A 110,249-nucleotide genomic window follows, 5' to 3' on the forward strand; every position below is an offset into this window, starting at 1 on the left:
GATTTGAACATAAGTTTCGTATCAAGTGTTACTCCCAGATCTCTATGCGTCTCAACAACTGGGATTGGTTTGCCCTTAAGTTTCGGGTGTACGAGCGTAGGCGATTTTTTGAGCGCGTACACCATGACTACAGTCTTTTGCGGATTTAGGGCCAAGCCAAATTTGTCGAAATACACGAATAAGTGCAGAAGCTTATAATCAATGCCCTATTGTTCATCAACGGTTGGATGGGTGTTAGGATCTCAATATCGTCTGCATAAGTGCATACATCATCCCTGCCCTTGCAGAACGGGATCATCATGGCGATAAAGAGGAGTCCAGATAAAACTCCACCCTGTGGAACTCCTGCATGGAGTTGGCGTCAGAGGATCTGACTATCTGTGCGGTAATAAATGTACTGACAAGTAAGTAGGGCCTGTAGGAACTTCAGCAAATTTCCTTTTATTTGGGGCATGTTGGAGCAGATGAAGTAAGGCATGTACATCCAGACTATCGAAGGCTGCTCTTATATCGGCATAAATTATTGCAATTTCCTTTCTGGCTTGGAAAACATTTAGTATCGCGACTTGAACTGTGAGGAGGTAAGTAATTGTTGATCTTGCAGTTATTGATTAATGAATTTGTTGAGGCTGCCCAGCCAGTATCTGATTCGACAACTTTGGCAAAAGAGTTTTCTCCAGTACTTTTAACAGGGTAGATGCAGTAGATATTGGCCTATAGTACTCCACAAGATTAGGCTTTGTAATTTTCGGCATTGGAATTACAACGTACTTATTCCAGTTCTCAGGGAAAACTCGGCAAGCAAGGATAGAGCTATAAATTGCTTGGAGTAGTTCAATTAGGTAAGAGCTGAGACACTTTACCATGAAGTGGGGGACTTCATCAACTCCAGCTGTCTTAGTTAATAATAAGATTCTTTATTAACATAAATTTTATACAATAGTGATCTGGCCTTACACAGAAAGCCAGAGAAATCTTACAATTTGTTGTTTATACAAGTGATTTTGTTTTATAAAAAAAAATAATAAAAAAATAATAATAGTAATAATAATTAATAGATCAAAGCAAAGATGATAATCAAAATGTAAAAATGAAGTAGTAATTACAGCGAAAAAGGACTACAAGTTTTTGAGCAGAACATGAAATTACATCGGCTAACTAAGATCGGCACTTACATAAATGTCCTTTACAAACAGCAAGATAGGACAAGATGCTATCGCGATATGCCTTGTCTATAGTCCACAGGTCGATGTCGATGTTGAACGAGTTTAGAGTGTCCAGAGTCACATTAGGGAAGTGACTCTTGAAATTCTGTAACCGCTGGAGCCTTGAGCACAAGGAGGGGGTATAACGGAGATGTCTGCCTGGCAAACGCCAACCAACCGTGTTCCAGAAGTCGATGTGATCCTGCATAGCTGAGCACAGATGAAGGAATGATTTTATTTTTAGCACATGGGCTCTGTGGACTATGGGCGTATATTGCAGGTTGCAGCAGAGAGTAGATTTAGATGTTGTGTAGATCTGGTGCGACCACAAGTTGGCCCACTTCAGCACCCAGAATTCGAGGCCCCATAGTTTCCTGAGGCTGGTGGGTGGTTCCGCCGACCAAACTTCCACGGCATAGGAGAGCACACTACTGATCTGAAGTAAATTGCGAGGTATTTCTTGATTATTTGCTTATTGTGCGTTTTGCACTGATCAATTTTCATTCCCCAGAACGCTCTCAGGGCTTTGAAATACTGAGCTTGGATTTGTTTTTTATAGGTGAGGTTGGCATCAAGGATTACTCCTAGGAATTTGACACTGTCTGTGGGAGTCAGAACATTTCCTGCCGATTCCGGAAGTAGAGAAGATGCAGTATCAGCAGAAGTCATCCGACTTGGCGTAAAGATGAGATAGTTTGACTTCTCTGGATTGACTGACAGGCCAAAAAATTTAGCATACTTACAGAATGTATTTAGGTGGCTGTTTACAGATTCAGAGGCGGTTTGTCTTTCTTGTGAGTGATTCACATGGCGTTTGCATGGCAAGTAGCAAACAATATCATCAGCATACGATAGGAAAGCTGGAATTTGATCCATTAGTGGAACGAATATTACAAATAACAAGGCTGAGAGAGAACCACCTTGTGGGATCTCTACTTCGACGCCTTTAGTGACTGTAATGCCATCGCCTTTGAAGCATTCTCCTAGATAGCAAATTATTGAGGATCTCGAGCATATTTCCGGATATCCCGTAGAATCTCTCAAGTAAGGCAAGAAGGAGTGTTATTTGGACTGAGTCGAAAGCAGATTTCATGTCCAGAAAAATGGTATGAAGATCTTCGTTGTCATTCCAAGCGTGAAGTATTTTCTGTGATAATGACTAGGCAGGTTACAGTAGATCTATTAGGCATGGCATAATGGCATAATGCCATAGTTGTACATGTATAGTCGGGCCCGCCTCCTCATGGCGTGGAGGGCTACTGGGAAGCAGCCTTTCTGGTGATCGCTGCTTCCTGGCAGCAAAGCGGCCAGAAACAGCTAAACAACACGACAACACACAAACACTACGCAAACATAACACTACACTCATTTCTGGCCATTGAATAGAGTCTTGTATTATCATCACAGACGGAGATGAACTAATATTTAGGGGCGCCTTGCGTAAGACACAACACATGTCACACATGCAGGTTGAATTTCGATTCGTCAGAAAAAATCCCATTGCTCTTTTGTCCATGAAACATGCGTTTTGGCCCAAGCAAGTCGCTTCTTCCTCATTTCTTGGGTCAACAGGCATGCAGACCACATTCGAAAGCCGTCTTTACATAGTTCGTGCACTTGTTTCAACACCAGAGGCCATCTCAAAGTCCAGTTTTAGATCAAGAGCACTAGCATGGCAATTACGAAGGCATAGTCGTTTCATATCGATCTTGGGAAGGCGTAGTCACTTTCTTACGGCTGATCCAGGTCTTCTCTTCGCATCACGCTTTAATTTCAGCACCTGGGATACTGTTGACTACTGTCTGACTAGTAGCACGTGTAGAAAGTCCTTCCTGGGACAGAGCAGCAGCTACACTTTTTTTTTCTTGGTGTCAACATATGCAGCCATGCTTACACGTCCGCTAAACATCGCCAATATGGCCATCTTACCGTGCGAACGTGTTTTAGTCAACTCCGTAATTTTTGATTTTAAATATGTGTTTTAAGTGTTATTTAACCCAAGAAAACTATGCCCAGAGGATAATAAAGAACAGAGGATCAAGCTGGTGAGAAATTTTTGTCATTTACTTGGGGATATCGACTGGTTGAAGGGTTATTTATCTGTATCCTTTGTTGCCAGACCGCATGGCGATTATGTGGCTGGCGGCAGGGCTATAGAGGCTGTCGATATAACGCGACGGCCACGTCTAAACCTGACACCTTTACTAGGGAGATGCTATAGCGACTGTAACTTTGGGCAATGACAGGGTTCCGACCTTTCAACAAACTGAGTGATTTTATGAAGAAAGCTAATATGGGATATCGTGTATCCCCCCCGCCATAACTATCTTCTCGACCACACTACTGTATTTTGAATGCCACCATTGTGCTCTCCGGCCCCTAGAAATCCCCTAGAGTAGTTCCACTCTTCTAGGGGTAATTTTGCATTCCCCTGTTGCCCCCCCTCCAAAGTGAAGTGGGGGATAGCCCATATCTTTGAAAACTGTTTGTGCAGTAACAGATAAGCCTACGAACTTGTGGTGGGTGACAGCTGCCATCTTTTTAAAAGAGCTACCAGAATATACTGAAGCATTCCCGATTATTCGGAATACGTACAATGGAAGGGAGACACGAAAAAATTAAGAACTCCCGGATGCAGAAACAAATCGATGAACTGACCATAATAGATAAACCAGACGAGATGGAGGAGGCCCGTTCAGGGGCCATCTTAAGCATGAGGAAAAACCGAAAGGAAGTGGACCCTAAATCGAAAGGGAGATCCGCTCGCAGGCCGAAACAAGGCAACAGCCTGAACCAACAGCATCACAAAGAGATGCAAACGATGAAAGACAGCAGGAGCCACAACTGCAACATGCACTGCTGGAGGGCTCAGTCTATGCACAATCCCTCAGACTGAAAACGGCCCTAGAGAATATTTTTAAAGAAAACCGAAATAGGATATCTACGGGTCTGAGGTCCCAAATAGTGACCAAATTTTACAAAATGGAGACAATCGTACATGACACATACCTAGAAAGCCATAAAGCTACTACACGGCTACAAGCCTATATAGAAAGCAGGGCCAAACAAATGCCACAGCGCACTCCGACATAGTCGGAAGCGCTGAGGACTCCAGTAACGAATGAAGCTCAACCGACCGCAAAGGGGCACCAGAGAAAGAGAGCCATATTACCCACACCAAACCTTGTGATCCTTAAACCTAAGGAGGCAGGTAAAATCTCCACAAGCGAGGAGCTTAAAACAAAGATAATCAACAATATGCGAGAGGACCTCAGGCACACGAGAATTAAAGGAATGCGAAAAATGAGAGACGTAGGGCTGGTGATAGAAGCAGAAACCAGACAAGAAGCACAGAGCATAATAGAAAACCCTAAAATAGACGCCCTTGGTCTTACCGCCCAGCCACCCAAAAGGAAAGGACCATCAATATTAATCTTTGATGTAAACCCGGAAGTTACGGCCCCACAGCTCGTGGAAGAACTATGCTACAAAAACATACAAAAGGAAATATCAGATAAGGAACCGCATGATGTAATAACTCCAAAATTCCACATAAAGGCAAGAGGAGGAATCAATAATAGTTGGGGCGTTGAACTCATCCCAGAGGCATGAGTATACATAGAATGGGGCAGCTGTCGCTTTCGGGAACGAGTGGCAGTTCCCAAATGCTTTAGATGCTGCTTGTTCGGCCACTCCTCCCACTAATGCTCCCAAACGTTCTTAACGTGCGAACATTGCACCGAGAAGGGACACGGATTTAAGGATTGTCCGCACAAAGACAAAGAAGTTGCCTGCGCAAACTGCAAGTCCATGAAGCTGGATCATACCCACTCAGTCAGGGACGCCAATTGCCCGACCTATCTCAAAGCCAAGAGAAACTATTAAAATAGAATCAACTATGGGGACAAGAACTAAAGAATATAATAAAACAATGATCAAAATAATACAAATACTGTAAATGCACAGCGAGCCAAAGCAGTGGCAGACCAAATCAGGGTCAAGGCAGATGAGGAAAATATAGACATAATTATTCTGCAAGAGCCATACGTCCACGTAAGGCGGGTAGAGAGGTACCCACTCCGATATAAGATAATCCATACTGAAGAGGACACCCAATGGGCAGCGGTTCTAATGAGAAATGCAAACATAACCGCAACCAAAATAACCCAACTCTGTACGGCCTGGGCTGCTTGTGCTGAGATTATCACAGCACTGGGCTCCCTTTATGTTGTGGCCCTCTACAGCAGGCCGAGACAGGAAATGGAAACCACAATTAGCTACTTACGTCACCTCCAGAACACCCTATCAAACGAAAAAATAATTATAGGAGCGGACGTCAACTATCGCTCCCCGCTATGGCATAGCGCCACTGCTGACCGAAGGGGAACTGCAAACGGGCAACAGCTCGAGGATTTTATACTGGGTTCGCAGTTCACAGTATTGAACCACCCGCACCAGCTACCAACTTACTGCAACACCCTCTGGGAGGCCTCTATAGATATCACCCTGGAAACTAGAAACCTGGAAACAACGTGGCCGACTGGAGGGTGGAGGAAGCGTGGACCACCTCGGATCACCGAGTCATCACCTGCAAAATAACTAGAACACTGACAAGGGAAAAAAATATTAAAGCAAATACGCCACAGATACGCAGTCGCCAAGGCAGACTTGCCGAAATACAAGGAGCTTTTAACTAACCACGGAACTGATAATTGACATAAGCAATCAAACCATCAGAAAAAAACACCCCCAAATGGGAGCGGTCCCTTGGTGGACTCGGGAGATTGCAGCGCACCGGCGGAGAATGATGAAAGAAAGAAAAGACATTCAAAGAGCCCGAAGAACGTGGCCAGCAAATGAAGTCGAAGCATTGAGACAGAGATATAAACAAGCCAGAAACCAATATACCGAAGCCATCAAGAAAAGCAAAAGACAAGCTTGGGAGCTCCTAGTCTCCACAACCGGAAACACTGACCCTTGGGGAGTAGTCTATAAGGTAACTACCAATAAGCTTCCGGGGGGGGGGCGACTGCTATCACCAGGACCCAGCATGGAAATCTTACCACCACTTGGGAGCAGTCGATAAATAACATCCTAGATGCAATATTCCTAAAACTAGAAATGCCAATCTTACCAGCACAGCAACACATATGTGAAAACAACAACAACTACAACAATCAAGAGATAGAACCCCCCCCCCTTTACCGTGGATGAACTCGGGGAGGCTGCACATCGAATCAGAAACAAGAAATGCCCAGGCCTTGGTCTCATCGAGCCCGAAAGATTGAAGAAAACAGTGGAATTTCAGCCACAATTACTCCTCACATTATACAATAGATGCTTAGAAACTGGCCTCTTCTCAACTACATGGAAAATAGCTAACCTAAAATTAATACTAAAAAATCCTACAAAGAATCAGAAAACCCCGAGGCCTGTCGACCGATCGCACTGCTCCCAGTGGCCAGCAAGCTGTTTGAAAAATTGCTCCATAAAAGAATAACAAATTACTATGAAACAGCAGGCCTCCAAGCCGCAAACCAGTATGGCTTCAGACCGGGGACCTCAACTGTGGATGCACTGGGGAACCTGCTCAAGGTAGAGCAGGACTGCAGACAAAAGTACTTGCTGCTCTTCTCCGTTGATTTTGCTGGGCCATTTGACTCACCTTGGTGGTCAAGCGTTCTGGCGAGGCTGAGGGAGGTCCGAGTGCCGATAAACTTGTATAAAATCATCGAAAGTTATCTAACCTAAAGAAGAGTGAAGATAAACGTGCAGTACCAGAAACCTATGAGAGAGATGCACAGAGGATGTCCACAGGGGGGTCGGTTCTATGGCCACTCCTGTGGAACATGGTCCTCGATGAGTTCCTAGAATTGGACCTGGGACCCGTGAGAGCACATGCGTTTGCAGATGACCTTAACTTGACAGTGGAGGCGCACTCCAGGGACCAACTGGAGGCGTTGGCAAAATGGGCTTCCAAAAACCAATTAAGAATTTCACCAGAAAAGACCTCATCAATCCTCCTCAAAGGGAAACTACAATTGCGGCGGCCCCCGCAAATCAAAATTGAAAATGTCACCATAAAATTCGCGAGCGAGCTAAAGTACTTAGGCGTAATCCTGGTTAATAACTTGTCTTTCCAGCAGCACCTAAAATACATCCGGAGAAAATTCAGGGGCTACTCTGGGATGGTAGCCAGGATCAAAAAGAAGGACTGGGGGTCTCAAAAAGAGAACCCTGTCAATATACTACAAAACAACTTTCCTACCAGCAATCACCTATGCCCCAATGGTGTGGTTTCCCAAAGCGGCACTGGTTGTGAACAGAAGAACACTTGAAACGATCCAAATGACCATATTACTCACAACAACGTGATCTTGCAGCACAGTAAGCACCCCAGCACTGCAGGTGTTTGCCGGAGTGCTCCCCATGGATCTGGAGGTTATCCAGGCAGGGTTGCTGTTCCTGCTGTCCAGGGGGATGGCTGCCACCCACCAGGGCTACATGACTGATCCGGCGAACAGCCTAAAGAATGAAAAAGTCAGGTTACAGACCCACCTCCTAAACCTTTGGCAGAGAAGGGTGGACTGAGACCACCAAGGGAGAAGTTACAAAAAACTTTCTACCGGACATCCGCAAGATATATCCAAAACAACCGGTGTTGTACTTCTCAGGGTACCACATGACAACGCTGTTAACAGGACATGGCCCCTACAATGAAAAGTTTTTCGGGCTGGGCCTCACCGACGATCCCAGCTGTGCATGCGGGGAGAGCGAAAGCTGGAGCCACATTACTTATGAATGTTCACAATATAAGGACCTCAGAGGGATTCTCATAACAAGAATCAGATACCTTCCGAAGGGAATGGAGTCCACTTCCTGGACTCAGAGGAAGAATACAGGGCGCTCTCAATCTTCGTGCAGGATCTATTCGCCAGGAGGAAAATGCTAATTGCAATCTACAGCAATCAACACAGAGATTGACAAGAAACGCTACCAGATGAAACAGAAAATCGAAATTCGCGGGACACCAGACTCGAACGAATGGAACGTTGACAACTGGAAGAGACGTTAGGACGAGGATAACCCCATGAGTGACATTGAAAACAGAGAATAGACTAAAAGCAGCATAACTGCCAACAGACTGACGGCGACCTGGAGAGGGCACCCTAGCCCCCTTCACCTTTTATTCCCACATCCTTGGGGGGGGGACGACTTCGTTCTCTCCCTTCCTCGCCACCCTACATCTTCTACTCTGGTGGGGCATGCCTCACTGAAAACTGGGACTACCTACCCTATTGGTAGGTAGTCCCATATTTCTGTCTCTCACCCCCCAGTCTTCTGTCTCCCCCACCTCTATCTTTACGCTAACGAAAGCTCCACACAACTATCCTTTGAGCCCATAATTCGGCATAACAACCTTAGCGATCATACCCCACGCCAACGCATATGTGTATGTATATGTGTATGTAATTGTACATGTGTATATATGTGTGTGTGCATCGTCACTAACCTAACCTAACGGATTTTTTTATTTTTATTTTATATATATATATTTTTTTTTTAGGTCCTAGCCGCCGAAATCTCAGGAAAGCAAGCGGCAGGACCTGCCAGAGTAAAACTGAGTCTACTGGGCTCCTGGTCTGCCTCCACGGGGCGTAAGTGGGGAAACGTTGGGCCTCAGCAACGGTCTAGCTGCTAAATGACCGAACAACGGTACACGACATTACACATGAACAAGTCCCTCACACTTTTAAATCTCTGGCATTTCCCAGCGAACTGGTTCACCCACAATGAAAGCAACGCGGAGATGGGGGGAAACCCCTGGTGCCGCATGACAATAACATACTTTACTTCCGCTAAACAGGATACTAATGAGCGTGTATACCCTCCCAACGCCGTATTTATAGAAACGGCTGATTGCTGACCTTACAATTGCTGTCTGATGCAGTAGAAGCGTTATCTGACGCAATACCTTTGCTTTGCGACAAATAAAATGACTGTAATCAAACAATATCTTATATGTTCCACTACAAATGTTACTTTTTTGTTTAAGGTGATGCAGTTTTTTTGTCCGCTACTGTAGTTGCTGGAGCAGCACCCAGAGGATGATGACACAGTAGTGAGAACTCTGACTTAAATGAAAAAAATAAAAGTGGGTCCTCTTTTCAAAGAAAAATTAATTTGAAACGGAACATTTTAACTTTAAAAATGACGCTTCATTTTTAGAGTTAAAAAAAAAAAATTCTCTCGTCTTTTCTTCAAGAGCTGTCATCCGACTCATACGCATTATATATTAAGATACTGTTTTCTCAACTCTATAGATAATTTTATTTATTTTATAGGAAAGGCAGCATTACTTTCTCCAGAACGAAGGTCGAGAAAAATGCATCTCGTCTTGCACTGGATAAGAAGGAGGATGCTATGTATCCCTTCCGAGTCCGAGGATTAGTCATCCGAACGAGATGCAGTGTTCCTTGAAGAACATGAAAAGGAAAAGCTGTCTTCAGCCCAGCACTTTCAAAGCTGTGTATATTTCCTTTCAGTTCATTAATAGAAATAACAAACAACAAATAAATAAATAAAACGCTTAGGCGAATTCAAAAGAATCGGATAGATTGCTGCGCAAATAGCTGCAATGCAACTGTTGATGTCCGATTTTCTCATTCTAATTTTGCAGTTTTGTGTATTTTCAAAATTTCTTACGTTATAATTAAAACCTTAATTGTGTTGATTCTTTGCTTTTTTTAACCTCTATTTGATCATCGCTTTTTTAAACTTAATCGATAATAATGTTAACAGGTCAAGGCATCGCAACTGTGACTGATATTTTCGATTGGGCTCCTGTCGTAAGTTTAATCAAAATCCAGTAATTTGGTAGTATTCTTTTAAAAAAAAATTTCAGGTCACAATTATGCGTCTCAACTGCTGATATTAAGTTGTAAGGAGTTAACAACTATTCAGTCACACTGAATATACTCACCGGCCTACTCCGGATTAGGCCTCCGTTCGAGTCCCACCAATGACAAGAGAAATTTTGATGGGTTCTTTCCACAATGTGGCTGAGTTAGTTGAACTCAGGCTAGGATTGCATAGTTTTTTTTTTTTCTTGGAAATGTGGGTTTTTCGTCCCACAAACAGAAAATTAGGCATTTTACAGATACACTATACTGACGTCTCATAGCCTTAATTGTATTCACCGTACAAACATCTCTTTCCATCCTTCCCTCACTCTTAAAATGCATCTCAAAATATTGTTTTATTACCGATTTAAGTTCCTGACGTGGGATATGAAGATCGAAACGAAGATCATGTTTTTCAAACTAAACTATAATTTTGAATTGAACTTCAGACAGCCGTGATATTAATCCAATACGGAATTAATCAACTATTCGCAAATATTAATCACAAGTTATGTGGAATTTTTGTGAACATAATAGCTTAATCCAACACAAACCGCTAACTGCAGTAATTATTGCTATTCTCTTCTATTTCTTCATAGACTTTCATAGTTTTGTTTCTTCACACACACACACACACACACACACATGAGAGAGAGAGAGAAACTTCTTTCTTCTGGCCATTTTCAGTAAATCTTTGCGAATTATGCCATACCAGTGCTGGCAGAGTTCTGCCATGGGGTGAGCACGGAATGTTAATGGAAGATCCTTCACACATTGATGAAAATAGAGATTAAAGACATGGCAGACACGGTGGTCTACAGGCGAGACTGGGAGAGTAACGAGTTTCTTCCAGATGTAGCCTTATAGACGAGTGTGGTTAAACCTTGGTTGAATATAATAGCCTACAATGAAGAAATATGATTAATTAGGAATGGATTGAAAGCTCGCTTATATGGAGACTCGGATTGACTAAATTCCCTTTCCCCTCTCCCCTTTTTTTTTTCAATGGCAGAACAGAAACATCAGAACATGTATTGATAGAACGTGCTTTATGCGCTGACCTCAGAAGGGAATTAGAGATTCTTCTGCAGGGACTTTATTTATTTATTCAGTTTTAACCCCTGTACGGCGTTTGTATTAGTGCAGGAGTGGTTACAGATTTGATACTTATTTTGATTAGCTAGTCAGGGTTACATTAACAAATACAGGTAACCCTCGTATAACACTGTAGTTTTGTTCCTATAAAATGTCGTGTTCTGCGAAACTGTGTTATACGGGACTAAGAAAAAGTAACGGGAGTGCAGTAGCATACTCGAGAGTAGACCGAGGTTCAAGCCCCTGACTGCTAAATACGGTCGATCTGCCAACGCGCACTGGACCAGCGTGGCAGATTATGGTCCATTTCCCTCAACATAAATTGTTGAGGAGGCTTCTATCCTGCAGTGGGTTGATAATGGCTGCAGCTTACATTTAAGAAAAAGTACAAAAGGGGGGGGGGGTTACGTTCCAAAAACTAACAAAAATACACTATTTCGTTAACAGAATGGTCACAAAAATACGCCATAATAGATTTCGTTTATCTCCTGCTCTCTTTAAAAAAATCTTTAATCTGGGTTTGTTTGCTTTTGCCTGATAAATCTTTGTGAATTTCATCGTATGAAACTAAGCATTTTTGAAGCTCCCTTTTGAACTTTGGGCTTCTTTCATTCAAGAATCTGCCTTCAAAAAATAAGATTCTAATTGCTCGGCTAACTTTATGCCTTCCCGTATTCTTTTTACTGTAAAATTTGGAAGTTTAGAATTTCATCTGTGCTATCATCCTCTGAATTGATTTGTTTTTACCTCCGACGCCATCCACCAAATCTGCTTCGCCAGTCTCTTTTTCTACTAGTAATTCTTGAACGTATTCAGTAATCATATATATATATATATATATATATATATATATATATTTTTTTTTTAGGAGCATCGGGGACTAAGGCCATATTGTCTATAAATTGCGTGTATCCTGAGGTCGATTTTCTGTTTTGCTGGACGAAGAACCCGAGTTCCCGGGAGGAAAAAAAACCATGCTCTACCCAGGGCCAAAAACTCATAAAAATTCCTCCCGTCATTGATGGGATTCGAACTCGGGTCTTTTCTACCCGGTGTGGGGAGGAAGACGATTCTATCAACTGTGCTACCCACGAGGGCTTCAGTAGTCATATCATCAAAACCTTCCCCTCCTACTGACGTGGCAAGTTTTACTATCGCACCGATTCCCTTTTCTGCCGGTTCGACCATATTTCCTGAATGAACTGATTCTGGCCGTACATTTTTCCACACGCATTTAACGTTGACGGTTTTACTTCTTTCAGCGATAAAGCTATGATTCTGATAGCTTATGACTCTCTAGCCACAATTGAGAAATGTTTCCATTATCCATTACTTCAATAGATTCGGAATCAATGTTTACAAAATACTGTACATTGTAACGATTTTCTGATTGATTTAAAGGTGGATATAATGTCTTGATCTAATGGCTGAATGAAAGAAGTTGTATTAACCTAGTACAACTGTGGTGGTAGGAACATAACTTCAACGTTTGGATGATTTAAATCTGTTGGATGGCCTGCTCTGCTATCGAATAAAACTTTCAAATCTAGATTTTTTCACAAGTTCAACAAGCACAGAACGTAATACGGGGATTTCCCAACAAAATAAAATACAGGGATTTCTCAATAATTATTATTTATTTATTTAATTATTATTATTTTTTAATAGCGAGTGAACAGCGGGATTCAAAAGAGTGGAAATGTTGAACAATTACATCCAACATAATAGCAAGGTTTTTCCTGCACAAAAACTCAAAAATACCATGTTATGCGAGGTTTACCGAAATTCTCTATCCGTGTTAGAGCGAAACCGTGTTATATAAGTACCGTGTTTTGCGAGGATTGCCGCAGTTTATCAATTGTGTTAGAACGAAACCGTGTTGTAGAAGTACCGTGTTATGCGGGGGTTGCCTGTACATAGTATAACATATGACATTACATACGAAATAATATAAAATTATACTTAGTTTTCGTATATTTCTTTTAGAGTTAAAAAAATCAGTAAAAGTTTTTTCATTTAGGAAATCTGGTGAAATAATCAGAATAGGAGACACCTAAATGGCAGGCCTTCGTTGGAATTGGATAAGTTGAAATTTTAACAAGGCTCGGTTCTGTGTTTCCTGTTAAATATCTTATTGGAATCTAAGCAGAGCATGTTGCTCAGAGAAATTGTATTAGCTGGGAAGAAGTGTTCGAGGTTGTCAGCGTTGTTAAGCTTAGTTGAAACATTGAGTGCTTCGAGTGCAATGTTTCCTTCCTTCTCCTTGAGGATCTGTTAGAACCCTGCAGATATCAAGGGCCTCGATCTCCCACATCATAAATTGGAACAAAATAATAAGATTCTAGCAGCAACAAGTTGTTTCCAAGATGGCTTGCAGTTCAGCGAGCATCTGCGACATCGGGATGGTTTGTGGGTTCCAAGCATCTTTATTTAGCTATCGGAGGATCTAGTATTCAGTGTTCAGGAATTTTGATAAATGACTATGTGGGACAGAAGACCAAATTACATGAAAACTTGGTAATGCATTTTTGATTATATTTATTTAACAAAGAAAACTACACGGTGTTTTAAAATATATGCTAATGCATTAGAGCATTAACAAATATTTTAAAATGAGAAGGAAGAATTTATTACTTTATTTCTTGTGTTTTGTGAGGTTATAAGGCATAATCCAGTGCAGTCGGATAGAACAGTTCGCCTTCCCTTGGCGGGGACAGAAATCTGGGTGGGGGTTTAGTCTGGTCGAGTTGATTTTTTTTTTTTTTTTTTTTTTTTTTGATTTGGTAGTTGTTGGCGCATCGGCTTCTGTGGCCATATTGCACCTCCCAAGGTTTTTGCAGTACTTTGATCCAAGCCCGAGGCGGGAATCGAACCCGCGACCTTTGGGTTGCCGGGCAGGTACTTTACCCACTCGGCTAGCCCGGTCGGCCGGTCGAGTTGAGTTGTCCTCCCCACACCGGGTGGAAAAGGCTTCGGGTTCGAATCCTGTCAATGACGCGAGGAACTTCAATGGGCTCTTTTCACTCCGTGGCTGAGTTAGTCGGTCTCATGGGTAATAGCAAGGTTTTTTTTCCCCAGAAACGGGTTTTACGTCCAGAAAAACAGGCAAATCGACCATAGAATACACGCAATTAACAGATATAAGACACAGCACAGCACATGAATTTAAATATTTGGGTGGTCTAATATAATAGTTTGGGGTTTTTTTTTTGTTTTTTTTTTTGTGAAATAAGATCATGGAGCTACAGGAAATGTGACTAATAACAGCAAAACAATTCATCCTTGTCAAATGAAGAGAATTATATTATAACGTGTATGAACAGCTGTTCAGGTAGCAGTTAAGCAATATGTTTCCTAGCCTTTCCCACATCCGGATCAAAATTCTTTTGCTAATGGTAATTGTTTTATATATACTGTAAGTAGAGAGTGCGACGATCTTAAATTACATCTCGGTGTAATGTTAGGCAATATTGAGTCTCGAAAATACGAGTTGTCCTAGAGAAATCGAACTGGGAGATCGAAGGATCTCCTAGTTCCAGTTGTAAAAAGCCAAAAGATAAAATTTAAATTGTATATATAGTAACAGGTGGTATTATTAATAAATTAATGAATTTGATTAGGTCAGCCATTATCCTCGACTTCATTCTTGCCAAAGAACCGAACTGCATCCAAAATATGACAATGCAAGAAAGAATAGCAGGTAGTGACGACAATGTTATAAAATGGGCAATGTCCAAAGAGATTTATTTTTGGGGTCAAAAAAAAGGGGTCGGCTTCAGTTTATATGCGACAGATATTTTTGGGCTATATTAACTGGAGAGATAACTGTACACTGTATACGACTTCATTATGATTAGTATTCAAAGTATTTATCTTAGAAGCTACAAATACATGACTTACAGACTATCGTGAGATACTGATTTATAATAGAGTTATAAGCATATATAAATAAATTTTATGTTTATACGTCGGACGACCACATAAAGTCAGAAGGGTTCACTAAATAAGAATACATACGAGGGGGGGTATCAAAAAGTTCGCCCCCTGACCGACCTAGATAAAACAGTAGGAAGATGCCGTTTTTAATATGTGTTGTCTACAATAACTAACATGCGAAATTTCATTCCCGTAGGTGATCTTACACCAGAGGTTGAGCCCGGAATCTGAGGAAGGACGCTATGGTTGACAAAGTGGAGTATCGAGCAGTGATCAAGTTCCTGCATTTGCAGGGCAAGAAAGCTCAGGAAATTGACGAAGAAATGAAAGCTGTGTATGGGCAGAATGGTCCATCCTATGACACTGTAAAAAAGTGGAAATGGGAGTACAGTGAGGTCGTACAAGTGTCTTTGACGAGCCAAGAGAAGGAAGGTCATCAACATCCACAGACAGTGAGACGGTTGCAAAGGCTGAACAGCTGGTGCTGAGCGACAGACGTGTGACAATTTCATCGCAAATGCAGTGGGCCTGCCCACAGCATTTTACACGACCATCTGCACATGTCTAAGGTCTCCGCACGATGGGTTCCAAGATTGCTGACGCCTTTGCAAAAGCCGTTGCCACTACCAACTTTGTTGCCCAGTGCGGCTTCGAACTACTCCAGCACCCACCCTATTCTTCTGACCTAGCACCGCCAGACTTCTTGTTTCGAGAAATGAAGAAACCATTGCGTGGATGCCGCTTTGATTCGTCTCAGGAAGTCATCATTGAAGTGGAATCGTGGTTTCAGGTAAAAAAAAGTGCGCATTTCTATGATCAAGGCATTAAACAACTAATCCAAAAATGAGATAAATGTGTTACTATGGAGAGTATATAGAAAAGGATTTAAAGTTCATGTGAAGTTTCACCTTTCTAGGGCTATTATTTCTAGGTAAGGGTATTTGATACCCCCTCGTATATAACAAAACTGGCGAAATAAGGTAGACGAAAGCTAACTACGAGGGAATTGATATTATTTATTTGAAATCCTCTGTTCAAATTAATACCATCTAAAACAAAAATGTCTTGTATTAACCAGGACCAGGCCACTGTCAGAAATCCAAAACAGTCACTAAAATGTAGAGTTAATTCGCAGGCTTTCATCATATGTTTCCTCCTGACATGAAATACAGGCAACAATACCATTCTATCTCCTTTCTTTCAATTTTTTTTCCGTGACCTTATATTTCTTGAACAAGTCATTAATTCGTTTATGTTTTAAGTCATTAGTATCCGCATGGATTTCCGTACAATCTTTAATACCCGTAAAAACTGATAACTGATTAGTCACAATCAGTTTTCTCACCTGGCAGACATATTCTAGTTCTATTCCATCTGTGTTTATTACAGAATATATTTTGTCTGGCCCTAGTCTGAATTTTCTCTATTGCCTCACCTTCATCTAGCACACAGAAAAGAATTGCAAAATTGCAATCAGCTAGAGAAAGTTCTGCGTGCATCCATGCGACAGTGGATAAAAGGAAAAAGTCCGTAACTCACAGATGAATTGTCAGTGACAATCCCCGCTTTCGTACTCTGATAAATCATGATCTTTCCTAAACTTGTTCACAAATTCTGCGCGCATTGAAAATTTCCACCTCCGGTAGTTTCAACTGCGATAACGAATAATCTGGTGGTAGCCCGTCTTTTATTACACATCATTTGTTCATTCTCTGCCATTTTGGGTGAGCCGTATTTCTGCGGTGACGGTCTACGTAACCAGCTTCGATTGCAGTAAACGAAGAGCCAAAATTCTGTACTGTGCACTCATGCAGAATGTCATAGAGAGGAGACCATTCTAAGCGAGGAAATTTCAGTGACCACTACTGTACCGTATACATATGTGATTTATTATCAGTTCACTAGACGTCTAGTGCTTCATCTGTGTCCTTCTTCTTTGAACTTCTTTTTTTCAAATAAAGAATATTATTATTTTTTGTTTTAATTTTAGTTTACGGGAGGATTTCATATTGAGAAACAAATGTATTTTGCAAATTGAAACTTATTGACAAAGGTTTGAACTCCTTAAAAAGTTAGTACATTTTATTGGTGTTTGGGCCGAATAAAATTTATTTGTATTAAATACCAAGAATCCGTAACGAAAAAGGATTATCCTATCGTAACGAGTTACTAAATCCGAATAAAAGAACTGAATTACTGAATTAATTATTAATCGGAACAAAGGTGCTGATCTATGCAGGACCTGTTGAATGTCCTACACAAACATTCTTCCAAGATATCTTCCAATCTTTGGACTGGCTGTCTCATTTCAGCGTTGTCCTCACAGAGCCAAGAAAAAATTCAATTCCTCCTTCATAATTTCGTTCCGGTTAATATTCTTGTTAACGAATGTCACCTTTAAATTACTGTACTTTCATTAAGTGGTTTTACTGAATATATTAGATACTTAGAAATTGTTATTATTAAACGTTTGTTTATAGCTTAGCTGTAAAAAACAAAACATCTATTTAAAAGTGTTGACAACATTTTCGTTTTTCTTGGTTACCGTGATTACGCTTATAAACTGAGGGATGAAAGCCAGGAGATCAATGCCGAACTGTCTGTCACTAGAGGGTAGGGTTATTTTTATCCGTATGTTACACACAAAACAACAACAACAACAACAACAAGCCTTGTTTCCCAACTAAAAGCTGAATATGCACAACGTTCTAGAAAACCCCCTTCGAACAGAACACCTAAATTTAACTTTTGCTAATTATGTAAGGCTTACTCAGTAGTTGAGGTGCCGAGGAACGTCAGTTCCGCATTTTAAGTTTAAAAAATCTTACTGAATAAATAAATTATTATTTGAGAAAAAAAATATTCGAATTATACCAGCAAAAAAGAATAAAAGCACAAGGCATTTATTCTTTCCGGATTAGTAATTCGCTATAAGAATATCAGTGATATATCACCATATTTTTCCGTAGTAGTAAAAAAACTACAAAAGTAGTGTAAATGACATCGATTTAATTTTATCTCATATTGTGACAACTTTTACAACGAGTTTACACGGTATTGCATTTCCTCAAATAAGTAACGCTTCACCAAAGGAGAAGACTATTATTACATATTCTCTGGACATACCACCACCCAATGGCACCGTTTTAAAGCTTGTTGGCCTATTGTCGGTGGGCGGGTAGGGACCCCGGTGTTGCAATCATGCCAACCCGGTTGCAAGTAGAACTCCACAATAACTTTACCAGCAAACAGATTATTTAAATACAATCTGATATTTTATTAATATATAGATAATAAATGTTCAATCAATCAATAAAAACCCGGTCGATCCACATTCGAATCACGTTATGAGTATCGTAATTTGAAACTTTTCATAACTTGGAAATGCGCAAATAAGTTGACAAATCCAAATGGGACTTGACGTTTTTACATTATTTGACGCCGGCCATTAGTATTATTATTATTTATTGATAACAAGACGCAACAGGTAGAATGAACATAGTTGATAACTATTATAAGAGGAACATATGTGGACGGAGTTCATCAGAGATTGAGAATTGTCAAAAAAGTCAATTAGAGATTCATTTGCTGATCTGGTAATTCTGTTTAGTTGCCTGAACTTCACAAGGTCTGCGTTGGTAAAGTTAAGGCGAAACAGCGTGAGATTTGTATCGTAGGTTCCACTGATTATTTCGACAAGGAGGGTGATGTCGGCAATAATTTTTCTGGTGCATAGTAGGTGTCAGATGAAAAGTAATCGCACAGTCATTCATAGTATACGGAGTGATGAAACAGAGGAATGTGGAACATGAGACAGCTGACGAAAAATTTTTTGACTGCTATTTTGTAAAGTAAACTCTTGGTATGAGGATGAGGATTCAACTCTCCCATCTCCAGGTGGGAGAGTTGAATTCAAGGATTTAAATTCAAGGAAGATAGCGTACCTATAGTTTTTGAATTTCGGTGTTCCTTTTGACAAATCCCAGTGTTTTGAATGCTTTGCTGGTGATTTTAAGGACAGGGATGGAATCGATTTTGGCACTACTAGAGAAGAGTACCCCAAGTCGTTGACTTGGTCACACCTTTCTATGACCACAGAGTCAATAGAGTATTCCATATTTATTAGTTGCCAGGATCTGCAGGATAAGAAAGATTATTTTACACTTCGAGGGGTTTGCAAACAAGTTATTCAGTGATAGCCAGAGAGAGAGAGAGAGAGAGAGAGAGAGAATTTACAATTTGGTCGTGCGATTTTTTAACCTTTTTAGGGAGCTGTTAGATCAGGTAGGGGATTTTGGTCCCCTCCTCACTTTGCTAGGTACAAAATTTTGTATATTGGATGTATATTTCAACTTATTTGAGGCCCGAGGCGGCGTGCGGGTCCAATGCTTGGAGGTACTACAATGTTTATAATAACCTCTCTATCCCGTGCAATATTTCATAACAGCAGCTTTGACCACTCCTAATATTACATGAACTGCTCCAACTCTTACAATTACTTTCAATTATTTTTTAATAAAACTTTATAACATCGTGCTACCACGAATCTACTAATATTTGCAGTGCTGCTTTGTCACTTTTCTAGCTGCGTCTGTCACTTTTCTAGCTGCGTCTGTTTTGCATACCGAATGCCGGACCTTTTTACAAACTATTGGAAACAGAAGGCACAGAAGGAGGAGGACGATGTCGCCAAACGATAGATCGCAGAAGACACACTTCGAACTGCGCGACTACTCTCGCATGGTTGTCTCCAAGAATGCCATCAGATCCATGTAGGAAGGCCACCTCCATGATTTTTTCCTTCCTCTGACCGACATTCACAGCGACAGCTAGTCGTATATTTGACGACGGCCACGACAATACCACCTGTAAGCAGATGATGTTATTAGCATAACAAGAGCCGGAAAGGATGCACCAATACAAGTAGTGATCCTGTAGAATGACTATACAGGGTGTTTCAAAAATGATGGTCAATAATTTAAAGGTGAAAAGTACAAACTAAAATAAGCAAAAAAGTCCCAGTGAACATCGGGCCGCAAATGAACCGTTTTCGAGATAATGCACATTTTCTGTTAAGATCCTCCACTGACTATGAGAGCACTCTGGGAGGGTAGTCTGTATTGCTGAGACCTTGTACACGCTGGATATGGTAGGGGTACAGTAATTGGTGATGTAAAATTTGCCACACACTGCTGCTGTGACTCAATACAGCTGAGCAACGCTCCTTTTCGAAATTCCTGGGCCTACCTGCTTCAGGGCTACCTGCTCGTACTCCATGTGCGAAACACCCATGTTCTCTAAGGCGTTGATGTAGCCTGATGAATTTGCACCTGTTGGGCTGCCTTCGGCGGGGAAATGCTTCTTGGTACAAACGTGCAGTCTCGAGTGCACTGCCGTTGTCTTTACCATACACGAAGTGCATGTCAGCATACTTAGCCTCTTTCCATGTTGACTACCCTTTGACAAGTACTAGTACGCCTGCTACGTCTCAGAGCATTGAGAGAGGGGGAACGGAGAGAATGAGCATAACCTGACTTAAACAAACAAGTCAGTGGCGGATCCCAACTCTGTACAGTTCACCTTGTCAGTGGAGGATCCCAACAGAAATGTGCAATATCTCGAAAACGATTCAGTCTGTACAGTTCACCTTTAAATTATTGACCATCACTTTTGAAACACCCTGTATAGTAGGTATTTTGGCTGCATCCTGATGCTGCGTTTTCATTTCGTCCCAAAGATGCCATTGGATTCAGTTTACACCTCTCCCTCGGCTAGGTCAATTCTGTTGATTGACAACCACTCTTTAGGGATGATTAAAGCGTTTAGGCGCAACGGATCGTGACATCTTCGCAGTTCCATTTCTTCTATTTTTTTTTTTTCCCTAAGAAAACCCCAGGCATGAGCAGTATTAGAACCTATAGTACTTAGTACCGTGTACGGGTTGAAGGTTCAGAAGACGAAAGAAGATATTTGTTAAGATTAGACTTGAACTTCTAGTTTGCAATTTTCAGGAAATACGTATGAAGGCCGTTCCAGAGAATGGAAATTGAACGGACAAATAAGGAACAAGAAAAGTTGATTCTGTGAGTTTGAAATTGGAGAGCAAAAGGTTGCGGCACGTGTTCGGACTGCTTTGGAAGAGAGAGAGAGAGAGAGAGAGAGAGAGAGAGAGAGAGAGAGAGAGAGAGAGAGAGAGAGAGAGAGAGCAGGGATTATAGAAGCCAATTCAGAAGAACAGTGCCCATGGAAGTATCTATAGAAAAGTCATGCAGCAGAAATAAAACGTCTATGAGACTGCTAGAGATGAGTCATTGACTAATCTAACTGTCCTCTTTTGAATGTAACCTAGAAGTCTGAGAGAGGTTTTGGGGACACGGCCAGCGATGTGGGAACAATATTCCATGGTAGGGCGGATTTGTGATTTGTACAGAGTGAACAGCTGTTTGGAAGAAAAGTAACGCCGAAAGCGAAAGAGAAAACCAAGTTTTTAGATACAGAGGAAGAAATATTTGTAATGTGCTTGTGCCAAGAGAGATTGGAAGTAAGACTAATCCCCAATAGAGATATATCAACTTGCCTAAAAATCAGAGTGTTATCGAAGGTATGCATAGGAGCAGAGAAATTGTTTTTGCAAGATATAAGACAAGGCTGAATTTTAGAAGGATTGAAATAACTAAGTTATCTTTGTCTCACTGGAGAATTATGTGGAAATCAGCATTTAAGGAATTAGTAGTGGATATTCGAGAAGTTGAAGCTGTTTTTTGCAGCGCAAGGTTTCTCGAATTGGAGTTGGAATGCAATGTGCTAACATTAGCAAAACTATGGATAGGATTTCCGGTCAATGCAATGAGACCATACAAGAGGAAAAGAGTGGGAAAAAGAACTGAACATTGGGGAACACCAGCATTTGTGGAGAAGTTAGAAAAGCAGAGAGCCATCTACCTTCACTCGCAGTGAGCGGTCAGAGAGAAAGCTGGATACCAATTACAAAAAACAGTTGGCAAATCATAAGATGGGAGCTTATTTAGAAGACATTTATGCCAAACACGATCAAAAGCCTTTGAAAGTCAAGAGCGACTGTTTCAGTTTCACCAAACTTTTCCATTGAATTTGTTCATAACTGTGTAACATTAGCCAGAACATCACCAGTGTATCGACACTGACGGAATCCATGCTAGCGATCATTGATCAGATGAAAATTTTCTAGATAGTTTTAAGAATTGGCGCTTAATTAATTTCGCCATTACTTTAGAAAGAGTAGAATAATTGCAGTGGAACGATAATTGGATGGGAGCGATTGGTCATCCATTTTAGGAACTGGCTGGATATGAGCAAATTTCCGAGAAGAAGAAAAAACTCCTTTGAAAAAGAAAGTGAAAAAAAGCACAGAGCAGGAGTAAGTTCACGTTTTGATAACAAGTGGAGAAATACCATCAGGACCTGGAACTTTCTTACCATCAAGATCCGTCAAAATCCTTCTGACATCCTTTTGACGGAAGACCACAAGAAGCGTTGAATGGGGTGCAATAGGAATGGAGGGAGGTGGGTTACCAAAGTTATCAACACACGAGAGTCGGAAAAAAATTGGATTTTAGCAGGTCATCTTTATCTTTGACTGAGTTTCCGGCATTCCCCCCCCCCCCATACTTCACCTTCATGTGGTCTTCACCTTCAACCCATGCATGGTACTAAGTACTATAGGTTTTGATACCTTTCGTGTTTGGGGTCTTCATAAAAAAAAAAAAAAAAGTGGAAATAGAACCATCTAGTTTTGACAGAGCTGTGCACAGAAATGGGCAAAAGTTGCGATCAATAGCTTTGGCAAGAGACCAGAATGCTCGGCTGCCATTGAACAAGAAGCAAGTTTTCTATTCTTAGCCTGTTCGAAATCTAGTTTGGACTGATTAATAACTGATCTACAATTATTGCGACTTTTTATGTAGGCAGAAAATAAACTTTGAGATTTGGACAAAAACTCGAACTCATTTCTTTTCCACCCGGTGTGGGGGAGGACGGCAATCGTACCAATTTAGCTACCCACAAGGACAAGAATTCAAGGAATTAAATATAGTTTGTTTGTTTGTTATTTGGTTTTTAGGAGCATTAGCAACTAAGGCCATATTGCTCCGGGATATGCAGTGGTCATTCCTTGACCTTTCCGCATCCTCCGTATTTGGTGGTGACGGGCTCGAACCCCGGTCTAATCAAGAAGCGTGTGCTACGCACTGCTGCTCCTTCCCACCTGGCTACGGAGGCGCCTTAAATATAGAATCTACTAGGATTTTCATGCCAACTAAAAAACACTCTTCTGTGTATAGGCCTAACTGGATGTCAGATGAACTTATGAGACTCGTGGCAGAGAAGAAAATTGCGTGGATTTATATAAATTATTAGACACAGAAGCGTATGCCCTCGTGGGTAGTACAGTTATCAGAATCGTCGTCATCCACACACCGGGTGGAAATGATCTGGGTTCGAGTCCCGTCGATGGTGAGAAGAATTTTTATGGGCCTTTTCCCCAATGTGGTTGAGTTAGTCGGTCTCAGGCGAGGGTAGCATGGATTTTTACCTCCAGAACTCGGGTTTTCCGGGAACAAAATCATGCAAAACAGAAAATCGACCACAGAACACATGCAATTGACATGCTCCAAAATCCCTACAACAACAACAGAAGATTATGGTAGATGTTGTTGTTGTTGTTTTATCTTTATAGATAGTGCAATTTACAGACAGTATATACTGAGCAATACTGCCTTATTCGCTGATTTTCCTAAAAACCCACTATCGACAAGGCCCGGTCGATAAAGAGAGGAATTTTTATGGATCTTTTTTACAATGTGGCCATGTCTTTCGGTCTCAGATGAGGATTAGCTGGTTTTTTTCTCCTGGAAAATCGTGTTTTTTCGTCCAGGAAACTGAAAATCGACCACAGAACACACGCAGTTTACAGACAATATACACGGATCAATATAGCCTTAGTCGCCGATGCTCCAAAATCCCTACCACAACAACAACAGAAGCCTATAGTAGATGCTGTTGTTGTTGTTGTCTTATCTTTAAAGATAGTACAAATAGCAGAGACCCACCTGCTCTGCAGGTGGGTCTCTGCTGTTCTTTCTTACCACTGATGACCTTTCTTATCACAGGTAAGATCTTTCCTGGTGATCATTTGTCCTGCTAGAAAAGTGGCCAGAAAAAAACGTTGAACAAAGCAATTTACACTCCAGAAACATTACTCTTGGCCTTATGACCCAGAACCACAGCGGGTTTGAACTTGCTTATGAACATGTGGTATCGATGCAGTCTGTTAAACTGGGCTCGTGCCAATGAGCTACGAGGCTCTATTTTTAGTAGGCTGTGATCGTTTATTTTTTATGTTTCTGTGCTAAGCTCGAGTTCAGGTCATGGGTCCCTAATGCATTGGACCTTAGTTCAATTGTTATTTGTCTTTCAGCAGCAAATGAATAGCTATGCAGTTTATTTGCCATCTGGTTAATATGTCAACTGCTAGATCAACCTGGCATGGATCAAATATATTCCATGGAATGTATTCTTGTGGTTGAACATTTGTTGGTGTCTTCGAATTTTTGCGAGATTTCTGTTGTAATTTTCATGACATTTGGCGCTGAACTAGGGATCGCGATCAGCTCATGATCATATGCGAATGCTATTTACAGTTGGTTGTGGAATATGCAGTGGGTGGATGCAAGGATCAAGTCCACCGGGTTTCGTCCTCTGATTAGCTGTTTTTGAGTTTAAGCCAGGTAGTTCGACCTTTTTTTTTGAATAGTCATCCTTGCAGTTTGTGAAAGGTTGAAATCTCCATAGAGGGTGTGAGTGGCAGATGTGTGGATGCTGTTTCTTGAAGCTTTTTGAGCGCCACAGTACTATCTCCAATGACTGCTATACTCTGACAGCTACACTTTTACAGGTAATTCAACTTCAGTTGGTTGTGCATACCAAATGTCGGACTTATCAGGCTAGTGTGACATGGTACTGATGCTTTAGGAAGTAAAAAACGAACTTTACTTATACTGGTAATCAGAAATTTTGGTATACAGCACATTCCCGGCCATGGCCAGGAGGTTACTTCTCTCTTCAAAAAGTCTTCTCAGTTGAAAGGTGTTGTTTATTCATGATGGATTCAGAAGATTTTGAGGCATTCCTGTATCGCCAATCCCAGCTGTTTTGTGACTCTTTAAATTTTATTAATACACGTTTTAATAAAATTATGTCTCCAGAACAGTGCCTTGTAATGGCTGTATCGACAGATTCACAATGCACACTTACACGTCAGTGTGTGTGTGTGTGTGTGTGTGTACGTCTTCGCTTGCGATGAAATGTTTGTGCATTGTCAGTTATTCATAAAAATACGCGATTGTCTCGTCTCTCTCTCTTGAATAATTATTTCGCCACACGGTGAAATTGCCCTGCCGTAATGCCTGCCAAAACGGAGCACCAATGAGAACATAAAACGCACTTTTCTGGCAAAGCGCGCGCGAGTGGCGAAGGCTATGGCACGTGCTCAGTAGCTCATCAGCCGTAGAACGTGCCCTTTTATGTTGGGTAACCTAAATCGCGAATGCAGCACCGACTCCTCCTTCAGTTGGTCTCTTACTTGGAACAATGCCAGAAACAAAGATGCTTTCGCCGACCGAAGTGAATTTCGAAGGCGCGTGCGTGCATTTCTGCGTGCAAACGGACGACAAACCACGCTGGAGTCGCAGAAAGAACAAACGTGTTGACAAGATCACTTGTAGGGTGGATCCGTCACTCTATTGATCGACGGACCGTGACTGACCTTTAGATCTTTGGGAACGCTATTGCGCGGAATACGCGGAGCGAGTGATGCAGTAGGGATTGTTAACAGAAGCGGCGCATTCTTAGGTAAGTCGGGCGCGAATTTCTTTACTTTCAGATGTTCACTGGAATCCTCGATGACGTCAGTTTGTTATTCTTCGGTGATGTCATTCAACGTTGTTTACCCTCTGATTGGCGATAGCCTCTCACTACGAAGGCACCACACGAAAGGTACACGACTGTAACGGATCAGTGAAGGTGTGGTGCAGGTGACACCATGTGTTGCATCAGTGGATCAGCTGCAAATATTCAACATATGAAAATCCTCTCAGTTTCCGCTTATATTGACACTGATGATTAGCTAACATTCAGTTCGAAATGTATTCGCTCTACTGGATGCTGGTTGTTCCAAGTTCGCACTAATAAAAATGCATGGTTGGGGGTGGGGAATCGCAACTTGCATGTGCCTTGTCAGCTGATGAACAGGTAGGCGAACCCGGCATTGATTCCTCCGCGCTGTGGACTGTAAAAACAGTGGAATAATCCGCGTGACTTCTCGCGAGTTCGGCTTCAGATGGGCCAGCCAAACTCCCCACTGAGAAAGACCTCCCAGAACTGTGTACATGGATTTTTATAGTCCATGATAGTGGACTATAAATTTTTCATTTTATAGTGGATTATGAATTAAAAATGACAGATGTATGTGCCTCAGCATTCTGTTTAATTGATTTTTGTGCCAATATGCGACTTCTGTTTGTTTTATTTACCCAATTTCCTCATCATTTCTTTTCCAGGACCGGACTCTTTCCTTGAAAATCTAAGCAGAATTAGGGAGGTTATGCTGTCTGTTCCTGAGCGATCTTTCTCGGCCGTCGGGTAGAGCGTGCACGGAAAACCTTGAACTTCTAACGCCTGTAGTCATGGTAAGCCAATTTGTAAGCGTATTTGGGTAGCGTGTGAACAGTGTAGTCAAAATTGGAAACTTATAAATACATTATTGGCCAAAAGTATACGAATTCTTGATGAACCATAAATCGTTAAATTATCATTTCTCTTATTAAAATAATTTTATCCATATGTCTGAATGAACCCCCACAAGCTTCTGGCCTCAAGCCAGAAGTTTGTGGAGAGTTGCATTGATTATCTTCTACATTAATTTAAGTTAATTGTTATGGACAAATTTATTGTACTCAGTTTGAAGTACAGTATACAGCTTCACCTGTTAAGAAGCAGTATGTGCTAACAAGTAATAAAATGTACGATCAATGACCAAAAAGATAGAAACCATTATTCAATATCTTGCAGGGTCACAATTTTTCCAAATTTAGCTTCTCTTGGCACGGATTCCACTAGTTCTCTGAAGGAGTATAGGTTCAGATTTGACCATTCTTCCATCAGGGTATTTGTTAGCTGCTGTATTGTGGTCGGCAGCGAATGTGAATCGCAGCTATCCTTTCCAACGTATCTCAACCATTCTCAATTGGATTTAGATCTGGAAAATTAGGTGGCTAAGGTAGATATTTGCACGTTTTGGGAATGGGCTAATCTTTAGAATATGGGTCAGAATCCCATGGATCTTTGCGACGAGAACTGATTGGTAGAGATAACTATTGTCTACCGATCGCTCTTATATGCTGCTATTCACCGCGGTTTTCTGTTAATGTCATTTTTCTAACAACTACATCCGGCAGAAGTACTATGCACTACTCAGTGAACCATGGTTTCTTTTTAGCTGGGTTGCTAACCGTGCAGCATGCCCTTGTAATAGTAAGAAGGATGGTGCGCTGGATGTTCCCAGTTTACGTTTGTTGTTGTCAAGAACTATTCCAAGTAGTTTTAACGGGGAAAGTAGCTTGATGGTTTGGCCTTGAATTTTGATAGTGGGGTTTCTAGTAGGCTGCAGTGATCCCTTCAGGAGAATGTATTATGTCTTTTGAGGTGAAAGTCTTAGCTTGTGTAGTGCTGCCCAATCCTGAAGAATTTGAAGTGCTTGTTGTCCTCTGGCGTTCAGAGAAGCTCTGTTGTCAGCCTCAATGGAGATGGTGACATCATCGGCAAAGGCTTGTATAGCTACAGGTCCAGTCCAAGGAGGATGATCCAGGACAGCTCATCTAGGACAATGTTCCACAGAAAAGGACCAAGGACTGAATCTTGGGAGCAACCTTGGTAGATAGACCTGGTGATTCTTCGGCACGTTGTGGAGATGGTAATTTTCCTATTTGATAAGTAGTTTTGGATGCATATGTATAAATTTAATGGAACATTTGCTTGCCTAAGTCTGCGAAGAATACTTGCCCACCAGAGCCTGTCGAAAGCTCCAGCGAAATCTATTGCTATTAGTAGGTAGTATTTGAAGGTAGAAGCTGAGACTGCAGAGATGATCCTTTGCAGTACGTCTTCTGTGCAACGCCCCGGTCGAAAGTCAAACTGGAAGTTGGACTGGAGATCGGCTTTGGTGTAATGGTCTTGGAGCCGTACTAGGAGTAGACGTTCAAACAGTTTACTGACCATGCATAAAAGAGCAATGGGTCGATATGACTCTGGTTGTTGGAGCGGTTTAGACGTATTTTTTATGATCAGCTTTACATTAGCGTTCTTCTTTTCTTCCGGGAAAGATTCATGGGACAAGCTCTTATTGAAGAGGTCGAGTAGAAACTGGTTGTTGATTTGGGCGGTCTTTTTAAGGACTTCAGGTTCAATGAGGTCTGGTCCAGGGAATTTCCTCTCTTGCAATTTGGTGAGAGCCTGGTGCAGTTCATCGGTGCTAAATTAGTCTTCTACAATATTGTTGAAGTTGGTGTTGTTTTCCTGGCACATTTCTTGCTGTTGTGCTGTCAGAGGGTCAGTATCTGTGCCAAAAGTGTATCCAGAATATTGGCCATAGATTGCTCCCACGATGTAGTCATAGTATCCTGGGATGGAGAGGAGATTGGATAACTTTGCTCCCGGGAAGCTTGTTGGTGGTGACGTGGTACCCCCCACCCCCAGGGTTCAGTATTGCCAGTCGTTTTCGCGAGTCGTTCCCAAGATGATCTTTTTACGCTGCCTTATAAGGGAGGTGTAGTCATTTCTGACTCGTCGATCTTCACAGTGGAGGGTGTTGACCTCATTTGGGGGGTCAAGAAGTATGAGCTCTCTGAAAGGCTTTTCTTTTGGTGTGTACAATTCGGCAAAGCGCTCTAGCGTTGGGGACCACCATGGGATGGCATTAGGCAGTGGTCTTTTCTTTCTAATTGAGTGATTGCATGCCTGTATGATGATTTCTGTTGTGAGTTTCTAATGTTGGTCGGGGTCCAGTGCTGGAAGGTTAGAAGACTTGTGGTCCTGGATCGTTGTCTGCAGCGTGGAGTAAAATATTTCCCAATTGGCCATATTAATGGCATAGCGATTAACACTGTAGTGAGGTGGTGGAGTTGGAACGATGGATCTTGTGAGTTGAAATGTAATAGCTCTGTGATCTGAGGTGGTCCAGGCCTCATTGACCTGCCACCCAGAAATTTTGCTGAAAATGGATCGTGTGGCTATGGAGATATCTATTGTGGATTCTCACAGAGTGCTGGAATAGGTAGGTAGGCTATTGGTCTTGTTCAGGACCAGGAAGGGAGAAATGGCCACGAAATCTTCAAGAAGCTGCCCATTGTGGCACCCAGAGCGATCAGTGGTCAGGCTGTACCAGGTAGCAGGTTGGAAAGCGACAATTTACATCAGCCCCAAGGATAATCTTGCTGTTGGGAAGCGTAGCAAGGACTGTACGTAAGTAATTTATTGTGAGTGATATCTTGACCAGGTCTGCAGTAGAGAGAGAGATGAGGTAGAAGGCTCCCAACGGGCCAATTACATGGGCACACGCTGCCCACGCAGTGCATAGGGAGGAAATACTTGTAACCATGATGTTATGGTTACGGACAACTATGGCAGCCCAGGGTGTCTCTTCATCTGTATGTATGATTTTGAAAGTCAGGGGATATCCTCTGACTAGCTTTGAATGGGTATATGGCTCCTGTAGAATTAATCCAACTAAAATCTGGGCGTTTAGTTGGATAAACTTTATGATGTTGCTGTTGAATGATTTAGGGCGTGCTGCCATAATCGGTCTTTATTTGTTGGTTCCTCTTAGCTTTTAGATAAATGGGGCACTTACTGTCCCGGAGACAATGTGCTGCATCAAGCTTTGCAGTTTCCGCAAACCGCATCTGTGGATCACTTTGGGCAAGAATTATAATCATGGCCTTTTTTGGGCACAGTGCCCACAGTTAGACACGGTTTGCGTGCACGTGTGGGTGGTGTGCCCAAAACGGCAGCATCGGAAGCACTTGGGAACAGGCATAAAGGCTCTGTCCTGTAGTTTGAGGATGTTCCAATTGTATATGTCACTGAAATCCTTGGAAATCAGGTGGCAGGGCCTGCCAGAGTACTTAAGTAATCTACTGGTTGCCTGATGTGCCTCCTCGTGGCAACGTGTGGACAACGTTGTCCAAACGGCTAAATGGTCAGAGAAACAAGAAAACAATAGAAACAACACTACACGACATTCCACTTTAAAATCTCTGGCCTCCACAGAGTTCTGTGTCACAAAAACAGAGTACACAACGCAGAGATGGGGGAAACCCCTGGTGCCGTCAAACAATTAACACACTTTACCCAATTGTATAGCTGGGGCGACTTGGAGCTAGTCTGACTTTTAGTTTGATGTGTTCCTTGGCATTATTTATATCAGTTAATTCTTGGGTGTTTCTGTTGAAGAGCTCATCTGTGGTGTTCTCTGGAATGATATCCTTGTCCACATCAAATATACCAGTAAGTATGGATGGGCCTTTCTTTTTAGGGATTTCTGCTGTGAGACCTAGAGTGCTGATTGTTGGATTGGTTATAATAGAGTTGCTTGCTTGGTTGCTGTTTCAGTGATTACTCCAACATTTCTTGTTTTTCGGATGGACTTTATTCTCGTGGTTTTAAAGTCCTTGGCCAATTTCTGGACAACGGTAGTTTTTACTGCCTTGCTACTGTCTATAGTTGAGTTTTCCATTGGCTTTATTATGACCAGCTGTGGCGTGCTGAGTAGTGATTTTTTCTTTGTTGCTGGTTATTTGATGCTTGCTTGCGGTTGTATCTGGAGGAGTTGTCCTCAGCGCTTGGGCGTAGGATTGGGGACGCTGTAGCATTTCTTTCCCCTTCCTTTAAAGTAAGCTTTTGGTTCTCTCATGTTCTACATGAAGATTTACCAGACCATACTTGTATGATTTCTCCTCTGAAAACGGTAGTGATTTAATTGCTCTGCTCTGCTCTTCCGTTATCGTCTCCAGGGTTAGGCGCAGTGAATTTATTATAACAGAATTTATTCTGTTATAGATACATTTAGTGACTGTGTGGTGTTAGCATCTGTATTCAGTGGAGTAGAGTCTTCGGGGTCGTCATTCTGCTCTGGCAGCACGTTCGCTTCAGTATGGGCCCTTGGGATAGGTTTGCACTGGCATTGGTCATGTGTGTGTGTGTGTGTTGGCTCCTAGAACGTTCGTTCAAATCCACCTAGTTTCTTCGTAAGTTGAACAGACTCTGAAAAACAGGCCAGCGTGTAATAGTGTAATGTTCGTGTAGTTAATGCATGTTGTGTTGTGTTGTGTTATACTGGCTACTTGGCTACCTAGAATCAGCTGTCACCAGGAAGGCTGCTTCTAGATACTCGTCCACACCACGGGAAGGTGGGCCAGTTCCAGTAGATGGGACGCATAAGGTCTCAAGTTATGAGACAACAAAAAAAAACCTCTGGGAACCCAATCCAGAGTTAAAAAAAAAATTATAATTTTTTTATATACACACATACATACAATAAAAGAAAAAAAATATATATATATATATATCAATAAAAAATAAAAATATATAATAAAAAAATAAATAAATAAAATTAAATAATATATATAAAAAAAAAAATATATATATATATCATCATCATCATCATCATCATCGGCCATTTTCAATCCACTGCAGGATGAAGGCCTCTCCAGCAACTTTCCAGTTCCTTCTGTTTTGTGCAATGGCCATCATTTACTACCCACAAACTCATGAATTTCATCTGTCCATCTCCGTCCTTGTCTTCCAGGTTTTCTTCTAGCTCCACTTGGGTACCATTCTGTTATTCTTTTAATTCATCTGTCATCATGTCTTCGAGCTATGTGTCCTGCCCAAGACCATTTTAGTTCTTTATATATATATAAATATACACTTATATTTGAATAATGTTTGAAATAATTGAAAACTGAATCTTACATAAAAAAGGGTAAAACATACATCAGAGGCAGCAAAAAGCATTTTCTTCTACATGAAGAAAATGCTTCATGTAGAAGAAAGTGAGAATAATAATTTTAAAAAAATAATAATAAATTGTGAAATTATAGGTAACGATCAAACGAACAGGGAGGGAAGAGAATAAAATTATTGCAGCCGAAACTCTCGAAGATAATTTACAAAGCCTAAATACAAAGATTATAAAATATAATCAATTAAATTTTGAATAGCCAATTAAATAAAATTTAACGGCACCCCCTCTGACGGGGGCACAAGGTCCAAATTTATGTGAAATATCACGGGCAGAGATGTGAACAACTACAATAAAATAAAATAAAATAAAACAAAAATAGACTGACCATTATGCCCCATCGCAACAGAGGACCGCAAAGGCAAATCGATCGAAAGATCAGTCCGCCCTCCGATCTCCAGATCGAACCGCCAATGCAGAGGACTTGAATAGCGGTGGTCCTTTAGCGGAGAGATAAGTGTAAAGTGTAAAGTGTATTCGTGTCAAACAGCACCAGGGGTTTTCCCCCATCTCCACGTAGTATACATTGTCATGTGAAACAGAACACTGTTGAGGCCAGAGATTTAAAAGTGTATGGATTTTGTACATGCGTACTGTCGTGTACCGTTGTTCATCTGGTCATTTAGCCGCTGGACCCCTACTGAGGCCCAACGTTGCCCACACTTGGCCCCGTGGAGGCAGACCAGGTACACCAGTATTACATTATTTACTCTGGCAGGCCCTGCCACCTAATTTCCTGAGATTTCAGTGGCTAGGGCCTATGTAAAAAAAAAAAAAAAAAATGGGGTAGACACTAGAGGTTTAGATAAAGCCGAGATATGTTTTAAATGAAGGTTAGGTTTAATTTTCCACATTGAAGTTTAGCAGCTTGCAGTGGGACATTCACGGTCGGTAAAGGTAGAGTGGGGGAAGACTGAAGATTGGGGGGAACAGGTAGAAGTATGGGAACGAAAGAGAAGGCGATCCCAGGAGTGTCAGTGGAGCAAGCCCCACCAGGGAGAAAAGGGGGGCAGGGTAGAAGTATGGGAACGAAAGAGAAGGCGATCCCAGGAGTGTCAGTGGAGCAAGCCCCACCAGGGAGAAAAGGGGGGCAGGGGAGGGGATGAGACAGAGGCCCATCTCTTCCCCTTCCCTGCCTAGGGATGGGGTTTTAAAAGTGAACTGGGAAAAGGTGCCCAGTTCAGAACGCCAGCAGCAGAGGTGCCCAGTTCAGAACGCCAACATGACCACAGCAACTCTGCTGCAGCAGAGTTGCTGTGGTCATGTGGTCCAGTCGTTGCGTCGCACATGGGAGAAAGAGTCCCGTCCAGAGAGAGAGCATTGTCTAGTAGGAGTCCGCATATATGGTGTCGGATCGTCTATCATTTGCGATGGATGTTCAATCCTAGGAGAGAGAGTGAGGTCCCACCAAAACGGCCATAGTCTGGTTCAGTTTGGATGCTCATGTGCAGGGAGCTTTGGGCTAACGGCGTGCATTATTGATTGCAATTTGTGTTCTCCTTCTTGCAAATAAGTCTTGTGCAAATTTGGCGAGCGCACTATATTCATCGAAGCTGTCCAGGAGATGGTGTTCCCGGTCCTGAGGTAAGTAAGTTAGTCTGGTGATTAGGATTCCACGTAGGTCGTCGTACAGTGGACATTGGTGCATCAAATGTTGCCAGCTCTCGCGTTCCCCACATGGACAATGTGGGTCCTCCACAAGCCGAAAGGCTGCAAGTTTTTCATTGAAAGGTCCGTGACCCGTCAGGATGTAAGTAGAGTGCAGTCCTGGGTGGAGCCAAGGCGGTGATTTAGGGTACACTTTGTGTATGTCCAGAAGAAATTTCCTTGTCACTTCTCCTTTGGTGCTGTTTGTCCAGCGGGTTTGCCATTCTTGTTTTAGATGCCCCAATAATCGGGTCTTTTCTGTCTTTCTGTCATTTCTAGGTTCGATGGTGTACCCCATGAATGTGACGGGCATCCCTTTAGATAGGTAGTATGACAGGCCACACCTGACAATCTCCAGGTCCAGTGGGAGAACCCCAGCCAGCACCTGGAGCGCATGCTTACTGACAGTCCTGCATGCACGGGTTATTGTTAGAAGGATTGATCTCTGGATTGAATCAAGAATTCTTTTATTTACGGCCATGGCTGTCTTGTGGAACCAGATTGGAGCAGCATATGAGATTGCTGGTATAAATGTAGCCTTATAGTAGAGAGAGAGAGAGAGAGAGTGTTCGCTTTTTCAGGCCCCAGTCACGCCTTGTAACACGGGCAACCAGTGCAGAGTAGTTTCTAATTTTTATTCTTAGTTGCTTGAGATGAGGTTGGAAGGAGAGATTGTTGTCAAGGATGACACCTAGATATTTCATTTGGGTGGTAAACGTTATCGTTTTTCCTTTTATTTTAATTTGCGGAGGTCTTCTGATATTTAATGATCCTTTGAGAAGGATCGACGTTGTTTTTGTCGGTTCAATTTGTAGGAAGTTTTCTTCTGCCCATTGTTGTAGGATCTCTAGGGCATGGTTTGCCTGTATCTCCAGTTGGGCCCTGGAGTCTGCCGCCACCATCAGTGCAAGGTCATCTGCGAAGGCTTGACACTTTACTTCCCCCAAGTTGGTGTCAAGGAAGTCGTCGAAGACTATATTCCAAAGCAGGGGGCCAAGAACGGACCCCTGCGGGCATCCTCTATGGATACTTCTTGTTATTCTTTGGAAGGGTGCTACGACTTCAATTCTTCTTTGGGACAGGTATGCTTTGATAGTATTGTAAAGGTTTATGGGCGCATGCGCTTTGCGGAGTCTGCCAAGGACGCTTGGCCACCAGAGAGAGTCGAACGCCCTAGCAAAATCCACAGCGATCACTAGAAAGTATTTACTTTGGCATGCATTGACAGTATTTATAAGGTTCCTGATGGCTTCGATTGTTGACAGTCCCGGCCTGAAGCCATATTGGTTTGCTGCCTCGAGTTTTGCTGTGGAGTAGTACTGTTGAATCCGCTTGTATAAAAGTCTTTCATAGATCTTGCTCAAGACCGACAGCAAAGCAATGGGCCGATAGGAGGTCGGAAGAGTTGGGTTTCTGTTAGGATTTTTTAGGATTAATTTAGTATTGGCAATTTTCCAGTCCTTGGGGAAGTACCCCTGTTTCAGACAACAGTTACAGAGTCGAAGTAGGAGTCCTGGTGTTAAATCCACAACACGCTTAATGATTTCCGGTTCAAGCATATCCTTGCCCGGGCATTTCCTAGGTTTTATCTGAGCAGCAGCGCTCTGAAGCTCTTCCTGAGTGAACGGCTGTTCCTGGTTGTCAGTGGCATAGTCATCGTTTTCTTTACAAAGCCTGCATTGTGCTTGTGACTGCGGGTAAACCTGCTCCTTGAAGATGGAGTTGAGGATGTTTTCAATCGACTGCTCCCACGATGTTGTAAGCAGTCCCTGCGGTGTTCTGGTAGTCGTAATGATTTCCCCCCTGGGGAGTTTGTTGGTGGTAACTTTATATACCACCCCCCAGGGGTCTGTGTTTCCCATGTTGGAGACGAGTTGCTCCCAGGAGTTTCGTTTGCTTCTTCTGATCGCGTCCGTATACAGGTTTCTGGCAGCCTTGTAGCACTGTCTCATGACTTCTACTTCAGCTTCTGGCCAAGAGCGCCGGGCTCTTTGAAATTCTTTTCTGCGCATGATGACCTCCTTCCGCAGTGACTGCAGATCCCGATTCCACCAAGGCACTGCTCCTGGGGATGGAATTTTCTTCCTAATTGCTATCTTGCTGACTTTGGTGATGAGTTCCTTAATCTTTCGTTGAAGGAGATCCGGATCCTCTTCCAGCACCAGGTCCTGCTGTCCAGCATTTACTGCTGTGAGGAGCTTCTCAGCAAACAGATTCCAGTCTGCCTTGTTTATTGCATACCGGTTGTCCAGTTGTCTTGGGATCGGAGTTCTGGTTAGTGTCTTAGAGATTTTCAGCGTGATAATACGGTGATCGGAGGTTGTCCAGGAGTTTTCTACCCTCCAGTCGAAGACGCGGGCGGCCGTGTTGGTGGATGCAAGTGAGATATCAATCGTTGCCTCCCACAGTGTATTGCAAAAGGTGAGGAGTTGGTGCGGCTGGTTGAGTATGGCTAGGGGTGACCCCGCAAGGAAGTTTTCCAAGAGCTGGCCATTATTTGTTCCTCTTCTATCTTCGGTTGCACTATGCCAGGCAGGCGAGCGGCAATTGACATCTGCTCCGACGATGATTTTCTGGTTTGGAAGGACATCCAAGAGGTGTTGAAGGTAGTTTATGGCAAAAGTGATTTCTACCCCCGGTCTACAATATAAGGAGACCACATAGAAGGAACCTATGGGTGTGATTACGTGGGCGCAAGCTGCCCAGGTCGTACATAACTGTGTCACTTTGGTGGCTGTTATATTAGGATTCCTGATGAGCACCGCCGCCCAGGAAGTGTCTTCATCACACTGAATGGTCTTATAAGTCAAAGGGTACCCCTTTACCTTTTTTGCGTTGGAATATGGCTCTTGGACAATAATTATATCGACATTTTCCTCGTCGGCCTTCACTCTGAGCTGGTCAGCCACTGCTCTGGCCCGCTGTGCGTTGTGCTGAAAGATTTTGATTTCCGTGGTATTGAATTGTTTTGGCCTAGTTCCCATAATCGGTCCTACTCTGGTACATACTCTTGTCTTTTGTATACGAGGGGCACTTAGGATCTCTTATGGAATGATTGCTATTCATTTTCGCTGCCTTGCAGTTCTCACAGACGGGTTCTTTGGACTTGTTTGGGCAGCTATTAAAGTTGTGCCCTTTGTCGGAGCAGTGGCCGCATGTTGTTGTTGTTTGAACACAGGTGTGGGAAGTGTGGCCGAACCTGCAACATTTAAAGCATTTGGGAACGATCACATGTTCCCTGAAACGGTGACAGCTCCACTCGATGTATATTCTCGTTTGGGTTTTTATTGCTTGCCAGGCCTCAGGGGAGAACTCCACAATCCAGTTATTGGCGTTTCTGTCTTTAGGCTTGGTCATATATTTTGGAATTACTGACCTTTGCGGGTTTTGGTCGGGGAGCCGATCCCGAAGGTTCATTGTATAGATTTCCTCTGTTAGTTGTTGTGGGGTAATATTTTTTCCAACGTCAAAAATAATGGCAGTTGGTCCCCTTCTCTTTGGCAGCTCTGCAGTTAAGCCTAAAGTCGCGATTTTAGGATTCCCTATTATTCCTTGTATTTCTTCTCTCGTCTCAGTTTCTATCGCTATTCCGGTACTTCTAATCTTCCTTATTGACTTGATTCGTGTTGTCTTGAAGTCGTCTTTCATTGATTCCATTACTTTAGTTTTAATTTCCTCACTGGTGGTTGCTGATTCACTCTCCTTCGGTCTTAGGATGAGCAATTTGGCCGCTGGACAGGTGGTTTCTTTTTTGTTTGTGCTACATCTGCCGAGGGAGAGGGAGCGGCGGGTGTCCTCAGCGCAGCAGAGTAAGAGAGAGGGCGCTGTGGCATTTGCTTTTCTCTCCCTTCCATGAAAGCTTCAAGCCTAGCTTTCGCCTTTTCTTGTTGGAGATGTTCGTTCATTGCGATGGTTTCCAGTTTGTTCCAAAGGATTACTATGTCTCCTCTGACGGCGGTAGTGATCCTATTGTTGTTGTCTTTCATTATATTTTCCAGCTTGGTTCGTAGTACTGAGACCTGATCAAACACAGTATTTTTTTCAGTATAAGGTATAAGGTATAAGGTATGTTAGTGTCTAACGGCTCCTGGGATTTCTCCCACCTCCGCGGGTGTACATTGTATCGGGGCCAGAGATTTGAAGTGTGTGGGGGTCATGTGCTGTGTATTGTGTTGTGCCCTTTGTTCCTCCGGTCTATTAGCCGCCGAGCCCCTAGTGGGACCCGACGTTACCACACCATGCCACGGGGAGGCTGACCGGGTGTACCACTGTAGCTAGAGTACTCTGGCGGGTCCTGCCACCTACTTTCCTGGGATTTCAGTGGCTAGGACCAGATTTAAGAATGAGATGATCGCTGTTTCTTGAGCAACGGTTGTAATTTTAACAGAGCGTAGGGTTGTTCGCTGATAACTTGTTCTAGGGCCAAATAGGTCGGGCAGTAATTTTGATGTTTTTAGATTTATACCTGTGGGGGCATGAGTGTGTGTGTATATAAAAATATATATACACACACACCCACACACAAATATATATATATATATATAAACTAAAAAAAAAAAAAAAAAACGTGCATGGAAGGGACACGCAGGACTGGAGTGGCAGTGTTTAATCTAGAGGAGATAGCTGCAGTAGTCGAGTGAGCTGGTGTTGCGGGTGGGAGCTGAAAAGCTGGAGTTGATGCAGGTGGAGCATTAGCAGGGGACTCCAGGATGGAAGCAGCCACTGGTGTGGACATGATAAAGTCCAGTTCACCCGTGAAGGACTGGTCCGGTTGAGTAGCACAAGGGCTTCTGTTTCTCTGTCTTGTCAAGGGATTTTTAGTAAGTTCTCCTAGGTGAGTATCAGCTTCAGCATGGCTTCGTTTATCGAGCTCGGTGGAATTCACCTGGCTGTTACTGACATGCCGCCTTCTGCTACTCTGCAGCGGGCAAGGCGGCGTCAAGTGGGAGTCAAGCAGCAGTTTGGGAGGAGAATCCACGGCTGAGTGGGAAGGGCTCCCTTGCCCATTCGCCGGCTTTTTTCGGCAGCAGCATGCAATGAATATCGCGGGAGCTGCGCCTGATAATTTTTTCAGGCTTATATAAGAAAGACCTGAGCAGCTCTGACAAATTTGTAATTTGCATTTGGAGCATTTAATATATGCACCTTTATTTTCTTCGTTGGTTTCTTTTTTGCAAAATCTGCAGATATTTGCATTTTTAAAACTATTCTCCCTTTCCATAATAAACAAAACAACTGGACGTGAGGACTACGTGTTTGGTAGTTACACAAAACTTAAGCCTGTTAGTCGCTGCAGCGAAACAAAGCTTTCTCCAATTGTGAACGGGACTTCCTGCTGTAGAGTATCGCCGCAGGCAGGGAGGTGACACGAAACGGAGAGAGAGCGAAGGGAAAATGTTATTGGTCAGCGAAGCTAGTGTCCACTAACTGCAAATTATGCTATACTAGAGTAACTACAAGCTAGCGTCCATCTTGAAGAAGTGCATTGTCCCAAGCCAAAAGGAGAAATATACAAAAAACTTTTGCTGGAGCAACGCTGCTGAAACTTCATACACGAGTAGACGGGCGTTCACCGATGGTTACTGGATCACTTGAATGGTCGAGCATTTAATATAATTCACTTAAGTTACTTTTGATTAAGAGCGCTAAACACACACGGTATACTAATAGGCGCCACCTGGCGGAGAGATGTGAACAACTAATCCTCTGTTTCACATAAATTTGGACCTGGTGCCCGTCAGCGGGGGCGCCGTTAAATTTCATTTAATTGGCTATTCAAAATTTAATTGATTATATTTTATAATCTTTGTATTTAGGCTTTGTAAATTATCTTCGAGAGTTTCGGCTGCAGTAATTTTATTCTCTTCCCTCCCTGTTCGTTTGATCGTTACCTATAATTTCACAATTTTCGCTCTTCTGTCTTGCCATGCTGCTGGCAATTTATTATTATTATTTTTTTAATTATTATTCTCACTTAAGTTTATATATATATATATATATATATATAATAAAATAAAAAAAAAATAATAAAAAGTCCTCCTCATCTCCACCATTAGTCTTGAGCATTTTGGACAGACTTAAATAATCTTATTAACACACTATTCTGGTTCAGCTATTTCACATGCGTTTCCTCAGTTCAAAAGGCTCCCTTTGCAAAATCCTAGAATAATTGAAATAAACTCCTATTAGATAAGAATATCTCTTCCTGACCTAACTCATTGTCAGCAATGATTTCTCTGAATATTTTCCTGACACTATCAACCAACTTTCAACCTCGCCACAAAAACAGAGGACTTTCTGTATCCGAAAGTCCCAACTGATATAACTTCGCTTTCATCTAGCAGTGACCTGTTATTAAAAACGGTGTCTGTAAACTTGGTGTAAACCAGCTTCGAAGTGTTCTGTCACTTAAAAAGGTAACATCCGGAATAAATTTCTTTGTCACTCGACCAGAAGATACAGTGTCCCATCTTGTTTGCCACAAGTTAACAATCTCATTTAAACATCTTCTTTTCTCCCTCTTAATATCAACTTCTATGCCAACAATTCTAGTGGGTATTTCTTCTTAATGCCATAGCACAGCCCTCGATAAGCCACGAACAAATCCAGGTGGGGTGCCCCACGGATCAATTGAAGTGCAGTAGCTACAGTTCTACATACCCTTAATATACAGAGAAGCATAGTTATTTGCAGTGAGTTTAATTTAGCCTGAAATCTTACAAGAGTCTGTGGGACCAAACTCCCATACGTAACAATAGGCAGAAACACCATCTTATAATATAAAAACAAAGTTTTATTAGACACACCCCAATCTGCTCTTGATACTCTTATAATATAACCTTGCCGTAGCCAGGTGGGCAGGAGCAGCAGTGCGTAGCATATGCTTCTTTATTAGACCGGGGTTCGAGACGTGGAGCCACCAAATACGGAGGATGCGGAAAGGTCAGGGAATGACCACCGCATATCCCCGGAGCAATATGGCCTTAGTTGCTAATGCTCCTAAAAACCAAATAACAACAACAACAATAACCTTGCCCTTGGGGCAGGTTGGCATTGGCACAAACGTAACGCTCTCTAGCTACCTTTGACATTTTAGAAATTAGTGACCGCCCTGAGAAATTTCTGCACAGGAATCGCCTGAGTCGCCATTGCAGATTATTATGTGTTTTACCTTCTTCAGACAGGTGTGTACAAAATCTTCTGATGGCATGTAACACAATCTTCTGATGTTATGAGCAGACCGTCCATACCAACAAAACGTACCCCCATATCATGATACTCTCCAGCTGCTTGAGTGGTGGATACGAGAGTCTTGATGCATAGCTTCATGAGATTTCATTGGTGCAAAAAAAGTGTAAATCGAAGTTTACATGATCTTCTCTCGCTGCTCCATAACCCAGTCTTGAACATGGCATCACTCCAGTCGAATCTTTTGATTTTTTGCAGAAAGTATCAAATCCTAGATTCTTCAACTAGATTGAATTGCCTAAATTGAATTTTTTGGTCATTTTTAGTCCTAAAACCTTCATTCTTACGCACAATTCGGGACTGCAGAAATTTAAATTGCTGCGGTCTTCCATTCATTCCATTCATTCGTCTTCCATTCATTGTATACTTTTTTGAGATGTTTCACTTGCGACACACCCGTGATTTCTTTTGTCTTATCAATTGTGGCTTCTTTTAATCTAGCCCTCTGTCTTTTCCATGACCGGATCGACTACGAAGCCTCAGCAGCGTACGGTATTTTATTAATGCTTCCAAGGAACTTGTGATCATTCCATGTGACAACTTATATTTGCATGCCGTATGTTCAATTATTTCTTAACGCCAATTTCAAAAGATTTCTAATTTTTTGGCTAGTGAGTGTATCTTACCCATTACAATTATAGCTTAAAATCCCTCATTACTTGTGAGCACGCCACAAATATCATCTTATCATCCATTATAATACTTATTTCCATTCGTACTATACTTAACATAGTTTCAACAAAAATTTATTCTTATTCCATATTCTTCAACCTTTCCTCGAATTTTCTCTGTCTTGTCTTCGTTGTTCAGTTTTGCAACTTAGATCATATCGCTCCAGTATGTGTTATGTCTGTAGGAGTACGTGTGTTCACTGACGATTACCAGGGATGAAAATCCGGAATAACTCACTGGGGAAGCCCTATTTCCTCTTCCTGAGATCTGCTGACTACAGTCCTATTTGAAAAGACCTTTAGAAATTCTTCCAGTTTATGACGGGACTCGAACCCAGACCTCTCCAAACGATTAGAAAGTGGTTAAACCACCATATTGTCCCGGAGGACTACCAGTCGATGTCAGCACCATGTCACCTTCCAATCTTACTGTTTTCATTACCGGATTTAGGTAGTCTGGGGACATTGATGCACATATTCAGAGGCCCTAAAATAAGATGATGGGCGTACTCTTGAACCAGCAGTGAACCTGTTCGTTCTGGGGCTTCGACCACCTAAGGTCTTTGAGCAATTGCGCCACTGCACGTCGAAAAATCTGACGTTGACTATCTCTATAGTTTTACTTCCTGTCTTTATACCCCCTGCACCATGCCTCTCCATTCGTCCTTATCTGTCAGTCTGCTCTCTCTCTCCAATCAATTTCCATAACCTTCGTTATCTCCATCAATTGGTACGAAGTGTCTCTTAATTTAAGTTAATTTTAGTCATACGTATATTCAACTTCGTATTCCTTCTCAGAACTTAATCAATAAATTGCTTGGATCGTTTGGTGTAAACTACGCCTATCTAAATAAATAGATGGTTGATAGTGATGGGAATTTATTTTAAAATGGACACAGGTTCAGTGGGCATCCAATCGCTACACGAGGTAACTGTACTGATTTAGTCGATTCAAAGTAAATATCTACTTAAATAACCGACGTTGTAGCAGAAATATTATTACATGTTGAGGATGTATAGCCGAGTCCACAGGACAAGTAATAGTTTTAGCACACTTCTGCATGGCCTAATATCACATTTGATCATTTTATTTTAATATACTTATACCTTCCCTGTTAACGAATTGGATATTTATTACTACCTTTTTGCGATTAATTGTTTGAATTAATACTTTGGTAGAGAGTTATTAAAAAGTCCATTCCCACTTTTAGAAATTATATAATTCGAAAATTATAGAATTTCGAATTTTAGGACTGCCTTTAATACCATAAGGCACTTCGAAGAAGGCTACCTAACTGCTAAGCCTTCTGTCAGTATCACAAGATGCGATTCAAATAAATGCTGAGGTGCAACAACGACTCTGGTGACCAAATGTCGATCTCCTTATTGTTTTAAAAAATCCCACAAATATAATTACAATGAAAAAACCGTTTTTAGATATGATTTATAGTTTTCGAGTTATTAACTATTAAAAGTGAGAAAGTTCATCATAACCATTCTGTACTGCCAGTTATCCAATGTCTTATTTCTGAAAGTACATTATTATGGTTTACTTTATGAAAACTTTTGTGGCAAACCGATTTAGAGATTTGGTGTAATTAACTTTTCCATCTAATACAAAGAAAGTTAACTTTATCAGATGGAAATATGTTATTCGTAATTTTAATAACGATCAACGTTAAGAATATCAATTGTAGGTTGTGCTTTACGTGTAGGAAAATACGCCTCATGTTTTAAATGAAACGCCAACATTGAATTTAAAAGATCTTAGGTTTGTCTCGCCAGTGTCGTAAATTTTAATTTTTCGTACACGTGAATTAAAATCACCCAAAACAATAGTTGAACAGACCTTCTTATAGATTACCTACTGAGAGATGCGAAAGCTAAATCTCTTGAGAGAATAATTGAATCGGTCAATTCCTGAGAGTGTTTTTACCAGCAAACTCAAGAAAGGGAATCGTCAATCGAAAGATTAGGACCTTCAATAATTGTCCCCTTTATCCACGCACGAGCACGCTGGATCCATTTGAGACAACCGACACATATTTCCTTGAACCATCTTAAGACTATCGATGGCCCCACTGGGTGGAGTCATAATAATTGATTAATGATATGAAGATTTCACCAAATTACTGTAGTTAATGAACACGAATGGATTCATTCTCAGTGCACACATACTTTGTATGATATGATTGCATAATGAACCCAGAAAGGTTGAAATAATTATATGCAAATGTTCAGTGATCTCAATGCTAGGTGAAAGGGCTTTGTAACCTTGAAAGGTATAGCAGTTAAACTTAATCTTCATCATCAAAAGTGGTATCTCCTTTATTTTAATTTTAGTAATTTTCTTTTGCTTGGGCCATCTTTTTAACGTATTCGTCAACTACCTCATCCTTCTTTCTTTCTTCCATACCTTAAAGGTATGGAAGAAATTATGGTTGTGATGTATGCTGCTGGCAGGGGCGTATTCAGGGGTGGTCAGAGGGGACATATGCCATTCTTTAACCAAAAATTTTAAATTAAAGAAAAAGAACGCAGGAGGCGTTCTAAAAAAAAAAAAAAAAACTCAAAAGCCTTGTTGCCATGCCCCCCCCCCCCCCCCTTACGATGATACCTGGATACGCCACTGGCTGCTGATGATATATTTCTTGTTTCTAGCACAGGAAGCATAACTATATAGCCTTGCAGGCAATGCTAGACAAGTTTTATATGCGTCTTTATCCTTCGATATTTCCATAATGAACACTAATGTTGTGGCAAAGTTTTTATTTTAAAAATTCTCTCGAAAACCGTTTGTCTTAAATATACTCTCAACCGTAAACGGAACCACAAAAATACGAGATTTGCTAGAAATTTTTTTTATTGATTTTATTGCAGAACAAACAGGTTAAAAGAGACCTAGTTAAGTGTTTTAAGTATTATTTTATATTCCATCTCTCCAAAACACTTCACAATTCATGTCCATTATGAACCACATTTTCGTTCTTGTATCATATCATATCATATGACCACGGGTTGTCCGAGTAGCTGGTGTTTTAACTACCAAAGAAGCGCGACTTAGACAGGAGTCACTTAAAAAACTTCTCTCTTTTGTTTCGAGTAAATGTAAAGTCAAGGTACTTTTGCTTTTATTGGCCGATATGGAGAAGGAAAATGGAGGAGGCTCTGTGTCTCGTGTTTTTAAAAATTTCTTTCTCATTTTCTAGGAAAATTTATCTCGACTGTAAACCTATTTACTGAATTATGAAATTAGAATTCCCTCTCCTTCCATCGCTTAACTTGACAAAGCCGGAAATAGCTACGAACCGGGGTCTGCAAAGAACGTTCTTTATTTTTGGGGAGAAGAAAGTTATTTTAAACCTACAAACTCGACTCTATTTCTGGCGGACTGTTTTTGCACGTTATCACGTGCATAAAGCTGACAGGTTCCGTACGGGTGGAGGATAGAAATACTATGAATATTTGAAGCAAAGCGTGATGGGAAAAATAATAAATGTTAGAACGGAAATAGGAAGGAATTCCATCAGGGATGAAAGAAGTAAACAGTGGAGGCTCTTATCTTTTAAATCACTATTATAAAAGCGTTTCAAAGTTCCTTCCTTCACAGCGAAGTGCTTATTATCCAACTCCTTTTTGTTGATAACTGAATGGTATGTTTCGAGAAAACTCCTACGGATTCTGTAGAATGATATCATCCCAGTGATCTACACAGTTCCTCAAGATGGCAAGGAATGCCAAGCTGGTGGATGCCACCTGTTCCGGTACTGTTAATTTCCGGACGTGGTTTGTCGCTCGTTTTTTCCTCGAAATTGGAGAAATGTTCTTCAGACAACCCTGAAAATTACACGTAAGGGGCTCTGATGGCCGTGTGACAACCGGAAACAGGAAATCAAAGCGCTAATCCCCTCAAAGAGTGGCGTCAATTATCACATGCTTATCTTCGCTAACGGCACTCGGCCATCTGCCACAGAGATCGAGTCAGCTGTCACATGGAAGCAAACAACGGCTTCCTTTACTGCAAGGACTGCAATTAAGAGTAGCAGCTAGGAACAGTGTTGCCAACTCTTAATAATATTTCCCGCTAGCCGCATACTCAAAATCCGCTATTTTTAGCACTTGACCCGCCAAATTTTTTAAATTTTCATTTGTTTGTACTTTGTAGTGAATAAAAACAAACAAACAAATAGTACATATAAATAGTTATTTATTTTTCTGTTTTTAATATAAAATCAATATCTAAAAATCTAAATTAATTTCGAAATTCAATACCGCCTCATCATATGCTTCTTGTGTACCTATTTTGCGAAGCAATTCTTCAGGTAAAACATAATTTTTACAACACTTTTCAACTCTTTTGAGCCCGTATCGTACTGATAAGATTGCATTAACCATGCCAACACTCATTCTGTTGCGTGTTTTGTTTTTTACTAGATTTAAGTTGCTGAATATTCTTTCCACATCTGCATTGGATAATGGCAAAATTAAAATACCCAATGCAAATTCGCTAATTTCTTTAAATGGATTTTCACCGCTTGCATATCGATATTTCAAAACTTCATTGTATTGTTGAAGTTTTCCCATTTAACGAGAGTAATGTTTATATACTGTTGCTCCATTTTTTCAATTTCTACTTCAGACAATTTTAAGTTTTTGTAATAAATTTAACAGAAACTTTTTCTTTAATATATTGTTAACTGAGATTAATGATATTTTTTCTAATTCTTTTATGTTGTCTAGAAGGCGTTGTTTTAATTGTTGATACAAACCAATCAAGAAATTACGGCATCTCTCTCTTATTGCCATTTCATCTGTTGTTGTGATAAGTTTATTCATTATTAATTCATTTATTTTTCTTTCAAATTGGTATGGCTTAGGGTCTAAATAATTATTAATGTCCTCTTCTATCCTTTCAATATGTGTATTTGGTAAAAATGGCAATCATCGACAATAGCGTGTTTAAATCATGTAGTAATAATGTAGGATCGGCAGTATTTGATTCAAAAGATTTGTTTACTCTTTGTACTTCAGATAAGATAGGTTTTAAAAATAAAAGATACGCTAAATTACTTTCATCTTTAAACATTGAATAAAGAAGTTCTGCAGTATAACATTTGTCAGTCAAACGAGTTATTTCAAAATGGGCTTTTAATTCAATATACTGTTCTAAAATTCTTGTTATAGCAACTTCAATGGATAACCACCTTGTTTGACACGAATGAACTATCTTTTTCGGATCTGCACCATCGTTTATGGCACTGTATAAATATTTGAATTGATTTTGTCGGCTGGTGGATTTACTAAACCAATTATAAGTTTCAGCTATCATGAATTCTAGACTTCTAGGGAATGTTTCGCGGGTTGCATGAGATACTGCTAATTGCAAAGAATGACATACGCATTTAATTAATATCAAGTTCGGTACATCGGACTTCAAATGTGTATAAACGCTGTTATTAACTCCAATCATAACGCTAGCATTATCTGTCCCAATGCCCACAAGATTATTTAAAGTAAGTTTAAAATTTCCCAGCGTTATTTTAATTGAATTTGAAATATTTTCAGCGTTACACTTATCTAATTCTACAAGAGCTAAGAATGTAGAAACTCTTTTATCGAATTGCTCATCATAATACACAATTGCAATACCTAATAGTTTTGTTACACTAATATCGTTTGATTCATCTAGTAACAAACTATAGTTTGAAAAGCCATTGAGCACTGACTTCAATAAATCTTTCTGAAAGTGGGGGTGTAGGATATATTTTATAATGCCGCTGCATTTTGTTCGATGAATTTTTAAAGTTTTGGCTGTTTGATCTTGGAATGCATTCTTACATAATTCACCAAGGTGGTCTATTGCCAGTATTGACGAGTGAGCACAAACAAACAAACTTAACTTTGCTTCAGCTTCCGCTGTTTGTAAATTCTTGGTGGAAAATTTAATTTAGATTGGTTGCCTGATCTATTAGGTGAAAATGGTTCTGCTGACTTAATAGGTTTGAAAATTTTTAAATGACTTTTAATGTCTGAAATTTTAGTAGTAAAATCAGACTTGCAATATTTACATCTTGCTCTAGTTGGATGTCCTGGAATCTCTATTAACCAGTCTTTGAATTGTGGAAAAGCTAACCATTCCTTCCGAAAATTTTGGGTATATTTCGTTTTGTTTTTGTCCGCCATCCCGTAAGGTAAGGTTTATGGCCAGTCCGCCTCTATCGATAGAGATTTCACGTTTGAAATCGTGAAACGCTTTGAGCGAAATGAAAGACCATGTGATATTGCACGTGCTACAGACCTAAATGAGGCAACGCCGAGAATTACAAAGAATGCGGAGAAAATAAAAACAACTTTGATAGCAGGAACAACTAAAAGTGTAATTAAAATCTATTAGATTAAGACACAAAGAATTGGAAGAGATGGAACGGCTGTCATCTGTTTGGATAGAAAATCAAACAAAAAACAAGTTTGCTTACGATAGAAGCAAAAGCATTAGCAGTATTTTATTACGACCTTTACGTAATAAAAAAATACGTAATAATCGTAATAAAATACGTAAGTATTTTATTACGATTATTTATTGTGTTTGGTAATGTTTTGGTTACAAATGTGTGTTCAATCTTGGGTGGTCGGCACCTAACCCAATTTTTTCCATAGGGGCTGTTGTTTATATTGCACGAGGGTTTCTAGGAATACAACTATCGTGCTATACGAGGACTGACTATACTAAGATATTATTACACTGTGGTTATTAGAAATAATTATTACTTATTACTCTTATTACTTATTGCTCTGTGGTTATTAGAAACGTTGAAAGAGATGTCGGTAATTCGGATCGCATTTCTTGGAAGCCAAACAAATACGACGAAGAAAAATTATCCAATGCCATTCCTTCGCGGTTTCAAAAAAAGGCGTCATTAGAATTTTTTCCACATTTTTAGATTTGATCCAACAATTTAAAGCTATGACCCAATGATCAGGTCGTTTGACCGCGAGCGTAACTACGTAAAATTGTTGGGGTTCTCCTCAGGGAAATCCAGAATAATATAAAACCGATTCTTCGCTTTATAAAAAAAAAACTATGAAATATGATATCCCTACTATTTCAATTATGAATTATTTTTATTATTAATTAAATAATTAATTGAACAATTAATTTAATATTTCTTAAATGAATATTTCTTAATTTAAATGTTACATTGCCAAATTACATAAAATTGTAATTTGGATTGCCAAATTATATAAAATGCTAAACATTTATACTCTTCCCGCTAAAAAATCCGCTATCCGCTATTTCATATTTTTTTCCGCTAAACCTGAAGCAATTCCGCTAAATCTAGCGGGAAAACCGCTAAAATGGCAACACTGGCTAGGAACAGCTCCCTTCACCTACACTGCACCTTCTCTTCTTATCACGGGAGTCTCAACTTTTATGGAATGTGTTTCTTTTGAATCTGATGCTCACCTTATCATTAATACACCTTAATTTAATAGTGACCTTAATACCAGTAAAGAATAAATATGTTTGCGGCCTGGAGGACATCGGTTGCAATTTGAAAATGTTGTTTCTCTTTAACAAATCATTTTCGCCCGTCATTTACCCTATTTTTCTGGAAAACGCTTCAGTAATTCTTAAATTAAAAAAAAAGAGAAAAAAAGTGCAATAAAAACTGATATCAAAAATTATGGGGACCCCACCCTTCTTACTAGCTTATCCAAAATACGCGAATGCATAATTCCAATTAAAAATCTCCGAATTTATTAATCTCTACTCTTCCAGAATTGCTGAGTCCTCGACCTGGTGGATCAGTGTCGACCAACTCGGTTTTCCTGAGTCAGTTATTTTTTCGACGTTGACAGAGAAAAGTGGGTTAATGTTATTTGTACTGACATACAGAGCTTATTCCCTAAACCACCGACTTTTGTGATAAAAATAAAACTGAAAATCTGGTTTTGAAACCTACTTATTAAATTAGATATCTGATAATTTCGTTCACAGTTTTTACAAAATAATTTACGGTGTCCCTATTTCTCATATAATTTCTTTAAACGTGACACTTCCGAAGGGTCTACTTCTCTTTAACATTTACTGTAATGGCATTACACCTTTTGCTTTTCCTGCTATGGTATTACCGTAGGATGATAATATATTTTTCATCTGTTGATAAATAATTTCATTTTTATCAACCTTCAAATAAAAATTTTTCTAATTTTCCAATGGATTGAAGAAAATGATCGTATTATTAATGCAAATAAATATGTATAACGGATAGAGACCCGAGGAGGAGGAGCTGTATTGATTTAAGTGATTTTATTGATTAACTGAAATTGCTTAATAAATACATTAATAATGAGACTGTTGATTTTAGAATTTCTTTTAATATTTATTTCAATTTAACATTGATATATATGTGACACAGGACACCAAGGATGCTAGATGGGCAAATAAGTTATTAACCCATTTTATATTAACAACATTTTCACTTTTAAATTGAGACAAAATAAAATTTAAAGCCATTACTGGAGTTAGAAATTCCAAACTTAGCTCAATTCCTAAGTCCCAAGTAAACATAAGCAAATTCATCTTCAAGCATTATGTTTCTTTTGAGTGCAGAACATGTGTGGGTCGATCCAATAGCTAATAAATACTGTAGCTCTAAATATTATGTGGAAACATCGTGTTTAGGTTCCTGTAATTTGTCTTCAAATATGCCATCCTTTTGAATTCAGTCTTTCATTTCGATTGAAGGAGATAATTGCACACCTGTAGCATTTCACAAAACGATGGCGCATCCACTCTATAGGAAAAAAGCTGGTGCACAGGATCTTGCTGTTTGTTTAAGTAATGACGAGGTTCCAATGTTGTAAGACAGTTATTAGCTTTTCGGTTAATCTACGTCATGAGCTAGTATTCACATCCGAAGACACATTTTTGGTACGAGACAGGAGAGGAAGACCAGATGTCTGATGCGTAAAAAATCACCGGATTAGTACAACTAGCAGCACAATTCACAAGAATATTCTGATCTGAAATTCTTAGGAGTTCTGCTTCACGTTCCATATTAGAGAGAAGTACTTAGCCCGGAGATGACTGAGGTGGTACATAAAGATTAGCTTTGTGTCCCAAATTAAACCAAGATCTTTATGTTTGCCGACTTTGATAACCAGAGATCCAAGGAAAAAGAAGAACTTGAACATCACATCTAACAGCATTTTTGCCGAAAGCCATTTGAGCACATTTGTCCTGGTAAAGTGTGCATTGTACCCCTGGTTTATACAGTTGACATTAAACCCCTCATCTGCTCTGATGACAGACTTAAATCAAAGGGGGTTTAATGTTTATACAAAATACTCATTTTGTATAAACATTAAACAAATATTTATACAAAATACTCACGATGCTGTTGCATCATGAGTGTTTTGTATAAACCAGGGGTGGGGAACCTGCGGGCTTTTCTCTCAAATGCAAAATCCGCCTTTTATTTCATTATATAACACCAAACTCAAAATATTTTAAGGTATATTTTATATATCGTTATCCTCCTTATCTAAATTAGTTTATATTTACCCCTTACATTAGCAAAAAGAAACATAAAAGGCATAAAAAATTGGATAGACCGATAGAGGATAAAACAAAGTGAAGAGGTAAAGTATTTATATAGATAACTGTGTAGTTAGCGAGAGGCCTGTCAGTAGTAACTCATTAATTGGCGAACTGGCAACCACCCAGTGATTCGCGTCACAGGCCTGATAGCTTCTTAAGAAAGAACTGTAACATGTAAAAGAAAATGTATGCGTTAAATAAAATGTATGCATTGCCTTTTCTAGTTAAGGAAAGTAATAACGAATTATATATTAAAGTAAAAACAAAATAAAGCATTTATTCTAATTCACTAATCTTTACAGAATATTATTGTTTCCCATATATATGATATGGCATCACTTCCATTCCATTTGAAACCGAACTTCATTTGGCAAAGTTACCTTTCTTATTATTGATGACTCAGCTCGCTGGCTGCTGTCAGTATCAGTTGACATCCCAGTCATTCTCCTCAGTTCCATCGGTTTCCAGTGCTGTTTCTTTTATAATTGAATCTTCATTCAATCTGTGTATTTCATTTTTAATTTTATTGGTAACCCCATTATGTCAAGAAATAAGAAAAGAGCATTAAAGGGAAAAAAGAGAGTATTCGGTGGAGAATAGGAATTTCAGTGTTGCGTTGTTGCAGTGAACGATAAAATGTGTTTGCTCTGCGATGCCATATTGGCAACAGTGAAGAAATATAATGCATATCAGCATTATGCGACACAGCAGCAAAAAACATTGCGAAAAAACACACACACATCTGTGAAATACCGCTTATGGCTTAAGGACAACAAATATGCTAAATTAGAAGAACCTCGAAAGTGTGCGGTTAAGAAAATGAAAGATGGAAAGCAGCAGCAGCAACAAGTATTCAAAACTACGTCAGGAAAAGGGACTGACATTACTGAAGAGACACAAAGTAGCGTATATACTTGGAAGAAGAGGTAAGCGATTTAGCGATGTGGAAACCATTGGAAACTAAAAGAATGCATTGTTGAGGTTGTGGGACGTTTTGATTCAGCTAAGGTTAATAAGTACAAACAACTACCTCTTTCAAGGAGGACCATAACTGATCGGCAACATGAATTAGCTCGTAATATAACAGAACAACTTCATGCAATATGCCAAAGCGAAGCCATTTATTATTCGATCGCCTTGGATGAATCCACTGACATTACTGACTCTAACAGGTGTTATTTTTTATTTGTGTTATAACTGCGGATTTTCACGAGGGATTACTGACTTTGAGTACACTTAATGCCAGGACACATGGACTTGACATCTTCAAAGAAAAATGCCGTGAAAGCGAAACTGAATTTATGTAATTTAGTAAGTATATGCACAGATGGCACACCTTCTATGAGAGGAAAACAAGAAGGATTTGTTGCATTACTACAGAAAGAACTGTCAGATCCAGATACTGTACTTTGATTTCCTTTCACTGTATTCTTCATCAGCATAATCTGTGTGCCAAATCTTCTGTTTTAAGTGACACATTAAATAAAGTTATAGGTATTGCAAACTACATTCGAGCAAATACATGGCGACTTCGGCAATTTCGGAACATGCTTCAACTTAATGACGAAACATTCAGTGTGGATCTGCCATATCATTCCAAAGTGTGCTGGTAGTCCCAAGGACAAATATTTGTCAAACTTTTATCTTTACGAAAACAAATCACAAGCTTTTTTGAGGAACTGAATCAATAGTGTGAATTGTGAAAAGTGGAATTCTGCAGTTATTGCATTTTTGCGTGATATAATGTCAAAGCAAAATGAACTGAATATTTTTTTCAAGGTAAAACCAAACCTAAATATGATATGTGGCTTAAAATACACTGATGGCGAAAGCCGATTATAAGAAAGTAAATTTCTTATAATCGACTATAAGGAGAAGGATGTTTTCCCACTTAGTAAAGCAGTGATTGGGCCGCATTTCAATTTTTGAGAGGAGTACATGAATTTACACCAGCGAAGCACGTGGCTTTTTAAATTAAATCATACTTAGAAAATTATTAATACGCATTAACTGAGTTGTGTTAACTCTGGTCCAGATACTGAGAGCATAGTTTCGAACTGAATGTATTAAATAAAACCAAATAATGATAGCAATTCTAATAATAATTATCATTATTCAATGAAATGTGGTTCGTAGTGTAGAACAAGTTAAGAATTACTGTCGTCTAAGAGAGTGTATTCTCGGCAAGGTCAAATATTGATGCAGTAAAGTCATCTCTCTGGGGACGAAGAAGGATGTGATTTTCAGAGATTCAACCCTTTCAGTACAAAACTCGTGATGCTGAACGGGTGCTCTGAATTTACAGGAGAAAATCAGTCAAATTTGAATTTTCCATCCCTCTAGTTTATCCTGAGCTTGACTGCATCCGAATTAATTAATTACTTTCTTCTATAAGAAGACGGACAATTCTGGCTAGATTTTTTTTTTTTTCTGTGGTGCGTAAAGGAGGAACGGAACCGTGTCTAGGCTTTCACGAGGGCCTAATTAGTTTTCGTGTAAACTTCTGGAATCCAATGCAGAGCACAAGGTGCTTCCATTTGCCAAAGAATTCGGAATGGGGTTAACGACGTGTTTGACCGAATTCTATAAGATCCTTGACTACGGCCAACGTGAAGCCAACAGGTAACTGCAAGTAAGGAATCGCGGCTTTTTCCTACAGCCAAATGTTCCTCAAATGGCAAAGGGATGCGTTCCGCACCAGCTGTTCTTTTAATAAATTCAGATACGTCGCAAAGACGGAGTGACACCACGCAGGTGTTTGCTCCAAAATCGTCTCTCTTTTCAAAATCAGTTGATTATTCATCATATGGTCATGGGAACACTTCTGTAACACAAAGAACACCCTTGAACTTAAGTGGCCCTGAAAACATTTTGATATTGTTACTAATAGTTGTATTAGTTGATACTGCCATGGAACAAAATGTAGATAGTATGGATAGCAAATGCCATCCGTACTATCTCGATTTTTTCCATGTGCAATCATCTTGAAATAGAAAATATAACTACTATTTCGTGATGGATGTTAACTGGTTATTTTAGACTTTTGACCAAACAACTTTGACCATGAGGTTTCGTTATATTGCGATATCGAAGCAGTGGCGTCATGCGATCGAAGCAGGCACGATTCCGCCACCCTCTGGCTACTTACTGAGCGACCATTCCAGCTAATAAGCTTAGTTTTTACAATAATTCTAGTGCTGTAATAACGCTTCTGCGTTATTACAGTATTAGAATAGAATGGTGAAATTAATTACTAAATTAATAAATTCTTAATTGCTAGGATAACGTTACTCTAATCATTAAAGTTAAAAATTTGTGTAGTTGCCAGCAGATTGTTTGAAAGTATTGTAATTGTACAGGTGGCAGTAACGTTCTTTTCTTTACTTTATAGGATTCGTGTAAGCCACTCACTGAATCTCAGATCAATGGTAAGTAGACCCATTACATCTCATTCTCTGTTTGCAATGAGTTTTTCATTCTTTTGTGTGTGTGGCTTGTAGTTTGCCCAACGTACTGATTTATAGAAACTAACGCTATTTACAAGGGATGTGGAGAAGATCATCTGCTGGACACGCTAAGACAGTATGAAATAATATCAACAGTGAAACAGAAATATCCGACCTTTCTGTCTCGACAAACACATTGTTTTGTGGGTCTTTTGCTCGCACACATACACCCACTCCCCACTTCACAACGAAAAACTGTAAGAGTGAAGGTCGTTTTTCTTTTGTGAAGGTCACCTTTTAAACATTTTCGCTGCTTAAGTATTTCGTTAGATCGCATCTAATCTCGTTTGACGCTGCCAGGTGTGGATGGCTCCGCGTGTATGGCTTCTGTTGCCAACTCAGGTGCTGTCTGTTCTCCTCGTGGATGGCTTCAGTGGGCACGCGGAGGAGGGAATGCCAGTTTCCTTTTCGGATACTGTAATGGCAAAATGAAATACTGTTTTCGTCTTGCATGAGGTGCGTACTTTCAAAATTCCTTCCGCTCATTGCCCAATTTTCATCCCCTCCCCCGATTACTCTGAATCACGCCTTGTTTTCCGTCTGTGAAACCAGTAATTGGCTCGTCAGTCAGCCGTGACTGAGTGAGCCATTTAGAAACGGTGAATATAGCTTAGGAGGGTGTTGAATATCCCACGAGTTCATCTTGGTTAAATCTAAAAATTCCACTCTAAGGTGAAGTGAAGTTTTCGCAAGCAAACCGAAATTCTCAGAACCAATAACGCAGTGGTTTGCAATGGTCTGAGCTGATAGTAAACATTCCTAATATCCACCACGTAGATATCAGGCTAGCATATTACTGTGATACAGGACACTCCTTAAGTGCTAGTCAGAATGCATCATTATACAGACTAATCTTATCCTACAGATGGTCAAAGTGTTAGGAGATGTAGGACCAAAGGGAAGGGGAAGAGAGAGAGAGAGAGAGAGAGAGAGAGAGAGAGAGAGAGACCCAACCTCCAACAATTTTCTTTTGAACTTAACACGGGGTTCATCATATTTTCAAAAAGGTATTTAGGTCTATTAAGTGGGAGTACCAGAAAATTGGCGTACTAATTGGCGTACCAGAAAATTGAAGCACCCTTCAGTGTAGGACATAACACCAAGGATTCCCCCGGAAACGGAAGCTTCTTGGAAAATTAAAGTAAATTAATACCGTTAAGTAGAACAAGTATACTATATTTTCCATTTCAGTTCAAATACTTTTTAAAAGATATTTTTATTTTTTATGACATTTAGGAATTCGTATTCCCCTGCAGTAGACGCGGGGGCCTGTGGTTTTTGTTAATGTCAGGGATTGTAAATGCAATAGTCTTAAGTCTCGAAGAAGAAGGACCTATCTCACTTTACGAGTTGCCTTAATACGGCACACTTTTAAAACAAGATATCTAGTATAAGTTAGAGCAATCGCATCAGTTTGCTTCGTAGCCATCCACCAAAGTAGTTAAATTGGCATCGTTTTAATTATATCTCATATTGTGAATACCTTCACAACGAGTTGCCATGGTATTGCACTACTGTACCTCGAATAATAATTAACTCTTATTGTGCAGTTGTACTTCGTAACTAGGTTGTCACTATTGCAACACCACAGTACCTACCCATCAGCCGATGAGAGGCCAATAAGCCTCGAAACGATGCCGTCTTGGTGGTGAATCCACCAAGAACAAGTAACATTAGTCCACTGGTGAAGCGTTACTTATTCGAGATAGTGCAATACCATGGCAACTCGTGAAGATATTCACAATATGAGATATAATTAAAACGATGCCAATTTAACTGCTTTGTTAGATGGCTACGAATTAAACTAATGCAATTGCAATAACTTATACGTTAGTCATTCTACCATGTAGTCACTCTATCATGAGGCTCTTGCCCTTAAATACTTTATACAAGATACATTGTGCTGCCACTTTATTAGGCGTGTTGAGCCTCCTTTAGCCTTCAAAACAGCCTGAATTTGTCTAGGCATGGATTGAACAAGATGCTGAAAACGTTGTGCAGGAATGGAGTGCCATGCAGATTATGAGTGTGTCACGCAGTTCCTTGAGATTCCACGGAAGTGTAGGCCTGGAGCGAACAGCCAGCTCATTCCAAAGATGTTCAAAAGGATTGAGATCCAGGGGACTGAGCAGGCCACTGCAGCAAATAAAAGTTATTGTCGTGTTCGTGGAACCATTTCATAGTGATTCGGGCTTTGTGCACTGGCGCATTGTCCTGCTAGAAGTAACCATCTGACTGAGGATGAACTGTCAACATGAACGGATGCACTTGGTCTCACAAGGTTGCAAGTACGATGTGACTTGCAACCTTGTGGGACAAACCATTTGTGTGCACAGCAGGGGTGTACCCAGGAGCAATATGGCCTTAGTTGTTAATGCTCCTAAAAACAAAGTGGCAGCAGCACAGTGTATCTCATTATTTAAAATATGAGACACCGCTGTGACTGTTTTGCCACTTACTGGTCCGTAATTACATAGTGATGACGGACATCGTACTTATTTTTGAAGACAATCCATGACAAGTATCAAATTTCCGGAACCATCCATCTGGAACACTTGAAATCTTCAATATTTATTCGATGTGCACACGACTCCGTCTTAGTTTTTAAAGATTTCCTTCTGCGGGAACGTTTTTGTGCACATCATCATATGCCCATTCCGAGGATCTCGTTAAAAGGTCCGAATACTTCAACTTTCGTTTTCTGTTCTATTGGGTGTACTAGATTGGGTGTCATTTGGATTGGAGAAGCTTAGCGGTACTCATCTTTGACGGGTAACAACAGCGTACCTGTCACCTCGAAATACTGCCTTTTGGGGAGCACTATTTCAGCACGGATTGGATATCGTCACTTGGATCGTAGGCTAGCACAGAGAGAGATTTTTGTCCACACCAAATACTCCGAGACATTTATGTGTCAAGTACAGCAGGAAACTGCTCTGCTATTCGGAGTATAAGCGATTACGTTGCATATTTTCCATATCAACTTCATTCGAATCCAGTATTCGAATGGCTGGAAGTGACTTCGCAGGTGCTGTGGGTGGACACACAGGCAACAGCAAGATCTGACGATGAAAAAATTACATCATAAGAAATGTGACGAAGGAATTAGTGCCGGTCCATTCACATGCGTTTAAAAATTTCGAAAAGAATTACGAGTGATCTCACAAGTTTATAACTGCTTTTTATTTTATTTTATCTGTGAATTAACCCAACCCTGGAAATTAATTGTTAAACCGTCTAGAACGATGGCGTGAGGCAGAAACTCTTGTGTCAAGTGCAAGAAACAATTGTATAAAATGGACGTTACAAAGTGGCTGTGGCCTGCACGAGACAGAAAAAGTTAGCAGCTGCTACAAAAGAATCATTCCATTGGAGCAGAGAAATGTGTGTTTTAAGTTGAACGAGGAGAATCACAGATATTATTTCCCCCTCTGTAGAAATCGCCTCTTTTAAAAAGAGACTGCTTTATTTTTTTTCTCCAATAAGAAAAGTAAATTTTGATCCAATCTACTGGTGCCCACTTTTCATCTATAGTAAGGACGAAATAATAAAGGAATTGCTCCTTGAAAATCATGGAAGTCACAAATAGGATTTCTAAATAAAGACCAGACAACAACCTGTAAAGGTCGCACGGAATCGTGCTCGTCCGTCAAGCGACCTATTTTTGAACTTGCCGAACCAGGTCTTGTTCATTCGCCTTGAGGACTGCGAAAGAATCGGTGCCACGGTTAAAAACGGACGAACAGACTTCGTTTTCGGTATCAGATGAAGCTGAGTATCGGAAAACCGAAAATGGGTAGTGGATTTATAATGGATTTTTCTGGAGTTTGGATGGGGCAAAGCTGGCCTCGTTTCAAGCATACGTTTCCAACATCCGTCAGCCAATATAGCGTTGAATTTTTCTTTGAATTCGGCAATACAATGGTACTGTTGAATTTTAAAATATCCCGAACCGCCTCCTCCATAGCGGAACTTGTAGAACAGACCATCGCCAACCCGAATGCAAGAAAATTAAAGAGGTCCCGAAAGAATAACTTTGTGTAATAACTTAGTAATAAAATTTACTGGATCGTAGCAAATGTCTCAGCAAAATTCCGTCACGTGGGAAGAGCTTTACAGTGTGCAGACTATGCCTTCACTGACGTGAGATCTCGCAGAAGCTCGAGCAGACTAACAAGCCCAGCCAGTAAAAAAAAAAAAAAAAATGTTGCAGGTATGCCCTCTGCGTCAGACACGCGGAGACACAAACAGATGCTGTAAACAGAGGCTGTATTTATAGTTTGGCAGCGTAATCTTTAACGCGAAGAATGTTACTGGGGAGGGAGGGAGGAAGGGGGTCAGGAACCCACAACTGTTGTCATAGCATCTTGGCACGCAATACCATAAATATAAAAATACAGAATGAGAAACTAAAGGGAAGGTGAGCGACCCGTGGGATTTCCAATACGGTTGATGCCCATCTGGCGGATTCATAAGCTGGAGATTTTCGAACACATAATTCAACATTTTACCTCGTATCCCGATTTTCATTCTGACCTGTTTTATTTTGTTTTTATTAGTGACTGCATTTATATAATTAGCCAACTTGCTATGTATGTGCAGATTATTAGAGATCTATGGATAAAACGCTGATGTATCATAAATCAGCTCTAGGAGGTTGGACACCATTCAAAAACTAACTTGGTTTTTATAAGCACATTAGTCAAACAGTTGTTTATCCCAATTCATAGAGGGCAGCGTAGTAGAAGAGAGTAGTTGGAAATCATAACCAAGATGGGAAACACTTGGGACTGCTTGTAGGAAAAGACTTCCAGTAGGGAGGAGCTTCTGAATATCTCAACGAACTCAGTTTGGAACATCGTACGCCAAGTTTTATTTTTATTTTTTTTTATTTTATAATATGAGAAATCCAAAGCACAAAAGGTATTAGAATCTTTGCACGTAGTGTCATAGGTTGAGAAGGTGACAGAAGATATTTGTTGACATTAGATCTGAATTTCTGCAGATTGTGATTTTCAGGAGGTACGTGCGAAGAGAGGTTTTTAAGAAAACGAAAGTTGAATGAATAAATGAGGGAGAAGAAAAGTTCGTTCCGTGAGATTGGATGAAGATGGATAAGACTGGGTCTTCCCCAAGCGGACCAAGAGATTCCCGAATCCCGTTAATAAGCCTGACGACGGGAAACAGTGAGTTCCGAAACGAAGCCATAAACAGTTTAACTGTTTGACATTGAGATGGTTCAATTCCTTTAAAATTGCGTCATTTCCATAATAAATTACTTAATTAAGATTCTTAGCAAAGCTTATTATCTTAGTACTCGCCTCTAGATCCGTATTGATTAGAGTTAGATTTACATAAAGGAAAGTAAAGAGAGTAAAAGTATAAAGTTAAAGTTCCCAATTATATTAGTAGATTAATTAATTTAAAAACATGTCTCCAGGAAGAGGAAGTGCACTCCTTTTTGCTGGTTGTCATTTATAAAATTATAAAGAAGATTCGCGTGTTTGAAAAAACCAACAGCTGGACGAGAAGCTTTCGATGTCGTCGTCATCAGTTGGTGAATGACGTGAATTGTAAGTATTTAGTATCGTAGTTCCCAGGATGCATCACGTTAAACACGTGGAAATTTGATTCGTGTGAGCTGCCATATTGGCGATAGATTCGTGGGTAATTTAGTATTTAAAATTTCGTATGAGCTTTTTTGGCTGAACCATTCTATAGCTAGGGCTTCGTACTGGAATATCTTATAATTCGATTTAGGTTTAATTAGTGTAATTGCGTTACTGTCTCTATTAATGGATCGTGATTAAAAGAGTACGTGCTGACTGGGTTCAGTTCCTGGTTGGTCTGATTGAAACTATTATAATGATAGTATGCTCTCGTGTTGGCTATTCTGGAAGTTTCATATTTTGTGGTGGTGCTACCTATGTAGCTGCATTACATCCGGGTTGGCATTTTATAAGGTATATTATATTGTTTATGTCTTGAATATTGTATTTATATGCTAAGAATCTTAATAGATAATCAACAGTACTTCAAGCTTTCAGCTGTAAAATTAGTCATAAATTACTTAATCTACTTAATGTGTCACGCAGTGTCGTCTCGGCACTATGGAAGCAATTTCGGGAGACAGGAACCATTACAAGAATAGCTGGCTAACGTCATCCCGAAACAGACCACTGTCTAGCTTTAACAGCAAGATGGAATCCTACGATATCCACTCTATATAATAGTGTAGTGTCTATCAATTCATTAACATAAAACACCATGAACTGTCGTGGCCGCCTGTCTGCACTGCTCGGAAAACCATCATATCTCACTGCACAGTGTGTTAGTCGTCTGACGGCACCAGGGGTTTCCTCCATCTCCACCAATGACTTCCTAGGTCTTTTTTCATTTTACAATACCCTGAGTGTAGTATCGCGCTGTTGGTACTTTAATCTGGACTTACTGCTACCCGCGTGCAATACCTTGCATTTCTCGATGTTATACTTCAACTGCTATTTCTCAGCCCGCCTGCCTAAATTTTCTAGACATATTTTCTCCTCGTAATTGGCTTTAGCTTGCTTTGATTACGTCATTAACCAACCTGCCAACCGCTATATCATCTGTAAACTTGGACATTAAGGCCTAAAATACCTTCACTATTTTAATAAGTATATAAAAAAAAAAAAAAAAAAATAGGTCCAGCACTGAACTGTGTGGTCCTCAATAAAATTAACAGAACAAAATGTTTTTCGTGAACAGTGTCACCGAAGGTGAATACTTGATATAATAGCTGTCCTAGCATGCAAATTCCGAGTACCCAATATAATTTGATCTACAACCTTACAGAGCAGTACATTATGCAAATTATTCATGCCTATAAAAATACAAGTTGTGACCACATCATTTCATTCCCATTTTTTGGCTTGCTCATTGGGATAGACACATCTCCAGCACTCAGGGTGGCAAGTCATTGTCGTTTAGATGAATTTTTGAGATGGCGGGCCATTGGACGACTTGAAGCCGGATAGTCGCAGCAGAAGGTGGCACGTTGGCTTAAGGTGTCAAAATTAAGAGATACTCTGGATTGGTGGCTAGGATCGCCAGGCGGGACTGGGGGTTAACCAACGCACCCTGTCATTGTTTTATAAAACAACCTTCCTACCCATCATCACTTACGCCTCAGCAATATGGTTTCCCAAAACAGCAACTGTAGCAAACCGACGCATCCTTGATGCAACGCAAAGAACCATCCTACTGACAGTTACACGTGCTTGTAGGACAACCAGTACCCACGCACTGCAGGTCTTGGCCGGAGCTCTCCCCCTTGACTTAGAGATCACGCGCAGGGGAATGAACTACCACATAGAGAAAGGAATACCTTGTACACACCATGGCTATACTGTGGACGTTAATGCACCACAAAAAAATGAAAAGACAAGACTGCAAAAACACCTGATGCAAGTTTGGCAGGAGCGCTGGGCCAACTCAAATAAGGGAAATATCACCAGGAAATTCATTCCGAACATCGACAGGATGTACCCCAGTCCCCCAACTTGGTTTCAACCTGGCTTATACACCACCTATTTATTGACTGGTCACGGGGCCTTTAAAGCCAAGCTGGCAGCGCTGGGGATTGAGGTGGATCCGAGCTATGCCTGTGGGGAGCTTGAGTGCTGGGAGCACATTATGTACGATTGCACCCATTATGAGGACCTCAGGTGCAGACTGATCACTGCAATACACTACCTCCCCAAGAACTTGGGATCACATCTATTGGACTCACTAGAGGAATACAGGGAGCTAAAGGAATATGCCCAAAAACTATTTGGTAGCAAAACACTGATAGCCATCTACAGAAGATAAAAATAATAAAATAAAATAAATAAATAAATAAAAAGAGACACAGAACACGCGTGGAGAGGATTCAAGGAGAACCTCCCTCAGGAACCTGCTCACTACTAATCATCTAAAACCAGCGATCGCAAGAATAACCCCATGGAGATGCGGATCTTCCCATGATGAAGAGAACCACAGCCGTTGCTAACAGACTAACAACGGACCTGACCAGTGTTCATAGCTGAGGACAAATCTGGATACCAAACGCTACCACTGACAGAAGACCGACGAAGATAGAGAAACTCCAAGTTGCTTCCTCAATGGAGCCATATTGGCTCAAGGCTCTGCACTCTCTTGTGCAGTGCAATTCTTTTACTCCCACACCCGGCACTAAAATCCCAGGAAAGTAAGTGAAGTGGCAGGGCAGGACCTGCCAGAGTATAATTGACTCAATGGTAACACCCGGCTAGCCTCCACGTGGCGAGGTATGGGCAACGTCGGGTCCCATTAGGGGCCTGGCGGCCAATAAGCTGGATAAACAATGGGCACAACATATAACACTACTCATGACCCACACACTTCTAAATCTCTGGCTTTGACAGGGTACTGTCACCGATACATAGAACATTCGCGGAGATGGGAGAAATCCCAGGAGCCGCTAGACCCTCAATATACCTCATACCTCATGTGGAAGCAATTTTTTGCACTACATCTGGTGGGTGCGGTGCTTTGTGCTCAATGCACTGACAGTTAAGTAGACCCAGACCTGAATCCTCTTGCCAGGAAGCAGACTCCCTGGTGGCGAAATGGCCTTTTTTTTTTTACATTCATACTATACACACTCTTGCACTCACTTACACTTCAGGCCCATTCCTTGAGGTTCTACTTGCATACAGAGGATACTGGTGGAGATGGACGTTAGATGGAAGCAAGCAATTTCGAGAGACAGAAACCATTAGAAGAAGAGCTTGCCAATGTCGCCCGAGGGCTGCGTCAACCCGAAAGAGACCACTATCTGGCTCTAACAGCAAGATGGAATCCTACGATGTCCTGTCATCAACTGTCTCTTGAGATTGCTGTGGCCATAGGTGAAAAATTTCCAACCAAACTGTGTTAAGAAGGCTCAATTTAAGTGCACTCTACGCAAGGAAGCTAATGTTTTGTATCCCGTTAACCCCAAACCACCGCCGAGCTCGTCGAAACTGGTGCCATGAACATGTGACTTGGAGTCCTGATAAATGGGGTACAGTTTTGTTCTCTGATGAGTCCCGTCTCAGCCACTCTCGTAGGTAACACAGTTAATTAGATCACCGTTCTCCCCACACCGGGTGTGAAAGATCTGAGCTCGAGTCCCGTCAATGACGGGAGGAATTATTATTGGCCTCTTTTCATAACATGGCTCAGTTAGTCTATCAGGCGATGGTAGCATTGTTTTTTCTCCCGGGTTTTTCATCCAGCAAAACAGAAAATCGACTTCAGAACACTAGCTATTTACAGATAATATACACGGAGCAATATGGCCTTATAATATGAAATATCGCTAATGAATATGAATAACGCTGATGCTCCTAAAACCCAACTACAAGTAGAACAACAACTATTTTAGCCTACAAACAGATTCTAGATGTTATTTCATCTGAAGACAACGAGGAATGCGATACCATCCTTCAACCCCTGGCTTTTTGGCCGTGAAGGGCATTAAAGATTCTCTCTCTCTCTCTCTCTCTCTCTCTCTCTCAGTATCAGAGAAAAGTACACTTACGATAGAGGTGGTGTTCTCGTGTGGGGCGGAATAATAATAAACAGTCGCGCCCCTCTTCATGTTTTTGATAGGGGTACTGTAACTGCGCAGAGGTACCGAGAACAGATCTTCGAACCCTATGTGCGAATTTTTAGGGGTGCGGTTGCCCCAGAATTTTCTTTTCATGCAAGACAACGTCAGGGCACATAGAGCTCATGTGGTGGAGGAATATCTTGAAACTAAAGATATCCATCGACTGCCGTGGCAAACACGCAGTCACCACACTCTTGGCCGTCGCATTGCACGCCGACAGCCAACTCGGTCGGTTACTTAGGTGCACGCTGGTGGAAGAATGGAATGTGTTGCCACAGAATCTTATAGACACCTTTATATCGAGTATGGTTCACTGCTGTCAGGCGTTGTTGGAGGGGATCATACGCTGTATTGATTTCATCTGGCCATATTTTCTAGCATATTTCTGTAAAAGTGTAAAGTGTATTCATGTCTAGCGGCACCAGGGGTTCCCCCCAATTCCGCGTTGCTTTCATTGTAGGTGTACCAGTTTGCTGGGAAGGCCAGAGATTTAAAAGTGTATGGATTTTGTAAGTGTAGTGTTGTGTATCGTTGTTCTTCTGGCCATTTAGCCACTAGGCCCCTGCTGGGGCCCAGTTGATATTTTACTCTGGCAGGCCCTGCCACCTAGTTTCCTGAGATTTCAGTGGCTCGGGCCTATAAAAAAAAAAAAGAAAAAAAAAATATATAAAAAAAAAATAATAATAAATAATAAAATAAAATAATCGCTGAAAAAGGTTTAAGACGAAAGAGTTTTGCGTGCGCGGTTTGAATTTGGACATATTTTAATTTTTAACATTGTGTGGGACATGCGCTGGTGTATAGACAGAGTAGAGGAGGGAGGCTAAAGACTGGGGGGAAAAGCCAGAAGTATGGGGACAATAGAGTAGGTGTCCCCAAAAGCAGTGGGGCAGACCCGTGCCCCACCAGGAGTAGAGAAGCGGGGAATGGCAGGGGGTAGGGGGGGAGGGAACAGGAAACAGTCTCCCCCTGCCTGGGGATTTGGAAATTAAAGGTCGATAGAACTAGGGAGTCCTATTCAGACCGCCATATGGCGTTCTACAAGTAGTTCCTGCATTTATATCCAGTCCGGGTTTTTTGTCACTTGGTTTGTTTGCATGTACTCATCTTCGTCGGGTAGTTCCAGTGGCTTTGTCTGACCAGGTTCCTTGTCACTTTCCTATTTTCTTAATCTTTGTAGGGTCCTGTTGGGTCCTTTGATCCGTTTGTGGCCTCTCTTTGGTCGGGGTTGTCTTCTTCCACGCTCATTTTGATTTCCTCTTGCTCTTTTCAGTCTTGTGGGGTGGTGGAGTTTCTTCGAGTATGTAATTTACTTTCATTCATTGTGGATGGAAATTTCCGTTCTTCCTCGGTCGAAGACTTCTCGTGCACTAGCCTCCCATACCCACTGAATACAATGCTTTACATTTTTAAACTGAATTATGACCACCTAATACTGTGTTGGTCCACTGTTTGCATGGATAACAGCCAATATTTGCCTAGACATTGGCTCCACTAGAAGTCTAAAGCTATCAGTAGGGATATGCTGCCTGCAGGGCTTTCCAATATCGAAAAAGATTACTGTATCCACAGACCTCACTTCCCATTCCAAAACATCCCAAATGCTTCTGTGTTCGTTCCTCATAGCACTCACAGTCGTGCATTATATGATGCCATGTTTCAGGCTCACCACAGGTGCAAGTTATTATTATTATTATTATCCGTTTATTTCTCTTACGAGACACCCATGGACAGCACGTGGCTAGAGGGTGTGGTTACATTATATCAGTATTTACGAGCATATTTACACGAACTTATTTACAAAATTTGGAGGTGAAAAAACACAGAGTATGTGGTTAATGATTTTTTAGTTGTTAAGTTGATTTAATTAATTACTAAATGATTGTTAAATGCTAAATATTATTATATAAATTATTAAATTAGTCTTCTTATTATATTTGTACCTGCCGGTACACATTACCAAAGATTACTGTCCTATACATTTTGTCTGTACATAGTTTCTCTGGATCTATATTTAAATTATTAAAATAATTCACAGTATTTGCTGGAAAGAATCTCCCCAGAGAGTCCAATTGAGTCAATTGGCACTTGAGACTTGGTTCTTCTCTGTTTATTCTCGGTCGTATCATCCGAGGGCGAGTGAGTGATCACGTTTCCCACTTTCGGTGCATCTATTCTCTCTCTCTCTCTCTCTCTCTCTCTCTCTCTCTCTCTCTCTCTCTCTCTCTCTCTCTCTCTCTCTCTCCGTTAGTAGCTTTGCCAGAGTTAAGATGTTTCTGGTTATGATGATGTACTTCCAGGGTGTGATGTCCAGATTGGCAGACAAGACCGCTCTTGAGATGGTAAACGGTTTCCCGGCGATCTTGTTTAGCCATCTCAGGAGCCAGTATTCTACTCCTAAGAAGGCCTTGATGTTGTTCTCGTGGGCTGATGACCAGATAGTCGATGCGTACAACGGAATCGGTATAACGCATTTCAGGATGTATTGAATCATGAGATGAGGGCTTCGGAGACCGATGAGTTCTTGTCTAGTGCTCCAGAGTGCTGCGTATGTCTTTTTCCTAATGTGTTCGAAGTGAGGTATGGAGTTTTATCCTTCATCCCACTTAAGGCCAACATGTGCGGGGGATTTTTGGACTCTGGTATTATTCACTAAAATCGTAATTTCATTTTTCTTCTTTTTGTTGGTGAAGGTCATTTGGTTAGCTCCTCCGTTATATCCAGCATGTTCAATTTTGCCTTGAATGGGCCATGGCCCTTTAGTAAGTAGGTTGCATTTAACCCCGGGTTAAACCATGGGGGAGCTTTTGGATACGTCTTGGCAGAGGCGCACTATAGCCATAGCAGCTAATGCGCCAATAAACAACCATAACACACACACACGTCTTGGCAACCAGTGGTATGAATCTCTTCGTGACTTCGCCTTTGTTTGATGCTGTCCATCTGACCAGGTTCCTTTTACATCTGTCCTGCCACAGCTGTAGCAGGTGAGCCACGATTCTATGCTTTTTTGCTTTGCGGGTGTTGTTTAGTTCTAGGGTGAGTCCATAGATTGTAGTGGGTGTTCCCTTAGACAGGTGGTACATCATCCCGCAGCGAGTCACCTCCAGGTAGAGTGGGAGGACTCCTGTCAAGACCTGGAGCGCGTGCGTGCTCACTGTTCTGCATGCACGAGAGATGATGAGCATAATGCTACGCTGGATTGTGTCCAGGTGTCTTTTATTTACTACTGTTCCTGCTTTTTTGTACCATATCGGGGATCCGTAGGTAATGGCTGGGATGAAAATTGCTTTGTAGTACAGGGGCAGGATTTTTCTGTTTAATCCCCAGTTCCTTCCTTAAGTTCTTGCTATTAATGCTGCGTAATTCCCTTTCAGGTAGATGATGTGAGGGGTGAAGGATAAATTACTGTCGATTGTAATTCCTAAATATCGTATTTGTTTTGCAAGTTTGATGGTTGCTCCTGCTATCCTTATTTGCGGTGGTCTGTGGATGTCGAGCACTCCTTTCAGTAGAACAGAGTTCGTCTTCGTGGGTGAGATCTTCAACATGTGTAGCTTTGCCCAATCCTGTAATACCTGTATTGCCTGGTTTGCACGAGTCTCCAGGTCCGATCTGGAGTCCGCCTCCACCATCAGGACCAAATCGTCAGCAAAGGCCTGGCAGCTCACTTCGCCCAAGTCCTGAGCCGGGAAGTCGTCGAAGACAATGTTCCACATGAGCGGCCCCAGGACCGAGCCCTGGGGGCAGCCCCTGCGGACCCATCGAGCCACTTTTCGAAAAGGTGTTACCACCTCAATTCTTCAGTCAGTTAGGTGATCTATACACTTCTAGAGGTTTGTTGGGAGCGCTGCCTCCCGGAGCCGGCCGAGGACGCTCGGCCACCACAGGGTGTCGAACGCCCCGGCGAAGTCCACTGCGATGACAAGGAAGTACTTCCTGTCGCATTGGGTTGCTTTGAATATAAGGTTTTGGACTGCTTCTATGGTTGACAATCCCGGATTGAATCCATATTGTTTTGATGATTCTAGGTTTGCAGCTTTGTATTTGCTCATAATTCTTTTATGCAACAGCCTTTCATATAGTTTACATATAGTTCAGTAAAGCTATCTGTCGGTCGGTATGTATGTATGTATTTAACTGTCGAAGGGTGGCACCCGGACATACATCCATCTCCACCAATTTATCATATAATATCATGTTCTCATAATGGCCTGTTAGTGTAAGTGTGTGTACACGTGTGTGTAATGTGTTATAAGTGAAACAGGCTACTCTGCCACCAGGTGATAGTCCATTGGGCAATTACCACCTGGTGCCCATCCCTGGCACGAGGAGCTATGCCTGGATCTATTAACTCTGGTTGTGCATATTGCACCTAAATCCCGCACCCACCAGTAAGGGTGCAAGACTGATGGGTGCCAGCAGTCCCGCTCCTGGGGTGCCCACACCCAAGAGCCAGCAAAAAAAAAAAAAAAAAATGCACCAACTAGGAGAATACATCTCACTAGTGAGTGCAACAATCCCGCCTCATGGTCATTCCACAATGCCAGCCAAAAAAAAATTTCTCCCCGCCTCCAAGACAGAATGCCTATCCATCCAGAGGAGGGGAGAAAAAAAAAAAAAAAAAAAAGGTCTTTAGTCAGTATTAGTAACAACATGTATACTCCTCCTTTTATTAAATGTCAACCTGCAAAACCGTTGAAATTCTACAAAATTCCTTTCATTAGACAGCCAAATTAATTCAGAACCCCTAATAAAATTAGGTACCAAATTAAATAAGTCTAGTCTAAATTCATCATACAAATTGCATTCATATAAGATATGATCCCATGTTTCCAACCTTCCACAAACACAGTAAGGATCTTCCACTAAACCAAATTGATGCAACTTACTTTTTAAGGAACCATGCCCCGTAATCAAATATGAGCATTCTATACTTGGATAAAACCAGCGATGCAATTTGTTATTAAAATTAAATTCAACACTAGGTATAAATAAATAAGTTACTCTACAAGTACTACTGGAATCCCAAGTCCTGCCATAATTTAATTAATTTCACCAAAATTTCTTTCTTCTGTTTGCTGACTGCAGAAGAAACTTCATTAGTAATCCCCAGAAATGTAATTTGCATTCCTTTTCTTATAAAATAACAAAAAGCTCTATACACGACTGTTAAATTCAAAGGCAATACCCCCGCAATCACCTGTAGAGCATTAGTCGAAACCGTCTTACAAATACGCAAAATAGTTAACAACATTATTCTTTGTATTGATAATAGTTTTTGTTTAAATTTTACATTGACAGTACGAACGTACCAAATTGATGCAGCATACGACACAATCGGAATAAAAATAGCTTTATAATATAGATACAAAATGCGTTTACCTAATCCCCAATCTTTTCTGGTAACCCTAACTATAGAAGCAGTGTAATTTTTTTATTTTCCTACTTAAATAATTCAAATGTTGGGAAAATAATAACTTATCATCCAAGATAACCCCTAAATATTTTACCTGGGAAACAAGAGGAATTTGTTTACTGTTTACTAATAATCGAGGTGGTCTGTTGTAGTCTAATTTTCCTTTTAATAACATCATGACAGTTTTAGAAGATGAAATTTTTAGTTTATTTAATGTAGCCCAATCAGTCAAATCCTGAACAATAACCTCCATTCTACTTTCTAATTCTGCTCTAGATCTTCCTGTCACGCACAAAACCAAATCATCAGCATAAGCCACCTTATAACAATTAGGGACTGTTCTACTTAACCACTGGTTTAAGACCAGATTCCATAAAATAGGACCCAACACAGATCCTTGTGGACAACCGCGATCAATAATTCTATTAAAAGTTAAATGTTGGGATCTTATAATAATCTGTCTAGCCATTAAATAACTTTTAATAATTTGGTATAAAAAATTGGGACAATTTAATTCTCTTAATGAAAAAAGCACACTTTGATACCATACAGTATCAAATGCTCCTTCAAAATCTATAAATAATGCTAACACATATTTCTCACTAGAATTTACACTAAAATTAATCAAATCGCGTAGGGCATCCTCTGTTGAACTATTTCTCTTAAAACCATATTGATATTTAAAATGAAGATTTTGTTCGTTGAACAATTTCTCTAGCCTTAACAACAACAATCTTTCCAATATTTTGCCCAAATTTGCTAACAAAGAAATGGGTCTATAACCCCTAGGATCAGTCAACAATTTGCCAGGTTTTTGTAATAATTTTAACAGAGCAATTTTCCAAAATCCTGGAAAAACTCCTTTCAATAAACACTTACAAAATTTTCTGGACACAAGTCAACAAACTTTTTAACACAATTATTTTCAATCAAGTCTAAACCTGGTGTTTTATTATCCCCAACCTTAGAACATACAAATTTCACTTCATCAATATTAAACAATTCCATCTCAGATGATCCAGTGTATTGTTCATTCCCCTGTTTAGTTTGTTGCTGCTGTACACTATCTTCCCCACAATTGTCATTCAAAAATAAAGTGCTAGTAATAGTAGCAATTGTAGAATACCAATCAGTAGACTCAGTATCATTTGAATACACAGTATTAATTAAATTATTAACATTCAACTTGTTTCTAGTTAACTTAAACAACAATCCCCATGGCTCACTATTTCCAGTAGTACAAACCAATTCTTTCCATGCATTAAATTTGTGTTCAGAGATTGCCTTATGGTATTCTCTCCTCTTAATTTTATACATTTCTTTATACCTTAATGCTTCATTATTACTTCTACTCCTAACCCTCTGAAAAAGCTTCCTCATTCTAAACACTTCCCTCCTTAATACTGATAGCTCCAAAGACCACCAAGGTACTTTATAACCTCTCTGTTTTCTTCTCTTAGCAGCCAAATTTAAAACATTAAAAATAGAGGATTGAACAAAAAATGCATATTCAGAAGCAGTTAATGAATTTAAATTGTCCCTAGTATAAATTGAAAAACTATCCAACACAGCACCTTTAAATTTATCCCACTTAATATTTTTATAATTAAATCTCAAAGTATCATCTGTTGACATATCTGTATTGCTAATTTCAGATAAATTTATAATTATTACAATAGCTCTGTGATCACTGTTAGTCATATTTGTAACAACATCCCAAGAACTGACTCTTCTATTTAATTGATTATTTACTAAGGTTATATCAATATTGGAAACACCATGAATGTTATCAAAAGTATATGGTTTAAAAGGTTCATTCAAAACACTTAAATTATGACATAAAATGAATTCCTCTAATTGAACACCTCTATAATCAACCATATCACTATACCACAAATGTGATTTTGCATTAGCATCCATTGCTAAAATAAGATTACTAGAAGCTACAAAATTCATTACATTTTCTAAGTATTGCACTGAAATATCAATATTAAATGAAGGTGGACAGTATAGAGATACTAAATAGAATGATATCACATTAGTTGAAACATGAATACAAGTAGCATGTTCAGAGCAAAGCCTAGATATAACAGTGATATTAAAACTCTTATTAAAAACTACAATAGCAGTTTTAGGTTTAACTACAGTAGTGTGTATAACATGAGCAGTTATTGGAAATCCAGTGACCTTACAAGAGTTTGCAAATGTACCTACATAAGGTTCTTGGAGACACAGAATATCATAACCTCCTTCAATCATACCAACTTTAATTTCATCCATGACATTTCTTGATTTTTGCCCATTCAATTGAACAATTCTTAAATAATTTACTCTATGATCATATGTACTAGCATTATTCATCATAATTAATTCGCATACTTGCAATTGCCAATGCCCTGATATATTCAGGGCAATTAACATCTCTTATAGAATGATCATGAATCCTTCCCTTCCTTTTACAATTAACACATTTTGGAGTACCATCCTTATCTTGACAATCACTATATTTATGCCCCCCCCCCGGGCACAATGCCCACAAGACACAGTCCTATGTGTACAGTTACCAGCTGAATGCCCGAATCCCAAACATTTAAAGGATTTGGATATTATTACAAACTTTCTGAATTTAAAAGAAGCAAACCCATTGTATAACCTATCACAAGCTAAGATACACCTGTATAATTTTGGATTCATACTTATAACCCAATTATTATACCTGGCTTTAGATCCAGTACAAAATCTAAATAATACACCCTCTTTAACTTCCAATTCAGTAAAACCAAAATCCTTAAAGTTCTTATAAAACAAGTCCTCAAAAAATTCCTCCTTTTCCACATCCTTTGGCACATCATATACTAAAATTGAAGGGCCTGAAAGTTTAATGTTGTCTAGTTTTAAACCTTTATTTACTAACTGTTCAGAATTGATAATTTTATTCAAATCCTCCCTTTTAACTGTTTCAATCAGCACTCCCTTATTTCTTATCATTTTTAAATTTCTAATTTTAATGTCCTTAAAGCCTTCTTTCAGGGATTGAGTCACAACATCCTTCACCTCTTGACTGGAAGTAAATTGAGTATTGTCTTCTGCTCGCAATATAAGAGTATTGCCCTGTTTTTGCTGAATGTTTTTAGGTTGATGCTAATGATTTCCATCTGACACACCTTCAGGATCCTCTGAAACAACTTGAGCACCCAATTGCCCCTTTACAACACCTGATTTCAATTTATCTGCATAAGAAACTGCCTGTTGTTCTCCAATTGTTGACAGCTTGGACTGATCTCTAATAAGATCATCGAATAGATTGGCTCTTAATTGTAGCTCATCAATCCTAGCCTTCAAACGCTCATTATCAATGAGTAAGGCTGTAGTGATTATCTCCATGTCAACCCATTTATCTAGTATAAAATTTGATGCTGTCTTTATAACCTTGTTGGCTTCGTTCGTGGTGTAATCAACCACAATCTTCTTTAACTTTGTAATCAACTCATATATTGTATTTACATCCCCATATCTGCATCTTTGCTCGTATATATTGTTGACTATTATGTTTCTCTCTCTGACATTGGTACCTATGCTTCGTCTGCTAATATCCCCAGAAGAATTGTCAACATCAACATTAAGAAATTCTGAATGAGCCTCTGAAGCATCTGATATCTTTGGCTCTGATGTTAACTGTAAATCCTGTATATCCTCTCTGATCTCTTCACTCTGTGTTCCCTGATCTATAACACCATTCAGAACCTCAACAGCTGTCATGGAACCTACATCTTTATCGTCATTTCTTGTACCACTAACTCCTGGATTAGAACTGAAAGTTGCACCTTGAACTGAAGATGAACCAGCCTTAACATTCTTAATTTTATGCTTTGGATGTGTTGGCTTTTTAGCCACCTCTCCGTGTAGCCTGGGAACTCGCGAGGAGAGGGGGGGGGAAGTGCCAGGCTCTTCTTCTCTTCCTCCCCCACCTCTAGGATTTTTCTTCTTATCCATATTTTAAACCAGATAATTGATCAACCAGAAATACAGTAACTATCAGCAGGAAAACCCAATTACGTTTCCCGCTAAATTACGTGTCCGCCGACTATGATCGTTGCCACATGGCAGCCAAATTGGCTCTGCCAATGCGGTAATCCACACACACTTAATCAAATAGCAATATTACAAAAGTTAATTATTATTTCACCTTGAAACTATTAAAAAAAAAATAAAAACAGCTAAAGAAACTCTTCAATAGTTAACGTTAACGAACACACAGCAATCGCCTTCCAAACGTCGCTATCGGTCGGTAGGAATCCGGTTGTTCTGGTGGCTTGTTAGGGTTCTTCAGGATGAGTTTCAGATTTGCGGTTTTCCAGGAGGTCAGAAATTTCCCCGCCGGCAGGCAGCAGTTTAGAAGTTTGAGCAGGAGGCCAGGTATGTGTTCCACAGCCTTTTTGATCAGCTCCGGCTCCAGGAGGTCCGGTCCCTGGCATTTCCTATTTAGCATCTGTGCAGCAGCGTTTTATAGCTCCTCCATGGTGAAGGACGGCTCCATTTGTTGCAATGTGTATGCCTCGTTCGCTTGGGAGATTTCTCCCTGCTTGTCACTGAGGTTGTCTGGGGGTTCTAGAATGATTGTATTTAGAATGTTATTAATTGAATCATCCCATGTTTTAGTGAGGGATCCTTGAGGAGTTTAAGTTGCCGTCGTTATTTTCCCCCTGGGGAGCTTATTTGTGGTTATTTTGTATACAGCCCCCCCCCAGAGGTCCTCATTTCCGGTCGCAGAGACTAGTCGCTCCCAGGATATTTCTGTAATGTTCCCTTTTTTTTTTGGAAATTCTTCATCATCATCTGTCGTCGTTCCGCTATTCCACGGGTCGACGTATGAAGCCTCGCCACCATGCCCTGTCCGTGTACTTCTCTCCGTCGTTCGTTGATTTCACTCCAGTTTCCTCCTCTTTTAATGACATCGGTCTTTATCATTTCCTGCCACCTCATTCTTGGTCTCCCCCTTGCTCTTTTGTCCCTTCCCTTAATTGTAAATCAAACATTCTCTCCCTAATCACATCATTCCTGATTTTGTCGCATCTCGATCTTGTCTTTCTGGCTATGTTCCTTACAAATCTCATTTCTGCCTCCTGAATTCTGCTTTCATCCTTTTTTCTCATAGTCCAAGTTTCAGATGCATATGTCATAAGGCGCCTCCGTAGCCAGGTGGGAAGGAGCAGCAGTGCGTAGCGCACGCTTCTTGATTAGACCGGGGTTTGAGCCCGTCACCACCAAATACGGAGGATGCGGAAAGGTCAAGGAATGACCACCGCATATCCCGGAGCAATATGGCCTTAGTTGCTAATGCTCCTAAAAAAAAAAAAACCAAAAAAAACCAAATAGCATATGTCATATGTCAGAATTGGTACGTAATAGGCCTGATATATATCCTTCTTAGACTTCAGTGGTGTGTTCCTGTTCCAGATCAGATCTGTTGTTTGCCTATAGAAATTCCTACCCGCTTGTATCCTTCTACTTATTTCTTCGTATATCACTCCAGTCTTTGTAATTGTGCTTCCTAGACACTTGAAGTTGTTAACCATTTTTAGCTCTTTCCCTACTATTGTAATGTATCCGTCAGGCTCGCCACTCCTCTTTAGAACAATTACTTCATTCTTCTCCTGATTGAAAACCAACCCAAATTCATTGGTTCGTACTAGCCCATATATCAACTTGCCGTTGCACTTGTTCCCTGCTCTCTCTCTCCCCATATGCAGAGGTCATCTGCGAAGAGCATGACTTTCATCTTGTCTTGTTCAAGTTGTTCCGCCACGCTACATTGAACATCATCCATGACAGCTATGACCAGTAGTGGTGACAGTACGCCTCCTTGCCTCAAACTTGGTGTCATTTCGAAGCTCTCCATCAACCCCATCACCTCACTCTGTTGGTGTACATATTCTCAATTCTCTCCACAAGATGTTCCTCCATCCCCAAGTTTCTCAAGACCTCCCACACTATCTCTTCATGGCATAAAACGCTTTCGTTTTGTCCAAAAATCCCATCCGTAATTCTTTATTGTGTTCATAACACTTTTCGATCAGCTGCCTGATGCAGAAAATTAGATCCACCGTCGATCTGCCAGGTCTAAAGCCATACTGTTCCTCGGCCATCCTCTTTTTAATCATTCCTCATCTTCCGCTCTAACATTCTCATACAGCTTACTCACATGGCGCCTCCGTAGCCAGGTGGGAAGGAGCAGCAGTGCATAGCACACGCTTCTTGATTAGACCGGGGTTCGAGCCCGTCACCACCAAATACGGAGAATGCGGAAAGGTCAGGGAATGACCACCGCATATCCCGGAGCAATATGGCCTTAGTTGCTAATGCTCCTAAAAACCAAATAACAAACAACAACAAACACACAAACTTACTCACATGTGATGTCAATGTGATGCCTCTATAATTGGAACACTTTTTCTTGTTCCCTTTCGTGAACAACGGAATGATCAAACCTTCTTTCCAGTCCTTCGGCACCTGTCTCTCATCCCAGACCTTTCGGAACAGTCTGTATGTCTACGTTGTCCCTGCCTCTCCTGTAGTCTTCAGCATCTCTCCATTTATCTCATCTATACCAGCAGACTTACCTGTCTTGATGTCTGCGCGGTTAGCACAGTGGTATCACCACCGTCCTCCCCACACTGGGTGGAAAAGGCCCTGGTTCGAATCCCGTCGATGACGCGAGAAACTTTGGTGGCCGTTTTTCACTCCGTGGCTGAGTTAGCCGGTTCTCAGGCGTAGATAGCAAGATTTTTCCCCAGAAATTGAGATTTTTTTTCATCCATCACAACAGGCAAATCGACCAGAGAACACACACAATTTACAGACAAATAAATATATGGGTAGAATCATTTACGGGGGACCCTAATATTATAATTTTTTTTTACCTCTCTTGATGTATACAGTATTTCCATGCCTGCACTACATCATTCCACGTCAAGTCTGTCTGGTCTCTCTCCGTATCTTCTCGTGCATCCTCTCTTTTATTACCAACCTACCTTTTTCCGTTTTGTTGGCTGTCCTGCACGTTCAACAGATTTTCAAAATGCTTCTTCCATGTATCTCTTCATCCTTGGTTATTAGGTTCTCATTCTCATCCATCAAGTATTTTCTCTGTTCACCATCTCTTCTCCTATTCCTCACCATACAGAGTCTTTTTATTACCGTCGATACCTTGTCATAAAGTTTCACTCCATTCTTCCAACCATAATTCTTTGTAATAATTGGTAATTTTATGTACAGTGGTTATAAACATTACAAAAATTCTATACGCTGTACATACCTTGGAATAAATTGACATAAAATAAATTGGATTTACAGAACAGTTTGCACAAATGTTTATACAGAATTATTTGCAAGATTCAGTTCCAATGACTGTTAACTTATTCAAAGAAAGCGTGATGCAACTGCTTGAAGCCGAGTAGTCAAACACAAGGGAGTAGTACTAAACGCATTTCAGTTGACCGTGGTTCTTGTTTATACTCTGGGACGACCAAACAGGGGCTCGTCCTGGAGTGTAAACAGAAAATTCATTTTATTTAAAAGAATAGAAGCTGGTATAATAATTAAATGACAGAAAGGGAGTCAACTGATGCAGACATAACGCCGAAAACGTGTAGTCACCAATAAATAAATTTTCTGTTTATACTCCGGTCAACCACATAGGAGTTCACAAGATACAGAGAATACAAGACCATCATAACGTATTTATAGGCATGCGAGTTTGAACCACAGGAGAATTCCATGAGCGGCTGGCGATGTTGGTGACTGTAATAAAATCCAATACGGCAATTTCATGGCATTTAACTTTCTGATTTTGCAAAAAAAATAAAATGTCTTCTGTAAATCGCGCTGCTCCCTCTCGCGGCCAAAATAGCCGCAATTGAATTACGTGCAGCAAGAAAAAAAGATGATGTTGGTGTGACTTGCGAAAGCAACCCGAGAAAGTTGGCAGAGATCTGCAAACAGAAATAGAGCGAGTCTGAAGGACTTCATGATCCGAGACTTTTTTTTAAGTACGAATAACGATGTTGGTCACCAACGCAGGATTCCTTGGAAGTGTAGGAAACTGTTGCGCAACATTCATTCGCGCGTTCTTAATAATCCTCTAAATGAGGGAGGCGAAAAGCGTTTTTGGCACAAAGACGGCGCCGAACTACTTTGATGGCCACATAATTAATTAGCCATTTCATTCTTGGAACTTTGGGAATAACCGAGAAACGTTCCACTAATAAAATGATTACTGAAAGCCTTTTACTGTTGTTGATATAACATTAAGCTTCTTTTTTTTCTTTTTTTTTTTTTTTTGTCTGGACCCAATTGAAAAGCTGATGTTTCCCAAATACTATTCACCCCGTCATGTGTGATTAGATCAAGTTACTTCGGTGATTTGGGCATGAGGTGCCACTGTCGCGTGTCAGTGAATTGCTGTATTCTGTGGTCAGTCTGTTTGTATGATGGAAATGAAGAACAAACCCCGCAACCAATGTTCAGGGCCGATTACGGTATTTTCCGCACTATAACGCAAACTCAAGTTTTAGAAGGCGCATTTTGTTAAAATTAATAATAGTAAATAGTAACAGTATTCACCATATAGTGCAAGGAATCCACGGGCTTTTGGTGCCCTGGCAAAAAAAAAAAAAAAAAAGAAAAAGAAAAAAAAAAGATATAAGAAAATATTTGTATTATAATTTGTACTTTCTTATCCAAAGATGATAAAATACAGATTATATGCTTACGTCCTCATACAGGTAACTATCCAGTTGACCTTTCAATTTATTCAAACTGTCAGCCTCAACTATCTGTGCGGACAATTGTTCCAGCGCTCAACAACACTCTGGGTTAAAAGAAAACTTCATACAAACTAATCCAAACCTCTTCACCTGTAATTTGAATTTATAGCCCTTAGTTCTGAAATGCTTTATAACAGTGAAAATTTCACCTTCATTCATTTTACTAATCCCTCTCAGTGCTTTATAAACCTCAATCAGGTCACCTCTGAGGTGTCTAGTTATCAAGCTCTATAGTCCACATAATTGTAGTCTTTCCTCGTAGTCGTCCTTTTGCCGATCTCACCATGCGAAATGCCCGCCTTTAGACCCCTTCAAGAAGCACAATGTCTTTTTTCAGATGAGGTCTCCATGCTTGAACACAGTATTCCAAATGTGGTGTTACGTTTGTGGAATTATGACCTCCCTATCTCTACAGGATAATAAATCATCGATAAAACACCATCAGCTTTCCTGGCGTCTGTTTACATTGTTCAGAAAAGTTCATATCTGCTCATATATCCCTTTCTTCCTCTGCTGTTTATAATTCAACTCCATCAAGTGTATATTTTATTTTGGGATTGCTCTTCCCCAAATGTAAGACTTTGCATTTTGCTGCATTAAAACTTAGCTGCCACTTTTCTGAACCTGAAGCCTGTTCAAGTCATCGTGAAGGAGCGCTGCTTGACACTGATCAAATTATATAACTAACGACTTTACCAATATTTACGTCGTCTGAAAATTTTGACATGATGCCTTCTATCGGTTCGTCGATGTTATTTATGAAAATGAGAAACAACAGTGGTCCAAGAACCGATCGTTAGGGACTCCATTCCTGATGTTATACCAACCTGAAGAATATCCATTAATCACAATCCACTGCCTTCCGCCCTGAAGGCACTCAGCAGTCCGTCATAGAATCTTACCAGTAATCCCAACCTGCTCAAGCTTATACAGTAACTTCTCGTAAATGACCAAGTCTTTGCTAAAATCTAAATAAACTATGTCGAAATTGTTCCCTAAATCCAGCTCATGAGTAACCTTGTCAAAATAACCTACTAAGTTAGTTAAATATGATTTTCTCTTAACAAAACTATGACCTGGATGTAGTCTTAATCATTGCCTCTAAGATTACGGTGGTGGTCTGAACTTTGATTTCTTCGTCTTTAGTGCCATCAAGTACAGTGCGTGCTCATTCCATATTTCTTGAAAGCTTGCAGTTTCTAGAGCGAGAAGTAAGGTTTTATTGATCTTTTTCTTGGCATCAAAGGAAAACTTGTACTGATACAGGCTCCACTCGGATATGCTATGTGTACCTATATACCTTCGGACCAAAGACGCAAGTGATTTTAGGCAACATTTTCTAGAAACAAAGTGCGTCTTATTGTCCAGAAAATATACTAATTCGTTCATTGAGTGAAAGCTTATTTCTGTGTACTCAATAGAATCGATGAATGAATGAGTATTTTGTTGAATTATACTGTATTTCATTTATGGTCGTGTAGGGGTACAGGATGGTTATTAAGTCCTATACCACTTTTAAAAATTAATGCGAAAAAATTAAAATTTTCACCAATCTTTATTAACGATGAACCCTCCACCAGTGTGCCCTTGTTTACAAATAAGAAATCAAGATGGGACCTTATCAATCGTTCTAATAGGAGAAATCACGATGCCTTTGATAGTCTTGTGGTACCTATCGATGCAGATGTTTGATTTAATTGGGAAGCAAGTGCAGCAGGGATACCTTTTAAGGTTTTACGTACCGTGCTCCAGGGAACACCAGTTATAAGAGATGTATGGCAAAAGGTACTTACAATCTCGACGAATTTAATCGGGATTTTTGATGCTGTTCACCTCTTCTGTTCTTTGAATCACTTTTTGTGATGCTGACGGACGGCCATTTCTGGGCTTAGGAATTCCGTAGCCTTCTTAGAAATGCTTTGCAATATTTAAAACGGTTTTTCGCGAACGAGGTTGTAATAAAACTATCGCCATTGTAATTTTTAAGAAAAATTTTTTATCTTTATACATTAAACTGGGTATTTAAGACTTAAGTGTACAGCTTCAAGACTTGTTTATATTGACGAAGAAAAATAAGAACACGGTGAGCAAAGACTCGAATTCTCCGATCCCAAGTTTGTTATAAAGGAATAAGATCGAAGAATCTTATTTCTTTATAACAAACCTAAAAACTAATTTGTTTGTTGGACTGAATAAATCACGTAGCACTCTGGTGGTTAAATTTTGAATTACTTTTTTATTGTTTAAGAAAACCTCCGACATATACTGATTAAAATGAAAAAAAAAATAAAAATACAATCTATAATTTTTTATTAATTTTTAAAAGTGGAAAAGAAAGAACTTCATAATCACTCAACTTTCAGCCTTATACGTGAATTACATATACCGATTAAGATAGGGTATTTTAATATATATTATTATACTGAAATTCAAAACCTCATTGAAAATTATATTTTAATTTTAATTAAAATTTTAAATTAAAAAGTTTACATTAAGAAACAATATAAGAAAAATCAATTTTATTCATACAATCGTGTCGTGCCGCGGGTTCTGTACGCAATGCTCTCTGTGCACACTTCGATTAAAGTTGCAACGGTGTTTTTCCTTTCTTTATTGTCAACTAGAAGGAAATTTCATCAATTTCGAAAAGCATTTACTTAAATTTTTAACTTAACTTACATTTTTTAAATGAAATTCCGCCGAACTGTTTACTTAAGCGCTTTCGTAACTACACCTAACTGTTCTTCTAGTTTCTCACAAGTTCTGCTTATGGCTTATGAGAAACAATTCTATCTCAGCAAGGCACCCCTACAACTATGTTAGCTTATCATTTCTTCGCAGTATGCTGCCTTACTCTGAACCCAACATTTGTATCGCCTGTGCTTAAATGCAAAATGAAAACCTACTTCATTTCCCTACAGCGCAGTCACTCTTGTTATCCAGCCTTCTTAAATAAAAAATTGCTATAACCAGTAATCTCAAGGGCGTTATAATCAGACCACTTCAAAAAAGCAGAAATCCTCTTTCAAGCACAACGACTATCCAAATTGCTGTTCTTCGACTTGCTCACAGTTTGTCTCTAGTTCCACTATTAATGATTTAACATTTCACCTCTGCTGCACGCACAATGCTTTTAATGTTTTTGGCCGGTGCAAAATCTACACGAACTATATGTCAGCGTTGTCCCCACTTTCCACCTGATGAGATTTCTGTGCATCAGAACCCTGTTTCTCGCGTGTTTGAAATGCTACTTATCTCGCCCTTAGCCGTTGATCTTCTGAATGTTCCAGATTAAAATCAATCACCGAGTAATCTCAACTGTTCCCAACTTTTGTTGGAACCGTTACTTCTACATCCTCATCTCATCTCATCTCATCTCATCTAGTTCAACTGAATCGAGTATCTCTTCAAAAAATTTCCTTTCATGGATTCCCAACAATAAACCTGCAACCAATCCAAAAGAAGTCATTCAAGTTTCGCTCTCATTCTCTTTGCGTTCTTCCAGTCAAATTTCAGCCATCTCTGTGCAGAACCCTTCCACAAGACATCTTTAGATCTTCCAAATAAGCTCCCATCTTACATTTCCGACTGTTTTTTTTTTTTTTTTTTTTTTTCCAACTGGTTATCCAGTCCTCCAAGCTCAATTCTTTCTCACACTCTTTTCCTGTTGTATATTAATGGACTTCTATCCATTGTCTAGAAATCCTATCCATAGTTTTTCTAAAGATCCACTTATATTTATTTATTCATCTTTCCTTAACATCTTTTAGCTATTTTAGCCTCTTCAGTGGCTTCTGTATGCATATGATCTTAAACTTAGTTTAAGAAGGAAACTCGGCGATCACCAATTCGCCGAGTGACCGGGTCGAACTGCAGTCCAATCTTGATTCTGTTTCAGTGTGGCTGAACAACTGATGTTCTAAACCCATTTTGATATAAATTATGTCACTTCTGTTCCAATTATTTCCAATTATTAATTTCCTTCTTCATTCTACACCGATTACTTCGTTTAAAATTCTCTTTGAATCTACCAACACCTTGAAGGGTTCTTCAAGGTGTTGAAGAACCCTTCAAGGTGTTCTATCCCGATCTGTTCTTCATCCCTCTTGCCATATAATTCTCACAATGTCCCAAACTTCCATATGTCTTGGCTTAATTAAGCTGTTGTTGTAAATAACTTAGACTATATTGGGCCGTATATATTATGTCTGTAAATTGTGCATGTTCTGGTTTTTTGGACAAAAAACCTGTTTCCGGAGTAAAACCATTCTATCCTCGCCTGAGACTGACTAACTCAGCCACATTGTAAAAAAATACTCAGAAAAATTCCTCTCGTCATTGACGGAATTTTAACTCAGGTCTTTGAGGACGGTGATTATAACAATTGTACTACCCACGAGGGATGTTTAATGAAGCGTTCCTCCTCGTCTTTCAAGACAGTCCTCCTCTACATACAACTTCTGGTTTTTGTCTACTCTTGTCGTCACAAGAGTGATACCTTTCTCACAGAAGTCAACAAATTGAAAACAAATTCATCAAATTCTTGTGCTCTCGTTTTCATTGGCCAATCACTTTTCCACCATTTAAGAATTGTACTCCCCACTCTGCACTCAACTCCTATCTCTTGTTTAATCTCACCAACTTCTCGCTCTCTGGAGTGTTTCTTCATCTTCCTTCTCCTGGAACTGTTTCTTGCGGAGTTCTTCTTGCTGACCTGGGTTTTGACTCAGGTGAACCTCCTGACGGCTTTGTCTCGCCGCGAGATTTTCCAGCCTGATCCCTACCTGTGTTAGCTCAATTTGCAAACCCTGCTAACCCGTTACTAGAGACTATGTTCTTGCTGATCTAGGTTTTGTATTAATTCAGATGGTAGACTTTGCTAACGGCCATACACCGCCATCGGATTTCATCGACCTGCCAACTTCTGCTGACCCGATGGTCGCTACCTTCCTGTGGGATTCTCCAATGGTGATGTAGAACGACTCTGCGTGAGAATTCGCCTTGTAATGCTGACCCAGAACAATCTTCTCCTGGGAGGGACCTTATAGTAGTCACTTCTATCTCTTGCTTGACGGACTGGAGTTCTCTCCCGCACTTCATAGTGCACATAGTGTTTGGGGAGGGGGCGCCACCGGTGGTTTCCCACAACTGCGCCATAAGTACTTTTGTGAAGTATACATTACTCTGTAAAAGCCAGACAAAAGTATTGTGTGTGTGTGTGTGTGTGTGTGTGTGTGTGTGTGTGTGTGTGTGTGTGTGTGTGTGTGTGTGTGTGCTGTTTACTGCCTACTGACACTGGCCTAGCTCTCATGAAGTCTCCAGCATCATGGATGGATGCTGGAGACTTCTTTCCCGGTAATCGCGTCTTCATAGAGGAACAAACGCAGTTTTGTTACACTTGCGTTCCCCGTGATTATCCAAGAGAATTGCACAATACAATGTCATCATGTCATCAACTCTGTTATTGATTCTCTGTCTCCTCTTGAAGCTTTCATTATATCCCACCTGAATTGTCTCATTACTTGTCTCTCTTAATGATCATTTACTTGCTAGCCTTCCGTTCTGTTTCCTCCAGGCAATAAATAAACACGAAAATGATTATATAATATTTAAACAGCACGTTGCACAGATTACCTTGATCAGATTACCTGGTCAAGCTAATCGTTTTTAAATCCGCTTCAGTAATCGTAATCTTTCAGTTGCACCATCACAAAAACATCAACGTGTAAAAACACAAAACCTTTAAAAATAATTATTTGTATTTTTGTGAAGGTGCAACTAAAGGATTGATTACGCTGAAGAAATGGAAGAGAAAACAACGGCGAAACGTATAATTGTTATACTCTATCAGTAATGAGTAGATTCTGAATCCTACACAGGTGAAGACTTTCATTTGAGGTAATTTGACAGAAATGTTTTTAGCCATCTGCGCATAAGAAATTGCTTTTCAGGTTCCTTAATTCTGTTCGAACTATAACTTCCAATATATTTTCTTAACAGAACAATAGTTTTAGTGCCAGCGTGTCCTGTGAAGAAGAAATACGTATAAAATAAATTTATAAAAGAAAATGTTCTTTTATCTTAGATATATCCATTGTATGAAATGAATCAAATGATATTCAAGCTTAAATATTTAATTAATTAATTAGGCTTCTAAACTACGCATTCGATCATGAAAGCTAACAGTTTAATATCAAGAAGAAACGTGATTAAAGTTTGCAAATCAAAAGTACTCTCGAAAGGAAACGAATTTTATTATTTTATGCAATTATTGTTCTCCCAAATAGTAATGTGGGGAAAAGTTCTAATTGATTATTCTTTTATCCACACCAGAGCTGAAAGCTGCGTTCCACATGTTAGACAAAAACCAAGATGGACGAGTTAACGCCAGTGAGATGAAATCCATGTTGGATAACCTTGGTATTTTTCTGTCAGACGGCATGATTCATAGCCTCATTCAACAAGCCAGCAAGCGAGGTATGTGTCCACCCTCCTCATTTTGCTTCTCTGTGTTGTTCACCGAGAAATAGACAGCAGATCATCCAGTTCTTTTTTTTTTTAATAATTTCTAGATGATGGCTTAATCAGTGAAGATGAGTTCCTGGAGTGGATGGCCACCTACCAATCATCGGTCCAGGACGATGTTATGGAAGATTTATTAGCGGCATTCAGAGTGTTCGACAAAGACAGGAATGGATACATTACAAGGGTAAGCTACTCTTAAACGAATTCCAAATATTTCACAATGAGGTTGGTGTCCTTGAAAAAACTGAAAAGTGCTCTGTTTTGAAAATTTCAAAAAATGAAATCCGCAAAAGGGCTTTAAAAATCATGATTCGTTTTATAGGACAATAATTAAGTAAATTAATATAAATTAAACTATTTAAAATATTGAACTTTGTAAAAAGTTAAATTTTTCTTAGTTGAAATTTAAATCCAGTAATAAATGCATACCACTCATTTCCCAATGTTAGACCAATGGATGTTTGAATTAGAAATTGAATTTGAATCACGCGTTAATTCAAATTTACGCGTTGCCTCAGTATGGCACTACATCAAATAATCGACACTTCTCTATTGAACAGTACTATTAACATTTATTTATAATAAGATGCCACTAATTTCAGAGCTATTACAAGTGAAGACAGGTAGGCATCAAAGCAGAAATACCTTAGAAAAATACACTACTCGACAAAATTGATGGAACACATGAAAAACGTGGTGTAACTCGTGCAGCTTGAGATGAAGCGGGGAAACATTTGGTATAGGGGAATACCATAGAATAACGATGCAATAAGGAGACAACGAGAAACTTCAGACATATATAAGGGACATCTGTAGGGGTTGTATAAGAATTACCAAAAAAGGTCACATTACAGAAGTCGATATAAGATGCGCGAAAATATAGTCACATGACATCAGTACGGCGTATGAGTCCCTCCAACTGCTAAACAGGCCTGACAGCGGTGAACCATGCTCGATATAAGGGTGTCTATAAGGTTCTGTGGCAATGAATCCCATTCTTCCACCACCTTAGCTCACCAAGTGACCGAGGAGTTGGCTGTCGCCGTGCAATGCGATACTCAAGGGCGTCCTACACATGTTCGATTAGATTTCAGTATGTGATCTTGCTGACCACGGCAATCGTTGGATATCTTCAGTTTCAAGATATTCCTTCACCATTTGAGCTTTATGTGCAGTTGCATTATAACCGAGAACAGATCCTCAAAATTTTGAGGATCTGTTCTCGGTAGCTCTGCGCAGTTATGGTATCCCTATCAAAAACATGAAGAGGGGTACGGCCATTGATCATTATTCCGCCACACACGAAGCTTTGGGTTTTTTTTTTTTTTTTTTAGGAGCATTAGCAACTAAGGCCATATTGCTCTGGTGCAGTGGTCATTCCCTGACCTTTCCGCATCCTCCATATTTGGTGGTGACGGGCTCGAACCCCGGTCTAATCAAGAAGCGTGTGCTACGCACTGCTGCTCCTTCCCACATGGCTACGGAGGCGCCCCACACACACACGAAGCACATTCTTCGTGCACCGAAAGCGTCCCTTTCTGTGATAGGAATGGTACCGCATTCTTCGTTGTCTCCAGATGAAATAATGTCTAGAATCTGTTTGTAGGCTAAAACAGGACTTATCAGAGAACAGAACTGTACGCCATTTGTCAGGACTCCAAGTCAAATGTTCATGGTACCAATTTCGACGAGCTCTGAAGTGGTTTGGGGTTAATGGGATTCAAGGTATTTGTGTTTGTATGGTGGTCTCCAGAGTTCCCCCTATAACCGCGGGGTTAATGGGATACAAACCACTGGCTTCCTTGTGTAGAGTCACTTGAATTGAGCTTTCTTAACACAGTCCGGTTGGAAATTCTTTCACCTGTGGCCGCAGAAACCTCAACAGACAGTTGATAACAGGCCATCGTAGGGTTCTGTCTTGCGATTAAAGTCAGATAGTGATCTGTTCTAGTTGACGTAGCCCTCGGGCGACCTTGGCCAGCTCTTCTTATAATGGTTCCTGAAACGGTTCGGCACTATGGAAATATATATGTCTAAAGTGGCACCTGGACTGGTGGACCATCTCCACCAGTGTCCTCTGTATGCAAGTAGAACCTTTACGAATGGGCCTGCAGCGTAAGTGAGCGCAAAAAGTGTGTGAACAAAAAACAAAACAAAACAGGCCATTTCGCCACCAGGGAGTCTGCTTCCTGGTGCCCGTCTCTGGCACGAGGATCCAGGCCTGGGTCTACTTTACTGTATGTGGATTGAGCACAAAACACCGCACCCACCAGATGTAGTGCAAACTTAAATTAAAATAAATAAATAAAACCATTCCGCACTACTGAGTGCCTGCAAAAAAAAAAAAAAAAAAAAATACAATAAGTCTTTAAAACATTTATTAAAAAGCGTAGACATTTGTCTACGCTTAGAAAACACAGTTTTAGCAAATTCCTGCATAGCATTAAAGTTAGATATGGAAAATAAATACAATTGCTCATTGCGAGGCTGTAAATATGGAATGGCAGTCCTTAACTTGTTCCTAAATTTTTCATTATTTTAATACTAAATTAAAATAATGTAATTTAGAGTTAGACGAGCCGTGGCCAGTCATAAAATAGGTTTCCATCTCAGGTTAAAACCATTCCGTTATTTTTTTACCACTAACAAATTTAATATAGCATTAGCATTAGCATTAGTAGAGGCATTTGATGCAAGAAAGCAAGCTTATGCAGCATCAGCCAAAAAAAAAAAAAAAAAAAAAACCACTTCCACTTCACCCCTCTGTTCGTTCAAAATACCTGTCCAGCTGAGCCTTAAACTTATTTAGGCTATCAACCTCCACCACAAGGGATGGAAGTCTGTTCCACCAACCAACCACTCGCTGGCTAAAGGCAAATTTCCGCACGTCTATCCTACATCTGTCTTTCCTCAATTTGAATTTATGCCCTCTCAGGTGATTATTCTGAGCTAGAGGAAGAATCCCATCAGCATTGAGCATGCTTAAACCATTCAAGGCTCTATACACCTCTATCAGATCACCTCGCTGGTGCCTAGTCTCCAGACACTGTAATTTGCAAAACTTAAGCCTTTCTTCGTAAGAGCACCCCTTTGTTCCATTCACTAATCTTGTTGCCCTTCTCTGTACTCGTTCCAGCAGCTCTACATCCTTCTTGAAATGAGGCCTCCAGACCTGTATACAGTACTCTAGGTGTGGCCTGACCATCGCCTTATACAATGGAATAATCACCTCCTTATCCCTGCTGGAAAAATTCCTGTATATCATTGACAATACTCCATGAGCTACTCTTGCAGCCCGTCTGCACTGCTCAGGGAACTTCATATCTGCCTGCACAACCACCCCCAAGTCCCTTTTATTCTCTACCACTGTCAGTGTTGTACCATAGAGTTGATACGTTGCTCTGGGGTTGCTGTTTCCTATGTGTAGTACTTTACATTTGTCAATGTTAAACTTCATTTGCCACCTCTCAGCCCATCTGCTCAACCTTTCCAGATCCTGTTGCAGAAGCACCCACCAGATGTAGTGTCAGCTGCATCTGGTGGGTGCTTCTGCTTCATCATGCAATATAAGGAATAGATAATCGAGTAACTATTCCTGTATCACTGTTATTCCATCTTTCCTACCAAACACTCATTAATTCAGCCATTACCAACTTTTTACGTTCAATGTTAATATTAGTTTTATACCAATGAGTGTCAGCTGACAATTCTTTCTCAGAAAGTAACAAAAGGTCCTGTATACAACATGCAAGTCCAAGGGCATGCATCCACACAAAACCTGCAGAGCATTATTCGATACAGTTCTACAAACTTTAAATTTTTTTTGTATAGATATTAATTTTTGTTTAAGTTCAACTGTAAAAATCCTAGATAACCAGATATTAACTCCATAAGCAATAACTGGAAGAAATACTGCCTTATAGTAAAGCACTACTGCTTTCTTCCTTAATCCCCACTCAGTTCTGGTTATTCGTAAAATTGATGAGGAAAAATTTTTAACCTTTTCACCAAGATATTCCAAATGTTGCGAAAAAGAAAGCTTATTATCAATAATGACACCCATATGTTTTGTAGTATCCACCATGGGGATTAACTTACCCTCAACAAATACCCTAGGAGATCTCTCCACATCTAGCTTCCCCTTGAATAACGTCATGACTGTTTTTTTTTTCCTGATATTTTAAATTTATGTTCATGAACCCATGAAAATAAATCATCCATAACTAAAGACGCACAGTCTTGCAGTTCCCGTCTAGCTTCCCTGGAAATCATAAAACTAAATAATCAGAGTAGGCGGTCTTGTGACACTATATTTGTCTTTTGTAACCACAAGTTCAAAACAAGATTCCAAAACATTGGCCCCAGGACAACCACGCCTTACAACCTTAGAATAAACCATTTGTTCTGAGCGTATTATAATTTCCCTATTCTTTAAGGGGCGCCTCCGTAGCCAGGTGGGCAGGAGCAGCAGTGCGTAGCACACGCTTCTTGATTAGATCGGGGTTCGAGCCCGTGACCACCAAATACGGAGGATGCGGAAAGGTCAGGGAATGACCACCGCATATCCCCGGAGCAATATGGCCTTAGTTGCTAATGCTCCTAAAAACCAAATAACAAACAAACAACAACTATTCTTTAAGTAGCTGGCAATAACTCTATAAAGTAACTCTGGGCATTTAAGATCTCTTAAAGGACTGAGTATACTTTCATGCCTAAAGCGATCAAACGTTCCTTCAAAGTTAATATAAATGACAAGAACGTATTTACTCGTAGAGTTGGTAACATGATCCACTAGATCTTTAGTGCGTCTTAAGCAGAATGTTTCTGTTTTAAAACCATATTGAAACAACAATTGAGTATTAGATCCCGCCAGAAAATTAGTCAATCTCAACAGTATTAAACGCTCAAAATTTTTTGCCAAATTCGGGAGCAACGAAATCGGCCTATAGGCACAGGGATCAGTAAGCTCTTTATTAGGTTTAGGAATTAATTTCACCGAAGCCACTTTCCAGAACCCTGGAAAAGTGACTGAGGTATAACGCTTATTAAAAATATTCAGCATCAAATGTGAAGAGCTCTCAATCATTTTCAAAATTACATTGTTCTCAACTAAGTCTATACCAGGAGTTTTTGTTTACATTAACACGCGAACAAACCTGTCTCAACTGATCAAGTGTAAATACAGAATTATCATTTGGGCCTACATATTGTAGGTTTAACTGTCTTAACCTCAACTGATATTCAATGTCAGTAGCAGAAGAATCATCAGGTAAAAGACTATCCACTATATAGGAAATAGTTGTAAGCCAATCCCTAGTTTCCCTGTTTTCATACTCAATAGTAGATATTAAACGGTTAGACTGTATCTTACTAATTACCAATTTACACACAAGGCCCCAGGGATTAGAATTCCCTATCCCAGAGACCAAGGTTTTTCAGGATACTATTTTAGCCTTCATTAAAGCTTTATGATATACTGCCTTTTTATTTCTGTAAAGTTCTTTATAATGTCTTGCCTCCAGCAAACTCCAAGATCTATGTCTCTGAAAACATCACCTGGCATGAAACACTTCCGTACGCAGTTTCGATAATTCAACTTGACAATTGTTTCCACCAGGGAACAATTTTCGTTAACTTACTACGTGTCTTTGATGAATAATGACGAGCTCTGTATAGAATATTTTGTGTAAAAAATGCATACTCATCTGCGTTCAGATCAGACAGATGTATAACAGACACAGAGGCAACATCCCGGTTTACTGATTCCAAGAACTTGTTCCGATTGATGTTCCTGTATCCAAATCTCATAACTACAGTTGGTTGACTGAGACTTACTCCCCTCAAAATCAAATATAATTTTGAAGATGATAGATTTCTGTGATCACTTTTAGTGTAATCAGATTTCACTCCCCCATTAATAACCTTGCGAGACAAACCAAATGTGGATACAGTCACATCAATATTGGATTGGCCATGAATATTGTCAAAAGTGTACAATTCTCCAGGTGCATTTAACACATTCAAATCATTTGTTAAAATAAACTCTTCCAGACTTAATCCTCTGCTGTCAGTTCTATTACAATGCTGCAAAGCAGACTTCCATAACATGTTCTGAGCCAGCCATTCTCATTACAGAATCCAAATAGTTCAACATTGTATCAATGTTCTCACTAGGGGAACAATAGGCTGACACTAAATAAAAACTAATAAATGCTGTCTGAATATGTACACCTGGTTATACAAACCTGCTATTTTGATTACATTTATGTCACTATTCAAGACAATAATAGCAGTTTTAGGCTTAACATTAATACTATGTATTACACGGCTTCCGATTGGGAAAAACAGGTTTCCTATAATACCCTGCCACCAAATAGAGTATGGTTCTTGTATGCACAGGATATCAGTGTTCTTTTCATATGAAATCACCCTCGGCTAGTCTAGGATGCACGGGACCTTTGAGCATTCAATTGGATAAAAGCCATCCTCATCCCCTTTATTGTTATAATTACTTTGTGTTCCTTTAATACAATTACAAAAGTGTTTCAGCTTCCATAGTGCCGAGACGACACTGAGCAACACTTTAAGCCAACATGCCATCTCCGCCTGAGACTGCTCGGCTTCAAGTCGTCTAGTGGCCCGCCATCTCAAAATATCATTTAAACGAAGATGACTTGCCATCCTGAGTACTGGAGGTATGGCTGTCCCACTGAGCGAGTCAAAAAACGGGAATGAAGTGATGTGGTCTCAACCCGTGTTATAATAGGCATGAATAATTTGCATGATGTGCGGCTCTTTAAAGTGGTAGATCGATTTCTGTTGGGTACTTACGTAGCCCAGTGGTCAGGAGCGAGAGTGCATAGCACGCGTTCCTGAGTGGACCGGGGTTCAATCCCGTGACTATTAAATACGATAAATATTTTGTATTAACGATTTATTGTAAACTCTACTGACTTGGTTGTCGTGCCGGAGTATAAACAGAAAATTTATTTACTTGCAGTTTGCATGCCAGGACGCCTATTATATCAAATACTCGCCTTCGGGGACAGTGTTCCCAATAAAATATTCACGAAAAATATTTTGTTCTGTTAATGTTGTACAGCAGTGTAGTTGCGATATAAAGCCAATGATATTAGAAGTATTTTATTGAGTTTGCACGCTGTAAAATTATAACAATAGGAAACCGTTTTTATACCAACTAACTACAGCCGCGATTGAAGAGAACTTTAGAAATTTCTCCGGTCATGGAAGGCAAATGAGTGGAATGACAATGTATCACCGACATCTGAGACATGTATTTAGTCCAGGTGATTCTCCGGGATTCCTTGCAATCCGCTGTCATCTATGATGTAGCATCTCTGCGTGGCTAGTCATGTGTTCAGGAATTATGTTGTTTTGTTGGGCGACCAGCCACTTATCACAAATTCACTTGGAAATTGGTTTTCTAATTTCGTTCTCGTGCCAAGTGGGCTCTATGCTCTAATTTGCTGATGCACTGTATTAGGCTGCGCTATGGAACTTCGGTGTTTCACTTTAAAGACAAGCCGCAGGAAAAAGAATCCGTAAAAGACCGTTGGGTTGAGAAAGAGAGGGAGAGGGGTTTGTCTTCTGCCGTGTATCACACAACATGTGGCAAACAGGTTCCTGTTTCTGATAGTTTTAAATGACTTTCAGAAGGAACGATGACAAAATTGATGAGACGACCGGGTGAGACGTCCTGAAGAAGCCATTGCCCATTCAATGGCTTCTTCAGGACGACTTTGCTTTAGGGATGGTCAGACAAGTTTTCAACAAAATAAAAAAAAAAGAAGTAAAGTATATTTCAATTTTGAAGCATTTCAACATTATAAAAGTTGAGTACAAGTTTTCAAGACTACTTTTTAACATTGCAAAATGCACCGTTTTGCACCTAGAAAATAACAGCCCAAAATAACACGGACAGTTGAAAGGATTTGCTGATTATGACAGAGGCAGACAGAATTCTCTGTGCAAGTGCAATCAGGCAGCAAGGAGTGCCCATGGTGGTAGCCGTGGGTTTGGAGAAATTGAAAGATCTACTGGACAAGTATCCCCCTACCGAAGAATAATGCTCGTGCAATTTATTATACATTTGGTGACTCCTATAAGAAGACTGTTAAAAAGAATGAAAGGAAAGATATTCAATATGGAAGAACCGACAGTTACAGAGTAAATTTACCTTAACAAAATGCGTGAGATTTATCTTTACAAAATATCTTCGCAACCAACTCTAGAAGACTTCAAAGAAGTCTTCTTTGTCAAATAACCGCCATCGGAGGGTCAGAGATCAACAAAAACGAGGAATGCAGCACGCTACAATTTATTCCACGCAGAATTCATAATTAGAGCATGCCCTTAGACAAGAAGACTCAATACTTCCAAGCAGCAGCAGCCAAGATCAGGTTCATGAGTTACCCTTCATCGACATAGTGGTGCCCAACACTGGAAACGAGAACCTCCACAAAGCCTACGAGAATACCTAAAACGAGCCCTGTAAGAACTTAGAAACAATGGGCCTTCCAGAAAACACCTACAAGTAATTCCTGAAAGCCATAATCCTGTAGGATAGTTAGAGTTCCTTGACCAAGTGTATATCAACTGGTACCAGTACCCATGGCCCATGGGTGATAGAAAAAATTCCATAAGGAAAAGAAAACGAAGAGTAATAACAATAATAACTAGGGGTCTCCGCCTCCTGCTCTCCAACCCCCGCGGATGCATGACGGAGTAAGTTGAATCTTTTCTACGTAAAAGACAGACCTGTCGAAACGCACTGATCGATATCTAATCAGGAAATCGCCTATATAATTATTTACCTGTGTATTTGTAGTGACATAATTGCCCTCTTCTCCCATTGGCTCGAATAAATATCACTAGGAGGAAAACTTTTTTAATGTGTAGAGAAATAATAAACTGGACTTTCCTAATATAAGCCCAGAATTTCCGTACTTTTCCGTAAGCCCAGAATTTCCAGTTGCAAACCAACAGCCTTCACCATTTTCTGAGGTTATTCTTCTCAATAATTTTCCTTTTTTTTCGGTCTTTAGTTCCAGTAGTTTATTAACTGTACCGTTGGTCCCTGTAAATTAAGAAACCCACTGACAGAAAAGCATATAAATCTCCAAATCTTTGTCAGAAATTTTAAAAAAATTAAGGTATAATGAAAAAATGAATGATGGTCTGAACACACTTCGTGTCCTCGCGAGTAGCTCAGTGGCCCGGGTTCCAATCCCATCAATAACGGGAGGAACTTTTATGGGCTTTTTAACTCCGTGGCTGAGTTAGGTCTCGGGCGAGAATGGCAAGGTTTTTTCTCGTCCAGCAGAAAAGCCGACCAGAGAACACACACGCAAGTAATGGCCATAATACACCATGGGCGGATGGAGTTATTCTCGGGTAACCCTAATATGACAATTTTATTTATTTATTATTATTTTTTCTTTTTCAACGCACGTTATTTCTTGCAGAGAAGTTGACGCGTTTTACTGCGTTGTTAACGCAATAAAAATACCAATTATTCATATGTCAAATAGTAAGTGATGTCCACGATTTAAGAAATTTTCGATCATTTAAAATTATTAGTTGAATCTGCCTCTCAGAAATGATTTTATCAATTGCAACCTACGTGAGCGAACTTGCATTGCGTGTCTCCAGAGTGCGCTTCCTGCACCAAAGTGTCCTTCCCTCTTATCCTGAACTTTTTACTGCAGATTAAGAGACAGGGTAAATGTCTATTTTTTAAGCCACTTTCTAGATTTTTATAGCGTGGCAACTAAAATACTACAATTTTTCTTCCCAGGACGAACTGAGGACAGCGATGGAACTCATTGGAGAACCCCTGACTGAGACTCAGTTGGATGAGCTACTATCGGCCACAGACATAGACAAAGATGGCAGGATAAATTACGAAGGTGAATATGAACAAATACTTGAATTTCAGTGATTGCTTTAGTACAGGGACCTGCACCCCACGGTTTCAATGATTCAAAACTCGCATTTTGTACGTAAAATAAAAAAAAGGGCTGATATAATTTCTCTCGATAACGCAATAAAAAATACCATTGTATCGTGTTTACTCCTTTTAGCATAATAATCCTGTATAACATGCTGCGGCTCTTAAAATTTTCCTTTTTTGTTTTCTGGTGATTTTTTTTTTTTGAAAAAAAAAAAAATTCCGACGCTTACTTTAGTATAAGCGCAATCCCGTCGATGACGCGAGAGGAACTTTAGTGGCCTTTTTTCACTCCGTGGCTGAGTTAGTCGGTCTCAGGTGTGTTTTGTCCAGCAAACAGGCAAATCGACCAGAGAACACACGCAATTTACAGACAAAATAAATACCGTATATGGGTACATGTAATTATTTACAGGAGACCCTAATATCATAATTTGGTTTGGTGATTTGTGCCACTGTGGCTCTCCTTTTGGCTGAAACAATGCGAGACAGATGGCCACGTTCATCAACCACCTTTCTCCACGCACAGCGCTGTCCACGATGAAATGTTATTCCGGAAATGGCACATCCCCGATACACTCTTGATACTGTCCAACGGGGATAGTGCAATTTCTGCACCACCCCCGCGATAGAGTGACCCATGCGTTGGGCACCCACTATAATCCGGTTAACTCACGACGTTTATACATACTTTTCGTCCAGCAAACAGGCCCTTGAACCTTTCCTTGCAAGGTACACTGATTTGCAGTGTACCTTGCTAGGTACACTGCAAATTAGCATCAGCCAAAAAAAAAAAAAACTCCCATTTCACCCCCATCCGGTCACTCCAAATGTTTGTCTAATTCAGCTTTAAATTTATTTGAGCTATCAACAACAGATGGAAGTCTGTTGCAGCAATCAACTACCAACTTCATATTTAAAGGCAATCTTGGGCATATGTATTCTACAATTGTCTTTCCTCAATTTGAATCTGTGCCCCCTCAGGTTCTTAATCTGAGCAAGCGGAAGTATCCCGTCAGCATTGAGCCTATTCAAACCATTCAAGGCCTTATACACCTCGATCAGATCTCCTCGCAGGTGCCTACTCTCCAGGCGCTGCAGTTTGCAGAACTTAAACCTTTCTTGGTAAGAAAATCCCTTTGTTCCACTCACCAATCTTGTTGCCCTTTGTACTCGTTCTAGCAACTCTACATCCTTCCTAAAATGAGGCCTCCAGACCTGTATACAGTACTCAAGGTGTGGCCTGATCATTGCCTTATACAAGGGGATAATCACCTCCTTATCTCTGCTAGAAAAATTTCTGTATATCATTGACAAGACTCCATGCCTGCCCTGGCAGCCCCTTTGCATTTTGCTCAGCGAACTTCATATTTGACTGCACAATTACCCCCAGGTCGTTTTCATTCTCCACCTCCCCGAGTACCACACAATTTAATACGTTTCTCTTGGGTTCTGTGTAACTGTTTTTCAACGGAGAAGACATTGGAATGATCTAATGATTACTAATTAAGATTTGGTTATATACATTTTGATTATATGTTTTTTTTTTTTTTTTCTTTTAGTTTGTTTATATTATGTGTGTGTATATATGTATTTTTTTTTATTTATTTTTCTTTTCTTTTTTTTTTTTTTTTGCTGGCTCTCAGGTGTGGGCAGCCTGGGAGCGGGATTGCTGGCACCCACCGGTATAGCACTACTTCCGGTGGGTGCGGGATTTTGTGCATGAGGCACTTAAAATAGAAGACCAGGCCTAGCACCAAGTGAATATGGGCGGCCATTAGGGTCTATTCGCCAACGGGGAGCGGCTGTGCAGGTGACAGCTTCTCCCTGATGACGAAGAGACCTTCCATACAGGTCTATTTTGAAGAGGTTCTGCACAAAGTCAACTTTATCAGGTGAAGATAGACGGAAGTCTAGGTGCCACCTTAGACATAATAATAATAATAATAATAATTTTGTTATTGCTACCCATATGGAGTACTTTGCATTTGTCCATGTTAACCTTGAGTTGCCTCTTCTCAACACATTTGCCCAGCTTATCTATATCTAGTTGGATTAGCATACTGTCATTAACATTTACAGTACTATCATTAACAACCCTGCGAACCTTTGCATCATTTGCACACTTGGACATTAAGCCCGATATACCTTCATCAATATCATTGATGAGTACACAAAACAACAATGGGCCCAGCACCGAATCCTGGGGGACTCCGCTAATAACAATCGACCACGTAGAGCAGTGTCCATTTATTACCACTCTCTGCCGTCTCCCACTCAACCATTCCTTTATCCATTTTAGCGATGATTTCGTAAGCGTGGTTGGTTTTGGTTTAAAACATTCTCGTTGCTTTTAAACTTTACAGGTTTTCCAAAGAAATTAGTTACCCGATTTTATTTTAAAAAAGGATATTTTATCCGCAATAATAGTTTTAATAATAAATGGGGTTGGGTTACTTTAATATATTTCTTTTTGTGTTTCTAGCACTAATTGTATCGCTTCTTTTTTTAATTTCTCCGTTTTTGTGAGAAGAATAAATCTAAGTTGCCTGCATTTTTCAGTTTATATTTTGAGTTTTAGAAAATTTATATTTTTTTAAGAAGGAGATGTTTGGGTTTTGTTCGCTGAACGTTTCAATGCGTTTATTTTAAGCAAGAGTAACGGGTGATTTAACTTAACTTTGCGCACACAAAAATTTCTTATTGGCATCCCTGTCGTAAGGAATGTCTATGGTCGAGAAAGAAACCCCTCAAATGAAAGGGGAACACGAGTGTAAGTAAAAATGACGCGTTTGGCAGTGTCTCTTCCATTTACACGGACCTCGATATTCGCTATTTTTCACCACCGAGTTCAAAACCATCTAAGAACAGGTGGCTCTCATTTTGATAAAAACCGAATTAGAGTCACAGCTGAACATTAAAATGAATTTCTTATAGTTCATTGTGCATGTCGGCCAGGCCGTTTTCTGTACATATAGATGGGGCGCAGTTGGTAGAATCGCCGCCCTCCCCACACGGATGGAAAAGACCGCAGTTCAAATCTCGTCAATGACGCGAGGAAATTTTATTGGACTTTTTCACAACTTGACTGATTTAGTCGGTCTCAGGCGAGGGTAGCGTGGTTTTTTTCTCCTGGGTTCTTTGTCCAGCAAACAGAAAAACGACCTCAGAACACACGCAATTTATAGCCAGTATACACGGATCAATAAGGCCTTAGGCGCTTAATGGTCCTGAAACCCTACTGCTACTAATATATCTGAGAGCAACCTGGATTTGCCACATTTCATTGATTTCATATTACAGAGGCACTGCACCATGAATTTCCTTCGTATTCTACTCTAAATAAAAGGAATTGCTCCAATATGGAAATATATTTCTCTTTATTTACCATCCACACTAGGGTTTCGATCGTTTTTTGGGATCTCATTAGCAGTGACTGACAATAAAATTATGATCTCGCGCGTGAAATTCTGAAAAAGGAAACGAAAAGCATGGATGTGGACATGTGTATATATAAAAGGCGGTACCTGGAACATCTGTTCAGCTCCGCCTCGTGTCTCTGTGAAGAACAGAATCAACTGTAAAGGGCCAGAAATGTGTTGGTGTAAGTTTTTGTTTATTGTGTGTGTGTGTGTTCTGTTGTTCTGTTCTGGCCTCTTGGCTACCCAGAAGCATCAATCACCTGGACAGATGATTCTTGGTACTCGTCCACACCACGGGAAGGTGGGTCAGTTCCAGTATAGCACGTACCATCTCAAAAGAGACCCTTACCCGCCTGGTGTTGCCAGCAGGTGGACCAGGATCCTCTGGGGGGAGGGGGCTATTCCAGAGGAACAACAGCAACAACAAGACATCCACCCGTGGTGCAGGTTTTAAGGAGGAAAAAAAAGAAAAAGAGAGGAAAGGAAAATAATAATAATATAACTGAAAAGTCAATAGGTTGATCTTTGAATGGTGCTTGAGGTTATGTTGCTACCGCATTAGTTGCAAGCATATCTTTCCTTCTGGCAAAGACAGCAGCTGGAAAAGCCTGGAATGCAGACAAGTGATGTGGGGTCAGAACAAGTTGGTCGACTTGATTAATGCTGAAGGATGGGACTTCATTTTGCAGCTCATTCCTAATGTCTTCATAACAGGCACATTCGTGGAGATGTTGCCAGTTTTCTTTTGCTCCACAGAAACAGAGGTCAGTATTTAACAGGCCTAGCTGGTGAAGTTTTTCGTTAAGGGACCCATGCCCAGTAATAAGATATTATGTTTCCAGTCTAATCGTAAACCATGTGCAACTAAAAGCAGTCCTAGTCAGATGGCCACGTTAGTTAATTTTGGGTTATGAAAATTATACTCTATTATTTATTTTAGTAATACTAGGGGGCTTTGCCCCCTGCACTCGCTTCTTTTGATAAAGTAAAATAAAATACTTACAGAAGCTTTCGACACTGTGTGTCTCTTCCTCTGGTATGAATACATAAATACGTTACATATGGAAATCAAGAATGGTACAGCGTGGTCATGCTAGATAACCATAGCGCGGGCCACACTTAAACAGAAGCTTGTTTTACTACAGTAAAACAAGCTTCTGTTACGTATTTTAGTATTTGTTACGTATTACCACGAAACCCGCATCCCTCTTCTCCCATTGGCTGAATAAATATGACTAGGAGGAAAATTACTTTAATGTATAGAAAGATAACGCTAGTCTTCCAACATAGCAATACCATTTAAAATTAGTCCATAAAATGCACGTGCATCAATGACAGGGAGATGGAACAGAATGGAACGAGAAAGGGACCCCTCTCAAAAGGTATAATGGCGTTTTTTTTCACAAAGCGGGCGTATTCATTTCCCTTATGGAAGAATTGTTAAATCTGGAGCTAGAGTCCCTAAAGGCACCTGCTAGAATCCATGCCACCATAGATACTGGCTGGAATTCGGACAAAAGATGAACCCAGATATTGAATAGAGGAATCTAAATTTTTGGCCAGTGCTGCAATAAACTAAATTATCATAAAATTCCCAAGTATATTTGCCGTTTTCCCCACATGAATTACTATATATAAATTCGTATAATATCCTTTTAAAATTACGTTAATGTTTATTTTCAATGAAGAATGACACAAGTAGGCAACTTGTACACAATCAGCCAAAAGAAAAAAAAAATTATATATGTCCAATAATTTGTCCGATTATTTCTTAAATTATTCAAAACTTATACAACACCAGATGAAACTTTGTTCGAACAATCAACCTGGTTGAAAGCAAATTTCTGCAAATCTATGCCATCTGTTTGGCTGCAACCATCCTTGTAATTTAAATTCCTACTCACCTCGTGTATACTGTTCTTAGTGGCAAAACTAATTTCGATACATTATCGAACGTTAAATTATCGAAATTTAAATCTTTAAATTTGTGTTATACTGATTGTAAGATATTGTATCCCATTCACTGTATCCATTCACTGTATGCAGTGGATTGGGAAATACCCAATCGTTGGCCTATCGCTCGAGTACTCGTACTCGGATTGCCTTCTGCAAGCCGTAGGACATTCTTCTCATTGTCTGGCGTCCTCGTCGTTCGCTCTCGATTCATGGTACCTCTCGTGAAACAACCAGTCTCACGTAACCTTCTGTGCACACGTGCGAAAATCGTATGATGAGGAGCACGCCTGTGCGGGAAACGTTCCTGGTACAAGCGCAGAGCGGCGCGCCCGTTACTCCATACGCGTTACTCCATCCGCAGCTCCATACGCGAGGTGCATGTCGGCCAGTTCAACGTTTGAATACTCGTCCATCGTACTGCCTGGGGAACCGGTTCGCAAATGCTGACTTCCAGCGGGATCGCTGTTCACGCGACCTCCCGTTCAACGTCCTCTACCGCATGACGAAGGCATTTCGGACCCTGCAATGCTATGTGATTCCGATTCGTCTTTGTGCCCCCTACACCTCCTGCAAGTTTGTCGCACTGGTAGTGAATCACCCTGTATATGGCGGGTTGTCGAAGGCGATGACATGGCGCACTATGGCCATTGATGCCGATGCACCTAAAAAATCCCCAAAGAAACTAACAAACAAGGCAGAGACCACCTAGTACAATAAATAACCGAATCCCCGATGGACCTCTCAGTAGTTTATAGGGGACATTCGTGTATGCTACAGAATACGGAAGAGGATTCTTGCAGCAATCCTAGGCGTCCACCTTAACTTAGACACGGACGTGAAAAGAGAGAGGCTGCGCGGCTATAATGAGCTGGCTAATATATGGCACACGCGATAGGACACAACCAACAAAGAACTGGTCACGAAAAACTTCATAACTTTTGCCATGGCAAAATCTGTTACCAAATGGTTTACTCTCACGATGGAAACCTCCTATCTAGTCACAGGACATGGGGCACCCTATGAGAAATTGTTTCAATTTAGGCTTGCAAAGACAGACCTCTGTTTCTGTGGAGTGAAGGAGAAGTGGTCCCGCATACTCTTCGACTGTGCAATATATGATGAATCCAGAGAACAACTGAGGAATAACATCCAGGGGTTCTCCTCAACTGCAGTGGAACAACTAATTCGAACACCAAGTAATCTTGCAGCACTCCAGGCCTTTGCAAAAGGAGTTTTCGCTTGGAGGAAGAGGCTTATTCTGAGGACGAACCCGGATCCTCCCCGGGTTTAAAACAAGTTTTTTTTTTTTTTTTCTGGGACTTGTTCGTGGAGCCGGTGTAACAATAGCACTCATACTACTCTTTCCCTATCTATGCAATATAAAATGGTTATACTGTGGGCAGGAATTTTAAAATGTGAACATTTGCTTATGAATTTAGGCACTTGAGTGTAGCACAGTGATTGCAAGAAATTAACTATGTTTCTTATCCTTTTCAGAATTTGTTCGAATCCTGTTATAGAGCAAACGCAAGTATAAAGCAATGAAAAGTCCAGGAATCATTTGCAAGCATACTGAACCAAGGTCTGGAGAGATGATCATAAGCGAAATGTGCTGTAAAGCGACATCCTATTATGGTTCTAACTACATATATGCAGTATTTTCTCTTTTATGCAAAAGCAGACTTTGTGTTTGCCCACATTTCAGGTGACACATGGAAAAATAAGTCTTCCTGTGATCTCATTTTTTAACAAATAAAGTAATTATAGGTTGTGAAATTTGTGTTTCATAAAACATGCAAATTTACAAAATCAGAAACACCTTTTTTACACTTTAAGAGAGAGAGAGAGAATCTTTATTGTCCTTCACGGCCATAAAGCCTGGGGTTTACAGCCCCCCGAAACTTCCGGGAAAATCGAACAATTATTTACAAAAAAAGGTACAAACGAAAACATATTTTAATACAAAGAAGAGAACTCCTCACGAGAGTTAGGTCTGATTGAGCTGGCTTAACATCGAGATAAGAGCACCAGCTCCATCAGACAGGAACAGATGCAAGGTACACATCAGTCATTGCTGATTAGTCCTGCTAGTCACAATTTTTTTCCGGTAAGTCCAGTCAACAGCGAATTTGTTCAGGTCTGCGTCAAGTGCCTGGGTTTGCTTCAACATCTGCTGAGGGAGGAACCTGTCCGAGAGATGGAGTCGTGCTGAATGCGAGTAGAGCTCGGGATTGGCCCTAAGGGCAGCAGGGGGAAACCTCCAGCCATATGTATCCCAGAATGAAGGTGTTGCAATTATGCCTGTTATCATCTTGACTGTTGTTAGGAGGCGTTGGTCGTCGACTAAGGTGGGAAGCCGTGGAATACCGAGAGAGTCGGCAAGCTGCGTGGTTCGAATCAGAGCTGGAAGGTTGTGCTTCCTGTTGGCCCACTTTAGGAAGCAGAATTCTGTGGGAAAGAGTGGTTTCTTTATTCACGGTGCCGCTGACGCCCAAATTTCAGCAGCATAGAGTAAAGGTGGAAAGATAACTGTTCTTATGTACCTCACGGTTGTCTTTTTATCTCTGATATGAAGGAGATGTTGTTTTGCTATCCATCGGAGTCTTGAAGCACGTGTGAGGAAGATGTCTATGTGGGCGTTGAATCGAAGTTTTGAGTCGAATACAACGCCCAGATCACGATGGCTGGACATAATTGGGATGAGGGTGTTGCCGACCGAAGGCTGGAGAGAAGGAGTTTGCTTCAATGAATACACCATGAATTCGGACTTAGCAAGATTGCTCTTGAGCCTAAACTGGCAGAGATAAGATGTGACTGCGATGAGAGTGTTGTTAATTTTCGTTAATTTTCACTTTTACAAGATCTAGGTCTTGACCGGGGATGATGGGAGTGAGTATCTTGATATCATCCGCATAGCTCAGTAGACATCGGAAATGTGCAACCAGTGGGAAGATAATAGATGAAAACAGAAAGCCCGAAAGGACCCCTCCTTGTGGGACTCCTGCGGTGACGGATCTTGTAAGGGTTCGATCTCCTGTATGAAGCTTTCTAACTCTGTTTTGCAGAAGAGAGGAGAGAAAGAATAGTAAATTCCCTGTGATCTGGAAGTGACATTCCAGGAGAGTGAGTAGTTGGTTTACTTGGACGGCATCAAATGCAGTCTCAATGTCTAAGTATGTAACAGCTAGTTCTTGCCTTTTCTCAAATGCTGACAACATAGTATTCGTGGTCGCTAGCAGATTGGTGATCGTTGGTCTGTTTGGAAGGGAGTAGTGAATTTGGGCTGGATTACTGGGCAAGATCTGGTTAGTGAGAATGGGGAGTAAGGCTTTCTCCAGTAGCTTCAGCAGGCTGGAGGAGTTGGAGATGGGTCGGAAGTGTTTAGGTTTAGATGGCGACTGAACTTTGGCTAAAGGTTTGATGAGATAATTTTTCCATTGCTGTGGGAAAATCTGGTTCGGGAGTAACTGGTTGAAGATAATTAAAAGTGGCTGAATAATGTACGCACTTAGGCATTTGAACATAAATTTGGGAACTCCATCATCACCGGTGGTTGACGAGGCAGGTAGAGAATTGATGGCTATGATCAGCTGTTGTTCTGTGATCTGAATGATATTCAACACTTCGTGCTGAGTGGGCTCTGTTAGTAGAGCCAGATCTGAGTTTGGCATAGGATTACGGTTAAATCTTGTGACGAAATCGAGCCACAATTCAGGATCAAGTTGCAAAGGAAAATGAAGGTTCACTTTCTTGTATGGAATTTTTCCTTTAGCCAGATCTTGGTTAATGTATAATTTGATTCAACCTGCATGCCTCGGATGGGAAGTGATATGTCAGAAGACGAAAATCGGAGGCATACCATCCTGACTGCATAACACCGACTGTAGAGTTCCCCGCCGGTCAGATGGTCTGGGGATGTATAACAAGCAAAGGGGTGGGGCGAATTAAGTTTATTAACGGAACGGTGAATGCAGAAACCTACATCGCTATCTTGAAGGAGTGCCTGAAATCCGTTATTAGATTTCACCACACAGACGTCCAAAACTGCATTTTTCAACAGGATTCAGCTACATGCCACACAGCAAAATTGGTAAGTTTTATGTTATTTAGATTTAATGAGTTTGTCGTCTTGTCTCACAAGGCTTAAAACATATTTACATCAATGTTTTCCCTCATTTTTTCCACTTAAGGTGCAGTCATACCTCCGAAATGCTGCATTGCAGTGTTGGACTGGCCTGGCAATAGTCTAGATTTGAACCCTATTGAAAATGCTGGTACATAATGTCATCTAAAATTGCTGAGAAGAAGCCAACAAGTAAGATTCAGCTGCAGGAGAGGGAGTGGTACCAGGAAATTGGGCATCCATATATCCAGAAGTTGATTATGCCAGATCGTTGAAAGGCCTCTAATTGCAGCTTGAGGAGGAACAGAAAAATATTGAGGACTTATTTTGCTGACTATTACTATTACCTTAACTTGTCGTTTCAGTTTATACACGTAAATTCAATAAAATGTATGTTTGGTTGTCATGATTTCTCATATGTCCATTAATTACGCATGTTCCCTTAGGGAATATTTATTTATGGCAATTAGATATATCAGGTGGAGTATTTTTAATTCGATTTCATTCACAGAGATATACACTGAGTGATCACTGAATTATGACCATCTACCAAATACCTCGTAGGTCCTCCTTTTGCCCTCAGTAAAGCAGCTCTCAGATGTGGCATTGATTCAACAAGATGTCGGAAGTGTTTGGGAGATAGGGCCAACAAAGCTGTGTGTATAATGCGGTCATCAATGCAGGTATGGAGGTGACTGGTGTATCCAGATGCCTGATATGCCTTTCCATATTGTCTATGGGATTTATATCGGTGGAGTTTGGAGGCCAATCGATATTCTGGAAGTCAGAACCATGTTCCTCAAACAATTCTTGCACAATAAGTGCTCGAAGGCTCGGCGCCTTGTCACCTTGGAAGACACCATCGCCATTCTGGAAAAAGTGTAACATAGTGGGGTGTAACAGTCAGCAAGCAGTTGACGATAGCAGAGACCACTGACACGTTGTTCCACATGCACCAGGGGTTCAAGTTCCTGCCAGTGAAACACGCTCCACACCATGCAAATGCTTCCACCGTCCAGCACTTTTGATACCATGCATGATGGATCAAGAGCCTCATGTTGTTGACGCCAAATCGGTACACGACCATCCAGGGTGTGGAATAAATAATGTGACTCATCCGACCAGCACACCTTCTTCCAGTCTACTACCGTCCAACTTGCATGCTCTTTGCACCAGGCGAGTCTTTTTATGTTAATGAACCTTGGTTAGGAGAGAATGCCGTAGGGGTTGTCTGCTGGTATAGCCATACGTGCAAGTGTATTGGTCATGTGAGATATTGTTCCAAGTTGGCCCATGTTGTATTGGGTAGTCAGCTCTTTAGCAGTACTGTGCCTGTTCACCTGTATGAGTTGTCAGATCCGGCGCTCACCTCTAACATCAACCTTTCACTGACCTTTGCAGTTTTGCTGTTGGGTTGTTGTTTGACCATTTTGACGGCAGTCCTGCTACAATTTAACACCTGTTCAGCCTCGATTTGGGAAATCGAGGCACCTGCTCGTCGAGCACCCACAATCTGTCCTTTATCAAAGTCCGATAAATCCTTCCTTTTACCCATTACGCTCGGTATTTTACTGCCTACAGAACCACTGACATCTTATCTATGCTTTGTAAGTCAACTAACTCCACACTCTTGTACCCCACGTGGTCAACAGGTCGCATTCAGTTTCCATAGAGGTGGTCATAATTCAGTGATCACTCGGTGTATATCCCATCTAACAAATGCATTTGTGCAACCCACAGTGCAGAGCAAAACACATTATTTGTAAAATTCACAAGTGATGCAGTTTTTTTTGCCCGTCACTGTACATTGTGATCACTGAATCTTGACCACTCCATATGTAACAGACTATGCAGCATAACTCGTAGTATAAAAAGCACAGCTTCGTATGCTAGGACAGTTGTAATTGGCATGCAGTTGCACAAGTCACAAGGATAAAGTAGCAGTTATGAGATGTAGTAAACATCAGTTTCAAAATGGCATGATTGTGGGAGACCCGTGTTTCAGGTGCTTCTGTATTAGAACCACACATCTTGTTGGTTGCTCACAGTCCACTGTGATCGCACGACAATCCACGGAGTGGAATAAATAACGTCACTCATCCGACCAGCACACCTTCCAGTCTTCTAACGTCCAACTTGCATGCTCTTTGCACCAGGCGAGACTTTTACGCCAATGAACCTTGGTCAGGAGATGCCGTAGGGGTTATCTGCTGGTACAAAAGGATACTGTCGAATGGATCGACCCCACCTCCCACAGACAGTACAGTAAGGGATTATGCTAAGTGGATTTTCAGTGAGCAAAGAGTATAGAGCATTATATGGGCTCAATGGCAGGTCACTATAAACAGTTGACGTCACAATGCAATACAGGGAATGCAAGAGCATTATCCCAAATGATGATGCACTGCATACAGCAGACAACTCAAGAGACTCCTCACCACTGATCATCATGGACGACACCGGAGGATGGAATCGAGTGTGGTTTGAATGAGTCCAAATACCTGGTGCAACATGCTGAAGTATGCTTTCATGTGTGGTGCAAGCAGCTCAAGTACATGGACTCATCATGCATGATGCCGATGAACCTTGGTTCAGTCAGATGGCAATAATTGCTTAATATGACATGTTTTCTGACTAAAACAAACACCTGGAGTGTATGGACCAAAATTTCTAACAGCAGCTGTGCAGATAGCACAGTGGTAATGTCACCATCCACCCCACTGGGTGGAAGAGGACTGATTCGAATCCCGACAATGTGAAAAATTTTTATGGGCTTTTCTCATTGTGGCCGAGTAATTCGGTAGATAGCACAGTTTTCTCCTCCTACAGAAACTCGTATTTCATCGAAATAGGTAAATAAACCTGTGAAATCATGCATTTTATACGCCGATCAGCCAAAACACTATGACCAGCGATTCGTGTTCAAATCGGAAACTGCCGGTGAACTACAGCATGTGGGGGGGGGGGGGTCAGAACATGGTATAAAAAACACGATACTCAGCTCCGTTAATCGGTGTTACTCTTGTTCTTCAGATAGGAAAGGCAGCAGACTTAAGTGAGTTTGACAAAGGCCAAATTGTAATGGCCAGATGACTGGGTCAGAGCATATCTAAAACAGCACAGCTGGTGTGAAGATCAAGGTCAGCCCTGGTTACCTACCGAAAGTGGTCTGAGGGAAAACCCATGAACCGGCGGCGAAGTGTGGGACAACCACAGCTCATCGATGCCCGAAGCCTCTCATTGATGGTACACAGCCCACCAATAATTGGAATGCTGGTGATGGGAGTAATGTATCACAACACACAGTACATCAAACCCTACTGAAAATGGGACTGCATAGCTGCAGGCCGCTCTGAGTGCACATGCTATCCACGGTTCACCAACGGCATCTAAAATGGGCATGCAAGCATCGAAACTGGACCCTGAGTCACCATCCACCCCACTGGGTGGAAGAGGCCTGTTTCGAATGTGTGACAGGGTTCACGTGCATCACTTACCTGGGGAAGTGATGATGGTGACTGGATGCACTGTGGGATGAAAACAAGCCAGTGGCGGCAGCGTCATGGTTTGGGCAATGTTCTGCTGGGATACCCTGGGTCCAGTCATTCATGTGCTAGCACTGTCATCTACCACCTACCTAAACATCATTGCTGACCAGGTACACCCTTCCATGGCAACGGTCTTCCCCTCTGGTGGTACAGTCTTTCAGCAGGATAATGCACCATGCCCAGATTGTTCGAGACTATGGAACATTAGGAAGACTTCCAGGTATTGCCATGGCCTCCAAATTCCCCAGACATCAATCACATGTGGTTTGTGTTGGAACAGCAACTCCGATCTGTGGCATCTCAACCATGGACCTTATAGTAGTTAAAGGATCTGCTGGTTACATGTTGGTACCAGATACCACAAGACAAGCTGGGTACGAGCTGTTTTGGCTGCACATGGAGGATCATATTAGGTAGGTGGTCGTGTTTTGGCTATTGTGTTTACATTTTAACAGCAGCTCTTAGGAGACCATATGCACTCCACCAATGCATCTTTTCATGTTCAGAGATTTTCCAAGACAATAACAAGCCATGTCATTGCACCCACACTGTGCACACTTTAGAGGCCAATTGACATGAAGATATTATCCATTAATTGTCCTCAATCTAGTTACACACCTTTGGGATGGGAAGTGAGGCCTATGGATGCAGTAATCTTTTTTGATATTGGAAAGCCCTGCAGGCAGCATATCCCTACTGATAGCTTTAGACTTTTAGTGGAGTCAATGTCTAGGCAAATACTGGCTGTTATCCATGCAAACAGTGGACCAACACAGTATTAGGTGGTCATAATTCAGTTTAAAAATGTAAAGCATTGCATTCAGTGGGCATGGGAGGCTAGTGCAACAGTTACTTTGGTCAGGCTAAAGTGACTGTTTTGCTTTAACCTGGCCTGGTTAAAGCTGTGTGGGAGATTGAAACCTGTATCCCTTGAGCTTAACAGGTAAGGCCCCAATGCATTTTTTTTGGAAAGGAATGTGAAAATTCAAGTTGGAAGGACAGGTAAAAAAAGTAAGAGGGTAGATGATGGACCAAGAATTAAGGCTGCTGAGGCAACCCACCCTCCACAGGAGGTACAGTACTTAGTGGTAGAGCCCAACAGGGGAAGGTGAGGGAGATGGGCAATGTCCTAAGATTAAAGGGGGGAGGGGTTAGTCATACAAACAACCACAGTATCCTATGTGGTTGTTTGGCATCTGACATTCCCACACTGGTCAGACCAGCTGAAACTAGCAGAATCACATACCACCGAAAAGGAATCAGCATGGCATTAGCAAAAGCAGTGTGAATAGTGTTAGGCAGCCACATCTGTGCCATATGTACACTGAAAGAATACAGAACACTGTAAATGCCATTAAAGTGTTGTGTGTTGAATGTGCAGTATTGTTGTATCCTGGCATTTGGCTGCAGGACCCCTGATGGGACCTGACATTGCTCACACACACACACCACTAGGAGTTATCCAGGCTCCCCATTCTCTTGGCAGTCTCCATCAGGGTTGCCTGAGCTTCCTAAACAGAGACCAATTTAAAATATAATGAAATAAAAAATTAAATCAAAATAAATAAAAAATAAGGTAGAGTGCAGCAGTACAGAAGATGGGGGATATAGGTGAAGGCCCCTAAATTGACAGTGGAGCATATGCCCCACCAGAAGAAAAGGGGGAGATAACTCCAGAAGGGTAGAAAAGCCACTCAGCAAGTGCTGAGTGTGACATTTGTAGTGGAGTGGTCAAGACCACTGGAGCCTACCCATTTCGTCTAAGCAACTGTCATTCCCATGTGATGTCTGAGTGATCCTGCAACTTGTCTAGTCTAATTTGCAGTAAGGTTTTTTTCGCCAGCTAAATGTGAGCAGCTGAAAAACCATCCCTGT

The 110,249-nt window shown here is 40.5% G+C and overlaps 1 protein-coding gene across 1 annotated transcript; it reads left to right on the forward strand.

The window, feature by feature from the left end:
- Nucleotides 1-25,820: 25,820 nt before the first annotated feature.
- On the forward strand, nt 25,821-102,479 carry LOC150076642 (calcium-binding protein E63-1-like). Its single transcript, XM_090385996.1, has 7 exons — nt 25,821-26,026; nt 26,734-26,862; nt 54,814-54,850; nt 85,164-85,307; nt 85,403-85,539; nt 95,173-95,284; nt 102,201-102,479. The coding sequence occupies exons 2-7, from the start codon at nt 26,860-26,862 to the stop codon at nt 102,221-102,223; spliced, it is 456 nt and encodes a 151-aa protein (XP_090242122.1). The 5' UTR covers nt 25,821-26,026; nt 26,734-26,859; the 3' UTR covers nt 102,224-102,479.
- The last annotated feature ends 7,770 nt before the right edge of the window (nt 102,480-110,249 follow it).

Source organism: Mastigoproctus giganteus, chromosome 12 (assembly GCF_048544385.1).
Source record: "Mastigoproctus giganteus isolate SK-2022 chromosome 12, ASM4854438v1, whole genome shotgun sequence".
Taxonomy (NCBI): domain Eukaryota; kingdom Metazoa; phylum Arthropoda; class Arachnida; order Uropygi; family Thelyphonidae; genus Mastigoproctus; species Mastigoproctus giganteus.

What these genes read in the sequence shown, in the direction of transcription:
- LOC150076642 (XM_090385996.1), top strand. An exon ending in TCAACAAGCCAGCAAGCGAG is followed by an intron (nt 85,308 to 85,402) that starts GTATGTGTCCAC and finishes AATAATTTCTAG; the next exon opens with ATGATGGCTTAATCAGTGAA. An exon ending in GGAATGGATACATTACAAGG is followed by an intron (nt 85,540 to 95,172) that starts GTAAGCTACTCT and finishes TTTTCTTCCCAG; the next exon opens with GACGAACTGAGGACAGCGAT.